This window comes from Garra rufa, chromosome 18, assembly GCF_049309525.1.
Source record: "Garra rufa chromosome 18, GarRuf1.0, whole genome shotgun sequence".
Classification (NCBI taxonomy): Eukaryota; Metazoa; Chordata; class Actinopteri; order Cypriniformes; family Cyprinidae; genus Garra; species Garra rufa.
The window spans coordinates 20,658,744-20,779,230 of NC_133378.1; the positions used below are offsets into that span (position 1 = coordinate 20,658,744).

General features: G+C 37.3%; 7 protein-coding genes across 8 annotated transcripts; 6 read left to right on the forward strand and 1 right to left on the reverse strand.

The window, feature by feature from the left end:
* Nucleotides 1–5,300: 5,300 nt before the first annotated feature.
* Nucleotides 5,301–23,178, forward strand: arhgef3l (Rho guanine nucleotide exchange factor (GEF) 3, like). Its single transcript, XM_073823131.1, has 13 exons — nucleotides 5,301–5,498; nucleotides 5,708–5,765; nucleotides 5,879–5,941; nucleotides 7,433–7,477; nucleotides 7,764–7,871; nucleotides 10,014–10,181; nucleotides 10,606–10,668; nucleotides 10,742–10,838; nucleotides 10,913–10,989; nucleotides 11,377–11,634; nucleotides 13,463–13,633; nucleotides 14,391–14,583; nucleotides 22,106–23,178. Exons 1-13 carry the CDS (start codon nucleotides 5,443–5,445, stop codon nucleotides 22,351–22,353), a joined length of 1,605 nt encoding a protein of 534 aa, XP_073679232.1. The 5' UTR covers nucleotides 5,301–5,442; the 3' UTR covers nucleotides 22,354–23,178.
* A 1,597-nt stretch (nucleotides 23,179–24,775) lies between these two features.
* Nucleotides 24,776–31,567, forward strand: usp21 (ubiquitin specific peptidase 21). The gene is made up of 13 exons (XM_073823420.1): nucleotides 24,776–24,905; nucleotides 25,398–25,590; nucleotides 25,969–26,022; nucleotides 26,125–26,242; nucleotides 26,459–26,573; nucleotides 27,423–27,545; nucleotides 27,633–27,697; nucleotides 28,818–28,921; nucleotides 29,003–29,089; nucleotides 29,162–29,240; nucleotides 29,345–29,452; nucleotides 29,543–29,657; nucleotides 29,880–31,567. The coding sequence occupies exons 2-13, from the start codon at nucleotides 25,435–25,437 to the stop codon at nucleotides 29,968–29,970; spliced, it is 1,215 nt and encodes a 404-aa protein (XP_073679521.1). The 5' UTR covers nucleotides 24,776–24,905; nucleotides 25,398–25,434; the 3' UTR covers nucleotides 29,971–31,567.
* Nucleotides 31,568–32,738: 1,171 nt separating this feature from the next.
* On the forward strand, nucleotides 32,739–59,334 carry ccdc30 (coiled-coil domain containing 30). Its single transcript, XM_073822672.1, has 28 exons — nucleotides 32,739–33,092; nucleotides 33,188–33,331; nucleotides 42,155–42,334; nucleotides 42,498–42,618; nucleotides 44,025–44,215; nucleotides 45,466–45,534; nucleotides 46,240–46,393; nucleotides 47,774–47,845; nucleotides 48,048–48,163; nucleotides 48,247–48,345; nucleotides 48,434–48,498; nucleotides 48,582–48,774; nucleotides 48,857–48,946; nucleotides 50,415–50,540; nucleotides 50,694–50,831; nucleotides 51,909–52,087; nucleotides 52,244–52,466; nucleotides 52,575–52,697; nucleotides 52,863–53,033; nucleotides 53,841–54,050; nucleotides 54,126–54,283; nucleotides 55,389–55,554; nucleotides 55,633–55,754; nucleotides 55,853–55,994; nucleotides 56,073–56,209; nucleotides 56,289–56,406; nucleotides 56,511–56,575; nucleotides 56,926–59,334. The coding sequence occupies exons 2-28, from the start codon at nucleotides 33,317–33,319 to the stop codon at nucleotides 57,137–57,139; spliced, it is 3,657 nt and encodes a 1,218-aa protein (XP_073678773.1). The 5' UTR covers nucleotides 32,739–33,092; nucleotides 33,188–33,316; the 3' UTR covers nucleotides 57,140–59,334.
* A 67-nt stretch (nucleotides 59,335–59,401) lies between these two features.
* Nucleotides 59,402–71,667, reverse strand: znf362b (zinc finger protein 362b). Its single transcript, XM_073822972.1, has 9 exons — nucleotides 71,556–71,667; nucleotides 67,574–67,640; nucleotides 66,932–67,178; nucleotides 64,985–65,089; nucleotides 64,573–64,894; nucleotides 64,261–64,485; nucleotides 64,102–64,180; nucleotides 62,502–62,660; nucleotides 59,402–62,400 (listed from the first exon to the last, which is right to left on the reverse strand). Exons 2-9 carry the CDS (start codon nucleotides 67,634–67,636, stop codon nucleotides 62,284–62,286), a joined length of 1,317 nt encoding a protein of 438 aa, XP_073679073.1. The 5' UTR covers nucleotides 67,637–67,640; nucleotides 71,556–71,667; the 3' UTR covers nucleotides 59,402–62,283.
* Nucleotides 71,668–79,667: 8,000 nt separating this feature from the next.
* Nucleotides 79,668–88,721, forward strand: LOC141290551 (tumor necrosis factor receptor superfamily member 1A). The gene is made up of 9 exons (XM_073822673.1): nucleotides 79,668–79,697; nucleotides 81,260–81,338; nucleotides 81,726–81,848; nucleotides 81,994–82,109; nucleotides 82,484–82,529; nucleotides 82,606–82,764; nucleotides 82,937–82,977; nucleotides 83,101–83,215; nucleotides 88,111–88,721. Exons 1-9 carry the CDS (start codon nucleotides 79,668–79,670, stop codon nucleotides 88,428–88,430), a joined length of 1,029 nt encoding a protein of 342 aa, XP_073678774.1. The 3' UTR covers nucleotides 88,431–88,721.
* Nucleotides 88,722–93,967: 5,246 nt separating this feature from the next.
* ttc34 (tetratricopeptide repeat domain 34) lies at nucleotides 93,968–101,317 on the forward strand. Its single transcript, XM_073822674.1, has 7 exons — nucleotides 93,968–95,595; nucleotides 96,675–96,897; nucleotides 97,009–97,201; nucleotides 97,869–98,035; nucleotides 98,728–98,963; nucleotides 98,995–99,295; nucleotides 100,781–101,317. The coding sequence occupies exons 1-7, from the start codon at nucleotides 93,968–93,970 to the stop codon at nucleotides 101,315–101,317; spliced, it is 3,285 nt and encodes a 1,094-aa protein (XP_073678775.1).
* Nucleotides 101,318–102,769: 1,452 nt separating this feature from the next.
* LOC141291448 (putative oxidoreductase YteT) lies at nucleotides 102,770–109,962 on the forward strand. Of its 2 annotated transcripts, XM_073823610.1 has the most exons (14): nucleotides 102,770–102,923; nucleotides 103,335–103,439; nucleotides 103,516–103,600; nucleotides 103,683–103,756; nucleotides 103,919–103,978; nucleotides 105,472–105,579; nucleotides 105,662–105,718; nucleotides 105,807–105,937; nucleotides 106,384–106,438; nucleotides 106,546–106,638; nucleotides 108,841–108,975; nucleotides 109,060–109,161; nucleotides 109,246–109,407; nucleotides 109,490–109,962. In XM_073823610.1, the coding sequence occupies exons 2-14, from the start codon at nucleotides 103,347–103,349 to the stop codon at nucleotides 109,625–109,627; spliced, it is 1,293 nt and encodes a 430-aa protein (XP_073679711.1). In that variant the 5' UTR covers nucleotides 102,770–102,923; nucleotides 103,335–103,346; the 3' UTR covers nucleotides 109,628–109,962. The 2 variants fall into 2 exon arrangements, with proteins under 2 accessions (XP_073679711.1, XP_073679710.1); XM_073823609.1 differs by having other exon boundaries at nucleotides 108,841–109,161.
* The last annotated feature ends 10,525 nt before the right edge of the window (nucleotides 109,963–120,487 follow it).

Sequence of the window (120,487 nt, forward strand, 5' to 3'; positions counted from 1 at the left end):
TGAATCGATAGGAATATGAAATATTTTATACAATTTAATAACTACATCTTTTAAGTTTTATCTTGAACTGTAAAATCTATTGAATAGCATATATTTAACCATACTTATATATATATATATATATATATATATATATATATATATATATATATATATATATATATATATTTAACCATACTTGTACTGCAGTTTTGTTCCTCTAAATTTAGTCTGAATCATTTAAGCTCTTTTTTTGACATCAGCTTGTCAGATGTTTGTCCAGGTATTACCGTCAATCATAGCAATGACTCGCGCATATTTAGCCGATTTACTCGCCTATTTTTTTTTTAACTGGCATTTGTCATTCTTAAAACGGAATACATGGACGTTTGGTCCTCTTAGACAAACAACACTTTTCTTCGATTGTGAATGGATTATGTAGATAAAAACGAACACAGTACGCTCATATTACGGCACAGTACAGTTGACCAGAAATGACTTGCTGGCTTGACTAAACAAGGAAGTAATCCGTGCATATGGTCAATTAATAGCGAAATCAGAAGAAATGAAAATATGTTTCAATTTAGTAGATATACTTCGGGAAGGGTCAACAGATGGTTATAGGGTGTTATTTCAATTTCTTAGAGAAATTAATGTATTTGAGCACTGAGGACCAGATTGCTGTTTCGCGTGTCACTTATAGATCGGGAGTGAGAATCAGAAATAACTGTGAACATTATTATCTTAAATAAATAACAGTGAAATTCATTCATGTGTCGTCATAATTCATTCATGTGTCATAAATGTTTGTATTTATAAACAACTCTGATGTTTAACAACCCTTTTCTATTTATTAATTTAATAACGTAAGGATAGTGGATACTCTTGCTGAGAATTTTCCACATTTATGTATCTTATTAACAGTTAAGACAATAATCTAAAAAGCTGTAAATAAACACCACTGGTTAACATTTTGATTTATAGTCACGCATTGCCAGAAATGGAATAACTAAACAGCGGAAAGATGTCTTGCTTGTAAATGTATGTAACCTTGGACCACAAACCAGTCATAAGCGCACGTTTTTTAAAAAAAAAAACTTAATTGAGATTTGTACACATCTGAAAGCTGAATAAATAAGCAAAGGATTCAGCGTTTATATAAAATGTATAATTCATAAGTATAGTTTCCAACTGCATTTCCTGTTGATCGTGGCAGCGACGTCAATCCATTTCACTAACCAATGAGATGAGTTGTGGGAGGGATGTTGCGTCGACGTCATTAATTTACCTACAACCAATGAGAAGGCATGTGGGCGGGACGACACGTGCAGCCCCGCCCCAGATTCAGCCCCGCCTCGATCTGCAGGCTGCAGACAGGTGCACTTGGACATACTCCAGAAAAAAAAAACAAAAAAAAAAAACATCTGTTTGGTTTTGATTATCATGTATATCCCGCTGAAATCAAGGGTTTTAAAGTCATATCAGTTTAAACTTCTGATATACAGTTTTCTGAGCGCACACATCCGACGCAAAAGCACAGAAAGCGCATATCGCATGGCACGTGAGTACTAAACTAAGTTATCTTTCTTGTCTTACTGCGCTCAAACTGTCAAATACACACAAGTTTATGTTAAAAACGCACAGGAGTTACAAAAACAGTCAGTTATGTCTGTAAAAGTAAACAGCTGGGATAGAAATCGCATTGTGTATTAAGTGACAGCAGTGTAATATACATGCTGTCTACGCTGTTAATGTGACCCAAACAATGTAATATTAACAAAAAATCATGCAATACTCTAGACTGAAGAACTTACATAGCTCTAATAAAAAGACATTTCTTACTTGAATGCTGCTTTTAAATGCTCTAGCCTGAAGATGAACATGGCTAATAAGATAAAAACTGTTAATATGGCAGTGTCTGTCATGTAGGCATGATTTACAAGTGGGACATGTCCCCGCCACTTTTTGCCATGGTCAGTATTGTCCCCATCACTTTTTTGAAACATCTTGCGGCAAGGACATACCTGATGCAGATTAAACACACATGTGACTCTAAATCAATTGTTAATAGGCATGAAATAAGGATAATTCTTCCTAACAGAAGGCATGAAATAGCATCAGACCTCCCTTTTAATATTTTACATCAATAATAAATAGCATATATAAGTCATCTAGGTCAGGGATTCTCAACCGGTGGGCCGCGGCCCACTAGTGGGACTCAGTGATCCTCCAGGTGGGCCGCGAGATAGCTTAAAATTAATTTAAATATTAAAATTAAAAATTAAATTAAATTCTGTTTAATTTAATTTTTGTAATAACGTTCTGTTCTGTTATTGATTACTTTGGACTCGGCGCAGCAAGCCTCATCGCTCTGTTAAATACAGACTGAACGGCGGCTCAAAACTTCCAACCGCTGCAGGCAAACTTCATCTTAGACCTGCAAGGGACGGATTTTTTAGTGCCGCGCCCGCCCCCATTACATATATAAATGATTTTAAAAAATAGCTAATAATAATAAAAAGCATTTCTCTAGGGAAATGTTATATCGCAATAAATATCGTTATCGCAATTCAACAACAATATCGCATATCCCATATTTTCCCCAATATATTGCAGCCCTAATATTCCGTCAGTCCAGTTCAAATGGACAAGTTTAGTGAGTGCTATTTTGGCATCTCCCTGATGTCCTGTTTGGCAGGTTTACTTACTTAAGAAAAAGTACTCTGAAGTTATAAAGAATTAAAGAATTCAAGAGCTTTACATCTGTATATGTATATATATATGTTAAAAAGTTAGAACTGAGCAGAGGGTTTTCTTTTAAATTCAAAAGTATAGCTTTAATTTAAAGTTTGTTTGAATTGTGTGGGTGTTTTATAACATGCAGCAGAAGAATAAAAAGGCAAAACAAATGTTTTGGTTAATAAAAAAGGTTTAAAAATAAACATTTATAGGAAATGTCAGGCATAGGGGGGCCTTGCAAAATTGACCCGAGAAGGAGGGGGGCCCCAGCGTAAAAAAGGTTGAGAACCCCTGATCTAGGTCAACATTTTATTAGGATTTAGATAATAGGATTTTATCCAGTTGAGAAAATCAAATTTTCATGTGCTGCATTGTGAGTCACTTTACTCTAACTGGCCCACTTCATGTCATTAACCTTTTTGATTTAAATTCACTCCAGTTTGGCTGTTACACAGTGCTCTGAGTCACAGTTTTATTGCGAATTAAATTATCAACACCTACCGGCTTTTAAATGACAGCACAATGCCCTGTTTTCCTGTAATTGAACTATTCCCCCCTTTTCTACGAATTTATCTCAACCCTGCTTCAAAGCTGCAAGTGTGATACTGCCACTATGTGCTTCACATTTGCAACTGTGTTTGTGGTGCTGTTTTAACTTTACAAGTTGGCTCTCATCACATACAGCTTATCTTTCAAATGCTTGTGGGCGCACTTCATGTGGTTATATCACTTTTCAAGAATAGCTACGATTTTTACCTTAACCCTTTTTAACGCATTTGACTTCGTTAAAAATATCCTGGAGTCCATATAGCAAGTTTTGAATACAGCAAATGTGCATTTGCTAAGCTCAACCATTTAACACAGTTTTTGTTTTTTACATGAACTAACTAACATTTGGTCCCAAACTGATTGAGTGGCTGCATTATTTAGATCTTAAAAAATCGTAAAAACTTGAAAACCTTGTAAATAAACAGCAGTGAAAACCACTAACATATTTAGCAACTTCCTGAGGTTGACCTTCACCATTTTCTGAAGGTAATGGAAAAAAGACTTTTTGGTTTTAGGCCATACTTCGTATGTTTTCAACAAATGCTTTCTTTCTAAAATGCCAAATTTGCGACGCAAGGGCGTCTTTGTCTAATTTTTGTGTCATGCACTGAGCCAGTCATGATCATGGGTTTTAAAGCCATATCAGTTTAAACTTCTGATATACAGTTTTCTGAGCGCACACATCCGACGCGAAAGCACAGAAAGCGGCTGTCACAGCATGTGAGTACTAAACTAAGTTCTTTTTTTCATTTCTTACTGCGCTTAAACTGTCAAATACACACAAGTTTATGTTAAAAACACACAGGAGTTACAAGAAGTTCTTAGCAATGCATATTACTAATCAAAAATTAAGGTTTAAATTCTTAATCTTAAATTTAGCTAAACTTGCAAACCTTGTAAATAAACAGCAGTGGAAACCACTAACATATTTAGCAACCTCCTGAGGTTGACCATCACCATTTTCTGAAGGTAATGGAAAATGTAATGGAAGAAAGACTTTTTGGTTTTAGGCCATACTTTGTATGTTTTCAACAAACGCTTTCTTCCTAAAATGCTTCAGGACCAGCCAAATTTGTGACGCAAGGGCATCTTCTCAAATATTGAGAAAGTTGCCTTTAAAGTATGTTTTCAACAAATGCTTTCTTCCTAAAATGCCAAATTTGTGACGCAAGGGCATCTTTGTTTAATTTCTGTGTCATTTACTGAGCCAGTCATGATCATGGGTTTTAAAGCCATATCAGTTTAAACTTCTGATATACTTCTGATAATTTTCTGAGCGCACACATCTGACGCGAAAGCACAGAAAGTGGCTGTCACAGCATGTGAGTACTAAACTAAGTTCTTTTTCATGTCTTACTTTGCTTAAACTGTCAAATACACACAAGTTTATGTTAAAAACACACGAGTTACAAAAACAGATGGTTTTGTCTGTAAAGGTAAACAGCTGGGATAAAACTTGCATGGGCACCTTCTCAAATATTGAGAAAATCACCTTTAAAGTTGTCCAAATAAAATTCTTAGCAATGCGTATTACTAATCAATTTAATCTTAATCTTAAATTAGAAAAACTTGCAAACCTTGTAAATAAACAGCAGTGGAAACCACTAACATATTTAGCAACCTCCTGAGGTTGACCATCACCATTTTCTGAAGGTAACGGAAAATGTTATGGAAGAAAGACTTTTTGGTTTTAGGCCATACTTTGTACGTTTTCAACAAACGCTTTCTTCCTAAAATGCCAAATTAATGACGCAAGGGCATCTTTGTCTCATTTCTGTGTCATGTACTGCGCCAGTCATGATCTAATCAAATTAGCAGAAGACACCAGTGTTTTATTTTCAGAAATGGGTCAGAAGATTTGCTTTAACTTCCGTCTTCTTAAGTTATATGTGTCTGGCGTAATTACACAGGGACTCAAAGATCTCGTTAAGAGAGGTTGATTTGTCTTCGTTCTGCCTGACAACAGGAAGTACACGTTTTTTTCTGACACAGGATGTGGTTTCAGACATGCAAGTGTAAGAGGAAGAGGGGAGGGCTGGGAGAGAGTGCACATTATCTTTTTTGTCTTTACTTTGAAAAGTTGGAACAGGTGCTTCTAAGATTTATGGTCTGATTTTTAATGTAATACTCGTTGGTTTACCGGCGTTTTATTTCATAAGCACATTTGGAGATGCTATGAGAGAGGAAAAGATGGAACCTGACGAGACGGAGGTTGATACATCACCTTCCTGGTATGGCTTTTTCACAGATTATCAAGTCGCTCAAACTAAAAATCAAAAACATTTCGGTGTTTAACTGTCATTCTGATCCCCTTCGGCGGCCTATAAATTCACTACAGTCTAATAGCTGTTTACTAATAAACCAATAGGTAATAATTTAGATTATACATTCTAAGTGACATTTCAGTGTTATAATTTTACTTTATTTGATTCTTTCTCAGGTCTCCCATTGCTAGAGAAAGGCTCCTCACATGCGCCAACCTGTCAGATATCGCTGGGGTAAGTTTTGTTCTGGTCATAAATCTCATGCATATTTTAATGGACAGACCTTAAACTGTAGGTCTTGCTCCTTTGAGAAACACCAATGTGTTATCTGTTGGTTTTCTGAGCAGAAGAAAAGAAAACAAGACCCAAGTAGTGATGCTGAGAATTCAGCCCGAATCTTGGAGGACTGTGTAAGTTCTTATCTATGATATAAGATGCAACATGCCTGATCTAAGTATGTTGTAAATCATATTAACATTGTCTTATAGAGTACTAGATGCTCGAATGTGATTGTTTGAGCATCTGTTACAAAAACAGCCACGATATTTCCTGTTAGTCTGTCTTCAGATGATCTAAAGATGATCTACTCAGTGGTTAAAGTTCCTCCCTGTACGCTTTAACTCAATTATTGATTATGCGTGAAGATTATTGTACGTGGGTTAAGGGGTCTGACATGGTGAAAGAGGTCTCCCTGTTTGTGCTCTACACCGGGAACTTAAGACTAGCTGACTTCATAACAATCCAGGGCTTTCCTGGTCTGTTACACAAGATATCTAGAAAAGAGCACTCACTCATCTTTCAAAGGAAATGAAGGAAGGTTACAGTAAACGAATGAAGCAACTTGTGCTCAGCTGTGAGTAGAAAGCTGACAAGAAAAAAAGCTTTACAACTCAGTTTCCTGTCTCAATCCGCTGCATGCATACACTCTGAATGACAGTAGTTCAGCCACACTTTCTGTTGTCGCTTTTTTTTTTAAAAATACGGACACTTTTGTCCCTGTGGACTTTTAGAAAATAAACTCTTTTACACTAATAAAACACTCATATAAGATGGAAATCAACAAATATTTTACTGTTAAAAACAAATTAGAATATAGAACCATTCTAGAACCGTCTATTTGACATCTGCAAGACGTAGTTTGCTCATCTGCAAATACGTCTATTGAACGTTTCCTATCAGATGTCGAGTAGACGTCTATTGGATGTCTTTAAGATGTTTATGAATTGGAATGTATGTAAAACTGACATCTTACAGATGTCTTTGTACACAGTAGATGCTTTTAAGATCAAGAGATCTTTAACAGACATCTTGCAGATGTACGTGTGCTATTTTGGATATGTTTCCCAAACTGGGTCTGATCATAGTCTGCGGTGGAAATGACGTTGTGGAAATGGCCTAGTTTTGCTATAGGGTTAAGTTTATGGCTATGCTAAATACTATTTAACAAAATTACAGCTGATAAGAAATGACACAAACATATCCAGCTTGTTCACTGACATTGTAATTTCTTTGAAACAAAATGTTGATCAAATTCGTTGTGGAAATGACAATTTGTCAGATTTTGATATAACTTATAGACGATACATTTATGATTATAGTTTTTTAGATTATTATAGTTTTTAAAATAAATTTTACTTGTTTTAGTAATGAAGTCTTGGGCTATGGCTAGGGTTAAACTGAGCAAAAAAATAAATGATGAATCAAAAAGTTTTCAAATCTATTAGAACATACTCATAATATTACAAAAAGAAAAAAATGTTTGATAAAAAAAGTGGCTGTAGTTAAAGTCTTTGTGTTATTGTTCTGTAACTGATGTATTAACTGATGAACTGAAATGCTTTCATCTAGTTGTGGTTATATGCTTGTGCTGACATCTGTGCTACGCTACACGTCTCTTTCAGGAAGACGATGACTTTCCCATCAGTGACCACATACAAGATTCTGAGGTACAGAAATTAATATGCATCCTTGTTCTAGTACATTTCTGCTGTGCAGAGTAACGGTCTATAAACATTTATAGTTGTCAAAACATCATGATCTAAGTCTGATAATGCTCAAATTTCATTGTAAACTGTCAGTTAACTTTCTCGGTTTCAGTGAATGCTTTGGTGTTGCATGCTAGCTAGATATTTCATGGTCCATGTTTAAACATCTGCTTATTTTAATGATACTTCAAAACATAATGATATAAGTACATTCACCCTTGTTTCTTTGCTGTTGGCTTTATATTAGGGTCCATGTAACAAAAGAGTCAAACCAGTAGACAAAGGTGCTTCAGTCACTGGTATCATAACACCGGTGAAGACCCCTGCACTGAAACGCTTGGGCCAGTCCATACAGGTACAATAAATCTCTTTATGCACACACTCTAATGTTTTTACTTCTCTTAGTTTAACTATCATCAACACTAACAATATAAACTCACAGTTCTGACTTTTTTCCTCAGAATTGTGAGATATAAACTTGCAATTCTGACTTTTTTTTCCTCAGAATTGTGAGATATAAACTCACAGTTCTGACTTTTTTCCTCAGAATTGTGAGATATAAACTTGCAATTCTGACTTTTTTTCCTCAGAATTGTGAGATATAAACTCACAGTTCTGACTTTTTTTCCTCAGAATTGTGAGATATAAACTCACAGTTCTGACTTTTTTCCTCAGAATTGTGAGATATAAACTTGCAATTCTGACTTTTTTTCCTCAGAATTGTGAGATATAAACTCACAGTTCTGACTTTTTTCCTCAGAATTGTGAGATATAAACTTGCAATTCTGACTTTTTTTCCTCAGAATTGTGAGATATAAACTCACAGTTCTGACTTTTTTCCTCAGGATTGTGAGATATAAACTTGCAATTCTGACTTTTTTTCCTCAGAATTGTGAGATATAAACTCACAGTTCTGACTTTTTTCCTCAGGATTGTGAGATATAAACTTGCAATTCTGACTTTTTTTCCTCAGAATTGTGAGATATAAACTCACAGTTCTGACTTTTTTCCTCAGGATTGTGAGATATAAACTTGCAATTCTGACTTTTTTCCTCAGGATTGTGAGATATAAACTTGCAATTCTGACTTTTTTCCTCAGAATTGTGAGATATAAACTCACAGTTCTGACTTTTTTCCTCAGAATTGTGAGATATAAACTTGCAATTCTGACTTTTTTTCCTCAGAATTGTGAGATATAAACTCACAGTTCTGACTTTTTTCCTAAGGATTGTGAGATATAAACTTGCAATTCTGACTTTTTTTCCTCAGAATTGTGAGATATAAACTCACAGTTCTGACTTTTTTCCTCAGGATTGTGAGATATAAACTTGCAATTCTGACTTTTTTTCCTCAGAATTGTGAGATATAAACTCACAGTTCTGACTTTTTTCCTCAGGATTGTGAGATATAAACTTGCAATTCTGACTTTTTTTCCTCAGAATTGTGAGATATAAACTCACAGTTCTGACTTTTTTCCCTCAGAATTGTGAGATATAAACTCACAGTTCTGACTTTTTTCCCTCAGAATTGTGAGATATAAACTCACAGTTCTGACTTTTTTCCTCAGAATTGATATAAACTCATAGTTATGACTTTTTTCCTCAGAATTGTGAGATATAAACTCACAGTTCTGACTTTTTTTCCTCAGAATTGATATAAACTCATAGTTATGACTTTTTCCTCAGAATTGTGAGATATAAACTCACAGTTCTGACTTTTTTCCTCAGAATTGATATAAACTCATAGTTATGACTTTTTTCCTCAGAATTGATATAAACTCATAGTTATGACTTTTTTCCTCAGAATTGTGAGATATAAACTCACAGTTCTTACTTTTTTCATCAGAATTGTGAGATATAAACTCACAGTTCTGACTTTTTTTCCTCAGAATTGTGAGATATAAACTTGCAATTCTGACGTTTTTCTTTAGAATTGTGAGATATAAACTCGCAAGTCTTACTTTTTTCTCAGAAATGCATTATATAAGCCTGCAATTGCGAGTTATAAAGTCAGAATTGTGGGATATAAACTCCCAGTGGTCATGTCCAGTTCTGAGGCGGAAAAAAGACAGATATTTTCTCAGAATTGCAAGTTTATATCTGGCAATTCTGAATTAGTTGCATGTTATAGTCAGAATTGAGAGATATAATCTTGGAATTCTGACAAAAAAGTCACAATCACAACTTTAAATCTCACAATCCTACGTTTTTTTTTCTCACAATATTTTTGGTTTGGTTTGTATCACAATTCTGAGAAAAAAAAAAGAATTGCAAGATATAAAGTCAATAACCTTTATTTATTTTTTATTCAGTGGCAGAAATGGGCTTCCCTAAACACCACAATTTGCCTAACAAAGAACAGTAGAAAAAACAATATATATATACACACACTAATTTTATATAATTTATTTAAAAAATCATTTAATTTATACTCACATACATACATATGTGTGTAAAATGTATATGTATATTAATGTATGTTAATTTATTTTCCTCAGCGTTCTATCAGTTTCCGGACAGAGGCCAGGCCATTGCCCCCAATGCCAATAAGAACACGTCAGAAGGCCTCTTCATTTCCACGCCGGCGGAGCAGCCAGCTGTGGAGTGATACAGTTGACAGTCTTAGCCAGTCCGAGCTCAGTACCAAAGAGATCAAACGACAAGAGGTGTGAAAAGCAGCTTGAATTAACACCAAAAAACAGAGAAATGCTTCATACTCTTCAAAGTTTATTTTTTGCATATTTTAATTATTTTTAATTAGTTACATTTCCCATGTTTTTGCTTCAATTTAAAGCATCAAACTGGTAGTTTTGTCTCATGTACCTTAACACCTTTTTAAAGAGCTTTCAGCTGCCCAACTCTGTCTCCACTACCTTAGTTGTGAAACAGGAAGTGAGCTGGTATATGAGGCCATGTTCTCTATTTCAGTGTCAGAATTTCCTCTCAAAGGCTCTACCACACACTACCAAAACTGACTGGTAACTTGTGACAGCAGCGCAGCTCGAAAAGTGTGCGAATTTGTGGTATCTTCTATTGCAACTGCACAGTTTTTACCCGTCATTTATATTTTACTCATTTTCTGGCCTGCAGGTAATCTATGAGTTAACCCAGGGCGAGAAACAACTCATTGAGGATCTAAGTCTAGTCAAAAAGGTTTGTGCAGAAATCAACAGGTTTGTTTGTACCATCTTTTCGAGAGTGAATTTAATTTCGACTATCCTGACAGGTGTACTATGAACCAATGCTGAAGTTAGACATCATGACAGAAAGTGAGCTGGGACAGATATTTGGAACCCTTGATTCTTTAATACCACTTCATGAAGGTAAATGCCAGTGAAGTCTTTGTAGTTGTTTCTTTAAAATATAATGATGTATTAACAGTTACCTGTGCATTTAGATCTTTTAGTTCGTCTTGAAGGTCTTCGTGGAGCAGAGAAGACTGTGCAAGAGGTTGGGCCAACAATGATGGACTGGGTCAGTTTTATATTAGCCTACAAACATGAAAAGATAACAACAAAACATTGTAATAGTCCATTTTTCTTAAAACATTGCCTCTGTTATTATTGATGCAACTCTAAAGGCCTGTTCACACCAAGGATGATAAGCAGAACTATACATTTTCAATAATTGTTCAAATTCTATGAGAAAAGGGAAGTATGGAGTTTATATATATATATATATATATATATATATATATATCAATATATCAAGACTTTTTTTCCTCACTATTCTAGAATTGCAAGATATAAGCTCAGAATTGTGAGATATTTCGAGTTTATTTTATCTTGGTGTGAACGGGCCTTAAAAGTTTACCCACCCAACATTTAAGTGGGTTATAAGCTCTTTTCTGTATTTCCATAGTTTCCATGTCTGGAGGCGTATATCACATACTGCTGTAATCAGGTTGGGGCAAAGGCTTTGCTCGATCAAAAGAAGCAGGACAGACGGGTTGAGCATTTCTTGCGGTTGTGCCAGGAGTCATCCTTCAGCAGAAAGCTGGACCTGTGGAACTTTCTGGACTTGCCTCGCAGCAGGCTGGTCAAATATCCTCTGCTTTTAAAAGAGATTCAGAAGAACACTCCACCTGATCATCCGGACGAGGAAGCACTGCCACAGGCGGTAAGTTTAGATGCTTCCACATTGGATATGGATCCAAGTTACTTGTTTCATTTCTAAATTAATCAGTGTTTTAAACAAAATGGTTGAGTGATTGATTAAATGATTTATACATAAAGACTCATTTGTGTCATATAAATACAGCTGAGGTCAAAAGTTTACACCCCCCTTTCAGAATCTGTGAAATGTTAATTATTTTACCAAAATAAGAGGGATCATACAAAATGCATGTTATTTTTTTATTTAGTACTGACTCAGAATGTTTCACATAAAAGATGTTAACATATAGTTCACAAGAGAAAATAATAGTAGAATTTATAAAAATGACCCCGTTCAAAAGTTTACACCCCTTTTCAGTACTACTGTCAGTACCTGGATGATCCACAGCTGTTTTTTGTTGTTGTTGTTGTTGTTGTTTAGTGATAGTTGTTAATAAGTCCTAGGTTTGTCCTGAACAGTTAAACTGCCTGCTGTTCTTCAGAAAAATCCTTCAGGTTCCACAGATTCTTTGGTTTTCCAGCATTTTTGTGTCACGGAGAGAGAGATGAGGTCAGGGTCCAAAGTGCAGGTAAGGTAATTTTAATTAAACAAAAACAAACAAAAGGCCAACACGGCACAACACGACAGGATACCCAAGCAAGACAGAACACAAACACAGACCAAACTCAAATAATGCAACCAGGACGAGGGGTGGGAGAGGGGAGACTATAGTCCGTGGTGATAGGGAACAGCTGTGGGTGTAACGAGCGTGATTGGTGTGTGTGATGGGACAGGTGTATGTGATTCGGAGGGAAGTGCGGGAGGAAGGGAGATAGTGACCTCTGGTGGAGAAGGGGAAACACCGCAGCCCAGACTCGTGACATTTTGTGTATTTGAACCCTTTCCAACAATGACTGTATGATTTTGATTTTGAGATCCATCTTTTCACTCTAAAGACAACTGAGGGACTTACATACAACTATTACAGGAGCTTCAAACGCTCACTGATGCTCCAGAAGGAAAAAACGTGCATTAAGAGCTGGGGGTGAAAACTTTTGAACACAATAGAGTTGTTTACATTTTCCTTATTTTGCCTAAATATCATATTTTTTAATTCATATTTTGTACTGCCCTTCAGAGGCAGTAGATAGTTACATGTTTCCTAGAGGACAAAATAAGTTAAATTTGCCCTGATCTTCAAAATCCAAAAGTTTTCACCCCCGGGTCTTAATGCATAGTTTTTTACTTCTGGAGCATCAATTGAACCTTTTATAATAGATGCATATGAGTCTCTCAGTTGTCCTCAGTGTGAAAATATGCATCTCAAAATCATACAGTCATTGTTGGAAAGGGTTCAAATACACAAAAATGCTGAAAAACCAAAGAATTTGTGGGACCTGAAGAATTTTTCTGAAGAACAGAAGTAGTTTAACTGTTCAGGACAAACAAGGGACTCATGAACAACTATCACCAAACAAAAAAACACAGCTGTGGATCATTCAGGTAAGAACACAGTATTAAGAATCAAGGAGATGTAAACTTTTGAAGTATTATTTTCTCTTGTGGACTATATGCAAACATATTTTATGTGAAATATCTTATTCAGGTCAGTACTAAATAAAAAATAACATGCATTTTGCAGATTCTGAAAAGGGGATGTAAACTTTTGACCTTAACTGTATATGGGAGAAATAGTAAGGGTAGTATGCTAGGATGTTAAGATGCAATGCAGCTACCTTTGTTGTTGCCTGTAAACAGTCGGTTGAGTAATTTAATGATAGACTTTTCAAGACCTGCCACCTTATGCTGTAACAATGCAACCAGCATATCCTTTTATTTCTTGTAACCCCAGATGGACCTAATCCAAAGGATTATAACAGAAGTCAATCTTAAGACTGGAGAGGCTGAGTGTCAGTTTTACAGACGGGGGCTGTGTTACGCAGAAGACAGCCAGAGGGTTCCAGAAATCCAGGGATCTCGTTTTTTATACTGCCATGGTGAATTAAAGAGTACTAAAGGACAGGTAACTGCATATTTTTCATCTGAATCGACATTTTAACTTTTCAGCGCTGACGGTTACGTTAGTTCTGTCGGAGAGGTTCAAGTTTACTTTCGGTTTCATTCTCTGCTATCTTCAGTGAGTGGTGAATGTGCGTGCTTGAATGTAAATTAATGTATCTTTCTATACCCGTCATATTGCGATAATGTTACCGCTGTATGTCTGATTGTTGTCATCAGTTCATGTTGTAGTTCAGTTCAAATAGAATGATGAGAAACGGTGCCCGTGTAATTCGCGTACGTATGTTTAGCGCCATTTCATCGCATTGTAATTCTAGTTAACGCATACAGATGTTACTGAGGTGAATGTTTATGTTTCCTAATAACAGATGGATTCTGATTTATCGTATTTCATTCAGCCTAAACCACATTTTACTACCTCTGTTATCCTAATGACTGTCTACACTTAAGTCTACACTTAATCTATGTATGATAAATAAATCTCTAACCCATTTTCACTGCACACATCTGCGGCGCGACGCGGCCACTCTATGCTTGTGTTTACACGACGGCAAGTTTCTGACGCATCCTAGAACAGACTCTCCGCGCTGCATCGCTAAAGTTCGGTGCCTTTTTGACTGATAATAATAATAATCGTCTTACTATCGTCAAAGGCATCAGCAACAGGCGATATCTCTGACTATTGTCGATGCACGATACTATCGTCTATCGGCACAACCCTAGTCCACACAGATATTTTACTTCTCATTTCTCCTCTCTAGAAGCTGCATGTGTTCCTCTTTGAGCTGGTATTGGTTTTGACCCGACCAGTGGCACAAGACAGGGAAGGACCAGTCCAGTTCCAGGTGTATCGCCAGCCCCTCCCAGCTGCTCACCTACATCTGGAGGACCTACCTGATGGAGAGCCAAGCAGCTCTGGATCATTTCGTGGGGCTTTTACAGGCAATGATAAAGGTAGCAGCATTGCATCTTATCTTATGCAATAATTTTATTTTTCAAATGTAAATATATATATATATATATATATATACATACAGTCAGGTCCATAAATATTGGGACATCGACACAATTCTAACATTTTTGGCTCTATACACCTCCACAATGGATTTGAAATTAAATGAACAAGATGTGCTTTAATTGCAGACTGTCAGCTTTAATTTGAGGGTATTTACATCCAAATCAGGTGAACGGTGTAGGAATTACAACAGTTTGCATATGTGCCTCCCACTTGTTAAGGGACCAAAACAAAAGTAATGGGACAATTGGCTTCTCAGCTGTTCCATGGCCAGGTGTGTGTTATTCCCTCATTATCCCCATTACAATGAGCAGATAAAAGGTCCAGAGTTCATTTCAAGTGTGCTATTTGCATTTGGAATCTGTTGCTGTCAACTCTCAAGATGAGATCCAACGATCTGTCACTATCAGTGAAGCAAGCCATCATTAGGCTCATCAGAGAGAGAGCAAAAACATTAGGCATGGCCAAAACAACTGTTTGGAACATTCTTAAAAAGAAGGAACGCACCGGTGAGCTACGCAACACCAAAAGACCCGGTAGACCATGGAAAACAGCTGAGGTGGATGACTGAAGAATTATTTTCCTGGTGAAGAAAACACCCTTCACAACAGTTGGCCAGATCAAGAACACTCTCCAGGAGGTAGGTGTATGTGTGTTAAAGTCAACAATCAAGAGAAGACTTCACCAGAGTGAATACAGAGGGTTCACCACAAGATGTAAACCATTGGTGAGCCTCAAAAACAGGAAGGCCAGATTAGAGTTTGCCAAACGACATCTAAAAAAGACTTCACAGTTCTGCAACAACATCCTATGGACAGATGAGACCAAGATCAACTTGTACCAGAGTGATGGGAAGAGAAGAGTATGGAGAAGGAAAGGAACTGCTCATGATCCTAAGCATACCACCTCATCAGTGGAGCATGGTGGTGGTAGTGTCATGGCGTGGACCAATGTATGGCTGCCAATGGAACTGGTTCTCTTGTATTTATTGGTGATGTGGCTACTGACAAAAGCAGCAGGATGAATTCTGAAGTGTTTCAGGCAATATTATCTGCTCATATTCTGCCAAATGCTTTAGAACTCATTGGACGGCGCTTCACAGTGCAGATGGACAATGACCCAAAGCATACTGCAAAAGCAACCAAAGAGTTTTTTAAGAGAAAGAAGTGGAATGTTATGCATTGGTCAAGTCAATCACCTGACCTGAATCCAATTGAGCATGTATTTCACTTGCTGAAGACAAAACTGAAGGGAAAATGCCTCAAGAACAAGCAGGAACGGAAGACAGTTGCAGTAGAGGCCTGGCAGAGCATCACCAGGGATGAAACCCAGCATCTGGTGATGTCTATGCGTTCCAGACTTAAGGCTGTAATTGACTGCAAAGGATTTGCAACCAAGTATTAAAAAAGTGAAAGTTTGATTTATGATTGTTATTCTGTCCCATTATTTTTGGTCCCTTAACAAGTGGAAGGCACATATGCAAACTGTTGTAATTCCTACACCGTTCACCTGATTTAGATGTAAATACCCTCAAATTAACGCTGACAGTCTGCAGTTAATGTCACGGTTCAAATACAAGGAGGTCTGGGTCCAAATGCAGGTGAGGTAAGATGGAAGTTTAATTAACAAAATAAACAAACAAAGCAAAAGGCCAACACGGCACAACAATAACTTGAAACTTAAAACAATACAAAATAAACAGAACTGAAAACTCGGTCAAAGATCCAGAGAACACAGAACATACCAAACACGAGACAATGCAGACATGAATGCAGAGTGAGTGGAGATGATACTTATAGTCCTGATAGTAATTGTGAACAGGTGTGGGTGATCAGTGCTAATGACAAAACAGACGTGAAGAATCAGAGGAGTGAGTGCAAACAGCGACCTCAGGTGGCTGAGGGAAAACCCACAGCCCCGATCATGACAGTACCCCCTCTCTAGGGAACGGCTTCCAGACGTTCCCAAAACCAAAATTCTGGAGGGAGGAGGAACGGTGGAAGGTGCATCAGGGGGAGGGATGGCGGGCCAGGCCCATGCAGCGGAGTCACGTGAGCGGACTTCACCGCCAGAGGAACGCGAGCTGGCCTCGCCGCCAGCAGAACATCAGCGGACGCTGCCGCCTGAGGAACGTGAGCTGGCCTCGCCGCCAGAGGGACGTCAGCGGACGCCGCCAGAGGAACGTGAGCTGGCCTCGCCGCCTGAGGAACGTGTGCTGGCCTCGCCGCCTGAGGAACGTGTGCTGGCCTCGCCGCCTGAGGAACGTGTGCTGGCCCCGCCGCCTGAGGAACGTGAGCTGGCCCCGCCGCCAGAGGAACGTGAGCTGGCCTCGCCGCCAGAGGAACGTGAGCTGGCCTCGCCGCCAGAGGAACGTGAGCTGGCCTCGCCGCCAGAGGAACGTGAGCTGGCCTCGCCGCCAGAGGAACGTGAGCTGGCCTCGCCGCCAGAGGAACGTGAGCTGGCCTCGCTGCCAGAGGAACGTGAGCTGACGCCGCCGCCAGAGGAACGTGAGCTGACGCCGCCGCCAGAGGAACGTGAGCTGACGCCGCCGCCAGAGGAACGTCAGCGGTCACCGCCGCGGCCGGAACAGAGAGAGCGGTCAACGCCGCGTCAGGAGCAGAGAGAGCGGTCACCGCCGCGTCCGGAACAGAGAGAGCGGTCACCGCCGCGTCCGAATCAGAGAGAGCGGTCACCGCCGCGTCAGGAGCAGAGAGAGCGGTCACCGCCGCGTCCGGAGCAGAGAGCGCGGTCACCGCCGCGTCCGGAACAGAGAGAGCGGTCACCGCCGCGTCCGGAACAGAGAGAGCGGTCACCGCCGCATCCGGAACAGAGAGAGCGGTCACCGCCGCGTCCGGAACAGAGAGCGCGGTCACCGCCGCGTCAGGAGCAGAGAGAGCGGTCACCGCCGCGTCAGGAGCAGAGAGAGCGGTCACCGCCGCGTCAGGAGCAGAGAGAGCGGTCACCGCCGCGTCAGGAGCAGAGAGAGCGGTCACCGCCGCGTCAGGAGCAGAGAGAGCGGTCACCGCCGCGTCCGGAGCAGAGAGCGCGGTCACCGCCGCGTCCGGATCAGAGAGAGCGGTCACCGCCGCGTCAGGAGCAGAGAGAGCGGTCACCGCCGCGTCCGGAGCAGAGAGCGCGGTCACCGCCGCGTCCGGAACAGAGAGCGCGGTCACCGCCGCGTCCGGAACAGAGAGAGCGGTCACCGCCGCGTCCGGAACAGAGAGAGCGGTCACCGCCGCGTCCGGAGCAGAGAGCGCGGTCACCGCCGCGTCAGGAGCAGAGAGAGCGGTCACCGCCGCGTCCGGAGCAGAGAGCGCGGTCACCGCCGCGTCCGGAACAGAGAGAGCGGTCACCGCCGCGTCCGGAACAGAGAGAGCGGTCACCGCCGCGTCCGGAACAGAGAGAGCGGTCACCGCCGCGTCCGGAGCAGAGAGCGCGGTCACCGCCGCGTCAGGAGCAGAGAGCGCGGTCACCGCCGCGTCAGGAGCAGAGAGAGCGGTCACCGCCGCGTCCGGAGCAGAGAGAGCGGTCACCGCCGCGTCCGGAGCAGAGAGCGCGGTCACCGCCGCGTCCGGAACAGAGAGAGCGGTCACCGCCGCGTCCGGAACAGAGAGCGCGGTCACCGCCGCGTCAGGAGCAGAGAGAGCGGTCACCGCCGCGTCCGGAACAGAGAGAGCGGTCAACGCCGCGTCAGGAGCAGAGAGAGCGGTCACCGCCGCGTCCGGAACAGAGAGAGCGGTCACCGCCGCGTCCGAATCAGAGAGAGCGGTCACCGCCGCGTCAGGAGCAGAGAGAGCGGTCACCGCCGCGTCCGGAGCAGAGAGAGCGGTCACCGCCGCGTCAGGAGCAGAGAGAGCGGTCACCGCCGCGTCCGGAGCAGAGAGAGCGGTCACCGCCGCGTCCGGAGCAGAGAGAGCGGTCACCGCCGCGTCAGGAGCAGAGAGAACGGTCACCGCCGCGTCCGGAGCAGAGAGAGCGGTCACCCTCCCTTGAAAAAACGCTTCTGCCCTCGCCATAAAGTAGGGGCGTGTCCGCGCCGCCTCAGCATTAAGGGCATCCATCGCCGCCAAACAGGCGTAGATGGTCTCGAAGCGAGCGGCTGACGCCGCCTCGAAAGACCTCTCACCCGCTGGACCCACTGTGGATGTCTGCATTCTGTCACGGTTCAAATACAAGGAGGTCTGGGTCCAAATGCAGGTGAGGTAAGATGGAAGTTTAAAGGTCCCATATCGTACACATTTCTGGAGGTTTATTTTATTTGTTGATGTCCTTAAGAATATATATTTGCGGTATAAGTGCCAAAATCCATCTCAATATATTTTTACAGCTCCTTTTTTAGGAGCTCTGTCAAAAACAGGTCGATTTTGGCCCATCTAATTAATATTCATGAGCCTCTCTTCTGATTGGCCTGTTGTTTTCTGAGTGACGCACAACCAGGCCAATCACAGGTAACTACGGTCATGTATGCTGTAAGCGTAAGCGAGCTCAGAGCAATAGAGAGAGCTGATACTCAACAGGATATTTTAGAATGATCATTAATGTTTTTTCTTTTACAAACACCGAATGCAGTAGGCTACATAACTGTTGCTTTAGTAAAGCCCCTTTCACAATGCGCGCTGATTCTGGAAAATTACGGGAACTGTGTGAACCAAAGCCAGAACCTAAAGGCAGTGTTGTAGTAATGATGCACGTTATCAAGCGACTCTTCACAACGAAAAATAACGTTAAGTGCAAAGTGGAATGAAGCAGCGATCATCAGGCAGAGCCAGCTCCTCACTATCAGCGCTGAAGCACAGTTTGTTCAGGTTAGTTTCAGTTTAGTGAAACGTACGCGTCGCATTACATCTCACATCCAAACGTCACATGTCTTTATGGTTTGTGTGTAAAGCACGCACAGATCCCGGAAAACAACTGTGAATGAACCAAATTAAACAATTCCGGAACAAATCGTGGGACACATTATCCGTGTATTTACCGGAATCGCTGTGTGAAAGAGGCTGAAGTTGACGTGCCGCTGGTCTCTTATATTCACGTTGTTCTGAAGCCTGTGTAATGATCGTAGCTTGACATCTATCGACTGAACAGGGTTTTCTCCACTTGTTTTCCTGTTGTTGTTGCTCAATGGAATGGATGCGTTGTTGTCTGGGGGTTTGACAAAAGGAGGGTGGGACGTTGGTTTGTGACTGAAGGCGGTGACTTGAGTCGATCGGACGTCACATCGTTACGGAAGTCACAGCTGCTCGTGAAAATGAACAGCTACTTTAAGCAGGCTGTGTGCAGTTTACTGTGGATTGACTGTTTTGAAACTCATATGGTAGTTAGATAGCCCCTAGACCTTAGTTATCATGAAAAAAGCCAGGAAATTTTGATTTTGACGATATGGGACCTTTAATTAACAAAATAAACAAACAAAGCAAAAGGCCAACACGGCACAACAATAACTTGAAACTTAAAACAATACAAAATAAACAGAACTGAAAACTCGGTCAAAGATCCAGAGAACACAGAACATACCAAACACGAGACAATGCAGACATGAATGCAGAGTGAGTGGAGATGATACTTATAGTCCTGATAGTAATTGTGAACAGGTGTGGGTGATCAGTGCTAATGACAAAACAGACGTGAAGAATCAGAGGAGTGAGTGCAAACAGCGACCTCAGGTGGCTGAGGGAAAACCCACAGCCCCGATCATGACAGTTAAAGCACATCTTGTTCGTTTCATTTCAAATCCATTGTGGTGGTGTATAGAGCCAAAAATTTTAGAATTGTGTCGATGTCCCAATATTTATGGACCTGACTGTATATATATATATTATTTTTATTTATTTATCTATTTTTTTTTTCAGTTTGAAGGCATATTACGCATATAGGATTGCAAAAAAAAGTGAATTGAATTTGAATAAACTGATTATTTAGTTTAACATTAGCAAAGTGTTTAATATGGAAGCCAGTTTCTGCCACTGAATAAAAAATGAAAACTTTATCTCCCAATTCTGGCTTTTTCTTGCAATTGCGAGTTTACACCTTTTTTTTCTCTGAATTGCGTCATACAAATTTGCAATTCTGACTTTTGTTTCTCAGACTTGCGTTTATTCGGACTTTTGCAATGTGAGTTATTAATTCAAAATTGTAAGACATCAACTCACAATTCTGAGAACATAAGTCTTTTTTCCCTGAAAACTGTATGTTATTACTCACAATTGTGCATTTATATTTCACAATTTTGAGAAAAAATTTAAACTTAAAATTAAACCTTGAATTTTCAAGTTGCAATCTGACTTTGTAACTCACAATTATGAGTTTATATATCATACAATTCTGAGAAAAAAAGTCAGAATTGTGAGTTTATATCAAGCTATTTTGACTATAAATCACAATTGCGAATTTTATCATGCAATTCTAAGAAAAAAGACAGAATTACGAGTTTATATCATGCAATTCTGAAAAAAAAGTATGAATTGCGAGTTTATATCTCACACTTCTGACTTTATAACTCACAATTGCAAGTTTATACCTCACAATTCTGACTTTTTAATTCATGATTACGAGTTTATATCGTGCAATTCTTAGACAAAAATCACAATTGCGAATTTATATCTCGCAATTCTGACTTTAAATCTTGCAATTCTGACATTATAACTCGCAAATTGCGAGTTTATCTCGCAATTCTGACTTTATAACTTGAAATTTTGAGTTTATATCATGCAATTCTAAGAAAGTTGTCAGAAGTGCAAGTTTCTTAAACACAATTCTAAGAAAAAAGTCAGAATTCTGAGTTTTATATCACACTATTGTGACTTTATAACTTGCAACTGCCAGCTTATATCGTGCAATTCTGAGAAAAAAAGTTAAGAATTGATCATGCTATTGTGATTATAAATTGCAATTTCATGTTTATATCATGCAGTTTCTGAGAAAAAAAGTTTGAATTGCGAGTTTATATCACGCAACTCTGACTTTATAACTCGTAATTGCGAGTTTATATCATGCAAATCTTACTTTATAACTCGTAATTGCAAGTTTATATCACGAAACTCTGACTTTATACCTCGTAATTGCAAGTTTATATCACGCAAATCTTACTTTATAACTCGTAATTGCGAGTTTATATCTCACAATTCTGAATTTATAACTCACAATTGCGAGTTTATATCATGCAATTCTGAGAAGAAATTATTTAAATTTACTAGTGAGTAAGCATTTTAAAACAGTCATATCAATTATTTTAAATTCTTTTCACAGGCAACCTGCCTGAATTTAGCTGTTCAAAAAAATAATAATAATACTAACAAGTTAAGTTTGATTTACTATTGCTTTTGTAGTGCATGCATTAGTGGCTTAAACATATAACTGTTTTTGTTTATTTGTAACTGTAAATCCTTTTTATCTGACATTGGAGGTCTTTTAATTGCTTTCACTTCATTCTAATTCCACATTCCTCTTCTAATTCCCTCCCAGTGAAGAACTGTTTTCGTGTGAGCACCACAGGGCGCTCCAAGTCTCAGTCCCACAATCTGCAGGCTAATGACTCCTTCAATAAGCAGCAATGGATTTCATGTCTGCGACAAGCAATGGTCCAGTCCCGGGACAGACAGGCTCAAAGCAGCCACTTCAAACCCTCTGAGCGTTTAAGCCCTGACCCTGCGCTCTATAACAACATTGCTGAACTCACCCTTAACTCTGATGTGGAGATGCCAGACACATAGACCAGGGCAACCAGTGCTTTCCAGTTGAATGGTTCATTCACAAACACAGGATTTCGCTTGTATTGTGACCGTGACAGCAGACTTTCTCAGGACAAATGAGATCACACATTTGCTGTCTCACACACTGTTTTGAAACTGTGAGAATAGCGTCATGTAACTATATTTGTATACTTCATATGTGGATGTTTGTTGGTGTGAGATGTCTCAGAATGGGAATGTTTTGTATTAGATTTATGCTTCTTGCTTAACTTCTTTATTCTTTTTTTTTTTTTTTACATTGAGAATACCGTGTGATATATGGTTTAGGCTATGGGACATGTGAATCATCTTTCAGTTCCTCAATCCTTTAGATTGCGCACTATTTCCATAAAGTAAATAGAAATACAACATTCGTGCAATCTGAACGGTAACTGATCTTAGATGAGTCCAGGCTTTTGTCACTGCACTTTGGCGGTAGTAAGGCTGCAAGTCTTTCATTGATATAATCTGAATGTTAATGAGAAAATAAATGCTTATTTTCTCTTGATATAAAGCAACTGTATTTACGTTTTTTACCTTAAAATGTCAGTTTCATGCTCCCCCTTTTCTGGAAGTAGCCTATGTATTTTTTGGTGAGCAGAATGGTGGATTGCTTTACAGCAGCAATAAATGCAGGTGTACAGCTAATTAATTACGAAATTGATATATTTACGACAGTAAATTCTGCTCATTTAACTGTAGGGGGCTCCAAAGTCACAAAAAAACAACAACACATGACTGCATGTCAATTTATAAAAAGGTATTCATTTCCATTTTCATCTCAGTGCATAATCCGTTTTATTTTTAATAAACTGACAACTTCCATAAAAGTAGACCTGTTTCATTTTTTATCTAAATGCTTAACAGTTATTAATTTATATAACATAAATGTCACTCATTAAATTAGGCTACTGCTGCTTTTTACTAATTTGTATTGACACTGTTTCTCAGTAATATTGTAATGTTGAGCATGAATTCTGAGAACATATCAGTCTTTTTTCCCTCAAAATTGGACTTTATAACTCACAATTGATACAGATTTGCATTTGCGAGAAAAAAGTCAGAATTGCGTATTTTTTCTGACTTTATTTCTCCAATTGTGAGTTTATATCATGCCATTCTGACTTTATAACTCACAATTTCGAGTTTATATCATGCAATTCTGCGAAAAAAAAGTCTGAATCGTGAGTTTATATCACACTATTGTTACTATAAATCGCAATTGCGAGTTTATATCACGCAATTCTGCAAAAAAAGTCAGAATTGTGAGTTTATATCATGCTATTGGTACGATAAATCACAATTGTGAGTTTATATCACGCAATTCTGGCGTTATAACTTACAATTTTGAGTCTATATCACACTGTTGTGACTATAAATCGCAATTGACTTATAACTCACAAATGTGAGTTTATATCACGCAATTCTGTCTTTAAAACTTTTAATTTCGAGTTTATATCACGCAATTGTGAGAAAAAAGTCAGAATTGCGAGATACAAACTTGCATTTGCAAGAAAAAAAGTAGGAATTGTGAGTTTATATCACAATTTTGACTTTACAACTCACAATTGTGAGTTTATATCACGCAATTCTGACTTTATAACTCACAATTTCGAGTTTATATCATGCAATTTAAAAAAAATCAGGATTGTGAGTTTATATCATGGTATTTTGACTATAAAATATAAGTTTATATTGTGCAATTATGACTATAACTCACAGATTTGAGTTTATATCACGCAATTCTGACCTTATAACTCGCAATTTCGAGTTTATATCACACAGTTGTGAGAAAAAAGTCGGAATTGTAAAATACAAATTTGCATTTTCGAGAAAAAAGTTAGAATTGCGTTGAAGTGATATGTTTATGACAGTAAATTCCACTCATTTAACTGTAGGGGGCTCTAAAGGTGCAAAAAAACACACAACTACATACAGTTGATTTATAGGTACTGTTCAATTTATAAAAAGGTATTCGTTCCCATTTTCATCTCAGTGCATAACCGTTACCGTTTGTTTTTAATAAACTGACAACTTCCATAAAAGTGGACCTATTTAGTTCTTTATCAAAACGGTTAACAGTTGTCAATATACATAACATAATTTTCATCTATTATATTACTGCTAGTTGTCACTTTTAGTTTTTATTGGCACTGTTTCTCAGTAATGTTGTTGTCTTCCAATTATTGTATGACCCTTTCCAGTTTTTTACTTTCCAGTAATTATTAATAACGTTTTGCAATTGTAGTTTAATATAGTGACTGTGAGTAGCGTGCAGACATTACTGTCTCCGCTCAGTGTCAAAGCTCTTAAGCAAAGGCGAAGACATGGCTAATTATAGAAGGTCCTAAAGAGAGAGAGGAAAGATTAGGCATGATTAAAGCTTGTTCACAAACATAGCGACAGGACAGACAGGTGAACAGCAGGTGTAATGAGAGCACAGTAACATTTAAACACTTTCAAATTGGGATTTATGTTTGGATAGAAACACTGGCGCTGACCATCGAGCGGAAAATAAGCGGAGACGTTACTAGGTGAGTAAACAAATGTTTACATGATCGTTTTATATACTTAATGCAAGTTTGATTATAAATATATCTTTTTAAATGCTCTGCTATTTTAATGTTTCTAAACTAATTGGTGGTCTGAACTAAACAGTGTTGCCTATCTAGTCTATAGCCAAGTGAATTACCTTTCTTTATATTCACTTTGGAAAACAGTTTTCTCAATAATTTATGAATAATAGTTAAAAAAGCTAATATAGCAGTCTCATGGCGTTTCTGGGTTTCATTAATTGACTTATTTTTAAATAAATGTTGTGACTGAACCTAAAATGTCAAGTTTCCATCATTGCAAAACTGACACACTGTCAAACAGTGTGACCATATTAAATATACATGCTACAGTGCATACTAGGAACATGACTGAATTACAAACCAAAGTTTTAAGCAATATGATGATCAATATAGTTGCCTAATGAACAAGATATTCAATGGAGTTTTCATCATTCATGATTTCATTCACAGGTTCATTGGCAGGGTTGCGCGCCCCGCAGACCTGGTAATGCCAAGAGCTGAATCCACTGCAATGGACAACTCGTGTCAGGCCCTGTGCCGCAACTTAGTCTCTCAGAATGGCATTCAGCCAGAGAATGTGGACATTTCAAAGTCTGTACTATACACATCCATCATGGGACTTCTGCTGGTGACAGACAACGAGGTGAGACAGTTGGGCCACTGACACATTCTGTCTGATACCTCATGCTGTATTAGTGTGTTTGGCCTATCCTGTCAACTCTGTTAATGCTGGAAACAACAGGCTTAGCTTATCTGCTGTCCATATGAATAAATAATATAAAAAAGAGCATAAAAGACGTGTTTTGGCACCTGTAGGTGCTCACTGTGAGTTAAGTATATCTGGTCTTAACCTCAGTGTCATACTTGAGTGTCTTCCCTCTCTGTTATAATTGGATCACAGACCTATAAATGGCCACTCAGTCACTACAGGAGGGACAGTAAATGGCAAACCTGTTGCCACTTGTGATGTAATTGAGGAAGTCACACTGACTGTCATTTGCTGTCAATTTTGATCCTACAGAAAAAGCTGCAACTGGGAAATGGACAAGTCGGACTGCGTAACGTTGGAAATACTGTATGTTCTAATTCACAAACAGGCTTTAATGCGTATGTTTGCAAGAATAATAGTACTATTCACTCCCATACATATTCTCAAACGTTCTCTTTTGTTTTGTAGTGTTTTCTCAACGCCATCGTGCAGTGTCTCTCTCATACTCGTAGTCTTCGCGACTACTGTCTGATGAGAACCTACCTTCAGGACAAGCACTCCAATCAAGAACCGGTGCTTATGAATGGTAGGCACACTTCAGCTCATTTAAACATTATTTATTAGGGGTGAAGTGCTACAGCAAATCAAAATCTTAGTGGTTTGGGGCTGTGTCGTTATTTAAAAAACAACAATAAAAAGATTTATTTGAATTATATTTTATTTTACATTTGAATGATCTTAAAATCAGGCATTCCTCTACTCCTTCTTTCTTCACAATATTTTGTTGATCGCTTTATTATAGAATTCTCTAAAGTTTTGGCTGGCTTGTGGGAATGCGATGGTGGGGAAACCACAGTGAATCCTGGGAAGTTTTATCACCTCTTTAAAGAGTCAGTGCCTTACTTTAGTGGTTATAGGTATGTTCAATACAAATTATTCTTTCAGATATCTCTTCATAGTTTTTTTTTTTTTTTTAATAAAGGGATAGTTCATGTAAAAATGAAAATTTTTTCATTTACTCACCCTCATGTTGTTACAAACCTGTATGAGTTTCTTTCTATAATGTTGAACATAAAAAAATATATTTTGAAGAATGCCAGTGATGGTCCCTATTGACTTCCATAGTATTTCTTTCAATCTTCAAAATTCTTCAAAATATATTCTTTTGTGTTCAACATAAGAAAGAAACCTATACGGGTTTGGAATGACATGAGGGTGAGTTAATTTTTGGGTAAATTATTTCTATGGACCACAAAACCAGTCATAAGTAGCACAGGTATATTTGTAGCAATAGCCAACAATACATTGTATGGGTCAAAATTATCGATTTTTTTATGCCAAAAATCATTAGGATATTAAGGAAAGATCATGTTCTATGAAGATATTTTGTACATTTCCTACTGTAAATATATCTAAACTTACTTTTTTGATTAGTGATATTCATTGCTAAGAATTTCATTTGAACAACTTTAAAGGTGATTTTCTCAGTATTTAGATTTTTTTGCACACTCAGATTCCAGATTTTCAAATAGTTTTATCTCGGCCAAATATTGTCATATCCTAACAAACCATACATCAATGATCAATGATGTATTCAGATGATGTATAAATCTCAATTAAAAAAAAATTAACTCTTATGACAGGCTTTGTGGTCCAGGATCACATATGTCTTAGGGCATTGACACTGAAAGATATTAATCTAATTGGTTATGTATATAATATTTTGCAGATAAATAACCTATTAATTTCATTTCTCACACACACAGTCAGCAAGATGCTCAGGAGTTCTTGCGGTTCCTCCTGGACAGGCTTCATACAGAAATCAACCGCCGTCCATCCAAACGTCCTGCGGTTATGGAAATAAAGGAACCAACATACACACGATTTAGGTATACTCTAAAAACAGACAGATCCTGAGAGAAACGAACTAAGTTGTAGTTATTCTGATTCTCTAAATGACTAATTCTCTCCCACAGGATTTCAGAGGAGGCCTTTGCAATGTGGCAGAGGCATCTTGACAGGGATGACAGTAAAATTGTGGGTAGGTACCAGCCCTGTTAAAATAATGGTATGATGATAGTAAGTTTAATTCTTGCTACCATTCAAAAGTTTAAAAGTCAAAAGCATTTATTTGATCCAAAGTATAGTAACAACAGTACAATTTTTTTTAACATTTTTAATATTTAAAATAACTGTTGTCTTTTTGAATATATTTAAAATGAAATTTATTCCTGTGATTTCAAAGCTGAATTTTTAGCGTCATTACTCAATCACATGATCCTTCAGAAATCATTCTAATATTCTGATTTGCTGCTCAAAAAATATTTATTATTATTATTATGTTGAAAACAGCTAAGTAGAATTTTTTTCAGGTTTCTTTGATGAATAGAAAGTTCAGAAGAACAGTATTTATCTGAAATAGAAATCTTTTGTAACAGTATCTCCGAGCTTCAAAATAGTATAGTGATCTTTGGATCTTTCTATTCATCAAAGAATCCTGATTTTTTTTTAAAATATTAAATATTTTTTATATTGTTTTAAAATATTGATAATAATAATAATTAAAAAAAGGTTTATTGAACAGCAAATTAGCATATTAGAATACATTCTGAAAGATCATGTGACACTAAAGACTGGTAATGATGCTAAAAATTGAACTTTGATTACAGGAATAAATTACACTTTAAAATATATTCAAATAGAAAATGGTTATTTTAAATAGTAAAAATATTTCAAAATTTTATTGTACTTTGGATCAAAAAAATGCAGACTTGTTGAGCAGAAAAGACTTCTTTAAAAATCATTTGACTGGTAGTGTACCTAAATCCTGTAGCAGATCTAGACAGGTGGAGCTGGGGGAGGTGGAGGGTTTCAAAGGAACTCTGATGGCACCTTGCAAGACACTGATCAATACTATTTAAATACTGAACTAGCAATCTCGTTTTCTGCAAAACCAATCCAATTAGTTTGTCATATAATAAGTAATATGATTGCTAGTAAAAGTTACATGTAAAAGATGCAGCCCGTGCCATATAAAGTTTAATGATAGATCTGTTTTTTTTGCATAAATCATTGCTGTTTGTTTTTTTTTTTACAGTTTTTTTTTCCATCCTAAATCCTAATGCACCTGGTGCTCAAATATATTTTCCCATCTGTCACAGATTTGTTCTCTGGTCAGCTGCGCAGTTCCTTGCACTGTTCTGTCTGCTCCCATTACTCCAACACCTTTGATGTGTTTTGCGACTTGTCACTTCCCATCCCGAAGGTAACACTCTCAGGCCCTGTCCTCACCTCCCGGTATTGTGCAGACGATGTGTCATCATTTTTGTTTGTGTGTGTATTGCAGAAGAGTGATTATGGACGGACCGTCACACTGAGAGAGTGTCTAGACCTCTTTTCCCAAGAGGAAAAACTTGATAAAGAAAACTCACCGGTGAGTGAAAAGCATGGCCAGGTTTTGCTTGCATTTAAAATGGGAATTTTTGCTGATACCCGTGTTTCTTAGATGTGTGCGCGGTGTAACCGTTGCACTGAGAGCACAAAAAGACTGACCATCCAAAGGTTCCCTAGAATCCTCGTAATACGTATCCTTTTCAGTTATTCAATACTGGTGATTACCTGTGGTGTGAAGGTCTTTTGAATAAGTACATTGTTTACACAAGTACATTGACTTAACTTGCCATCTTAGACTTAAATCGATTTACCATGTCAAGATACTCAATCTCAAAAAGCACAGTGCCAGTTTCCTTCCCTCTGCATGGGTTGGATTTAGGGCCATTTGGACCTGTTGACTGCGGTGAGCTGTTAATATCAGAATAAGTATCATACACATATACATTTTAATTATGTACAGAGGTGTGAAATATTACTAAATGTTTGCTTTCAGGTCCAGCGCTGTATGATCTTTATGCAGTATGCAATCATTCGGGCACAGTAAATATGGGTCACTACACGGCTGCCTGTCGAGAGGAGGAGGGCTGGTGTTACTATAATGACTCATGGTGGGTGTAGTTTTTGCTCTGACCTTTTCTATACAATACAGTAATGGTATTTAAAGGCCAATTTTGTCACATGATATACATATGAATAATATTTGCTTCTTGTAGAGATGATATAGAAAAATTGTGTTATTTCTGTTTGATGATGTTAGGATTTTTTATCGTAATAAAAAAAATACTATTTAATTTTAATGTTTAAACATAAATGCTTTGTTTCTTTCACAGTGTTGGTGAAATAACAGAGGAGAAGCTTCAGTCCAATCAGGCATATGTTCTCTTCTATGAGCTCAAAAGTTGCAATTTCACCAGAAAATGAAGGACCAGAAAATGTACGTTGTTATGAGAATACAAACTTCAGATATCACATAAACAAAAGTTGCACTGAGAAAGTGAAAGAGCTGGTTATTTTACATCATTGTTGAATTTCATTGTAAATCCATGTTATTGAGGTATTTTTACTACACTAAACAATGTGTTTTATTAATGTAATGCACTCAGGGAAGCATACTTTTAGAAAAAATGTCTGTTTTAAAAAAATCTGTAGATATGTAAGGACTTGTTTGCATTGAAATGTTTTTTGGTTTATTTTTTCCTGCATTTTCTTATTCTTAAAGGGAACCCCAGGTATTAAGACTTGTATGGCTTAATATAACGTAAATTATGTCTTATACTGAAATACGTAGCAGAAAACTCATGAAAGACTGGTATTTTTTTTTAAATCCACATCGTTTTATACACATTTTGGACTATGGCGCCCCATTGTTTCAATGACGTGAAATGGTTGCACTAGGTGAGCTACTGCCGCTACCTGTTGCTATTTTTACCGCAACACAACTCGGAAAATAAAATACTGATACAATGCCACATTGTGTGGCTTTTAGTTGTAATTTTCAGTCGAAGGGCAACAAGAGAAGCGATGTAAGTCTTCACTGCTTTTCCTAGTGATAAGAAGAGGAGCTAAGAATAGGAAGATACCTGTGGATGAATAAAACTTTCTAAAGACCCGCGTCTTTGTTCTCTCCACTTTAGCCCTGATGCCTTTGAGGCTATTAGTAGACCACAGATACTGAAAGAGCTTACAAACGGCAGAGACAAGAAACGCTAGATGTTATCCTGACAGGATGTAAACATACCGATGCTTGTTATTATGCTGCAGCCACTGAAGAAGTATCTTAGCACGGATTTCATTCGATATCCAGGGGCGTTTAGACTCCTTGTGGGGAAAATTCGATGGTACGAGATTTGATTTAAGTCTACACTTACATCCATTGGCACCTGTAAGCTCTTTCAGTAGCTGTGGTCTTAGTATCATTTTATTTTCAGAGTTGTGTTGCTGTGAAAATAGCAACAGGTAGCACCAGTAGCTCACCGAGTGCAACCATTTCACATCATTGAAATAATGGCGCCCCATAGTAAAAAAAAAAAAAGTGGATTTTTTAAATATGTAAATCTTTCATGGGTTTTCTACCACATATTTCAGTAAGAGACATCTTTTACATTATAGTAAGCCATACATGTCATAATACCCAGGGTTCTCCTTATTAATATAATTAAAATCTGAATTTTGCTTTAAAACTGAGCTGAACTAAACAGGGAAATTAATGCAGCTGGTGGTTAATATTAAATCTTTGTCTGACTGTGTGAGCACATGACCGTTGTACATTATGTCTGGCTTTACACATATGAGGACTTCCATCGTACAAAAGCTCTTATGTTTCTGTCATGGAATAACATGTAAAATACTGTGCCATAAATGAATGTCCAAATCTTTTTAAACTAGTAATAAATTTGATATTTAGTTTTAAAAACCCTTTTAATGCTTGTTTTAGTTTAAACATAGAGGGATGAGTACAGGTAGTATTATACAGCAGGCTACCCACATATCATTTACTTTAATAAATGAATATTTTATACATGTGACTCCAGTCCACTTATTTCAATTCACCCTTATACTGCATTAAAGAAACATGGGTTAATGCAGACCTGAGATAAGATGATAGATAGATAGATAGATAGATAGATAGATAGATAGATAGATAGATAGATAGATAGATAGATAGATAGATAGATAGATAGATAGATAGATAGATAGATCAGTAATATGCACTACTAAGAACTTAATTTGGACAACTTTAAAGGTGATTTCCTCAATATTTCGATTTTTTTGCACCCTCAGATTCTAGATTTTAAAAATAGCTGTATCTCCAAATATTGTCCTATTCTAACAAACTATACATCAATGGAAAGCTTATTTGTGACCCTGGACCACAAAACCAATCTTAAGTCGCTGGGGTATATTTGTAGCAATAGCCAAAAATACATTGCATGGGTCAAAATTTTTTATTTTTCTTTTATGCCAAAAATCATTAAGAAATTAAGTAAAGTTCATGTTCCATGAAGATTTTTTGTAAAATTCCTACTGTAAACATATCAAAATTTAATTTTTGATTTGTAATATGCATTGTTAAGAACCTAATTTGGACAACTTTAAAGGTGATTTTCTCAGTCTTTTTGATTTTTTTTTGCATCCTCAGATTTCTGATTTCAAATAGATGTATCTCAGCCAAATATTGTCCTATCCTAACAAATCATACATCAATAGAAAGCTTATTTATTGAGCTTCCATATGATGTATAAATCTCAGTTTTGTCAAATTTAACCTTATGACTGGTTTTGTGGTCCAGGGTCACATTTATGCAGTTTTCAGATTATGTATCAATCTCCGTTTCAAAAAATTGACCCTTAGACTATGACTGGTATGACAGCCTTGGAAAACATATAAATTTTTCCCCTCGGTGGTTTATCGGTGGAAATTATTGAGAATAATTAAAAAATTTATGACCTACTTTTTTTTAGTATTCAATGTTGTGTCTACAGTTTACTTTTCGGTTGCTTATTGATTTATAGAGCAAACACCGCCATCTCCTGGTCTGATGTAAAACCTTAACTTCTCAGCTCATCCTTCGCTCCCTTTTTCGTCCATAATGGTTTAACCCGTTGCCTAGGCGCTCGGTACAAGCTATTGAGAGCAGCTGCAACAAAACACTTGGTAGGCCTCGGGAGGTACGACACTCTACTGTTGCATCAATATTTGCAAACAGACAGACCTCATTAACTGTTTCAAATCGATTTTGAAGGACAACGACAATCGTAATTTGTTTTATTTTTAACAACCGTCTGGAGAATATGAAAAGAAGCTTGTGCGTAATACCTGCGAACTAGCCCGCTAGCCAAAGTTAGCGGACTGGACTGTTGCTTGGGTTAGGAAACTTTTTATATTGCAGTAAAAAGCCAGTAAAGCTCGAACCAACAATATTCCTGTCAAATACACCCGTGACTGCAGAGAAATCATGAATATCTGAAAGAAACATTTGATGACGGGTGATAATGGATTTTGGATTATGCAGAAGATCACGTGTGGTCATTTCTTATATAAAGGTTTCTGCTTAAACTGTATTGTGTTCAATTTGAAGGCATGCAAACTTCAATAACACGTTGAGTTATGTTTTATGCTTTTCTTTTTTATAATGAAGTGATGATTAGGTCAGAGACTGCCATGGGCGGAGGCAAATGCTGGAAACCACAATCTAAACTTTGTTCCCATAAAAACTCTTGGCTAATTTGCAAGTGATGCACGGACTCCAGTTGAGCTGTAATCGGCCATGGAAAAAAGAGAGGTATGGTGTCGTCATTTTTATGTTTATAAATATGGCATATGCATGAAAAGTTAGTGAAGACCATGTAATATGTTTGTATTATACAAAAAATAGACTTTGGCAGTTGTTTTAATTCCAACAGGTGTAATAATCTGTACTTTATTAATACATCTAATGAAATAACTTTAATGTAACTCCAAGATCCTACACACAATATTTCTTCTTGTATCTCTGCTTAAATGGTATTACAGAAAGTTTCAGCCTTTTGGACTCTAAGGCCCCCATTTGTCCACAAAAGCATTTAAAGGTCACCCATGTAGGCTAAAATATTTCTGGCACTTCTGCTGTAATAACAAAACTACTTGCTTTTTAATTATGCTGTCAATATAAAATAACTATATTGGCAGCACAATAAGGTGACATTTGTTGAACATTTGTTAACATAACTTGAACAAACAATGAACAATACATTTATTACACTATTTATTGATCTTTGTTAATGTTAGTTAATACAAATATAGTTGTTCATAGTTTGTTCGTTCAAAGTGCTTTACCTAATGTTAACAAACACTGCTTCTGAAATTAACATTAAGATTAATACATGCTGAAGAAATATTGTTCATTCTTAGTTCATGTTAACCTATGAACCCTGTTGTAAAGATTTACCACTATATCCAAATTATATTGAAATAAAAATTTCTTCTGTTTTTATCATTTATATTTTTCTTGTGATTATGGAATAAGATTTAAAAAAATAATAATTTCAAAAGACATTTTTCTCAGCAAATGTTACTGAAAATATTTAGAGCTTGATCTAAAAATAGATATTCATCATAGAAATTTTCATGATTCTATTATTATTATTATTATTATTATTATTATTTTTAATTCCCTGTCTAGAAATCTTGCATTTAAAATATACTCGTACTACGGTGCCCGCCAGGGGACACCTTCGGTTCACTTATGTTTGTCGTGGCCACGACATATAAACTCGTGGGAACATGATATTATGTTGTGGCCACGACATAAGGATGTCGTTACCTCGACAAGATGATCTCGTGGCCACGACATAATATCACGTTCCCACGAGTTAATATGACGTTCCCACGAATTAATATCTCGTGGCCACGACATAATATCACGTTCCCACGAGTTTATATGTCGTGGCCACGACAAACATAAGTGAACCGAAGGTGTCCCCTCGCGGGCACCGTATCATACACTACCAGTCAAAAGTTTTTGAACTGTAAGATTTTTAATGCTTTTTCAATAATTCTCTTCTGCTCACAAAGCTTGCATTTATTTGATCCAAAATACAGCAAAAGCAGTAAAATTAATATTTTTACTATTTGAAATAACTGCTTTCTATTTGAATATATTTTAAAATGTAATTTATTTCTGTAATAAAAGCTACATTTTCAGCATCATTACTCCAGTCTTAAGTGTCACATGATCCTTCTGAAATTATTCTAATATGCTGATTTGCTGCTTAAGAAGAAACATTTATTGAACCGAATGTTTTTTTGTTATAGAACCTATGTTTTATCTTCAAAGAGATATATTGATTGTTATTGTCATGAGAAACTTTTTGATAATTTTTCCCCTGATTAGGGAATTTAAGTCGTAAATGCTGTGAAAGTGACAAATGTGTAAACAGATGTTGTGACTTGTATCTCTTTGCAATAAAAACTGAAAAAAAAAGCATTTATTATTATTATTATTATCAATATTTAAAACAGTTGATTACATTTTTTCAAGACTCTTTGATGAATAGAAAGATCCAAAGATCAGCATTTATCTAAAAATAAAAAGCTTTTGTAATATCTTGGAGTCAGTATATATTTTTATTTTTTTATTTAGCAAGGATGCTTTAAATGGGATCAAAAGTGATGATAAAGACATTGATAAAAAATGTTAATAAATAAAATGTTACAAAAGATTTCTATTTCAGATAAATGCTGTTCTTTTGAACTTTCAATTCATCAAAGAACCCTGAAATCTACTCAGCTGTTTTCAACATAATATTAAAAAATATATTAAGAAATATATTAATAATAAAACTAATAAATGTGTTTTGAGTAGCAAATCAGAATATTAGAATGATTTCTAAAGGATCATGTGATTTGAGTAATGATGCTAAAATTCAGCTTTTAAATTACATTTTAAAACATATTCAAATAGAAAACTGTCATTTTAATTAGTAAAAATATAAAAAATGTACTCTTTTCAAACAAAATTGCAGGCTTGGTGTGCAGACGAACATTAAAAAAATCTTACTGTTCAAAAACATTTGACTGGTAGTGTATATCCAGGTTTTCCTGGACTGGGAACCCTGGTTCATAAAGGTGCAATGTGTAATATTTAAGATTATCTCTAGACAGAAATGCAATATAATATACATAACTATGTTTTCAGGGGTGTATAAAGACCTTACGTAATGAGCCATTATGTTTTTATTAACTTAGAATTATCAGTTTATATCTACATACACCGCGGGTCCCCTCACATGGAAGCGACATTATGTTTCTTTAGGTTACTCATGTAACCCCGGTTCTCTGATAACATGAGTGAGGTATCTCACTATGGGAAACGCCTCAGGCATGACCAATCCTGGAAGCACCAATTACACCACGTCTGTCAGTTGACAGACCAATCACAACAGTGATGCGGGAGTCCCGCCTCCCCAATATATATCACTGCATAATGGTCCGTACCTCATTCTCAGCATATCTCTTCCCCGTGCTACTGCAAGGAGGGAAGTATGGTGAGATACCTCACTCATGTTATCAGAGAACCGGGGTTACATGAGTAACCTAAAGTTCTCTTTCAAACATTCATTCGGTATCTCACTATGGGATATAGACAACTCCCGAATTGCAGATATACTGTTCCAAAAAGGCATGTCAACCAACTCTGTGACGACTGTAAGAAATTAAGAATTTAAGTCCCCCATTATTCGCCTGATATAATGGAGACATGTAATTTATTATTATTATTTTTACACACTTAGGACGGAATGAGCCAAGGACGGCTCTGTAACGTCCAACCTGTAAAATCTGACAAAAGTGTGTGGCGAAGCCCAACTCGCCGCAGCACAAATGTCTGGAACTGAAACGCCCTTAAACAACGCCCACGAGGTGGACAACCCTCGGGTACTATGGGCTTTAAGACCCCCTGGTGCCTCAAGACCCCTGCTGTTATATCCCACTATAATAGCTTCAACTACCCAGTGGGACAGGCGCTGCCGGGAAATAGGTTTACCCTTATGAGAATTAGCCCATGAGACAAATAACTGACTACTCTTCCGCAGCGTTTTCGTTCTGTTTACATAGCAACGCAACGCACGGACAGGGCACAAACAATGAAGCCGCTCTTCTTCTGGTGACGAAAAAGGAGGCGGATGAAAAGCAATTAAATCCACTTGATTACAGGCTAGAGCTGAATCACTCACCTTAGGCACAAACGCTGGATTGGTCTTGAGCGACACTCTCGAGCAATCCATAGCGAACTGCATACAGGAGTTATGAACCGACAAAGCATGCAGTTCACTAATCCGTTTTGCAGTTGACAGAGCCAGTAATAAAGCGGTCTTTAGCGAAAGGAGCTTTAGATCGCTGCTGTCTATAGGTTCAAAAGGTGCACAAGATAGTGCGTTAAGGACCACAGACAGGTCCCATGGCAGAATCAGAGGTTTTGACACTCTGTTCAAACGCCGTGCACCTCTCATAAATCTGCATACCAAAGGGTGTTGACCCATAGTGTTATTATCAATACCCATATGACATGCTGATATCGCCGCAAGATACACCTTAACGGTAGAAAAAGCTCTACCTTTATCCAGAAGTTCTTGCAGAAAACATAACACATCTGCGACCGAACAGAGAAAAGGGACAATGCGCTTATGCGAGCACCATTGCTCGAAAACATTCCATTTTCTATCGTAGGCAGAGCGCGTCGAGGCAGCCCTCGCGTTCTGAATTGTTTCAATCACCCTCGGGGGTAGCCCTGTAGCATTTAGGTTCAACCTTTCACGGGCCAAGCCCAAAGAGCAACTTTGTCCGGGGCGGGGTGAAATATCTCCCCGCGCGCTTGTGAGAGAAGGTCTCTGCGCAGCGGAAGAGGCCAGGGCTGGTCGACTAAGAGCTGAGTTATCTCCGTCAGCCACAGTTTCCCCGGCCAGTTCGGGGCAATCAGTATGACTGAGTGGCCGTACTGTTTTACCCTTCTTAGAGTTGGTATGATCAGACTTAGCGGAGGGAATGCGTAAAGCAGTACGTTTGGCCATGGGTACGCTAGAGCATCCACACCCATAGGCGCACCGTCTCGCGCTAGCGAGAAGAATAGAGGGCAGCGATTGTTTTCGTGCGATGCAAAGAGATCTACGGCCGCGCGGCCGAATCTCTTCCACAACTGACCCACTACCTGAGGGTGGAGTGTCCATTCTCCGTACCGAGGATTCCCCCTGGACAGGAGATCCGCCCCCGTATTCATTATTCCCGGGACGTGTGTTGCCCGTAATGAATGAAAATGTTTCCTGCCCCATACAATCAGTTTCTGTGCCAAACTGTGAAGCCGAGGAGAACGTGTGCCTCCTTGGCGATTTATATATGCCACCGCGGTTGTGTTGTCTGATCTGATCAGAACGTGGTGGTTCCACAGAAACTGCACAAAATGTTTCAACGCTAGAAACACTGTTAATAGTTCCAGATAATTTATGTGCGCGCATTTCAGCGAGGCGGGCCATTTCCCTTTCGCTATTCTGCCCTCGCACACTGCGCCCCAGCCTGAGAGCGACGCGTCCGTCGTTACCACCTTCCTCACAGAAACTACCCCCAGCGGAGTCCCGGATTCGAGGAACGAGCGGTTTCTCCAGTAACGGAGAGCACGCACGCAAAGTGCTGACACCGTCACTTTGCGGTTGAGGTGGCGTTTTGGACATAAATGTTGAGCCGCTGTCCAATTCTGAAACTCTCTCATTCGCAGCAGCCCCAACGGAATAACAGAGACTGTTGAAGCCATTAGCCCCAGAAGGCGCAAACACAGTCTGAATGGGACTTTGCTCCCTTCTTGAAAAAGGGATAGACAGCTGCGAATTGACCTGATGCGCTCCTCTGACAGAAACGCTTGATACTGATCTGAGTTCAGTCTGAGGCCTAGATAAACTATTTCCTGTGTGGGCATCAGGCAGCTTTTTGTCTCGTTTATTTTGAAACCTAAGCTTGTCAAATGAGACACAAGCATCTTCGTATCTGTCTCCGCTTGCTGCCGTGATGGAGAGCAGAGAAGGAGATCGTCCAGATAAGCTGACACTCTCAGACCCGCTGTCCTCAGCGGTGATAGAGCCGCTTCTATGCATTTGCAAAACGTCCGTGGGGCCAATGAGAGCCCGAAAGGAACAGTTGTAAATTCGTAGGCTGTGCCCTGATAGGCAAACCTGAGGAATTTCCTGTGTGCCGGGTAGATGTCTATATGGAAATATGCATCTTCCAGATCGACTGAGGTGAACCAGTCTTTCTCGTGAATAAAATGTGACAGCGTTTTGAATGTGGGCATTTTGAAGTTGTATTTTCTGAGGTGTTTGTTGAGGATCCGCAAATCCAGAATAGGACGGAGACCTCCCCCTCTCTTGGGAATGAGAAAGTACCGGGAGTAAAAACCCTGATGGCTGTCCTCCGGCGGCACAATCCGAACTGCCCTTTTTTTTAATAAAGAGGCTATTTCTTCCTCTAGAACCTGAGCTGAGTTCCCTTCTGCGGTTGACATCAACACACTGTTGAACACCGGTGGTTTTACCGCAAACTGCAGACGATAACCCCGAATTATCGTGGACAGAACCCATGGATGTACTGCGCATGCGCGCCAGCTCTCCGCGTGAAGCGCGAGCGGACCGCTGCAGCCCTTGCCCACTAATGGCGCTGCCACGCCATCTAGCGGGGGAGCTGGGGATTGCAGCTCTGGATTGAGTAGTTTTGATTTTTTGTGTGTTTTTATTTTCAAACCTTGCTGTGCCCTCGGCCAACTGCCTGGATGCACAGGGAATTTGTTTATTTTTACAACACAAATATTCTCTTGTGAACTCCACTCCACTTTTCCATGTGGTACCCTGGGTGGAGGGGGGAGAATTTTTTGTGGGGCACTGGGGGAACTGGTGCCAACTCCACAGCTGAACTGGTCAAAAAATAACTTTTTGACATTTTCTTGAACGGATCCCGAGTCCAACGCATTCTCTTGGCAGGAGGGGGAGAAAAGAACCACTCTCTTTGAGGGAGGATGACAACAGATACTCCGAGAGTGCTGTTGCTCGTCCCTGTGTCCAGACCCTTTAAGCTGGTTAGGTTGCCCGGCGTTTCTTCCCTCCCTGAGGGTTTGCCGGTCTATGCCTGGCTGCCGCTGCAGCAAAAGAAGGTTTCCCCTTTGGCTGTGCTGGCTTAGGCTGTGAATCAGACTGCTGCGGCTGAGGAGGTCTGGGGCTCCTAAAAACCGTCTGACCACTCCTCAGAGGGGCGTCAAAACTGGGGCGAGCTGATGGAGGACCCTTAGGAAAGGGTTTTCGGGGGAGGCAAGCTTGGAAAGCCTCTCCTTCTTGTTTCCTCAGATCACACCGCTGGCGCATCGCTGTGACTGCTGCACCGAAAAGGGCTTTGGGCTCCACCGGAGCATCCAAAAAATCAACCTTCTCTCTGTCAGACAGCCCTGAAAGTCCCAGCCAGAGGGCTCGCTCACCAACCACCGCCAAGCCCATGCTGCGGCCGCAGCTCTGGACTGCACCTCTGGAAGTTCTTAGGTTGAGATCTGCAATAACACAGATCTCTTCCCAAAGGGCTGGGTTTGGGGACCCAGCATCCATTTGCCTCCCCATCTCCTCCATGAGCTCTGCCTGATAAGCAGTGAGGAGAGAGGTGGCATTAAGAGCCCTCACTGCCAGAGCAGAGGAGCGATAAATCTTCTGAAAAACTGAGGCTGTTAGGCGCTCAGTACGTCCTGGCAGTGAAGCTGAGGCAGACGAAAAGGCTGCTTTGCGATTAGGATTAAGATGATGTGCCACCGACAGCTCAACAGGAGAGGGATTTGACATCCCTAGCTCCTCCATGTTCTGCACATCCAGTCTGGAAAATCCTTTCACAGGGACCCTGTGTGAAAAGGGTTTGTCCCAGAAACGCTTCATTTCTGAAACGCACGCAGGGACCGCGGGAATGACCTGCTTGGTAGCCGGGGCACGCGACGGTAGTCGTTTGCCGTCATATAGATCTCTCTCCGTACCCTGGCCCGTTTGCTGCGACGGCCAATCAATAGAAAGTTTAGCCGCCGCCCGCCTGCACATTTCAAGCAGGTCGAGCTCCACCTGAGCTGAGGCAGGGGATCCTTCGCTTAACGCGCTCTCCGGACGGGAGGGAGTCGACGGAAGAATCGCGTCGTCCTCATCATCCTCCCCATCCTCCTCCAATAGACGGGCGATAGCTTCGTCATCGTCCTCCTCCTCTTCCCTTTCGTCTGCTAAGATCGGGAAAAGAGGAGGGAGCTCGGGAGAGACTTCGTCCATGAAGTCGCCCCAGCTGCATGACGTAGGCGGCTGTTTGATTTCCACCATGTTCGGGGGCGAAAGAGATGGGTCCCCCTTACTAGTGGCCGCTACCCGAACCCTTCTTTCCAGAACCCTTGACGGGAAAATGGAACAGTGCGGGCAACACTCGGGATTCGCGAGTGCCGCTGTAGCATGTCTCACCCCCAAGCATACAATGCACAAAGGGTGAGAATCTTTTTCTGAAATCATGGCTCCGCAAGCACAAGGGCGCGGGGTGTCTTTACCCTTCGCGCCCTCGCTAGGAACATTACAATTTGCCATTCAGTCGCTAAGTACACCACAACGGGTCTTAGAAAAGCCAAACTAGAGAATTCGTCGTAACACGTTAATTCGCTCGTATGTGCTTTAGCAACAACTCTCACCGTGACGGTAAGAGAAAAAAGAAAATAAAATAAAAATCCTCGCTTTTAAGAATGAACTGCGTTCGCAACGTACCTTAACGGCTCGTCTTTGAACAGTTAAGCAGCTAATCCTGGAAACGAGTATAGAGAAATATATCTTCCAAGATCTTCACGGGGAAGAGAACGAGAATGAGGTACGGACCATTATGCAGTGATATATATTGGGGAGGCGGGACTCCCGCATCACTGTTGTGATTGGTCTGTCAACTGACAGACGTGGTGTAATTGGTGCTTCCAGGATTGGTCACGCCTGAGGCGTTTCCCATAGTGAGATACCGAATGAATGTTTGAAAGAGAACTACAGTAGCCCTAAACGGACAAACTGCTCTACAGATCGCGTTTCATCACTGTTGTTCTAGCGAAAAAACACTGACACAATGATGAACAAGTAACAGTAATATTCACAATAACATCGTTTTATTGAATTATCAAGTAAATCTAATTCCCTAATTTACGTTTTAAAAGAAACTTCATTATTCTTTGCTGTCTAAAAGCACGACATCTTAATCCCGTGTCGGCTGCTGTAGTTTCTGTAAAGGGAGGGGTGAGCGGAGGACGGAGTCGTTGGTTGCAATTCACAACCTCACCGCTAGATGCCGCAAAAATCTACACACTGCACCTTTAAAGCATTTTGCAGACCATTTAAAAAGTTTGATGGCCCCCAGAAGGTCCTAAGCCCCCATTTACAACAATTCAGCTTAATGATACAGTATAGTGAGATATTAGGCATCTTTTGAGTCATACTTAACACCAACCAATTAGATGTGCTGTTGACAGGGTGACAGAGTGTTGAAGACGGTATCGGGTAACCCAGGCCTCATCAAGAAAAAAAGAAGACTCATTGTTTTGTTTCCTTCTAAGGAAAAGGAGCTGGACAGGCTCACCCTCCGCTTGCAGGGGGACGGTGTGTCCCCTGAGGCTTCAGCAGAGGAGCGTGAGCTGCACCTGTGGCATTTGCTCCAGCGCAGCGAGGGCAGCCTGACCACAGCCACTGAAGACCTGCAGACTTTGCGCACACAGCAGGCCAGCGAGATGAGAGAGGTGAGCCAGCAGATGGCAGGCCGGCATCCACCCACCCTAAAGAATAGCTAATGATGGTCTCCCTCATCAACACTGTAACATGAAGACACTGTTTCCTGACCAAAACAAACTGCTTCTGTAGCTAATGCCTTTGCTGAGCTGTGTTTGATGGGTTTTTTTCAAGGTGGAAAATTACGTGGAGCATATTCGAAACATGCTGGAGGAGCGGGAATCTCTTACGGCGGAGTACGAACGTGACAACGAGCAACTCCGTGCTGAGCTCGCGCTAATGAAACACCAACAAGGTGAGTTTTAACTCATATTGGTTTTAGCATACTTTTAATTTAAGTCTGAGTTTGGTCAGTGAGTAGTTTGGTTGCATGCTACTCATACTATTTCTGCATTATGCATACTGTTGTACTAAATATAAGTATGCATACAGTGTTTTTCAGTGTGCACAGTTTGTAATAGTATGCATGCATAGAACTTGTAGATCAGCTACTATGTTTGTCAAATCTTTAGTATATAATAGAGTTAGCTGTGTAGAATACTGTATCCCACAATGCATTGTGCTTGGCTGGATCTGAACCTGAAAGTAAAATCAGCCACAATTTTCTTCTCTCATTTGATCTGACAACCAAGAGTTAAGATGCTTTTACCAGTGTATTTTAATATTATTTATGAACTATTAGAGTATTTATTGAAATTGAGTTAACTTTTAATTTCGTATATTTTCATTTTAACTTTAGTTTGTTTTAATAATTTTGTTAAAGAGATCACCCAGTCACCAAAAAATAAAAATCTATCCATGATTTACTCGCCCTCAAGCCTTTTTAGATGTATATGACTTTCTTTTTTTCAGACGAATAGAATTGGAGTTATAATAAAAAAATGTCCTGGCTCTTCCAAGTTTTATAATGACAGTGAATGTCTATTGATTTTTTGAAGTCCAATAAAGTGCATCAATCCATCATAAAAAGTATTCCATATGGCTCTGGGGGGTTTAATAAAAGCGATCTGAAGTAATTTGATGCATTTATCCACTTTATAAACTGTAATCTCTAGCTTTCGCTAACTGTCGTACTCACATACTCGAGAGAGTGGCATTCCAATGGATGATGTTGGCCAACACAGAAGTGACGAACATGAGGAGAAAGCAAAACAAAACACCCGTCACAAATTAAAAGTACAAAACGAGGATTTGTAAAGAGAAATGTTGGAGGATTTCAATATAGGGAAAAGAGGAGATTGGTTTTCTTTTGCATCACAAGACCTTTATTAACCCCTTGGATCTGCGTGGAGCACTTTTTTATGATTGATGGATGCACTTTATTGGACTTCAAAATTTCAACAGCCATTCACTGCCATAATAATGCTTGGAAGATAAATGCATCTTTTACCATGAATATTTTCTTATTTAGTTTTTTTTATATTTCTCTTTAGTTATCGATTTACTGATTTTTATTTAACATTTTTAATCAACATTTTTTTTGTTTCAATTTTATTTCATAATAACAAGACAACTTTCTTAAATGTAGAATTGGATTAAAATACAAAATCACTTTATTTTGGAGGTGAAAAAATAGTTTATTTACTGCAAACAACAATGTATGGTCAGGTATGCTAGTATTCAGTTAAGAGCATAGGTCTTGTATTCTGCACAATGTCCTATAGTCAAGTAAGTGGTCTTTAGTCATGTTGTATGTGTCAGACTCCCAGTGTAAGGAGGTGGTGGAGATGTTGGAGCAGGAGGGTCTAGCAGAGATCAGCCAGAGCAGTGCCAGTGAGCAGGTGGCCTATCTGCTGGTGGAGAGAGTCACTCTCTTGGAGAGACTGGAGGCTGCGGAAAGAAAGCTGGACACCCAGACCCTCACCGGCAACCTCAGAGAAGTGCATCTACAGGTACTATGAGAAATACAACCTTATTTCAGTTCATAAGGTTGTAGGTCAACAGGTAGACCATTATAAAATATCTACGTTTTATTTACGATACAGAAAATGCTAACTTTAATGCACTTTGGATGAAATAAAATGTACATATTAATATGATAATATTAAATATGAAATACAGTTGAAAGTCAAAAGTTTACATACACCTTATAGAATGTTCAAAATGTTAATTATTTGACAAAAATAAGTGGGATCATACAAAATGCATGTTATTTTTTATTTAGTACTGACCTGAATAAGATAATTCACATAAAAAATGTTTACATATAGTCCACAAGAGAAAATAATAGTTGAATTTATAAAAATAAAATTCAAAATGTTTACATACACTTGTTCTTAATACTGTGTTGTTACCTGAATGATCCACAGCTGTTTTTTTAGTAATAGTTGTCCATGAGTCCCTTATTTGTCCTGCAGTTAAAAAAATCAGAAAAATCTTTCAGGTCCCAAAAGTTCTTTGTTGAAAAGAGTTCTAATACACAGAACTGCTGAAAAACCAATGACTGTATGACTTTGAAATCCATCTTTTCACACTGAGGACAACTGAGGGACTCATGCAACTATTACAGAAGGTTCAAACGCTCACTGATGCTTCAGAAGGAAACACGATGCATTAAGAACTAGGGGTGTAAACTTTTGAACAGAATGAAGATGTGTACATTTTTCTTATTTTGCCTAAATATCATATTTTTTCATTTAGTACTGCCCTTTAGAAGCTACAGAAGATACTTACATGTTTCCCAGAAGACTAAATAAGTGAAATTTACCCTGATCTTCAAATTCAAAAAGTTTTCACCCCCTGGCTGTTAATGCATTGTTTTTTTCTTCTTCTGGAGCATCAGTGAGCATTTGAATCTTCTGTAATAGTTGCATATGAGTCACTCAGTTGTCCACAGTGTGAAAAGATGGATCCCAAAAGCATGCAGTCATTGTTGAAAAGGGTTCAAATAAACAAAAATGCTAAATAACCAAATAATTAGTGGGACCTGAAGGATTTTTCTGAAGAACAATAGGCAGTTTAACTGTTCAGGACAAACAAGGCACTCATAAACAAACAAAAAAAAAAACAGCTATGGATCATTCAGGTAACAACACAGCATTAAGAATCAAGTGTATGTAAAGTATAGTAATAAAAGTAATACCTCAGTCGTGGCTCATTAGTTTTATGGTCATTTTAATATTTCCTCTCTTATGGAAATCAGGAAGAGCTGGATCATATGCGTCACGCATTGGAAGGGGAACTCAGACAGCAAAAGGAAAACATGAATAAGGTGAGATCATCTCAGAGTGTTCCATGAGAATCAACTTCAAAAGGACCATGCTGACATTATATGCCATTTATCTATATTTAAGTTTCTCATTGCTTTTTTCTATATATTTTCTGCATCATAATTTCTCCTGATTATTTGTCCCTCCCTAAATGGACAGGAGTCACCAGTTCAAAGTCCTTGGAGGAAGTTCTTTGGTGTGCGCAAGGCAACACTAAGAGCACAGAACCTTTCTGTACGTTTCGATTGGACTCATACAAAAGGCTTGACAGAAGTGTAAATCAAGCGGGGTGGAACCTTCCATATTGTCCTTGAGAGGATGATCCAGATTAGGGCAGCTCTGTGGTCACCTCATGAAATTATGCATGCCTTGGTTGAACACAAAGCAGAGAATAACGACATCTTCTCACATGCTCAGCTTAGCATGATCACAATAACTTCTCTTATTTTCACCCTGGATCCTAACAGCACTATGGACCGCTTTCTTTCAGGGTGGTTACTAACCAGAGGCTGTTACAGTTGTTTCTCATGGTTATAAGGGAGCAGCTGCCTATTAAACTCTGTTCACGCTGGAGTGTGATCCACATTCAGCTTCACCTGTGTTCTGTGGCTCATGCATGTTAAAAACGCATGGATGCTGACATGTTCCTTGCTTGTCCAGCCATTGCAACCAGGGTTATGTCTCACTGAAAGCTCTGTTACCTGTAGGATCACAGTGAAGCGTTCAATAAAGAACGTACAGAGCGCCAGAGGCTGGAGAGGGATCTGGAAGAGGCATCGAGTCGTCTTGCTATGGCACATAAAGAGATTCGCCACCTGACGGATGAACTAGATCTCGCTCGTAAACTCCAAACCATGTGTGGTAAGTAAATTCAGCATTTAGTTTAACAAAGCTCTAATAGTAATTATTAGTGATGCTGTAGTAGTAAAATTCTGGCTGATATCAGCTGTTGATAATTATTTTCATATTATGGCAGGTAATTGATAAATGAATGATATTAAAATTCTATAGTATACTTTTATACTATTGTTGTCTATATATAGTACCGTTCAAAAAAAGATTCTCTTAAGGATACATTTATTTGATCTAAAATATAGTAAAAACTGTAAAATGTGAACTGTTATTAAAGTTTGAAATTACAGTTTTCTATTTAAATATACTTCAAAATATAATTTATTCCTGTGATGCAAAGCTGAATTTTCAGCATCATTACTCCAGTCTTCAGTGTCACATGATCTTTCAGAAATCATTCTAATATGCTGATTTATTAATGTTGGAAACAGTTGTGCTGCTTAATATTTTTGGGACCTGTGATAGTTTTGGTAAATAAAAAGTGAAAAAGGACAGTGTTTATTCAAAATATTTTAAATATATATTAAAATAGGAAACCAATGTGAGAAATTGCAATAATATTTCACAATATTACTGTTTTTTTTCTATATTTTTTTTATCAAATAAATATTGCCTTGGTGATCATAAGAAGACTCCATTAAAAAAACATAAAAAATCGTACTAATCCTAAATTTTTGGACGGCAGTGTTACATTTTTTACATTTCAGGATTCTTTGATGAATAGAAAGTTCAACAGCATTTATCTGAAATGGAAATATTTTGTAACATTACATGTCTTTACTTTAAATTTTTCTCAATTAAATGTGTCCTTGCTAAATAAAAATGCTAAATTTTTTTTTTTTTTTAACTTAGAAAACCCGACCCCAAATGTTTCAACAGTAGTGTAAATAAAAGTAAAAGCCTTAAAAATTAAAGTCAGTATTTTGTAATTGCTAATGTGAATTTAGACATCAAAATTATAATATGTACTGTATAGAAATGGACATTTATTTTGAGATTTGCTTAAAATTACATTTAACAGTTATTTAAAAAAAGAAAAAACGTTTAATTGAGCATTAGATTACATTATCAGTAATGTAATTTTAGTGTAAAAAGTACATAAAAAGTCATGAAAAGCGTGAACAATTAAATATTGAATATTAACTGATACCGATACAATTAAAAAACCTTTACCATCAACCAGTATGTTTCTAATATATTGTGCATCCTTAGTACTTATAATTTTTAAGCAACTGGCAAGCCATACAAAAAAAAAAAAAAAAACGTATTCACATTTACATGACTAAGCATCACTCACATTGTCTTTAGAAAATGTAAAAATCTAAATTTAGTTTGCTATTTTGCCTTAGTGTGTAATGTAAACTCAGCAGAACTAAATTTTCATTTCAGTACCTGACCTGCAGAAAACTGGGGAAGAGGTGGAGCAGTTAAAACAGGAAGTGGACAAGCTTAAACAGTGTGGTGAGATTGTGTCTGATACTGCAGCAAGATATGACGTGTCTCTTTAAAAACCTCTCACATTTGCTCTTGGTTTATGACTATATTCAAGTTTATTTATAAAACACTTAATAAAATTGCAGTGTAGACAAAAATGCTGTACATTACAACAGAACAAACCAGACAAACCATCAACATTACTAGTTTTAATCCCAATGTTTGACAGATATGGTGGAGCTGCAGAAGGCCAAGGAACGAAATGAAAGACTAGATAGTGAGATTTGTGTGCTGAGAGATAGAGTTCGCTCCCTGGACACAGAAAGGAGGACTCTTCTTAAACTGGCAAGAATAATTGTTTACAAAATTGTATTTATTTCTAGGTAGTTTTTTTTTTTTTTTTTTTTACAAAAACTGGACAGATATAATTTGCCATGTTGGGTGTGCCACAGGTTGAACAATCAAAGCTGCACTCGGATCAAGGGGTCGGCGTAACATTAGAACACAATAAAATACACTCTACACCGGTAGATATGAATACTATTACTGTCTTCTTTAACAACACTAGTTTGCTTGGATTGAATAGTTTCATTTGAGAGCACTTTTTTTTTTTAGGGTGTTGGGAGTAATGTCAATCCTGATGCATCACTGGATGTAGAGGATGAGATAATCCACAAAAGGTGATTTTTTGTAGTACTGAAAGTTATATGTGTCTTTGCTTCCACTCTTTAAAGTTGCTAATATGGCAGTTGTGTGTCGACAGGTGTCGGAGAGAGTCTGAAGATAAGGACAGTCGTCTGCGAGAGCTGGAGAGGAGGTTCCAAAAGCAGCAGCGGGAGCATGAGGAGCTGGTGGAGCGCAATGAAGAGCTGGAGGCACTGCTGGGGGAGGCACAAAATGCAGCGAAAGAGGAGCGGGAGCGACATGAGTGTGAGATAGAGGGGTTACAGAGAAAGGTGCGCTTTTATTCATCGACATGAGGCTGAGATTCATAAGTAATCACCTGAATGTTGAGAGTGACTCTGATTTTGGTTCTAGATTAAAAGTATAGAGGAAGAACTGAGTAAGAGGAATAGTAAGAAACCTGAGAAAAAGGATGAAGATCAGGTTCGTGGGACTGACTCTGAGGTAGGTTAAAGTCCCCATGAAATCAAAATGAAATTCTTTGGCTTTTAGTATGAATATGTTAGTCTTAAGATTATCTATAAGCTAGTGTGCTCTGAAACAATGAAAAAATGATATGATATAAGCACTTAAAACTTACAGTCTCTAACTTCCACCAATAGGATCAACGATTTTGTTCACCTGTGCTTCAGCTTCTCATCAAACTTTTTTGTCCAATCAAATGCCCTTTAGAATCTGAAGTGTCCTTCCCCCTACACTATAAATTGATGCTGAAGCTGCTGCTGAGATCGGTCACTTGTTCACAAAATTTATATTTTCTGTACGGTGAATGGCACGTTGTGCATTATATAGGGGATACGGAACAATTCAGGCAGTCTAAATATACTTTCCGTTGGGGCGAATGAAGTCTGGTTTAAAACTGTGTCATGCGCACACAGGCTGTATCCGAAATCGCCCCCTATACCCTCAAATAGTGCACTATTTGAGGGGACAGACATTTTAAGTGGTGTTCGAAACCATAGTGGACATTCTCGAGTGCACTCATTCAATCCCACAATGCACCGCAAAAACGAGTGTACAACCAATGTACGCTCAACAGCTAGAGATAACCCATAATGCACTGTGATAGTCGCGCGCCGACTGAATTCCCGCGTCTCTCCAGACGATGGCGCCCGCAGCTGAATCATCCATCTGTTCATTTTACAATGCGCTCGTCCACTGCGTAATGCAGCGTACAACACAGGTACAAATCTGTTGTAAATTGATTATTAAATTGTTTAACCAAGGTTTATACATAAACTCCTTGACATAGTTCAAGATAAATCCTTTAATCTTACTACTCGAACTGTCCGTTTTAAATGATTGTTAAACAGTAAGCAATACTATGCAAAAGCGGCAGTCCTTCCGGTGCACTTAGTGTCCGAATTCACTCACTCGTTTTCATTCACTCCTTCAAGTGAACTGTACGAGTGGACTAATGTAGGGAATAGTGAATAGGGTATAGGGGGCGATTTCGGATACAGCCACAGTCTGCTCAGGTCCAGACACACAATAGCATAACGACATTCATATGTGAAAATCAGCGCAGACCACAAAACGTATCAGATCCATTTGAATTTAACACAGAATGCTATATTTAATATCGAAATGGATGATATGGATTGTGGCTATCATACACTGGAAAATGCAGCTTTACCAAGCTCAACGGTTTTGGCTCAAGCTGTGTTATAAATAAAATGTAACAGGTCATTTAAAAAAGGGGCCGGGACTGCCAGATATGTCCCGCCCCGTCTTCCTGTTTCAGTTGAAGTTATGTCAACACATAGAATAATGCAGTTTCAAAGTACTTCGGAGGACCTTTAAGAAAAGTGAAAAAGCCCCTTCCTTATACCTTTTGATTGTGAGGTAGGAAAAACTATTTTTTCCGATTTGATATTGATATAAATGATGATTGTCATCCTTTAATTCAAAGCTTAGCGAAAGTGTACAAGAAAGACTTAAGTTCCTCGAGGGACGTCTTGCTGAAGAAAAAGGTTGGAGGAAACAGCTGGAGGTGGATCTGTCTGTAGCCAAGGCTGCTCTCAAAACAGAAAAGGAGGTAATGTCATTGTCACACATGACTCATTATAAAATACACATTTAAAAGTCCTGGAAAGTTGTTTATTATTTCTATTGCAGTATGAATTTGTTTAGAAAAGTTATAATAAAGTGATCCGAAACCATAAATGCCACATGGTTCTTTGGTTAACAGGTTATGCAAAGAGACCATGAGGAGCTGCAGAAATTACGTGTTGATGTCCAGAGACTAGAGGTAGAATGTCGACAAGGGAAGATGCTTAACAAGAACCTCACACAGATTAAAGGAGAAAAGGGAATTTTGGAAGAAAAGGTAATAAAATTATGGTCATTAAAGGAGTAGTTCACTTTCAAAACAAAAATCATTGTCAGCCAAGACGTTCATGTCTTTATTTTCTTCAGTGGTAAAGAAATAATGTTCTTTGAGGAAAACATTTCAGGAATTATCTCAATATAGTGGACTTCAGTGGTGCCCACGAGTTTGAACTTCCAGAATGCAGTTTAAATACAGCTTCAAAGGGCTCCCAGCCGGAATATAAGTGGCTTATCTAGCGAAACGATCAGCCATTTTCTACAAAAAATAAAAATGTATATACTTTTTAACCTCAAATGCACGTCTTGTATACCTCTGTGATATGCATCTGTATTCTGTGTACTCCGGTTCAATACAGTTAGGGTAGGTCAAAAACCTCCCATCTCATTTTCTCCTCCAACTTCAAAGTCGTCCTACATTGCTGTTTCACCATTTTTTGTAAAGGGCGTTTGACCTTATTTGCACGTTCACTTTGTAAACACTGGGTCAGTACTTTTGCAGTGATATTGGACGATTTTGAAGTTGGAGGAGAAAATGAGAAGGGAGTTTTGCGACATACCCTAACTGTATTGAACCAGAGTGCATGCAGAGCTAGACAAGAGGAGCATTTGAGGTTAAAAAGTAGATAATGTATACACTACCAGTCAAAAGTTTGGACACACTTCCCCATTCTCTTTAATGGGGAAGTGTGTCCAAACATTTGACTGGTAGTGTATAAATGACCGATCGTTTCACTAGATAAGACCCTTATTCCTTGGCCGGGATTGTTTAGAGCCATTTGAAGCTGCATTGAAATGGCATTTTGGGCATTCAATTTCACGGGCACTATAGAAGTCCACTATATGGAGATAATTCCTAAAATGTTTTCCTCAAAAAACATAATTTCTTTACGACTAAAGAAAGAAAGACATAAACACCTTGGATGACAATGGGGTGAGTACATTATCTGTATATTTTTATTCTGGAAGTGAACTAGTCTTTTAAATTATTATTTCGCAAATAATACAATCCATTTGTTGTTAGGATGCTGTGTAATTCTTGTGGCTTGCAAATACTGAGGCTCTGTTTGTACTGCAGGTGGCCCAGTTGGAGCGTGCTCAGACACGACTCCAGGACAACCTGACACTTCAGACAGAGAACAGCCGGACTGAAGAGGACCTGAAAGACAGCAGGGGACAGGTGGCAGAGCTTAATTCCATGGTGGACAAGCTGAGAACAGAACTGACTCGACTGGAAAAAGAGCACAATACTTTAAGGTAAGAAACTTTGTCATGGATACATCACTATTTTCCTTCATTTTCATTTCTGTACGACATTTATTGTCCAGTATAGTTGACATTATACCATCTTCAGTATAAGCTCCTGGTCTCTGTAGAAAGCATGTCATAAGATGTACTGTGTCTATGTGTTAGGGATGAGCTGATGGAGAAGCGTGGGCATGTGATGCAGCTACAAAAGGAGCTCAGCGAGAAAGCCCACGAGAGGCTTCAGACTGACGGCGAGAGGGAGAGACTCAGTCTGGAGCTCCTGCATGTGAAACAGCAGCTCCAGTATGCCAGAGAGCAGATACCCAAAGCATCACAAGAGCCCATGGCCAACCACAAGTCAACTGCAGAAGATGATGGGCTTTGTCGGGTAAGACTCCTTTGTCAGCAATGACTGTTTGACCCTGTGGATTGTTAGGGGCAGCATTGCTGGTAAGGTTTGGAATCAACTATGTGATGTAATGTGCTGCTCCTATAGCTGGCCTGTGTGAAGTCAGAGATGATTAAGCTACACTCCACCCTGGAGGAGGAGAGACAGCTGGCCGGCCAACACCAGCTGGCTCTGCAGGCCCAGATCAGTGAAGCTCAAGCCCGGGCTAAGGTCAGACCTGCTCTCCAGTCAAGCATACAAGCATATTCACATTCATTTTTACGTTTATTTATGCACAAAATACTCTTAGAACTTGGATAATTTAATTATAACACTTGTTTTTTATGTTCTACTTGTTTGCCATGCATAAAATGACCATAATATGGTTGTCCACAGGCTCAAGACTCACTCCTACAACAGAAGGGAGAGGAGAACAAACAGCTAAGACAGGACCTTCAGAGAACCCAGCATCTTTTCACTTCTGCAGAGCGAGAACTGCGCTATGAGAGAGAGAGAAATCTAGACCTTAAGAGACACAATGCACTCCTAGACCAGGAGAAGATTAAGGTAAAAAACATATGCAACAAAGTTGTGCCGGAAAAGTTTTTTTACACTTAAACTTACACTTAAAATGTACAGTACCAGTCAAAAGTTTTTTTTAAAGATTTTTAATGTTTTTTTTTTTTTTTTTTAGTCTCTTTTGCTCACCAAGCCTGCATTTACTTGATCCAAATTACAACAATAGCAATAATATTGTAAAATATTACTATTTAAAATAACTGCTTTCTATTTCAATATATTTTAAAATGTATTCCTGTGATCAAAGCTAAATTTTCAGTGTCACAAGATCTGTCAGAAATCATTCTAATATGCTGATTTGCTGTTCAAGAAACATTTATTATTATTATTATTATTATCAATATTTAAAACGTTTTTTCAGGTTTCTTTGATGAATAGAAAGATCCATAATAGACATAATAGACATTAATAATAAAGACATTTATAATGTTACAAAAGATTTCTATTTCAGATAAATGCTAATAATAATGTTTTTGAGCAGCAAATCAAAATATTAGAATGATTTCTGAAGGATCATGTGACTGGAGTAATGATGCTAAAAATTCAGCTTCACAGGAATAAATCACATTAAAAATATATTCAAATAGCAAACAGTTGTTTTAAATAGTAAAAATATTTCAAAATGTTACTGTTTTTGCTGTACTTTGGATCAAATAAATACAGACTTGGTGAGCAGAGGAGACTTCTTTAAAAAACATTTAAAATCTTACTGTTTAAAAACGTTTGACTGGTAGTGTATGAAAATCATTCCGTTAATTTTAATGCTCAAAAACCTTATTTTTCTGTTCCTGAAAGCTGTGTGCGGAGCTGAAGCAGGCTCAGGCCAAAGTAGCCCAGCTGGATGGGAGTGCAGCAGGACAGGTGGCAGAGCTGGAGAGACTCCAGCAGAGGGTCAGAGATCTGGAGCTGGAGGTGGCCAGAAGCACTCAGAACCGACAGACTAAAAGCAGCTTGATGGAGGAGCTTAATTCAGAGAGAGCACGTGTGATTGCTGCCGACAAGAAGGTCTGTTTACAGCAGATTGAAATTCTTCAGTGGTAAATCAGTTTAGAAGAACATGTTAATTTATCATCTTTGTAGGTTGTAGAACTCCAGCAGCAACTGAAGAACACGCTGCACCAGCTGCGTCTAGAGGAGGCCAGATCGGGAGAGACCAGCAAACTGGAAAGAGACACCAGAGACATGTCTGATAACCTTTCTGCCCTCAGAGCCCGACTGCAAGAGGAGCAACTACAAAGGTCAGACAGGTCACTGCGTCACAAGTAGTGTTTGGCAGACATTTTTTAATATAGTCCTGTGTCAAATGTCCTTTTTATTCTTTGTCGTATTTAGTCAACAGTTTTTTTGACAACAAAAGAATTATATTATTATAAAAATGACCCTGTTCAAAAGTTTACATACGCTTGATTATTAATACTGTATTGTTACCTGAATGATCCACAGCTGTTTTTTTTTGTTTTTGTTTGTTTAGTGATAGTTGTTCATGAGTCCTTTGTTTTTCCTGAACAGTTCTTCAGAAAAATCTTTCAGGTCCCACAAATTCTTTGGTTTTTCAGCATTTCTGTGTATTTGAACCCCTTCCAATAATGACTGTATGATTTTGAGACCCATTTTTTTTTTTTTTTTACACTGAACAAATGTTCAAATGCTCACTGATGCTTCAGAAAGAAACATGATGCATTAAGAGCCGGAGGGTGAAAACTTTTGAAATTTGAAGATCAGGATAAATGTAACTTACTTTGTCTTCTGGAAAACATGTAAGTATCTTCTGTAGCTTCTAAAGGGCAGTATTAAATAATAAAAAATGATAATTAGGCAAAATAAGAAAAATGTACACATCTTCATTCTGTTCAAAAGTTTACACCCCTGGCTCTTAATGCATAATTTGGAGCATCAGTTAGCGTTTGAACCTTCTGTAATATTTGCATACAAGTTACTCAGTTGCCCTCAGTATAAAAAGATGGATCTCAAAATCATACAGTTATTGTTGGAAAGGGTTCAAATACACAAAAATGCTAAAAAAAAGAATTTGTGAGACCTGAAGGATTTTTCTGAAGAACAGCAGGCAGTTTATTATTCTATTATTTTCTTTTGTGGACTATATGTAAAGGTATTTTATGTGAAATATCTTATTCAGGTCAGTACTAAATAAAAAATACCATGCTTTACCATCAGTCTTATATCAGTTTCTTTTAACTCATTCCTGGTTTGTTAAATTGCCATATTAATGAACATATTCTTTACTTAATCATGTTTAAATAACAAAAAATGAACTAAAATAACACAGGTCTCAAGCCAATATACTTGTAGTGGACTTTAACACAACCCTCTGTTTCCTGACAGGAAATTACTTGAGCAAAAAGATGAGGAACTCCAGCAGCAGGTGCGCTCATTGCGGGCGAAGGAGGCGACTCTGACACGCACCAGCTCTGAAATGTCTCACCGCACACAAGAGCTGGAGACACGTCTGCAGGTGCTGGAGAGTGAACTTAACACGACTAGAGAAGAGGTTTGTGGGTTGAAAGGGAATCTGAATTCTACTGAAATGATGTGGAGCTCCTGACCAAACTACCAATGTGTCCTGCAGCAGAGAAACAGTCAGAAGAGCTACCACAGGCTAGAAGAACAACTGCTGTCTTCCCAGCATGAGTCTGAGAGACTACAGGAGGAACTGAAGCTGGTCGTTCAACAACTTGACACCAATATCAGGTATCATTCTTAACTGGGTGGACACTGTAGTCAAGAACAAATATTACATGCGATTAATATGAGTTAATGTGAAATGGTGATAATCATTGTATCTGCAGGAGATACAATGAGAAGCAGTCTCAGCACAAAACCAAGCTGCGCAGAGCTAAACAGATCTTCATGAAGACAGTCACCCAACATGAGCATAGGATCCAGCAGCTAGAGAACGATCTGGCTCTTGCAGCAAGTCTCTCAGAGAAAGTGAGTGTTTTCACACCTGACCTTTACCACAACATCTGTAACTTGTACTTCATCATGTGTGTATTGCGCTACGAGCAGGAGAAGGACTGGATTAGGACTGTGACAGAAGAAAATGACCAGCTCCTTCTAGAGAGACGAGAACTTCTACAGCGCATAAGTGAAGCTGAGGAGATGGGAAATAATGGAATGAGAACCGCAACTACTATCCAGCAGAGGTAAAGATCTCAAATGCTCTTCAGCTATCAGGAACGCACAGAAACATTCTAACTATATATTTATCCTGTACTCTCTTAGAGTTAAATTTTTGGAGATGGAGAATAAACAGCTGCAAGAAAAAACCCTAACACTGGCCAATCAGATAGGAATTTTAGATCGCGCATTGAGAAACCTTCAGTCGCTGTGTACTGTTGAGGTACAAGTTTATTTAGCAGTTGTTGTACTTTTTATTAGTATTTATATAAACATTTTTGATCCTTTGGATCGCACTGATGCTACAATTTTGTCTTTCTGTTTTAGGAGGTCAAGAAAATGTTTCCTTCTGGAGCTCATCCTGATGGCCAGCTTCGGACATCAACTCCAAGGTATAATTCAGAAATATCATATTCTGTTTTCCAACTTACTCAGTATTTCTATTGCTAAATCTAGTCCAATTAAAAAATACATAGTACACAACATTTGGGGTTACAGTATTACAAACACTAGTACTTAAAGGAATAGTTCACCCAAAAAATTAAAATTACTTCATTCATCTTCAGAACACAAATTAAGATATTTTTGATTAAATCGGAGAGCTTTCTGACCTTGCTTACACAGCAACATGACTACCAATAGGGCAATACATTTGTATGCAAAGAAAATTTTACATTGTTACAGAACATTTCTATTTTCTCAGTAAACAAATGATGACATCTTATATTGCATCTTGCTTCAGTCCTCAGCCTGGTCTTTGTGACTCATGGGGAATATTGGATGCCATTCGCAAAGTCAAAGTGGTTGAGTCTGGAGTGAAGAGCCTGGAGATCTCCTCATCTGTTCCCGTTTCACAGTCCACTGAGATAGGCTACCTGAACGTGACCTCACCTGTGGGTCCCAACAGCAGGTTAGAGCAGGAAGAGAGTCTCAGTGCCACAAGCGATGAGGCCTAAGGGAGTTACGATGACTGTGAAATGCCATTACAAGGTTTGCCAATATGAAAAGTCACTGGATCAATCAAGGCATAAAAATAAGTGAACTGTAGATGGGTAAAACTCAGACAATTTGGTTTTGTGGCACTGTGATAGTCTAATGTCAAGTTTGGTCTTCAAATAATTGATTTTGAAGCAAATGTGAAGAGCTGGATTATTGCTCAAGCTCATATCACCTGGGTTGAATTCAGTTGCATTGCCTTTGTAGCTCACATATAGTCAGTCTAGAAGGCCAGAGATTTTATATCATCCACAAACACATTGTCACATCTATAAGATGCCATATGAATTTTTTAATGCTTTTACCCTATAATGGTACGACTGTGGAGAAGCACTTAAAGCACTATTAATTTGATGTTGTTCAGATGGTACAATCTGCAGGTGTTTACAACTAAAATGCACTATTGCCTTTGGATAAGTGGTAAGTATTTGAGATCAAGTTGATATCAAGTGTTTGGATGTTTTAGTCAGATTTGGTGTAAATGCCACCTGATACATATAGAAACTCCATGTGTCAGCACCTTTTCTAATTTTCTGTGGTAGTTCTGTGTGAAAAAACTGGTAAAATGTTACATGGAGTTGAGATTACTACACTTTTTGTAGATGAAAATATGTACACTACTGTTTAAAGGGTCAGTTAGATATTTTTTTTGTTTGTTTTTTTAAAACAAATCCTGTTCTTTTGAACGTTCTATTCCTCGAATAGACAAAAATATACAGGTATCATGGTTTTCACAAACATGTTTATTGTTTTTAACAATAATCAGAAATGTTTCAGACACAGACAAACGGCAGCAGACGTATTTGTCAGGTTTTGTTGGACCAGTTTGTTTGTCTGTTGGTCATCGCTCGTTTTTCGCCGGTTGAACATGTTGAGTCCGTATTTGTCGGTCCTAGGAACATCTGAGTTAGTCTGCATCTATCCACCTTATTTTTGCTGTAAGAGCGGGCGCAGCCATTTGTACATTTTATGGGTCTGGCTTCCAGTCTCATCCACGTCCCACTATTTTTAGCTGTGTAAAACAGCTTGTTTTGCTGCTTGATATTGCAAATTGGTGTGTCTTACTATATTATTTTAATGTATTATCTTAATTATGAACACACTGGTTTATAGTGCAAACAGTTTTACCATTTACTGCACATTTTTATTCTCATTATATCCGTATAGCAGCTAAGGAACCAGAAGTCTTGCCCATAGGCTTACTTTCGAGTTAGAATAAGAGAATAAGGTGGATAGGTGCATTGTAAATTGGCCTCGAAAGGCGTATTAAAAATAAATTACCAAATTTTTGAATGGTAGTGTACATTTGTAAGACAAAGTTCACTGTGTAAAGACAAACGCTATAAAAGCTTGCTGTATATCATCTTTTTTAGAGATTATTTTGCGTGACTATTTCACACATTCACTATTTTTTTCCATTGAGGGGGCAGAAACCACAGCCAATGTCAAAATATTTATTTAGACCTTACTTATGTGTAGTATGTGCTTTAAGTACAAATGTAAGCAATGTGGTTGTGATGTATAATTTATCATGGAAAAAGTTTGGTCTGCTGATATTACGTTCCACTGAGAAAAAAAAGGGATTTGGCTACTGACAAAAAAACAGACTTGGTAGCATTATCAGCCTTACGGTATTGTTTACTTATGAAATGGGGTGAAATGAGTTTTATATTTTTTTCAAAAAACATTGCACTCCGTTTGTTTTGTACGTAGTCCTTAGAGACTGAATGACCTGTGATCTGGGAGCAAAGTCATCTGACAGAGGAGAACTGTTGTATCGCTTTAAACAAGTGGTGCTCACTGCAGAGCCAAATGACATCCATCTCCACATCTGTGGACCTAAAAGGATAGGGTGTGGCTAGAATACCAAGCCCCGCCCCTTGTGTTTGGAGAGGAGGAGCTAGACATCTAGCTCCACCCACTGGTTCTGCAGTGAACAGCCTCTGTTTTGAACTGTGGCAAAAGGATCAAGATCCTGCAGTTGTGCCTGTACATTCTAAGAGCATCGTACATTGTGTCCTGCTGCTATACAATATTAGGATGCAACTTTAACAAAATATTAACATAGGGCTGGCTCATGTCATTTAAACTGCGGAAGACATCAGTGTACACGCTACACAAAGCATGTATTTTCTTAATAAACTTATTTTCATGATTCCTGCTTGATTGATTCAGTCAATCTGAGATACATTTTGACATCTTTAAAAAATGAATACAAAGGCTCAGGTATAACAGTCTGAATTTAATAAACAAGATAGAGATACAAAGTGTTCTTGACATTGATATTTTCTTAATTCACCTATCAGTCTTGTCTGTGCATATTAAACAAAATCTTTATATGGACCCACAATGCAAGACGAAGGAAAACGTGAATTCTTTCGGAACGTACATAACAATGTCTTACGTAATACATGTTAACAGTTAATTAATAACGATTACTGTGTTCCATGCGGAAAAAAGGCTTAAGAAAACCGAATACTGAAAAACGTCGACATGAAAGGAAGGGAGAAAGAGAAAGAAACCGGTCTTTCAGCGATGATAAAATTAAGGCGTACACATAAAAATGACAAGGATGCCTATAAAAATGATCAGTACTTACAGAAAAACAAATATTAAGTTGAAGTATACTAAACAGATACAAAAATGAACAAAGTACAGTATCTAAACCTTGCAATTTGCACTATTAATGAATACAGGGTATATTTTATAGCAAATGTACACGTCTTACTGATTTAAAGTGGATTTGAGACTGAACAAGCCAGGATTATACTGTAATGTAATAATCTATTCCCGGAAATGAGCTGAGGTTTTGTAGAAAGCACCAAGTACATCCTCATCAAACTGTTGTTATCTAAAATTGTGACATTGATTAGTCACATTCCCATATATTAAAGTAAAAAAAAAAACAGTTTGACCCAGTAAACCATTACTGTGTAACAAATCACCTAAACTGTGTATATATAATGACTATTATATATATTTTGGGGAATTCTGAGAGCATTTGAGAGCAACAGCTTGGTCCTTTGCAAACAGACAGACAAAACGTTTCCTAAATATACATGAATTGAAAACAAGCTTAACAAATGACTGGTATAAATAACCACGAAAATAAATGAATGTTGCTAGAGCTGCAGTGTTGTGGCCTGTTGAAATCACAAACGGCAAGTATGATCACGTGTGATCAAATCTGGCTAGAATAATTCAATAGACCATGTGTGCTTAAACTCAATGAGAACTTTTTATACCTCTGCCCACTACTGTTAAAAATGTTTTATCAGCTTGTATGCTGGTTTGCTTGTCAGAGCAAATATATACTGTATAAAAAAACAACCAAACAAACAAAATAAACAGTTAAACATATCAGATTTACAGAGTTTTTTAGTTTTGGATAAACTTATGTAACAGAAACGCACTGGTGGAAATAAACACAGCTACATTCAAAATTAGCTTTTTTGACTTTCTTAATACATGATTACTGACATTTTGGTATACGAAGTTCGAATTTGACAAATAAGAAATTCAAAAGAGGCCACTGCTATTAGATTACATCAAAATCTATAAAAAAGAAAAACTTGTGAACACTTTCCATCGGTGTAACTTAACATCCCAAGGTGCTTTTGCATCGCTTGTGTCGGGAAGAATAGAGGGAATGAACACTTAACCGAGTTTAGAGGTCACGCTACACCCTAAATGTGTGATTCAGATAACAACACTGAATCTGTGTGACACTTTTTGAGTTACATCATGACAAAAATCCATTTAATGGATATTATCATCATGCAATTATGCCATTTAATTTAAAAATGACAAAAAGGACACTTTTTTCCTTAAAATACTGTGATTGGAAGGGATTTGCATTGCACACAAAAAGGTAAAACATCTATGATGTAAATAACACAAGTCATATTTTAGAGAGTGTTGACACTCTTACTGTATGTTAGTGGGGGATTTCTTGGAATTCCTTCACCTTTGAGAGTACAAAATACTCAGGCAACGATCGTGCTTATAAAATCCACAAAACTGACTTTACCGCAGCTTTCCCACAGCATGCAGAACTCGAAACGTATTGTAACTTTCATTTCTCACCATGACCTAAAACCCCTTGTAAAAGGATAATAGAAATTAAAGTGGAAGAAGTGTCACATCCACGGTAAAATAAAACACAAAATCCTGGTAAAACTAAGTTTAAACTCTCATAGCTGCCCAAAGCGAGAAGCTGCTCCCATTCTGAAAAGATTCATTCGACTTTGAGCCAAAACCACAAGGCTGAAAAAGTGCTTAAAGAGTATCTTTGGAAGTCTCCCTTACACACCTTTGAACAAAATGCTAAAGGATTCACTTCCAGAATGAAAATTTTCAGATAATTTGCTCACCCCCATGTCGGTTTTCATTGAATCAAAAAAAAATTAAGGTTTTTGAGGAAAATAGTCCAGGATTTTCTCCATATAGTGGACTTCAATGGTGATCAATGGTTTGAAGATCCAAATTGGAGTTTCAATGTAGCTTCAAAGAGCTCTACACGATCCCAGCTGAGGAAAATGGGTCTTATCAAGTAACATTATTCGTAATTTTCTAAAAGAAAAACTAAAAATGTACACTTTTTAACCACAAATGATCATGTAGAGCCTTTTGAAGCTGCATTGAAACTGTATTTTGGACCTTCAACTCATTGGCTCCCACTAAAGTCCACTATATGAAGAAAAATCCTGGAATGTTTTCCTCAAAAAGCGTAATTTCTTTTCAACTGAAGAAAGAAAGACATGAACATCTTGACATGGAGGTGAGTATATTATGAAATTTGTATTCTGGATGTGAACTAATCCTTTAAAATGATCACAACTGTGACATTCTGTTTTTGGAATAATCAATTAAAATCCTTTAGACTGGTGTCTGGAGTTGAATCGAACCATTCAGTTCAGACAGCAGTTGTTGAGTCTGTGGCCTGTAGGCTTAAGATCACTAAGATCTAAAGGGACAGAAACAAAATCAGACTCAAATGTCCTCCGAGGTCTCTTAAACACTTGCGCTCTTGTTTTTTTCCCAACGGAAGACCATTGTGTGAACAAAATACCTTTGAATGGAAGAGAAACATGAGGGAGGAAGATCAAATAAGTGAAATGCGTATGGGGATGCTGGGAGATTCTGTTCTCTGTGGGGAATGGTGGCTGACCAGATGCTCCACCACGGTGTGTTTGGACATGTGCTTCATAAGGTAGGTCTCCTGCAAAAAAAAAAAAGAAAAGAAAAGAAAAAGATGATGTTATAATATGACAAAAGAAGAATGTCCATTGTTTTCGTAGGTTGAGGTGGACTGATACTCACTGAGGTGTATGCGCGACCGCACATGCTGCAACAGTACGATTTAGCGTTCTTGATGGCATGTGCGGAGAGATGGATCTGTAAGGAAGCTGAGTCTGTGTATGCGCGGTAGCAGTTCGGACACTTGTATGGCTTGTCTTTGTTATGTTGTCTCTGGTGAGACTGAACAGGAAAAGAAAAGAGGAAGTAAGTTTAACACCTAATAAGACTAATAAAATACTGTGCACATACTGTATACATAACTCATTCTTGTTTAAAAGTTTGGGATCGGTAAGATTGTTTTATTATATTTTTTAAAAGTAGTGTTTTATGCTCACCAAGGCTGCATTTATTTGAGTACAGCAAAACACTACTACTTTGAAAAATCATTAGAGTTTAAAATAAGTGTTTTCTATTTTTATATAACTTATTCCTGTGATGGCAAAACTTCATTTTTAGCATAATTACTCAAGTCACATGATCCTTCAGAAATCATTCTAATATGCTAATAAGCAGCGATTGCGCTGTTGGCTTGTGCCCTTCATCGCTGCTTGCAGCTATATTTTGTTTTTACTAACTCTTTTTATTATTATTAATGCTGCCAAAAATGTTATTGAGCCCAGACTTGATTGCATTGTGCATATATTTTTTTTTAATTTTAGAACTGTCATTTATTTATCACAATTATATAACAAAATTTTTATTCTGAACAATTTTACAGAGAATTAAGACTTGTATGGCTTAATATAATGTAAATGATGTCTCTTATTAAAATATGTAGTAGAAAACCTATGAAAGATTTACATTATTTAAAAAATCCACATCGTTTGACACATGTTTTGGACTATGGGGGGCACCTTTATTTTAATGTCGTCAAATGGTTGCACTCTGTGAGCTACTGGCGTTACCGGTTACTGGTTGTTATTTTTACTGCAACACAACTCAGAAAATAATATACTGATACACAGCTACTGAACTATTTCCCACAAGAAGTCTAAACGCCCTGGATATCGAGTGAAATCTGTGCTGAAAAACTCCTTCAGTTGCTGTGGCATCATGACAAGCGTCGGCATGTTTACATCCTGTCAGGATAACATCTAGCGTTTCTTGTCTCTGCCAGTTGTAAGCTCTTTCAGTAGCTGTGGTCTACTAAAAGCCTCAAAGGCATCAGGGCTAAAGTGGAGAGAACAAAGACGCTGGTCTTTAGGAAGTTTTATTAGTCCACAGGCATCTACCCATTCTTTTCCTCTCTTCTTATCGCTAGGAAAGCAGTGAAGAAGACAAGGCATCGCTCCTCTCGTTGCCCTTCAAATAACAACCAAAAGCCACACAACGTGGCATCGTACCAGTAGTTCATTTTCTGAGTTGTGTTGTGGTAAAAATAGCAACAGGTAGCGCCAGTAGCTCACCGAGTACAACCATTTCAAGTAATTGAAATAATGGCACCCCCATAGTCCAAAATATGTATAAAACAATGTGATTTTGTAAAATAACGTAAATCTTTCATGGGATTTCTACTACATATTCGGTAAGAGACATCATTTATATTTTACATATTAGGCCATACAAGTCTTAATACCCAGGGTTCCCTTTAAATATATATATAAAAAATTTGTTTTGTCACCTGTAGGTTTGAGAGTTGTGTGAATGCCTTTTCGCATCCTGGTTGGGCACATTTATATGGTCTGTCACCAGTATGAATCCTTAAAAACAAATACATTTATGTTAACATTCTGCCAAACTCTAGTTTTCTGTTGTACATGCACTAAAAGCTTCTGCTAACCTGGTGTGCTGCTGGAGGTGTGATAACTGGCGGAAGGAGTTCTCACAATAGGAGCAGTGGTAGGGCTTAATGCCTAAGTGAATGCGTAAGTGCTGTGCTAGGTATGAGGCGTTGGCGAACGACTTTGAACAGTGAGGGCACTTGTGGGGTTTGGCCTCCGTGTGGGACTTGGAATGAATCTGCATCTCTGACTTGTTTAAAAAAGTGAGGGGACACACTTTACACCTGTGTGAAATGGAAAAATGCAATAGTTGGTTAGTGAAATTTAATACAGGGCACAAATGATATGATTTATTACTAAAAGTGCCAAACCTGTATGTTTTTCCCTCTTTGGCGATGGTAACCGCCTGGTCAGGGCCTGAGGCCAGAAGCGGGTAGGGCACCACCAGCAAAGGGCCGGTGTTGTTCTCTGCTTTAATCTTCTTGCGGCCCCGTGGAGCTTTGGGCTGTGGTCCCAGCATCCCCACCAGACCGCCACTTTTCACATGCTCCATGCCAGGACCACTGGCCAGGCCGGAAATGGTGTTTAAGGAAGGTGCGCCACCCAAACGGTTTTGGCTGCTAGACGTCGGGGTTGTGGGAGTTATAGCTTCAGAGGTGTTGTGGCTTTCTGTGCGGGATGACAGCGTGAGACCTGTTTTTGAAAATCAGAAAGGTTTTTACAACTTGTCTATATCACAAGGTAACAAAATATCTCTTCTGTTTATGAATGCACGTCTTTCACCTGAGCGATGGTTTGCTCTTGAGACTTGGTCCACTGCTTGTCGCATATGCCAGTCTTCCCATAATCCCTTTGCTTTCACCGTAGACTTGTCATCTATATTCAGCTCTGAAATTATGTAAAAATAAAAGCATGTATTATTTCAAAAACATATCACTCTCATGTCGTTCCAAACCCCGTAAGACCTTTGTTCAATATCAGAACACAAATTAAGATATTTTGGATGAAATCCGAGAGCTTTCTGACCCTGCATAGACAGCAATGCAACTGACACGGTCAAGAACCAAAAAGGTAGTAAGGACATCATTAAAATAGTCCATGTGGCATCTGTTGTTCAACCATAATTTTATAAAGCTACGAGAACACTTTTTGTGCACAAAGAATGCCTTTATTGACTTTTTTCAAAACTATTTCATCAATCTCCTTACTATCTTGCTGGAGCTTAAACGTGTCAATTACGTTGCTGTCTATTGAGGGTCAGAAAGCTCTTGGATTTCTTCAAAAATATCATAATAAGCTCTTGGATTTCTTTGTTTTTAAGATGAACGAAGGTCTTACAGGTTTGGAACGACATGAGGGTGAGTAATTAATGATCGAATTATTTCAACTATCCCTTTAATGAATAGAAACTGTCATGTGGTGTAACCGCATTAAGTAAAAAGTAATAATATTAAGTAGTTCTTGTTTTACGAATGTCAATGTTATTACAAATGCACTATTATTAATTAATAATTAAAAAATAGCATCATATTTTTGGGGAGTCACACCACATGACCATAATGTTTTGTTTTGCATATTGGTTGGAGCGCATAACTTCATTGGTTGCACCACAGGATTTTATGAAATATTAACAAGCAGTAAGCAGTTTTGTTAAAATGTTTTTTTAATAAATAAATAAAGTAATAATAATAGAAATAATAATAATTAATATATTGCTAAAAATACATTTGTTTCATTTGTTTTAACAGGATATTGTGTATTATAAATTCCACCACAATATGTATTAGGGTTTTCATTACAAGAATTTAAAATTTTAATGAGACTTTTTCATGATTATGATATTAGGATAATTATAGGTAATGCTTTATTTTACAGTGTCCTTGTTACATGTCCTTACTATAGTAATAACAGTAAATTGCATGATTACATGCAATAACCCTATTTCTACCTCTAATCCCAAGTACATGTTGTTAATTAATACTACTTAAATTAAAAATATAATTACACTGGTAGAACATTGAAAAGATGTATTAAATCTGTGGTCACAGTTTATATTTTAAAGTCAAATTCTCATTATTAACAAACTATTAAAGCGATTGCTAACTAAAAAATGACATTTCTGTCATTATTAACTCACCCTCATGTTGTTTCAAACCGGTAAGACCTTTGTTCATCTTCAGAACACAAATTAAGATATTTTTGATGAAATCCAAGCTTTCTGACCCTGCATAGACCAGAAGACAACTGACACGTTCAAGGACCTCGTTAAAATAGTCCATGTGGCATCAGTGGTTCAACCGTAATGTTATGAAGCTATGAGAATACTTTTTGTGTGCAAAAAACTAAACAAAATAACTTTATTTCACAATGTCTTAACAAAATCCTTTCTACCTTTCTGGGTCTTGAACGTGGTAGCTAAATTGCTGTCTGTGCAGGGTCAGAAAGCTCTGATTTAATCAAAAATATCTTAATTTGTTTAAAGTTAGTGAGGTAGTTGTTTAATTTAGAAATATGGAATATGGTTATGCAGAATAAGGCATTAAAATGTGCGTTGTAAGTACTAAAATAAAATAATACTGGTCCTTAAAATAAAGTGTTACCAAAGGACAAAAACTCGCTTTGTTGACCCACATAATACATTACTACATGTAATACCAAATGAACAGTGCATAATGGCAAAGTATTACATGTGAATTTCATTTTGGTGACACACAGAAGGGCTATCGGTACCTGCGATGGTGCTGGATACCGGGCGGGCGTGCAGGGCGATGTCGGGCTGAGAGGAGTTGTGGGCCTGAAGACCCGGCACCTGCTGCAGCTTGGGGATAGACATCACATGTTGCCCAACATCTGAAGGTGGAGAGGCCACCAGCAGAGTCTGCTGAGATGAAACAGTGGTGGGCGGCAAATGCGGAGGTCTAATTTTCTCTGCCATCAGTTGCTCTTTGATCTTGTCGATAAGAACCAGGTTATCCAGCTGTAAAAGTCAATGGTTAGGTCTGACAGGGGGCATGGACATCATGTGACGTGAGACACTAAACCAAACCGAGCAAAGAAAGGGAGAAAATCTGGGGGGGAAACTCATAGGAAGGTTTCAGTGCTCGCTTTGGCGAACCACATTGGTATGTACAGATTTGCAAACGTGCTTACTGTCATGCTTTCTTACGTTCAAACGATTGTTAAATGCCACACAGTTTCGCTCTGTAATAAGTGGCACAGTATGTAAAAACGACTCTTTTGAGGGACGTTTCCATGTATTGATAAACACTATGTCATTTGTTCAGTTTTCAGTAAATTAAAGAGAGACAGTCATAAATGGTCAGTAGAAAGCTACTCATATGTCAAATTAACTATTACGATAATAATACTCACTTGACCAGGCATAGAGGGAGGTGGTGGCCAAAAATATGGATTATTGAATCGAGGCTCTGCCATCTTTCTAATAAAACAGAATAAAGGTCAAATTCATATTTAGCAGATTAAAATCACACACAGGCCTAGTTATAAACATATTTCAAAGCTAAATCTCAGTGTTCATAAGCCACATTAAAGCTAGTTATGAATTAAACCAATTTCTTACAAATAACATATAGACCTTTTTCCTGAGTAAACGATGAGCGCCGCCATTACGAATTCTAACGTCAGATTGAATGCTTTTCTCTTCCGGTTTCCATAGGAACCCATTCAAATAGCGTCCATCTCTTTTTAATGTAGCTAACGTCCGCTGCTTCATGTCATCTACACACTCATTAAAGTGAGGCACTGACAAATGACGGTCATTGCGACATTGCCAAGTGATGGCGCTATGGAGCCATGTTCTTTTTAAAAACATTTTAATAGGTTTAACATTAGTTTATTAGCTCGGAATATACCCTAATTTGACTAGAAACAATGCAGACCGGAAATGCAAAACATTCTTTCAGTTAAGAGTTGGACTTACTTCCGTGTTCAGGAAAAACGTCTATATAGTTGAAGTCAAAAGTTTACATACACCTTGCAGAATCTGCACATTTTTAATTATTTTTTACCAAAATAAGAGGGATCATACAAAATGCATCTTATTTTTTTAATTTAGTACTTACCTAAATAAGGTATTTTACATAAAAGATGTTTACATATAACCTACATGAGAAAATAGTGGTTGAATTTATAAAAGTTACCTTGTTCAAAAGTTTACATCCCTTTGATTCTTAATACTGAGTTGTTACCTGAATGATCCACAGCTGTTTTTTGTTTTTGTTTTTGTTTTTGGTTCTCTGTGATAGTTGTTCATAGTTGTTCAGTTGTTCACGGGCAGTTTAACTGTTCATGTCAAACAAGGGACTCATGAACTATCACTGAACAACAAAAAAAAACACAGCTGTGGATCATTCAGGTAAGAACACAGTATTAAGAATCAAGTGTATGATTTTTTTTTTCAAAATGTAACTATTATTTTTTCTTCTGTCATGTGAAATATCTTATTCAGGTCAGTACTAAATAAAAAATGACATGCATTTTGTATGATCCCTCTTATTTTGGTAAAATTAACATTTTGCAGATTCTGCAAGGTGTATGAAAACTTTTGACTTCAACTGTAAATAAATCAGACAGTGTAATGCAGTATTTATAATATAAAAAGTACATTTTAGTAAATGCAGACCTAAAACTTCAGGTCTCAGTTTCTTATTGTTTTCAATCACACATCTACAACAATTTATTGAAACGGTAATTGAGGAATATTCCACACAGCTATGCATCAATGCTTGTTTCAGTTGTTCTCACAATAGATGAGTCATTTTAACTGACATATCATAGTGTAGTTTCTGTAGTTCCCCCAAAATAACAATTAGATTGTCATCATTGTCATGTCATGCCAACCTTGCATGTCTTTCTGTCTTTCTTTCCTTCCCCTAATTCGTTTTCCATATAAATGAATAGTGACTCAGGCCTTTTGTGGTTTATTTCACAGAAGAAATAAAGTCACGAGTTTGGACCAGTATGAGGTTGAGTAAATTATGGCATAAGTTCTATTTTGGTCTGATCTTTAATTAATGGTTTTCCAAAACACTGCTTTAGATGAGCAACTTGGTTCCTGTACACACATTTACTATGTTATTTTCTGCCAAATGCTAACATTTTTACTACTCTAAAATAAAAAACAGAATAGAAAAGCTTTCTTTTTGTCATTAAAGGGTTAGTTCACCCAAAAATGAAAATTAGCCCATTATTTACTCCCATTATGCCCTCCAGGCATCCTAGGTGTATTTGACTTTCTTCTTTCAGACGAATCCCATCGGAGTTATATAAAAAATTATTCTGTCTCTCCCAAGCTTTATATTGGCAATGAATGGGTGTTTCCTTTTAACAGTCCAAAATAAGTCCAATAAAGTGCATCCATCCATAACAGAAAGTGTCTCACACTGCTCCAGGAGGTGAAAAAAGGTCTCCTGTAGCGAATCAATGCGTATTTGTAAAAAAAATACCCATATTTAAAACTTAATAATAATCACTTTAATCTAGCTTGCGCAAGCTGTCATACACGAAAGCTGTTCTGGGCGGATGACGTAGGGGTGTCGGTGTGTCTCCTCTTTGCTTATATCGAACTCCTGCGACATTTTTCTTGACAAATCCTCATTTTGTACTTCTAATTCGTAACCTTTGTTTTGATCTCTCCACTGTGAATCCGCCACTTCTAAATTTTTATATTTTTCTTACAAAACCGCATCGATTTGCTACAGGAGACCTTTATTCACCCCACGGAGCTGTGTGAGGCACATTTTATTATGGATGGATGCACTTTATTGGACTGTTAAAAGGAAACACCCATTCATTGCCATTATAAAGCTTGGGAGAGCCAAAACAATTTTTAATATAACTCCAATTGGATTCGTCTGAAAGAAGGAAGTCACATACACCTAGGTAAATAATGGGCTAATTTTTATTTTTGGGTGAACTAACTCTAATCATTTTGTTGTTTTCAAATGGTGGTCAACAGCAAGTTAACAATAACTTTAGTAACTAAGGCATTTTGACAGAAACTGCTTAATAATGTCAAAAATTAACTTTTTCTTTAAGAATGGGCAACATTTGTTCCCAGGAATTGAAATTTAAATAAATTCTAAATTATCTATAAAATTAAATAAAGCAACATCTGCTATCCACCTTTTTATCTGTAAGAGTGGGTGTGGCCAGTTGTAAATTTTTGGCTTCTGGTCTCAATTGCATCCAGCTATTTATAGCTGTACAAAACAGCTGGTTTTGCTGGTTGATATTGCAAATTGGTGTGTCTTACCATGTTATTTTAACATATTATCTTAATTATGAACACACTGGTTTGTAGTGCAACAGTTTTACAGTTTACTGCACGTTGTTATTCTTCTCGTTTTTTTCCTGTAGCGGCTAATGAACCAAAGTTTCACCTATAGGCTTACTTCTGTGTTGAAGAAAAAGGTGGATACATTTAACATATATTTATATTTAGCCAATTTCTGACCTAATGGTTACTATGGTGTTTGGTTTGTTTGTTACTAATGACTTAGAGTCATCATCAGCACAAGTGTCAAGAAAATTGTAATATTTGCCAAGTGACTCAAGTTTGACTTAAGTGAGTAAACATCAGTATTTAAGACATTCCATTAACATCTGAAAGGACGTAACCGAACAAAAAAAACAAACTGATCCGTATTATCTAAAGTACAAAAATCCTGACGCCTCTTTAGAGGAAAACAACAGTCAGAAAACTTTTGTGATTTCCCCATACAGCAGCAGCACAACACTGCTATCTCTCATCTCTACTGATCATCACCCAGAGCCTCCGATTCATTCCTGCACAGTTTCACCAAAAACATTCCGGACAAAAGAAAAAAACAAAAATGGCAGCCTGTTATATTTTCATAAGGACGCCATATTCTGCAGAGCCCAAAAATGCACACTCGACTCGGTCCATTTGTTCTAAAGGGAAAACCCGATCGACCAACGAGATGTTTGTGGTTATGTGTGTGTGTTTGTTTATGAAGAATAGCACCTTTGAATTGCCCGGCCCCCCTTGAAAAAAAACTGACACTTCCGACAATCATGCCGTGCAAAAAATGTCTTACAATTGGCGAAACGCTGCGCACGCCTGTGCAATTTTACAACATCTGCCGCCCCGATCGCTTTATAACAGCGTTATAGCGAATGCACACTGAAAGCACATGCATGCACAATGCATTCAAATATTGCCATTTATAATGTTATATTTCGCTTTGTGCAACCTGTGGTAGATCAAAGGCGATAAATCGCGCCCGTCGAACAGTTATCTGTCGTACAATGCAGAAATGTGCACAATAGCTCAGTGCGGGAAAAAGGAAAAAGACGCCATGAGCGCACAAACCTTTTATATCGATGTCAGAGTGTTTTTCCTCGCAGGAGAGGCTTTAATAAAGCACAGAAGAGGCTGGATGTTCTCTATGCGCCTCCAGACAGCACAGCTTCCGGGTCAGCCTGACTGTTCACTTCTGGGTGCTGTACACCAAAATCTCTCGTTTTAGCTGGCACACATGAGGCTTTTTTATCTCGCATAGATACGCTATGATTGCGTTTTGGCTTAAGTAATTGGTCTGTGCACTGTGCTACTATTAATAACAAATAATAGGTATTTTAGGGAGTCTTTCCCATGCAAAATGTCATATAGTATAGTAATCATATAGATTTACTTTATTTACAGTTCCAATAATAACAGAATAGAGGCATATAAGAGAAGAGACAAAATTGAAGCTTTTCCATGCAAAATTTAATATAATAACCTGATTTATTATACTAACTCCTGCTATAAAAGTAGCTACACTTCCAGTCAAAAGTTTTTGAACTGTAAAATGTTTAATGTTTTTTTTTAAATGTCTCTTCTGTTCACCAAGTCTGCATTTATTTGATCTAAAATACAGCAAAAAAAAAACTTTCCATTTTGAAATATTTTTACTATTTAAAATAACTGTTTTCGATTTTAATGTTTTAAAATGTAAATTATTCCTGTGATTTCAAAGCAGAATTTTTAGCATCATTACTCCAGTCACACGATCCTTCAGAAATATTCTTATTTGCCGCTCAAAAAACATTATTATTATTATTATCATGTTGAAAACAGCTCAGTAAATTGTTTTCAGGATTTCTTTGATGAATAGAAAGTTCAGAAGAACAGCATTTATCTAAAATAGAAATCCTTGCTAAATGTTTCTATAATTTCTTTGCCTAAAATTTATATATATATATATATATATATATATATATATATATATACACTGTAAAACCCGACAAGTTACGGTAACTCAAACCGTTTTAGGAAACTGATTGCCTTAAACCATTTAAGTTTGGTAAAACCCAAAATTGAGTACTATAAACTCATATACATTGAGTTTAATTAACTTATTCTTTTTAACATTAGCTTAGGCAATTATTTGAGTTAACTCAACTTTAAAAATGTAAGTTTATTCCACTCAGTCAGTTTGAATTCAGGTAACAAATCCAACTAAGTCTTATCAACTTTTTGCTACTTGAATGGTTTGAGGAAACCGATTGCCTTAGATGGTTTAAGTTCATCAAACTCAAAGCAATAAAGTTACATAAGACGTACCAAAAACACTGGTAATAATGACAGAACAGGTGGGTTTTCTTAAGTATTTATTGAAATACAACAAATGTTTTAAAGCATAAATAAAAATAATTGATCTGTTTAGTTAAAAAAATAACATTTACGCTATCTTATCAGACTTTTCACCAAATAAGCAAAGACAGCAAAAACAAGGAAATGTTTAACAAAATTCCTTTTTAAAATACTAATTATAATTGATGATATTAAAAATAATAACAATAAATGATATGAAACACAGTTGATCAATTTTAAAATAAAATATTAAAAAAAAGGTTTTCCTTAAATTTTGTATAGAAAGTACTGTTAATCTTAAGTATGTATACTATAAGGGAATACATTAGTGCAAAAAAAAAAAACCCGTACACTGAGCCAAGACTTGGCAGACATCATCTTCAGATACAATCAAAACATCCAAGTCAAAATTATTTATACAATGCTTTTTACAATACAAGTTGTGTCAAAGCAACTTTACATTACTGCAGTGACCATTTGATCTGGATACAGACTAGACCTGGTGGCTACAGCAACCTCAGAATAAGAAAGAAACAGACTAATATTAACATACACGCAAAAGTTCCATGTTGCCACAAAGTCAGATTGGAGAGGACTCATCTGGTTCTCGTGGTCTTGTGTCGATGGCCGTCTAGGTGATGAGGTCTTCAATGATGATCTGTCTCTGGGGCTCATCTAGTTGACGTGGTCTCTGCTGACATTCCATTGGGTTTAAGAATAATGTTCCCTCTTCCTCCTTAACAGTGATGGTGACAGCTGCCATCTGCACCTGATCAGGCTCCTGTTTTCTAAATGCAGTAAAAGTTTTGTTAGTGTACGTCACCAAATATCATCATATCTAAACAAATCAGACATATTTACATTTTCATAAATTACAATAAAGGTGTGAAGGATCGGGAAAGTGTTTATTCAATAAGGTATGTACACAATTTAAAACAAAAAACCTGTAGTACTTTAATTTTCACATCACAACTTCCAGAGTTGTTTATCAGCAGGATTTTCAGATGTGAATATCAGCTAAATGTTTTAGAGATTTAATTTAATTTAATTTACATAAACTCATTTTACTAATTTACTATTTAATTTGACAATCTAAGGTTCTTTATTACAGAACAGAGAGAAAAAGTGATAGTTCACCCAAAAATGAGAATTACTTACTCTAATGTTGTTCTAAGCCCGTATTCCAATTTAAACCCTGTGGCTCGTGACGATACATTGAGGTTTGAGACACAAAACTATCGGTCTGTACAAAAAACTGAACAGTATTTATATTATTATTTACCTTTGATCGATCGCAACGTTCTACTGTCCTCACAACAGCCGGCGCGTGATGCGTCAACGTGATCTGCCATAGTAGATGCACGCACGGAAGCGGTCTGTCATGTGTACACATCACTCATTGTTTACATAGTGCATAGTGGCTACTCAAAATGATAATTACTTGTGCTTATCCTGATTCTGGCAATTGATTAAAAACTAAAAGATTACGTTTTCTTGTGCAAACCCATCTGGGAGTGTTGACTTTTCACCGACTACAATCGCCAGAGCACGTTGACGCACCATGCACCGGTTGTTGTGAACACACTCCATACAGCGGAGAGTTCCGGTGGATCAGAGGTAAATAATGATATAAATTAGGGATGTTAACCGATGACCGTTTGACCGGTGGTTGACCGTATCAACGTTAACCGGTCAAAGTTGTCGGTAGTCGGTTAAAAAAAAAGTGCCGGTGCGTCTTTTACGCATTCTGAAGGTGCCTGTTTTATGCATTGGTTTTATCATGTTGCAGTCTATTAGGCAACATTCCGCATAAGATGGGCTTAGATTTGGAAATACATTACATCTACATTTCAGTGGTAACCGATAAGGTGATGATGATCATCATCTTTCTTTATTATGGTTAGCACTGTTACCTCAACTAAAGCGGCGTCTCTTCGGAGCTGTCATTTTCTTAAATGAGCCGTGGCAATGTTTCAAATGAGCTTCTAACCTAGACAAACGCCTTTATTTTCAAAGCGATCACTTTGTACCCAAACCATTTGAAACTAAGGAGCCATTTGTCCTACGATTACATACAACAAGCTCTTCGGCGCCGCGTTTGCGGGACTCCTGTTTCGCGCTGTCTGGGATTTTAAAAAAGTGACGTGAGTGGCAGTCTGTGTGTGCGGGAGGCAGAGCGGCAGAGAGATGCGACAGAGTTGCGAAATTGCAGGCGCGGCTCGAAATGGCTGTTATTTCAAATAGCGTACCATATTTTAAACTAATCGGTTAACCGGTTTCAACCGGCTAATGAGGCTCGGTGGTCGGTCAAGAAATTTTTTAGTTTTCGCCATCCCTAATATAAATACTATTAAGTTTCTTGCACAAGACAGACTGTTTTGTGTCTCAAGATCTCAATGTATCACCACGGGCCGCAGGGTTTAATTGGGTTTTGTCTGTGTATGTTTTTTTTCCCTCAAAGATTTGGTAACTATTGACTGCCATTATATGACTGATAGACTGCAATGGTTTGAGTTAAACATTTTAGTTTGAACTATCCCTTTAAGGTATTTTTAAAGATATCTGAGAACTTTCTGAGCCTCCATAGACAGCTACGCAACTGGAATGTTCCTAGACCTATAAAATATCTTTTTTTCATCTGTATTAATTAAGTATATAACTATAACTATAATCACAACTTAAAAGACTTCACTGGTATTCTTCTGAAGCAACACAAAATAAAAAAGACTGACAGAATGACAGCCAACCTGAAATTTAAGATGTCATTCACTCTGCCAATTCAGACTGAATCAAAATGGTAGCACACTACAAACATTACTGGTCCTTAGATGTCATGATGTTATTCTTGTGGGATGCTAGTTGAGGTTTGCCATTTTTCATCTGTGCTGTGTATTCACCATTGATCATTGTTTAGGTCTAAATTTCAAATCTAATATTCACATAAAATTACAGTATTGCTTCAGAAGAGCAGAGATTGAATTTGTGTTGCTGGTAATTCTGGACACAATTGCAATTGCATTAATTGCAATTCATCAAAAAATAAAAACTGAAGAACTTTACTTTTTATAACGTGACAAATTACATCTTGTAATTTCGTAATAAACACTAAAGCCCATCAATTTGTATATATCCTAAAGCCCATCATATAAATATAATGTGAATTCTACTTACTTCATTTTAGGCTTTTACTGCAGCAGCTTGTTGCCAATGACATCACACCACCCCTAGCTGGCTTTGCTCTGAAAAGATTGATGTAAAAAACATGACAATTTGTTAGTATGAATTTTAAATAAGACAACATGAGGAGCAAATAACAGTCTAAAATGTTAACTAACTTAATTTTAACAAAACAGAGTATAAACGCTCCTCACCGGGCTTGGGCGAGTATAGTAACGTTAAACGTCAGCGTCACATGGATATTCTAGATGAAACTGACAAAGCAAATAATAAATAACGATTAACAAAAAGTTTAAACATTTTTGAAAATAGGGAATGTGTGTTTGCTTTACCTTGGTTCAGAGTTGTGGCGCGAGTGACGGTTAAAGATGTGGAAGATAGTTCGTCTGTCAGCCGCCTCTCCAGTTTGAAAAAATAAAAATTGCTGGACTCGTTTGTGTCCGACTGTGAGAAACCACAAAACATATTTATTAATTTATCACTGACAAACCGTTGTGTATAACACTGCATATTTAACACCTCCTGTTGATAACTTTGATGTAATGACGCCATAGCTGCTTGATCTTTGCTAGACAACGTTATACACAATAAAGTTGACAATAAAACACAAGTCGTTCGAAAGTGCTTAAAACAGCAATAAAGAAGTTTGAAAAGCTTAACTTGCCTGATATTTTCCAGGACTACGTCGCAATCCATCCTGCTGTGATCCCGTGACGTGAGTGAGAGGATGAGCAGCAGACGTGATTGACTGAAAAAATGCGCGCGGTTTTTGAAAAAACCCGGAAAATATTTTGCCTCCAGTAAAAGTAATTATTTTAAAATTATAAATCTAAATCTAAATGAAATAGATGTATGTATTTATTATATTATCGTTATTATTATAGTTTATTATTATGGTTGTTTAATTATTATTAAAAGTAATATATTACCATTTAGTTAGGCTATTTATCTAGTAATGAAAGATCTAATAATCTAGAACCCTATATTATACAAACGTGACTTCTCAAAAAACTATATTAGAAATCATAGATTAAGCTTATATTTATTTTAAATATTTTGTGATCGATCATAGACATAGAGTGTATGGCAATAATAGATTGAATTAATTTCTAGTAACTTATTTAAAATGAGTTCTGCTTAACCTAATTCGCGTTTGAGTTTACATCACTAATATGTATTGAGTTTAAATAACTTTTAGAAATTTTTGAGTTAAATTAACTCATTTCATTTAACGAATTCCACTGTTAGGTTTTACAGTGTATATATACTGACTCCAAGCGAATGGTATAGTGTATAATGTTAAAAAAGCTTTTCATTTGATATAAATACTGATCTTTCTATTCATCAAAGAATTCTAAAAAAAATTACTCAACCGTTTTAAATATTGCTAAGAATGAGAATAATAAAAATGTTTCTTGAACACCAAATCAGCAAATGATTTCTGAAGGATCATGTGACACTAAAGACTGGAGTAATGATGCTGAAAATTTGGTTTTGATCACAGGAATAAATTACATTTTAAAACATATTCAAATAGAAAGCAGTTATTCAAAATAGTAAAAATATCTCATAATATTACTGCTTTTTGTCTTTGGATCAAATAAACACAGGCATGGTGAGCAGAAGAGAATTCTTTAAAAAACATAACAATTAAATGCATTTTAATTAGCATATTTTATGGAAATAGTGGATTCTAGAAACTTAACCAATGTTAATAGTTTTAAATGTTGTAATAGCTAGTTTGGTTGACTCAGAGGTTGTTAAAGTAAATTTAAATAATATGGTAGTTTATGATAGGGTTGATCAGTCTTTGTCCGCACCACTAAATAATCACAGATTTACTATTCCTACACTAACAAATTCCCTACAGTGTAAAGATTGTGTAATAAATGTTGTTATAAAGGTTCAAACAAATACACATCACATCATATAAAAAAGTCTAGTTTGTTGAGACAAACTTTAACGTTGGTTTGAGTAAAATGCTTTAAAAACTTCTACAAACAGGCAAACTGACCATCAAATGAAGTCATCTCTGACATCAAGTCACACCTACAGGTTTGATGTGTTGGTGGTAGTTCAGTGCTGTACTAGCAACCTGCACATCACAGGTTCAAACCCACAAGTGGTGATTCATAGACATCAAAGTTCCTAGTGTAGTCCCTTTGTCACACTGTAAAACCAGCTAAAGTTATCCAGATGTAGTTACCTCAAATTTAATTTTGTTTAATTTAAACTAATGTGAACTAGTGTGTTTAGGTTGATTTAGTGATGTTAAATAATCTTTAAACCTGAATAAAAGCATTAACACAGTTTACATTAATTAGTTCCAGTTACTGAATCTGGTTGGCTGGGCGGAGTTCAAGCAGCATTTTGTTTGTATCCCTCCGCTTGTCAGTGTTTGCACGTTCCAGACTGTAAAGTAATAATATAGGCGATAAGGGTTTACTTGGTTTTTCTTTCCACGATTTACATCGTTGTGCCCAGTAGGTGGCGTAACTGACCGTTTTTGTGAGTAAGTAACTGAATCTTTTATTCAAAACATTTATCCATTTAGGAACGAACACCGTTTGCTGACACGTTTTGCTTGAAACAGTTTTCGATGGCGGCCCGAAAACAGAAAACATAACGTTAGATTCTCAAGATTGTGCCAAACATGTGTTGTTCAACATTAACTCTGCTGTATTTAAGCAATGTCACACAAATGAGCTGTCTCAGAAACAAGCCCTGGTGACTTCTTATTAGTTTTAACGTGACCTTTTCGAGTTAGTAACTGAGGCTTGGCGATAGATCGAAAGATAGAGGGAGAGAGAAAAAAAAAAGAGAGAGAGAGACTTTCTGCTGATTTGTACTAAATCTCGCAATGCGAGAGAAACATTTCTTCCAAGATTTTAAGTACTGATTCCATCATTTACTAAACTTATACTGAGAAAATGCCTGTAATACTTGGAGAAGATGACAACACAGCTGCAAAATTTGTGTTTTTTTTTTAATTAATTATTATTGTTATTTATATATTATAATGCTTTGGCAACATTGTGTTACACAGTCATGCTAATACAGCTTAACTGAATTTAATTCAGTTGAGAGAGAGCTGTTTTACTACTGTATAACAAATCAAAGTTTGACACTATATCCTGCAGTAAGGAGTAAAATCTTTCCGTGCATATTTTGAATCAAAATTCTGCTAAAAATATTATAAATTCTAAAAATAGCTTTCTAAGAAAAAATGAAGACTGATTTTTTCCTCCACTTGATGTCTGTTTCAAAATGTGATTTGGTTAGTCATATTGTCATTTTTTTATTATTATGTTATGGAACGTTATATGTTGGTGATAAAATTAACAAGTTCATGTAAGCATTAGTTTATTAACCAAATGACAGATCTGATATTCAGCTGTATGTTGAGGTTAATAGTCTGACGTGTTTTCCTGTTTCTCATCTGTCACTCTTTCTCTCACATCTTGTACTTTAAAGCTTTCTGGGTTGGTTACTCACCTTCCTGTCTAAACAGATTCTCAGTCAGAGTGAAGCAGAAGGTGGATGCCACAAATGCTGACATGAAGCAGAGTTGGAGTATTTCATGTTTTCATCCATTTGCAAGTCTATGAATTCAAATCGTATTTGCTCGTCATTCATGACTCTTCAGCTAAAACTATACTACATCTCATCATGAATGTGTCAACACTGTGTTTGGATTTGGCAAGTATTTCACTTTTACTAGCATTGTTGTTGTTGCGTTTCCTTGAACAGTTTGCTATAATTGCTACCTTTTCTCATTACAAAATTGAAAAGCCCTCAATTTCAACTGTAATTTTATATTTTTTTTCCATTTCTGATTATAGTTTGTTGAGAAGTACCTTTTTAGTAACCACCATCCTGTTACAATAAGCAGTGTTAATTTGGCTACATATTGTTGCGACACATTTGGTTAACCTCAATGACAGTAGCAACACTTGCGTATAATTAAGCTTGGCAGACTTGTAGTCTACTTGAATTCTCATTGCTAAGTAGTGGTAGATCACTTCTGTCTGTTATATACTTTATATACTGTTATATACTCTGTTATATACTTTGGTAAAGGTTCATTTTATTTATTTAATAATATAAGACAAGCTTAAAATCGATAAATAATAAAAGGGTATTTGAGCCTTGGGGTTTATGGCCTCAACACGAAAGCGCTTGGATTCAAAAGTGTCAGGTACAAGGAACTATTATAAAAAAACCCACATGTATTAGTTCTTTAAAATATAGATATAAGAGCAAATATTAAAAAGATTTGAAAGACATTTTTCTAACTTTAAGTTGGCTTTTGGCTAACTTTAATATATCCTTTCTGTTTGTAATCTTGCTTCTATCTTGGAATTTTGATATTAATCTCAAGTAATTATTCATAGTTATATGTGATGATGGAAAAATATATGTAATTTGTGTACAGCATATGTTTATACCCTTTAACCATCAAATGTGATGAGAAATTGCTTTGACTGTCTGTCAGTTTGAGTCCGTTAGACTCCGTCAGACTCCTGCATATATTATATTTTATGTTTATCGGCTAAATATTTTCCAAAAAATATTGGATAAGTATTTTTCAGATGTGTATGTTTAAGAGGTATATCCTATTTTATTATTGTAGTAATGTCTAAATATTATTTTTTTTTTCAAAATATAATCCATCTTGATCGAGTGTTTTTTTATCAAGAGATTTCCTAAGATTATGCTGAAACAGTAGACATTGTTAGAGAACATGAGTAAAAGCTAAAAAATCTTATTTCATTATTACAAGATAAAATTATTGGAAATTATGACAGTGATCTCAAAAATGTCTCAAGCTCTTCTCAAATTTGCTAAAATACCAAAGCAAGTGAGATATTGTTGTATATAAACTTTTATATTAAATATTTCTCAATAAATTCTTTGAATGATCTGAGTTTTGATTTACCAGCTCTGTACTTTCAGTGTATGTCAACATTGCCTGTCTTCTTTTATTTTAGTAGAAACATCATGATACCAAATTGTATATTTTAATCATTGTCCGTTCTGTATTTTATCACATATTCAAAATATTTCCCACAAAGTATCTAAAATGCACAAGGGAACATTTGGGGATCTTTGGCATCAAAACATTTGAAAACTTCTGATTTAATAAAACTATTCAGACATTCAGATTTTATTTTTTATTTTGAATATATATGATGGTATTTCATATATTTAGATTCATATATTGACATTTATTTGATTGCAGTTCATTTTCTTTGTTACAGGTTTTTATACTGTTTATAGCCTCCCAATGCCATTGCCACGATAAAATAAAACCCATGACAAGTGGAAGTTGTCCAGCAGGTAAACTGACATTCCTCCCACAAACTAAAATAAAAGTAATAGTAAAACCACAGAAAAAAACATCCATAATACATGGACCTTTGTGGAATAAATATAATATATTTGCTGAAAAGAAATGAACCATTTCATCTTATTATTTTGACATTTCCTGCAGGATATTTCAAAAAACAACAGGACTGTGTGATTTGTCAGAGCGGTTATTACATTGACCATCCAAATGAAATGCTATCTTGTTTCAGATGTACAAGATGTATTGTGCGTGGTAAGTAAAACACACAGAATTCACTTATAAATCTAATTAATGCATGTGAAATTTAGGCATTTGTAATTTATATAATTGTAGCAAGGATGCCTTTATATCTAAATATAAGACTCTTGGTTTTACAGAAAATCAAGTGGAGGTTCTCAGTTGTACTTCAACACATAACAGTGTCTGTGTTTGTAAACCTGGGTTTTACAAGAGTAATGGCTTCTGTAAACCCTGTGAAAGATGCCAGAACTGCACAGAATGTAAGTACCATTAAGGGAAGTTAACAAATTTATGGTCAAGGAACAAAGGTGATATTTTTATTTTAAATAAAAACTCAAAATGAAATATCCTGTGGCTAGGAAACTGTAACTGAATAGTTTGTTTTTCCTTTTATGTGTTACTCAGGTCCGAACTGTAAAGAGAATTGTAACCAACAAACGACTATTAAAACCACAACAGTAGTTTGTGAGATTGGCTACTTTCCGGATGGTGGACAATGCCAGAGCTGTGTTAGGTATGGGGTTTTATATATTAACTTTTTTTTTTCTGTACGTCTTTTGAATCTTGATGGATTTTTGGTAAATTACTGTATTTGCCGAGAATTGGATTTTAGCATGTAGGTTAATGGGTTGTGGTTTTCCTGTGCACAAGGTTTAGTATCCACATCAGAATCTCCTGCATTTGTAATAATGTTCACCAACTAAACACTATTTCAGTTTCCAGGACACCAAAGAATATAATAAATTGTTTTGTTTTAAATGTGTGAAAAATTTTATATGGTAAATACATTTTTAGTTATTTTATAGTTATTGTATAGTCATGAAAGTGTCTTGGGTCACAGTACATGTTAACTATAAATGTTCTATTCCTTAATGTAATTTGTTTCAGGTCTAAGTGCGAGAATGAGTCCTGTAAAACTTTTTGTACCACAGTTACACCAGGTATTAAAACATCCTTATATAATTAGAAATGTAATAATTAGAAATTTTGTGTGACACAAACTGTCGCTTTTCTTAGGTTTACCTGAGCCGCTGCTGCTGGTGTTACTGATCATTGTGACCTTATTCGGTGGTCTTCTCTGTCTTCTTCTCCTCTGGTTCTGTAGACGGAGATGGCTTTGTCGCCAAGCCAAAATGTGGCATGTTGGCAAACATCCAGACATTCAGATTCAACCAGGTTCATATACACTCACATGTACTTGATTTAGATTAATGAAGCTTGTTATACTTTTAATGGAGCCTTTAGCTTTGTTTTGGTTCTGTTCATTTTGTGGTTTGAGTTCTTTCTTGATTTAGGAAATCTGCATGTTGTAATATATAGTGAATAGTGAATTTTGTCTTTGTTTCAGCAGATCAACCTAATGATGTAATCAACATTCCCACAGCAATGGTTTGTAATTTTTAGATTTAGCATTTTTCTGTTATGTACAGTTAAATTACAAGATGAAAATTATGCTTTCTGACATTCGAAGTTATAAGCATCACCTTGATAACCATTTGTTTGTCTTTGAAGGAAAGAAATGGAGCCACTATTAAAACTTTACCAGTGACCAACTACCCATGCAGCGGTCTCAGTGGAGATTTACAGAGCATCATGGCCCCCCTGATAGCAAACGGAAACCCAAAATGTAATTATATAAAACATTAAAGGGGTCATAAATGACCTTTTTTTATTTGGTAATGCTCCACTTATAGCCATTTTTAATCGAAAAACATAATTTAGAAATAATAGGCTATTTTCTATCCTCTTTTTAAATCCCAATCATCAGAACATTCTGTTTGAATAGTAGGGATGGGACGATAAATCAATTCGTGAATCGATTCTGAATGCATCACAATTCTCTTTGGAATCGATTCTGAGCTTAGATTTTAACAGCAGATGGCGCTCGAATCTAGTTTTTATCCGCACACTCAAATGCTCACAAAGAAGAGCGTCGAAGAGCATTTGTGCATTCGGCTGAGTCGTGTAATTTCACCTCGGCTCAGAATGCTTTTACGCAGAATGCTTATACACACCCTTATAATTTGCTTCAACCTTTTCGAATTGTATAAATTATTATTTTAGCTTCAAGTGCGTGTATGGATTTGGAAGCAAGCAGAGCACGGCTGTTTCTAAAGCAGGCAGTGCCTGCTGTTCAAAACTAAGCTCAGAATCAATTTGAGAAAGAATCGTGATGTGTTCGTAAAAGAATCAATGCTGAATCCTTTCTCGATTCATGTTGCAATGATTTATTGTCCCATCCATATTGAATAGGTGTGGTGAATTGTAGACTCAAAAGCAAACACCCACTGCTATGATTGGCTAACACTTGTGTATGTTTGACAGCCTACATCCTTCATAGATGGACCCTGCTGTGATTAATAGGTTAATAACGCATAAATACTAAGTACAAATAAAATGAACAGACAAAGCAATAGTGACCACATAATATAAACACCTACTCACACTTGTGTGGCGCGACATTACTGTTAGATCCAATATAGTAGGTATGGCAAAGTCTTTTAGTTTCAAACTTTCTGAAAGTCCTGCATTGAATTGTGCTTTGTTTGTAAATTAATCCGCGGGAAAATGAAGTGAACAAAGGACCAAGTTCTTACTGATGTGGTCTGGATCTTCATTAAAGGAGTAGTTCACTTTCAGAACAAAAATCTACAGATAATGTACTTACCCCCTTGTCATCCAAGATTTTCATGTCTTTCTTTCTTCAGTCATACGGAAATTATGTTTTTTGAGTAAAACATTTCAAGAATTCTCTGCATATAATGGACTTCTATGGTGCCCCCCAGTTTGAACTTCCAAAATGCAGCTTCAAATGGCTCAAAACAATCACAGCCAAGGAAAGAAGGGCTCTTTTCTAGCAAAACGATGGGTTATTATATATTATAAAAATATAATATATTTTGGGTTATTATATATTATAAAAAAATCATTACAATTTATATACTTTTTAACCTCAAATGCTTGTCTTGTATAGCTTGGCAAGACAAGCGATTGAGATTAAAAAGTATATAAGTTTTAAATGTTTTTAGAAAATAACCGATCGTTTCACTAGATAAGACCCTTCTTATTCGGCTGGGATCATTTAGAGTCTGAATCTGCATTTAAACTGCATTTCGGAAGTTCAAACTCGGGGGCACCATAGAAGTCCATTATATGACGAGAAATCCTGAAATGTTTTCCTTAAAAAACACAATTTCTTTACGACTGAAGAAAGAAAGACATGAACATCTTGTATGACAAGGGGATGAGTACATTATCTGTAAATTTTTGTTCTGAAAGTGAACTACTCCTTTAAGAATAAAGTTCACCCACTCTTTCCTAATGTTGGGATGAGAAGAAACGCAATGCAAAGACTGTTTTTCCACAACATAGCATTGCATAGCATCTTGTTGTCAGAGCCATCTTTACCGTATGATCTCAGTGTTTTCCACTCCTGATTTTTACAATACAAGTGTGAATCGGTGGGCAGAATCTTCTTCTGCAGAGGCGCTGTTTAGCCACACTATTACGTCATAGAGTGGCTCATTTCACAAACTTTTGTTTTGGCAGATTGGCTGTAATATAGGCTGTATTTAGACTAACAAGAAAGTTTTGAGTTCTGAAACTTACAGCATGTATTTATAGTACAATGACCTATTTTATGTGAAAAGATGAAGGGAATTTTCATTTCTCAGTTTATGACCCCTTTAAAGGGGTCATGAAATAGAGAATCAAAATGCTCCTGATATTTAAATTTATAAGAGATTACTCTACAATTAAAACAAGTTAAAAAAAATTACTCTCTACTTTAAAATACAATGATTCAGCTTATATTAGTTAACATATTGAATGAAGAGGCACTTTGCTCTGCCAGTCACAGGTATAATGATATACTGTAATTTTTTTTAGTAAAGTTGTAATTATCATGCAAACCTCTTTATCTAAACCTCTCTATTTAACCATTGCCCTCACATAGTCTCAATTTTTGTATTTTTTTTTTACACTTTTTGTTTGTGTTCTAATTAAATTTGCCTTCAATGTACAATGCGTGGTATAACCAGCTCAAGAATTTAAAGCGGCAGACACACATGCGCTTAGAATAAACAAAAAACAAAAAAATGGTCTACTGGTGTGGACGCTATATAGTTATCTTTATAGTTATCATTCTTGGTGAGAACGGGTCTTAATTCTAATTAAGGACAGACAGTATGTAAATTGGAACACAGCATTTATATTAGCTGAAGCAGTCAATTCAATTTCTGCATTTTCACCTAAACATCAATTATAATCAATAACAAACTCTTATTTACGTTGTGTTTTCACTGTGTTAGATATGATTAAAGTATTTGTGAGATTCCAGGAGATGATTGCATGATGATTATGTTTGGCTACAGTGCTGCAACATTTGATGCAACCAGAGTAGTTCTAGATAAAATGCTGTAATCAACACTTTTCACGATTGGTTAATCTTGGCAACCGTTCTAGTAAAAACACAGTAAAAGAGTTTCCATGGTCATTTCATATGCAAAGATGTTAGTTAATCATAGCATAGCAGTGGGCATTTATTTATAGGCCTTCCAATGGAGCACTTAAATCAGAGAGCTAAATCCAGGGTAGAAAACAACTATTTATATGTAAATTATGACCTTTTTTGATTATAAGACTATAAGTGCACTTCAGGCCAGTGCATTTCATGACCCCTTTAAGACATTGCAGAATTAATGAATTCTTTTTTTTGATTGCTTTTTTGAATTTTTCAAGTCTTTCTTGTCAGCTATTAGTCTTATCCTTTTGCCAATCGTGTAGGCGTGTGTGAAACTGATTGTCATCAGCTAGCCTCCAGGCTTACATTACAAAGTCTAGCTGTGTAACGTAGAACTTCTGAGAACTGTCTAATCAGATAGTAGCTTCTAATAACTCGCACACCTTCAGTCGCTTCCTTGCTGTGGAAGAGCCTCAAAAATTTATGTTGAAAGGGCAGTAAAATTTGCTGGTAAATAAAGTATGTAATTTTCAGAGTAGATGGAAAAAAACAAAAGGGAGAATTTTTTGTTTTAGTTCTTTTGATAAAGCTCTAATATTTTCCTTAAAAACTCTGAAAAAGAACTCTGAATGCTACAACAGCATATTAATATTGCAGTCGAAAGTTCTTATTACACAGCTCTCAGAAACATTTAATTCTGACTGGTCAGCATTCAGCAGTCTGATGTTTGCTAAAATGCTGTAAATCACCCCGCCCATCCGGTGCTACTTTCATTCTGTCATATCTCATTTTATAAACTGGCTTATCAATTGTACACTACAAGAAAAAAAAAATCAGTAGAAAAACGGAAAGGTACTGGTAATTTTTCCTGAACCCCTAAACTACTCAAAATACGGGGAAACCACCTGTGGGAAATTAATACGGAAAACTCCTTTATAATACCCATACATTAAACTCTACTTTTACAGACTTTTGTAAGATGTTGCCTAGTTACAGTGACCTCAAAAGTTCAGTATATTAAAGGATTAGTTCACTTTCAGAATGACAATTTCCTGATAATTTACTCATCCACATGTCATCCAAGATGTTCATGTCTTTCTTTCTTCAGTCAAAAGAAGGTTTTTAAGGAAAACATTCAAAGATTTTTCTCCATATTTTGGACTTCAATGGGAATCAGTGGGTTGAAGGTCCAAATTGCAGTTTCACAGCAGCTTCAAAAGACTCTACACGATCCCAACCGAGAAATACGTGTCTCATCTAGGAAAAAAAATTGGTCATTGTCTAAAAAAAATTTGTCTTGCACTTGCTCGACCTCACGCATTACATAATCATGCACACATGATGTAGGCATATTACCGACCCAGTGTTTACAAAGCGAATGTAAAAAAAAGTCAAACACCCTTTACAAAAAAGGTAAAACAACGTCGGCGTTGGAGGAGAAAATGAGATGGAGTTTCTCGCCCTACCCTACATTTTTGAACCAAGTACACAGACGAAGTACTAACCACATGTGACTTTTCCGTGCATTGCAGAGCTACTGCAAGACGAGCATTCGTGTTTAAAAAGTATATAAATTTTATTTTTCTGTAGAAAATCACCAATCGTTTCCCTAGATAAGACCCTTATTCCTTGGCTGGGATCGTGTAGAGCCCTTCAAAGCTGCAAGCCCATTTAAGTCCACTATATGGAGAAAAATCCTGGAATGTTTACCTCAAAAACTTAATTTCTTTTCGACTAAAGAAAGAAAGACATTTAACATCATGGAAAACATAAGGGTGAGGAAATCATCAGGAAATGTTTATTCTGAAAATGAACTAATATTGTTGGAAAGCTCATCTTGTTGCTAGACTGATTGATATGTACATTGTAGTTGGTTTTTGTCCAACTATTTTGAATAACTGTTTGGTTGTGCATCATGTGATATAACTTCTAATCATCTGGCACTGATAGGCCTACTCATTAACAAGCTCGCCTCATTGAAAGCAGTCATCAGGAGATCAACCTGAGAACTTGGGGTTTCTCAACCTTTTTATCTAAATGCCATATCTGCTTTCCCCCAGTGATGCAGGTGTTGCAGAAGGAGTCCTGGCCAGCACCAGTGCTCTATACTATCATAAGAACGATTCCCGTGATGCGCTGGAAGGAATTTTTGCGACTACTTTCTGTGTCAGATGATCAGATGGAACGGATTGAACTAGAGGCAGGCCCGTCCTACCTAGAAAAGCAGTATCATATGCTACGTCTGTGGAGCCAGAGCAGTGGAGCAAAGATAGAGAATATCTACTCAACATTACACTACATGAACCTGTCAGGTTGTGCCCAGGAACTGCAAGAAAAGCTAGAACAACTGCAAGCAAGCATGAAAGCTGACTCATCTTGACTCCATCTCTTCATGCTATGAGCTGCAGTTGCATTTCACAATCATTTACAGGGTCTTTTGAACTCTTAACAGGAAACCCTCAGTAGTGGTTAAATATATTCTCTTTTTTGTCAATTGTTTTATTTAAGTATGTAAAATAAATGCAGATTATTATGCATATTATAGGTGCTTTATAATAACTGATTATAATCTTCGTCTTTTGGTTATATGAATCAGCTTTGTGTCACTGTACTGTAGGAATGTGAAAATATATAGTTTTCATAATCATCATAATTTATATGTTTTAGAAATTGTTTCACGCTAAAGGTTATTATAAGTTCTCAGTCATACTTTGTCACACCAGTATACATTTGTTACTTTTTTAAATAAAAACATAATAATTGTATGGAATATGAATGGCTCAAATCTTAACAGCGATATGTAGTCATGAAATGGAAAGTGTGACAGAGAAAGTGTCTTTGCTGTGCAGACAGAGAAAAGTTGTGACATTAAGTTTAGTTAATGTCAGCAAACACTTGCTGTGGCCAACCATGCTGAAGGAAATTCCCCTTTCATCTGTTACCTCCAGGTTCATTTGACTTCTGTTTAAACCACAGTGAAGATCAAAAGCAGTTTCACATTTTTTATTTCGTTTTTCCAGCCATGTATATAACCATAACCTATTTGTTAGCCTGCATGTTGTCAATTCGAAGAAACATACAGTAGTCCGTGTATGTTCACTAGGAAATGTGAAATAACCCCCACCTCCAAGTATTTTGTGCTAATTTTGATACTTTAAAGCTTTATCTAGAAATACCCATTCAAACAGGGAGAACTCTTTGGCGTTATATGTTGTTACTGCTTGATTATAAGTTTGAGGTCCTGTTTATCTTTAGTCAAGTTTGGGTTATTTAAAAGTAAAAATTTGAAAAACAATTCTGTGGACAGTATCAGTAAACAACGTGAATATAAGCAACAATACTGAGAGAACGCCAGCGCATAATGAGAAAATATGTTTTAATATATATATATATAGATTTTTTTGAACGGTTAACCAGAACGTTGTCAAAACATTAGAAACTATTTAAAACATTCGGAAATAACGTTTCTACAACGTAATGGTTAAAAATCTTAAACGGCAGGAAAATGTTCCTTCAACACAACATTGTTAGGTGAGTTGGTCGTTTCTATAGCAACCAGTGAACACATGCTGCGTGAAGCGTATGTTTGCCTAGAGCCAAACTTTATTGGAATTTGGATGTAAGAAAGTCGCGCAACAGGTGACTGAATAAAGACCATGACGACTTTATTACATTTTTTACTTACAAGACGAGTTTTGAATTAAGACTGACGCGTTGTGTAACTTAGACATTAAAAAGTATAAGTATTTGTGTTCTGACCTGTAAATTCATCGTTGTTCCAAATATTAGCTCTTTGATGCCTTAAATGTGGTATTTTCTCTTTGTTAACGTGTTTTCTTTTATGTTTCGTCTTCTTATCGTCTTTCACTTATGGGGTCGGCATATTGAGTTTCAGCAAGAGCTTTTTTTCCGAGACTGCTTTTCTTTAACCAGACAGGCGCATCTTTTCTCAGCTGTTTTGGACTAAAGAATGCTCCAGCTAAATAGTGTTTAATATGCGGTACATCTGAGAGCACAATGGATAACTCGTTTAAGACAGAAGTCGACCGAAACTGCGTGGATTGTACCCTGAAACCCACAGAATCAGACAGGTGCGTAAACCATCTTTAAGAGGTGCTCTATTCCTGACATTTGTAATATGTTTTAAAATACTGTCTGCTGGACGGCGTTTTATCATTTTTTGCTGTTGTTTTCATACAAATAGTGCTGGTCTTTAATTGCCTTAAAATAATTCATTATTCTTTTAATTTAAAAAAAAATAATTATTTATTAGATAGCCTACTAGTAGGCTACTTATTCCAACAGTGACTAGTATTTGTTCTCAGTGACAAGTTCTCATCAGAGCTGGGTAGATTACTTAGAAACTGTAGTCCGTTACTGATTCCAAGTTACATGACAAAAATTGTAGTTAGTAATGTAACATTACAAATTTTAGGTAGCCTAATATGTTCAGACTACCTTTTGATTACTTTTAGATTACTTTTGACCCTAACTCGTTTATCATATTGATTTTAATATGACAGTCTTCATAGTCTTCTACCATATTGACATAAATTTGTTGTATATTTCATTTGTTGTAATTAACATTAATTTGCATTAAACATTACACAATGTCTGGTTTTCCAAAATTGCAGGTATGTGAGTTTAATGAAAAGCTAATATATATTCAATTATAATTTTTTATTTTTTAAATTAAAATACCTGCATGTCATATGACCATTAACCAACATTAGAAAACCGTGAACATGCAAAAATGATACTTATTAAATTTATTTTGTATTCTCAGGGGTACTTCAAGAAAATATATTAGGTGAATGACAAGAAGTTTGGAAAAGAGGAATTAGTGTGAATAATACATAATCATGTAATCAAAAAAGTAGTCTGATTACAAGTATTTTAAAATGTAATTTAATCTAATTACAAGTACTTAATTTTGTAATTTTATTACATAATCCAGATTATATGTAATTAGTTACTACCCAGCTATGTTTATCGGTTACTAGTACTTATTCATTCACTGCTAGTCACTATCCAAACTGTGACAAGTAACTAGTGACAATTTTACTCTGCCAATAAGATTTGTAATTTAACTCTATAAACTTGAATAGTCATTATACTAACTTGATTAGTCATTATACTAAAAGAAAATTTGCTTAAGTAATGTAAATAGTAATAAATGTAATATTAAATGACTACTATAAATTAGTACTAGTAATGCCGAAAAAGATATTAAGAAACAAGTATACTTAATGATTATACCAGTACAAATAAACTGACTAATTTAATAGGAAGCCTACTAGTCATTATTGGAATAAGTACTAGTGTCTAATATTGTCAGGGGTGCGTGCAGGATTAGACGAGACGATATACAAAATACAATATATTTAATATAAATCTCCAAGTGGAACAAGGCAGGAACATTCACACGCATCTTTTTCACAGAAGGACCGACAGGGAACTGAAATCAAAGACAGACTTTTAAAGACAGACTAATTAACAAACACAGGTGAAGGAGGGGGTTCCGGCGGAGGACGCAACCCCCGGAGGACCAGAACAAAAGTCCAAAGGGCAAAAAAGACAGTCCATGGGGGCGACGACGGAGGGAGGAGCCAGGGAAGACACAGGAGGGACCTGAAGCAGGAGAGCAGGACCCAGATCGCAGCCAGGATGACGGCCCACGGAGGAGCCGACGGAGGGAGGACCGCCGACTCCAGGGGTCCGACCGACAGAGGCAGAGCAGCTGGCAGAGGAACCCGAAGCGGAGATGGAGAGCCGAAGATCCAGGGCGACACCGCGGATCCGGAGGGCCAAGGCGGAACAGGAGGCTCTGGCGGCCGAGGCGGAGGCGGAGCGACAGAGGACGAAGGCGATGCTGATGGGAAGGAGGAGCCTGACAGAGCCGGAGGGACGAGGCGAAGCCAGAGGAGTGGAGTCCCGAGGCGGCGGATGGTCGACGACTGACCAAGGCGGAGCCGGAAGGACGATGGAGCCCGGTGGAGCTGGTGGGCCGACAGGCGACGGTGGAGAGGAGGGCGTCGAGAGCCGTGGTGGAGCCGCAGGGTCGGAGGGCCGAGGTGGAGATCTGGACTCGTAGGCTGGAGGCGGAGCTGAGGGATCCTCCAGCCATGCCACCGATGTTAGCTGGCATCCCTGCGGCGAGCCCACTGCAGAGATGGTGGGCTGAGGGTGAGCAAGGGGACTGACGGATGAACTCCGGTTCTCTGGACAGCTGGGCGGAACCAGCGGGGACTCAGGACGGCTGGGCGGAACCAGCGGGGACTCAGGACGGCTGGGCGGAACCAGCGGGGACCAGGCAGATTCAGATAGAAGAGGGCGGGTGGGAGGGAAGTTCATGCCAGTCAGTGGCTCAGTGACAAAGTCTAAACTTCGGAAAAGTCAATAAGGTCCCCAGAGTTGTCCAGCTCACCCCCAGCGGTGTTGCAGTGGGCAGGGCTCTCCATTTCCCTCACTTGCTCCACGTCGCAATCCACCGTCACAGATGTAGAATCCGGCTCACGCACCTGGTCAGCCGGAGAGGGCTCTGGCTCTGTCGCTCGCGGCTCTAGTCCCTCATCCGCGGTGCGCTCGGGTTCCCGCTCTGCATGTCGGGGCGATGATTGGCTGCTCTCTGGGTCGTGAGTGGGGCTGACGTCCTCCTCGACGAAGCCGACAGTCCAGGAAGATCCACTGGACGCCAGCACCCACTAGATGTATCCGGCAAGGCTCTCTCGAGGACCCTCCCCGGACAGCTGCTCCTTAATGGTGTTAATAAGTCCATTACGGAAGAACGTGCACAAGCAGCTGTCCGGGTAGTGCGTAGATGGAGCGAGGATCATGAAGTCTCTGGTGTGGTCCTCAAGAGAGCGGTTCCCCTGCTTCAGGAGGATGATGAAGACGTTGGGGTCATCCATGAGGAAAAAAATAAATAAAACACTGATACAAAAAAAACGGAAAATAAACGCAGGGAGAGGTGCCGGGTAAACTGTTTTAGGTCGGTCCTTATGTCAGGGGTGCGTGCAGGATTAGACGAGACGATAGACGATATATACAAAATACAATATATTTAATATAAATCTCCAAGTGGAACAAGGCAGGAACATTCACACACATCTTTTTCACAGAAGGACCGACAGGGAACTGAAATCAAAGACAGACTTTTAAAGACAGACTAATTAACAAACACAGGTGACACAGATGACTAATAATTACAAGGACAGGTGCAGGGAATCACAATGACGAAGGGCTAAACCAAATGACAGATCAACGGGGGGAAGACAAATGGGAGAAACCAATGATAAGACAGACAGAACTGTGACAAATATATAGTTGCTCAAATAGAAAATATACTAATCACTCTACTTAAAAATAAAGCAATGTTGAAACAGCTAGCTACATAGTGCCATTTATTTATGCAAAATATATTTAATGCATGCTTTGCGTGTTATTAAAGGGATACTTCACCCATAAACGAAAATTCTGTTATTAATTACTCACCCTCATGTCATTCCAAACCTGTAAGACCTTTATTCATCTTCAGAACACAAATTAAGATACTTTTGAAGAGATCCAACACTTTCTGAGCCTCTATCGACAGCATAGGTCAGCATAGGAACTAGTCCATGATATCAGTGGTTCAACCATAATTTTTGAAGCTACGAAAATACTTTTTGTGAGCAAAACAACAAAAAACAACTACTTTATTCAACAATTCTTCTCCCCAATTCAGTTGTGTTCTGAAGATGAACAAAGGTCTTGGGAACGACAAGAATTTTCATTTTTGGGTAAACTATCCCTTTAATACAGTCAAGAGCCAGATTATGTATTTTAATACTGTGCTTTCAAACTCTTTCAGAAGTCTCTGAGGACCCCTGCGGAGGAGATGTTATCCAAATGTAAATAGCATTACAGAGAAGGGAGATGAATGGCATACATAAAGGAGCAGCTGAACTGTGCAGAGAGGGCGACAAAATATTGCTCTCTGGGGACACTGGCAGAGCTGCAACTCTGTACACCCGTGCTTTTGGAAATAATGCCGGATCCACTGTAGGACACATGCGTGGCCTTAACGCAGGTCATTTAGAGAAGGTGATCTCAACGCTCGAGGCCTGGCTTGATGGCGTATCACACACCTCTATTGAGGGCCTGAGCAAAGGTCTTGTTGCTGTATTTCTGTCTACATTATGCCCCAACAATTTGTCTGCTTCGCTTTATAAAATGGAGTCTGTCCTGCAAGGGACAGGTCATGCCTCTGATGAGATCTTCGCACGGTGTTCTGCTCTTTTAGAGGGAAAACAAATGCCTCAACCTGAAGGTCGCACACGGTTAATTTTGGAGCTCACTAGAGCTCTGGCCTGCTTGCTCTCTGACGCACAAAATCCTAAAGGTCCTCAGCTTTATCTGCAGGCTTTTCGTGGTAACAAATCAGAGGCTGTTAGACTGGTTAAAGAACGGCAAACTCAACATGTGGAGCTATTAATTAAAGCCTTTTACCAGCAAATGTCTCCAAGGTATTCCATTCTCCATACTAAGGGGGAAACTACACAAGCAAGTAAGAACATCGATGCCCCTAAAGCTGTTGATTTTTTACTCGCCATTTCACCAGATGACATCCAAGTAAGAGAGCTTCAAGCAGCAGTCATGTTTTCATCTGGAAAGTTCACAGACAGTGCAGAAGCTTTGTCGATGGTTCTTAAACTAGGTGAACATGTAATGCCATCAGAGAAAAAAGCTTGTTTACTTGTGGGCAGAGCAGCTGCTCATTTTTCAGCTGGAGGACGAGCAAGAGACGTCTGCAAAGATCTCGGTGACGGGTTTGCACTTCATCCGGCCACTGCGAGACAGCAATTCCAGAGTCTGTTCTCGGACAACGGCGTAGGGATGGCTGCTCGCATCCAGTTGCGTCAACAGGCCGAGAAGGGTGTCTCAGAGTTCAGAGAGGCTGTTCTTATGAGGCCTGACCTTCGGTCCCCGAAAGGAGTGGAGTTATTGGATCCTGTTATTGCTCAACTGCGTGCTCTGTGCCACTTGGAGTCGGATGGAGGAGGCAGGGAACTGCGGGTGCGTCTGGCAGACTGCCTCCTTTTGCGTGGGGAACATAGAGAAGCCCTTTCCATAAGTAGCCAGCTCGCCGCTGCAGCTCCTTCCCAGCAAAGTTACCAGAACACAGTGCAAGTGCTCAGAGGGTATTCCCGACTCTTCACTGAAGACCATAAAGGCGCTCTGGAGGATTTCCAAGCGGTGATTGAGCATAATACTCCTCACCCACCCAGCTGCGTCCGTGCACTCTGTGGTAGGGGTATCCTGCGTATGATGGCTGGCTCTCACTACCTTACTGCTCTAGATTACATTACGGCTGGCCGATTACAGCTGCAGGATACTGCTGTAACTGTTAGGTGCCTCGTGCCTTGGAACTACCGCGGGTTGCTGTGCACCGTGTTGCTGGAACAGGGAAGAGTCATGCTTGAGGGAACTGAAGAGCAAAGAGCTGAGACAAATCCTAGAGCACAACAAGAGGATGAAGAGAATCACACCAACAACAAACAGAGGTAGATTTGCACTTTTTTCTGATTTTCATTTTTTTTGGAATGACAGGTTGTAAATAATGGTGCCCATAGTCGAAAAAGTGTATACAATGTGGATTTTTTAACTAAACTTTAAATAAAAACATTACTTCAATGAGGTAAAATGGTTGCATTCTGCTACTGGTGCTACCTGTTGCTATTTTTAGCATGACACAACACAAAAAAAAATACTGATACGATGTCACATTGTGTGGCTTAAGTTGTAATTTTCAGTCAAGGGCAACAAGAGAAGCGATGTAAGTCTTTCCAAGCAATATGAAGAGGAGAAAAGAATAGGAAGATTCCTGTGGACAAATAAAACTTCCTAAAGACTTGCATCTTTGTTCTCTTCACTTTAGCCCAAATCCATTAAGGTGTTTAGTATACCACAGCTACTGAAAGTGCTTACAAATGGTAGAGACAAGAAATACTAGATGCCATCCTGGCAGGATGTAGGACCACATGTCAACACCTATCATTATGCCGCAGACACTGAAGGAGTTTCTCAGCGTGGATTTCACTCGATATCCAGGGGCGTTTAGACACCTTGTGGAGAAAAATTAATGGTACGGTATTTGGTTTAAGCCTACACTTATATCCATCACCACCTATAAGCTCTTTCAGTAGCTGTGGAGATTGTATCTGTATTTTATTTTCTGAGTTATGGTAAAAATAGCAACAGGTTGCGCCAGTAGCTCACTGAGTGCAACCATTTCACGTCATCGAAATAATGGCTCCCCCAATAGTCCAAAATATTATCACTAAGAGACATTATTTATGTTATATTAAGCCCAACAAGTCTTAATACCTTGGGTTCCCTTTGAGAACTTTTCATGGAAAGGTTACCAAAAATGGTTCTTATACGTAAGCAACAACCTAGAAAAACTATCAGTGTGGATTTTTGTCCACAGCAGTCAGTCATCAATGCTGATTTGTTGGCAAAACAATTAATCTAGCTAGCTTCTGTGTGTTTAATGAAGGTTGTAGCTAAACTCTGCAGAACATTGGTCCTCCAGTAGCATGACTGAATGCCATCTTATTTAGTCTCTTGTGCTTTCTTTCAGGTCTGCTGTTGGTGTGCACGCTCTTGCTCTTCTCCTAATGGAGTTACAACCTGGTGCTGACGGACCCCAGATTCTCACAGCAGATGCTTTGTACCAGTTGGGTCGTGTTGAGGAAGCTTACCGTCTACTTCTCAACATTGAGCATACAGCCCCACGACCACCGATTCTTGCACGCCTTGCAATACTGCAGCTGCATCGAGGCTTCCTCTATGATGCCTATCAGGTGCCACATTATATTTCTCTTGCAGTTCACCATAGTTAAATCACATATAAAATGATAAAAAATATATTATTTTTTGTTATCTCAGTGAGTAATCTCTCTGATACCTTTCAGCTACTGAAGAAGTTCGTCAATTCAGGAGACACTAGCTGTCTGCGGCCCCTTCTATCTGTAACATCTTTACAAGACCGAGCACTTCTAGAAAAACACTGTCACACTGCGTCCAAACGTATACTGTGTGGCCAACAAGCAGAAAGTGCGATAAGGGAAGCTGTGGCCTATTTGTCTATTGCCATTATGGCTTCAGGTAACAAGGAAACATACAATAATATATAAATTTAAATTTTATAGTCAAATGTAGAGGAAAAGTGTAAGTGCTAACAGGATTTCACACCAGTGATTCAATCTGATTGACGCACTTTCTATGGAAAAAAAATACAGTAGTTTCCTTTTTAGTTTTGCAAATTTCTGTTACTTGCTTCTGTTATTGATTCCATTACATAATCTTGTATGTAAACTTAATATAACTCATAGGTCACCCTGGACCACATAACCAGTCATAAGGGTCAATTTTTTTAATTGAGATTTATACATCATCTGAAAGCTGAATTAATTGTTAGGACTATTTGACAACTATTTGAAAATCTGGAATCTGAGGGTGCAAAAAAATCAAAATACTGAGAAAATCACCATTAAAGTTGTACAAAGGAAGTTCTTAGCAATTCAAATTACTAATCAAAAATTAAGTTTTGATATATTTACAAAATATCTTCATGGAACATGATCTTTTGGCCAATAATTTTGACCCATACAATGTATTGTTGGCTATTGCTATAAATATACCCATGCTATTTACTTGTGGTCCAGGGTCACATATGATCATCTTAACAGAAATTATATTAGAAAGAGAAGATGGTAACTCAGAACACTGCTGTTTTATATTTCTTAACATAGTTAACTGATTTATTCTTTAGGTGGTGGAGCAATAGATTCCTTGCTGGAGAGAGCAAGATGTTATGCTCTGCTGGGCCAATGGAAGACGGCTATCTTTGACTTCACTGCAATCCTTAAAGAGCACCCAGACCATGTGCAGGCTTTGTGTGGAAGAGGATTCACTTATCTTATGCTGAACCAGCAGAAGGTGTGGTTGCAAAAACAAAGACCTCCACCTATGGGAACCACCTCATTTTATAAAAACATGTTTTTTTGCAAATAGTTACATAACTCTGTGACACATGAAAGCAAGATTAGTGCATAGATAACATGAAATGACAAATAATATTAAAGGGATAGTTCTGTCAAAATTCTGTCATTAATTGCTTACCCTCATGTCATTCCAAAACTGTAAGACCTTCGTTCATCTTCAGAACACAAATTAAGATATTTTTGATGAAATCTGAGAGCTTTCTGACCCTGCATAGACAGCAACGCAACTGACACATTCAAAGCCCAGAAAGGTAGACATTATTAAAATATTTCATGTGCAATTTCATGAAGCTACAAGAATACTTTTTGTGCACAAAGAAAACAAAAACGACTTTATTCAACAATTTCTTCTCTTCTGTGTCAGTCTTTGACGCATGTTCACAAAAGTGCCACAACGCATGCAGAAAGCTCTCGGATTTCATCAAAAATATCTTAATTTGGGTTCTGAAGATAAACAAAGATCTTACGGGTTTGGAACAACATGAGGGTAAGTAATTAATGACAGAATTTTCATTTTTAGGTGACCAAACCCTTTAATATATGTGGCTGAAGTAAAAAGACACTGCAAAAAGATATTTTTTTCCTACATGCTTGTAAACTGACACTCTAATATCAATAATTCATCAGGAATGCACACTGGACATACTGGTTGCCCTTCAGTGTGGAGCCGAGCAGGTCACTCAGAGCATGCTTTCCCTTAAAGACAAAGCACAAAGACTCGTCAGTGAATGGTTGGGTCACCACTGTCGCAGCAGCCTATCAGAGACGCTGTCTTCCAACCCTGTACCCTGCCGTGAGGAGCTCCTTCGAGAGGCCTTTTTGATTGGTGGAGCACTAATGAACACTGACTGCAGGGAACCCAGGTGGCACCTCCTGTACATAGATACACTACTTGCCAAAGGTAGGGAACAGTATAAAGCATACAGGAGTCAAGTATGTGGGCCATGTCTATGTAAAATATATTTTTGATGTTTGTGAAGGGGAGGTGAATGCTGCAGGTGCACACCTGAAGCAGGTGTTTGGTCAAGAGCCTCGAGATGCTGCAGCTAAAGCCAGGTGGGGTGTTGTAAAGGCCTGGCAGCAGAACTACAAAGTGGCAGCCAACTATCTGAGTGTGGTGGCTGAGAAAGAACCAGCAACTCTAGACTTTCTAATCACTCTTCTGCAGCCAGCTCAAAGGAAACGGCTAGCACAGGTAATCAGTTGTCTATAAAAGAATTAGTTCACGTCCAGAATAAACATTTCCTGTGAATTTACTCACCCCCACGTCATCCAAGATGTTCATGTCTTTCTTTCTTCAGTTGAAAAGAAAGTTTTTGAGGAAAACATTCAAGAATTTTTCTCAGTATAGAGAACTTCAATGGGGATCAATGGGTTGAAGGTCCAAATTGCAGTTTCAAAGGGTTCTACACGATCCCAACTGAGGAATAAGCGTCTTATCTAGTTAAACAATCTGCCATTTTCTAAAAAAATCCCCTAAAAAGTATATACTTTTTAACCACAAGTGCTCATCTTGCACTAGATCGACTTCAGACATTACATAGTCATGTTGGAAAGGTCACGCATGATATAGGCAGAAGAAGCAACCCCGTGTTTACAAAGCGGAAGTGCAAAGAAAGTCAAACACCCTTTACAAAAAAGGTACAACAAAAATGTTGGATTATTTTGTAGTTGTTTTTTGCCCTACGATACCTTTTTTAACTAGTACACAGACAAAGAACATCGCAGAGCTCGTGCAAGACAAGCATTTGTGGTTAAAAAGTATATACATTTGTTGTTTTTTTTAGAAAAACACCAATTGTTTTGTTAGATAAGACCTTTATTCCTCAGCATGGATCGTCTAGAGCCCTTTGAAGCTGCATTGAAACTGCACTTTCAACCTTCAACCCGTTGATCCTCATTGAAGTTTACTATATGAAGAAAAATCTGGGAATGTTACAGATAATGTACACACCCCCTTGTCATCCAAGATGTTCATGTCTTTCTATCTTCAGTCGTAAAGAAATTATGTTTTTTGAGGGATTTCTCTCCATATAATGGACTTTTATGGGGCCCCTGAGTTTGAACTTCCAAAATGCAGCTTCAAATGGCTCTAAACGATTACAGCTGAGGAAAGAAGGGTCTTATTTAGCAAAACAATCGGTTATTTTCTAAAAAAAAAAAAAATTATATACTTTTTAACCTCAAATGCTTGTCTTGTCTAGCTCTGTGTGTACTCTGTGTGGAGATTAAAAAGTATATAAATTGTAAATGTTTTTAGAAAATAACCAAACGTTTCGCTAAATAAGACTCTTCTTCCTCGACTGGGATCATTTAGAGCTCTTTGAAGCTGCATTTAAACTGCATTTTGGAAGTTCAAACTCGGTGTCAGCATAGAAGTCCATTATATGGAGAGAAATCCTGTAATGTTTTCCTCAAAAACATAATTTCTTTACGACTGAAAAAAGAAAGACATGAACATCTTGAGGGTGAGTACATTTATTATCTGTAAATTTTTGTTCTGAAAGTGAACTACTCCTTTAATTTCTTTTCGACTGAAAAAAGAAAGATATGAACATCTTGGATGATATTGGGGTGAGTAAATTATCAGGAAATTTTTATTCTGAAAGTAAACTAATCCTTTAATAAAATTCACAAATTCAACTCTACAGTGGCTAATAAAGCAATTTTGTGCTTCCAGGCAGCTTCTCAGCAGGCCAGCAGTGTTTCTGAAAGTGGTCAGTGGGAGCAGGCTTTAGCTCTTCTTACACTAGCAGTGCAAGCGGTCAGTGAGATAAAGCTTCAGTACATCAGGCAGCGTGCAGCCTGTCTGGCCCACCTTGGCCTCCACGAGAGGGCGGTGTCTGATCTGAATAAGGTCATCCAGGGTCACAATGCAGATGTAAGAGAGGAGCAAAGGGTTTGGGCAGAGGACCTTTGCCGCAGAGGCCGTAGTCTCTTGTTGTGTTCCCAAGAAGAGTCTGGCTTACAGGATTTTTCTCAAGCCCTCGATATGCACGAGGAACAGGCTCTGCTGTGCATAGAGGCTGGTCTGGGAACACAACGCCTTGCCGAAATGTTTCTGCGCGTTGCCCTGCAGAACTATGGCCAGCAGAAACTCGACAGAGCTTGGGTTCTGACAGAGACCGGGCTGAAAGTGGACAGCGGCCATGCAGAACTGCGCAAACTGAGGTCTAGAATAAAACGAGAAGTGTCTGGTCCATGTACTGTACACTAGAGATGAATGATGCATGATATTAGTTTAACTGTGAACTCTCAGTTGTCCCCAGTGTGAAATGATGGATCTCAAAATCATAGTCATTGTTGGAAAGGGTACAAATACACAAAAATGCTGAAAAACCAAACAATTTGTGGGACCTGAAGGATTTTTCTGAAGAACAGCATGCGGTTTAACTGTTCAGGACAAACAAGGTACTCATGAACAACTAGCACTAAACAAAAGCTGTGGATCATTGTCAGTACTAAATAAAAAAAATAACATTTGTATGATCCCTCTTATTTTGGTAAAATAATGCAACTTTTTGCTGTATGTAAACTTTTGACTTCAACTGTATGCAAATACTGCTGTAAGTTATTGTGCTGCACCAGTCTCTTGCCATTGATCTTTATGTAAAAGTAATTTATTTTATTTTATGTATAATGTTATCTCCACTGTAAACTAGTTGTGCTAAGTGGGTCAGGATCTTCAGCAGATTTCTGATTTGAGGAGAGGACAAAGGATGATTGGCTGCTGACAAACCTTCCATCCTGTGGTTCTTGCTAGGATGTTCATAAGACATCTCTCAGTCCTTAAAGACCAAGAGTACTCAAGTTAAGTAATTGTCTTGTGATTCTCAGAAAAGATTCCACACCACAACTGCCTGTCACTTCTGCGTACATTTTCTAGAATGATAAGCAAACTTCACGATGTGGCTGCTAAGGTGACACTTGTGGGTGAGTTGTGAAAAGTTGTGAGAATTGAAAAACAATGTATGGCATTGACAAAAAGTACAAAATAAACATGCAGGTTTTGTTACATTTTTGCACCTTTTGAGTGTGTGTGTGTTAATTAAATTAAACTAAAAGAAAAGTTAAAAATCACTACAGATTCAATTCTGAAAGCTGTATAACGCGACCACCAGAGGGAGCACTTCAATACTCTTTGGTATTCGTTTAACATCAGATTTGAATTCCCTGAAGGATAAAAGTAATTAAAAGCATATTATTAGAAGCAAACCCAAATATAGATCGAGGAAGAAAAGGACTAAATAGATGCAATGTGAAATAAGAAAAAAATACAAATTTAAGACAGAAAACAAATCATTTGCTACAAAAGTAAGAAAAATAAATGCAATTCACTTCAAATATCATTAAAATTGTTTATTCATGGATTTTACTTTTTACAAACATTAAGATTTTACAGCGAGTTCCTAATCCTAATCCAACACAGTTCGTTTGGCTGCAAAGTCATGTGGGTAGTGCCTAGTTTATGATAGTGTCTTTATGGTGTTTTTTTGTTGTTGTCATTTTAGACCGGGATGTTCTCAGAGGATGTTCAACAATTTTATGTGTTCCGTGAAAGAAATGCACACGTTTTGAACGACGTGACATCAGTAAATGACGGCGTTCGTTCGAGTGTTGCTCTTGCGTAATTTGAACGTCAGCGCAAACCAAACGTAAACAAGGAAGTAACAAATCACTGTGAATGAGCTGAGCGCAACGTTTTACATGAATTCATATATGTACTCACGGGTGAACACGTAATCAGGCACATATAGGATCCTAACCAGTTTCAGGATCAAGAAGTCCGTTTTGTTATTGCGTATTACGGATTACGTTGTAAGGTAACATTTGAGAACACATACACACCCTCATTTATTTCTTTATATACTGTAACAACACAGAGCGTTTGACCTGTTTACAAAATAAAGCTTTCATGTCTTTAGCATATTGTTTGACACTGCAGATAATTTGTCAATGCCGTGCTAAAAAATGGTTCAATAATTTACTGCACTCTGGTAACCAGTATCTAACCATCACAGAGTCACACTGACCTTTATAATCCTGTGAAGTTAAAGGAAAGACACACCAATAAAGCAAATTCTCAACCTTACAGAATTTCAGTCTGCATTGCATAGTAAGATCTCCAGTGCTACTCTATGAAAAACACAGCTAGGTTTATGTAATTTGGTTGTAGGAGGAATGAAACTTTCAAATATTATTTAACATATAAGTCTGTGTTGTTAAATCATCAGGGATCTACTATAATGTCATCGCCAGTGGATGTTATCGTGGTTGGAGCTGGCAACAGAGGAGACAACTATTCTGGCTATGCTGTGATTTTTCCTGATCGCATGCGGGTAGGATTTAATTTCACTTCAACATTCTGCAGTTTTGTTGTTTCATCAGCATGTGACAATAACTGTTTCCTCACAGGTAGTGGGAATTGCTGACCCCAGGGATTTTGCTCGTAAGAAACTTCAAGCACGTCACAAAGTAGCTGATGAAAACACTTTCAATGGTATGTCCAACTTTTTGTTACAGTACAATTATTGCATCTGTTTCATTTTGAAGTGCTTTGATTTTTTTGGTTTTCGAAACAGATTGGCGTTGCATAGCAGAGAGAGAGAAATTTGCAGATGCTGTTTTGATATGCACTCCTGATCGTCTTCACAAGGTATGTGATTTCCAAGTGCGTTTGGTCAGTGTTCATATGATAGAGTTCTGTTGATCAACGTGTGCTTAGCTTTTTTCTTGCTGGTTAATGAATGGCTTAACTTGCACTTGAAGCTGTCTGTTTTGAATGGGTTCAGTGTCCAACCATTTTATTGTTCTTCAGGATCCTGCTGTGGCTTTAGCGAAGAAAGGCTACCATGTATTGCTGGAAAAACCAATGGCTGTAAGTGTTTGCCTGATGCTTTTTTGTGGGTCTTGATTAATGGATACAAAAGCACTTTAAAGGGAACCCCATGTATTAAAGGGGTCCTATTATGCTTTTTGACTTTTTGAACTTTAGCCAGTGTGTGGTGTGTATGTTTGGGCATAAAAAACATCTACAGTGTTACAAATCTCAAAGTCCACTCCAAAGGGAGATATTTAGTTTTAAAAAAATTCCTTTAAGAACTACAACGAAGGGCTCCTTTGGACTACAGCTCTTGTTTTCCGGATGATATTATTTCATAACGTAAATCCGGCCTACAGAAATTCAAATCGTTGACGGGTGGGGGATCCGCCTTTAGCGATGGACAGCCGTTTCAGGGATGTTTCAGCGAGCCGCAGGGTGGCACGTATAAACGCGAGCATTGACTAGGTGGCCGCAAACTGCTCCGGTTGTCATGTCGCAGCCGCGCCATTGACGTGTGTAGTACAGAGGGTCGAAACACACGCGAGAGTCAGTAAAAGCCTCCTTTGTGTGTTATTTCTCTGATGTGTTTTTGTAAGAAAAATATCCATATTTAAAATGTAAGAATCTCTTTAATCTGATTGTGTGGCAGGACTAAACGCAGTCTAAGCTGTTCGCCAATTGCAGTGCAGTGGGACTGCTAACCAATCACAACAGATTTCATTTTTCGGAAGGCTGAACTTCATCAAACCCGAAACTAATCAAGCCATTTGTGCCAGCCTGGGGAGAAAGCTATTGTAATAATATAAATTATGCAAAGAATAATACGTTTTTTTGAACGACCGAGCATGAGATCATGTTCTATTGCACTTGCAAACTAAATAAAGACTGTAAAAGAGCATTATAGAAACCCTTTAAGACTTGGTTGGTTTAGTATAATGTAAATTGTGTCTCTTACTAAAAGAAACCCCATTAAAAATCCACATTGTTTTATACATATTTTGGACTATGGGGGATGCCATTATTTCGATGATGTAAAATGTTTGGACTCAATGAGCTACTGGTACTACCTGTTGCTATTTTACCGCAACACAACTCAGAAAACGCGACTCGGAAAATAAAATACTGGTACGATGCCACATTGTGTGGCTTTTAGTTGTAATTTTCACTCGAAGGGCAACAAGAGAAGCGATGTAAGTCTTTACTGCTTTCCTAGCAATAAGAAGAGAAGAATAGGAAGATGTCTGTGGACGAATAAAACTTCCTAAAGACTTGCGTCTTTGTTCTCTCCACCACAGCTACTGAAAGAGCATACATCGGCAGAAACAAAAAAAGATAGATGCTTCCTGGCAGGATGTAAACATGCGGCGCTTGTCATGACACCATATATATATATATATATATATATAATATTATTATTATTATATATATTATTATTATTATTATTATTATTTTTTTTTTTTATAAATGTTGTGCATTTGTTATGATGTGCATGATGTTATTCCTAATATTTGTAAATGAATAATTCACAATTTTGTTTAATTTTTAAGGTTACAGAGGAGGACTGCAAAGAGATTGTAGAGGCTTGCATTCAGAGTGGAGTCATACTCACAGTGTGCCATGTTCTCCGATACGACCCTCTCATCCACAGAATAAAAGTAGTTACACTTTACTTGTAAAGATCTATAGTAAGTCTCAGACAGAAGCAAACATATGCAAGTTTTTTTTTCCACAATTCAGGAGCTCATTGACAGCGGGGTGATAGGCGATGTCATCCACATTCAACATCTGGAACCGGTAAGATGTGTTTAATGTGTTTGCAGTGTGTGTGTGTGCTGAGTGTATCTGTATCTGAGTGTTGTGTCAGCTCTGTCTTCTCTAATAGGTGGGGTTCTATCATTTTGCTCACTCCTTTGTCAGAGGGAACTGGAGAAATGAGGCGGAAAGTTCTTTTGCTCTCCTAGCCAAATCTTGCCATGATGTGGATCTGATTCATCACTGGGCTGGTGGCCGACGGTACACTTGAGTTTGAATCGTAACGTATTTTATTGTTACATGACTTGTGCACATGTGGTGGAGCTCAGCTGAAGAAAAGTGATAGTGAATTAAAGGGATAGTTCAACCAAAATTAAATATCATTAATTTCAACATTAATTACATGTTGCTCCAAACCCTTAAGTCCTTTGTTCATCTTTAGAACACAAATTATATTAGATATTTTTTGGTAAAATTCAAGAGCTTTCTGACCCTCCATAGACAGTAAGAATTTTCATGTTTAGGTGAACTATCCCTTTGACAGAAAGAATGAGTGAAATACCTTAACTTCATTTCTTTCTTTTGTGAATTATCATAAAAATAAATTCCAGCTTATCAATATTTATAAGTTTTAAGCTAGATCTTGAAGTTTAAATGGTGAAAATAATATTTGTAGGAGGTTTAAAATTAAATGTTTTATTTTACAGGTGTATCAAAGTTTCATCATTTGGGTCTCTTAGCCATTTCACAAAAGAGAACAAGGTTGGTCTTTTTTATTATTATGTACTATTATTATTATTTTTAAAATATTAAATAGAAAACTGAATAAATGAAAGAAAGAAATGTAATTTCTTTTGGCATTTTCCTAGCCAGCAAATGCTGCAAATCGTTGTTTAGACTGTCCTGTAGAGGGGGATTGTGCGTACTCTGCAAAGAAAATCTACTTGGATCAAGTGAAAAGAGTAATGTATTCATGTACACTACCATAAGATTTTTTTTTTGCAATGTATATTTTTATTCAGTAGGGATACATTAAAGTGTTCCTAAAGATATTTATTATATTTTAAAATATTTCTATTTCAAATACATGCTGTTCTTTTAAACTTTATATTCTTACAAGAAATTTGAAAATAAGATAATAAACAAGAATTATAAACAAGAATATAAACAAGCTGTTTTGTAGTGTTTTTAACATAAATAATATTTAATTCAGATCAAAGTTATTTCTGAAGGCTAGAGTAATAATGCTAAAAATTAGGCTTTACCGTGACAGGAATAAATAACATTTTAAAATATGTTACATGTAATAAATAAAACAGGTAATAATATTTCAGAGTGTTACTGTTTTACTGTGTTTTTGATCAAATACATGCATCTTTGTAAAGCATAAAAGACTTCTTTTAAAAAATGTAAAAACCCAATTTTGTAAAAATGACACATTATTACTTTCTTCACTCTGCTTAAAGGATAAGTTCACTTCCAGAATACAAATTTCCTGATAATTTACTCACCCCCATGTGATCCAAGATGTTTGTCTTTTTTTGTTTTCAGTCACAAAGAAATTAATTCCAGGATTTTTCTTCATATAGTGGACTTCAAGGGGGCCAATGGGTTTGAAGGTCCAAATAACAATTTCAGTGCGGTTTCAAAGGGCTCTACACGATCCCATCTGTGGAATAAGGCTCTTATCTGGCTTTCATTTAAAAAAATAAAATAAATTGATATACTTTTTAACCACAAATGCTCATTTTGCACCAGCCCAAGCTCATGCATTACATAGTCACATTGAAGAGGTTGTGTGTGACATAGGCATGAAATATAAACCCAGTGTTTACAAATCGAACGTGCAAAGAAAGCTAAACGCCCTTTACCAAAAAAAGTAAAACAACAATGTCGGGCGATTTTAAAGATGGAGGAGACAATAATATGGAATTTTTCGCCTTACCCTACCTTTTTGAACCGGAGTACACAGACGAAGAACTAACTGCACATGAACTTTCTAACAAAATTATGTAATGTACGAAGTCGTAGAAACACATCGCAGACCTAGTGCAAGACAAACATTTGTGGTTAAAAAGTATAGAATTTCTTTTTAGAAAATGGCAGATTGTTTCACTAAAAATGACCCTTATTCCTGACCTGTCATCGTTTCATCCAATCTCATATAATTATATGAGTACCTATAGAGTAGTACTGCATCCTTCATATCTCCAAATAGTCTTTAGTTTTATCAAATTTACAAAAGAAAGAAAGAGCTTTATGATTCTCTTCGAAAACAGCCAAGTCCCTGGAGGCGCGCCATGGGCAGAGCTAAAGATTGACAAGCACTCGCTCACCGATTGCCAACAAAACACAGACATTTGATGACATTTCACTTACCAGCTGCACTGAATCATGAACAGGATTTTTTACACTGGGACTGCTCCATCTTTCAGTATCAAGCAATGTGTAAATCCAGCGTCGAACTGGGCCTTGTTTATAAAGCGTTCTTCAACAAACACATTTGCAGAACTCCATTTCTGCCCCGGAAAAACAAACTGCATCCACTGTTCACGTAATGCTGGGTTCTTGGGGAAGCTGAGCAAGGTTATCTTTGCCTTACAACCAAAACCATACTTCTTTAGAGACATTCTTCCTGATTGAGTCCCGTGCAACAGTGCAGCCAAATGAAGCACGTTGATGGGTGCGCTCTTGCGCTCGCTCTGGTCGATGTGTGCGTGGGTGTGCTTTTCCAGGAGGTATGCCCATACAAGGAGTTCCACTCTTTAGGATGTCATGAGGACCCATGGTCGAAACTTGTAAACCCGGAAGTGTGTATTTGGCACAGAAATACTCCAAAGTGTTTTTAGAAACTTTGACCATGTTTAGCATAAGAATCCAATTCTTTAACAGTGTAAATAACTTAACATGCATGAAACTGCATTGGACCCCCCTTTTAATTTGGGCCTTCAACCCACTGGCCACCATTAAAGTCCACTATATGGAAAAAATCCTGGAAAGATTTTCTCAAAAACCTTAATTTCTTTGCGACTGAAAACAGTGAGTAAATTATCAGGATTTTTTTTTATTCTGGAAGTGAATGCTTTAATGAAGTATATAATAATGTGATGTATATACATCAAATGGAACAAACATTTTATTAATTCATTTTCTTCATAATTCAGGGTGGCGTTGGCTGGCCTGTGTCAGTGATTTGCTCCAACTCAGTTCCTGATATTGAATCTGTGACTGAAGCTCTTAAAACAGGACCTTACGGCCGCTGTGTGTATGAATGTGACAATGATGTGTGCTCGAATCAGGTTGGAGAATCTTATATATTCTTAATCAGTCATGATGTTACGTTTATGTCTGTCAGTGAAGTAGAATATATTGATTTGTTGCAGATAGTGAACATGGAATTTGAAGGAGGCTTAACTGCTGCGTTGACCATGGTAGCTTTTACAGAGGAAATATGTGAACGCAAAACATCTATCTATGGTAGTAAGGTACATCATGTTCAGCATGTCAGCATTTCAGCTCTTTGATGAATGTACAAAGGTTTAACATCTATTTGCTTATTCTCTCACAAGGGGGAACTTTCCTACAATGGACATGAGATCAAAGTGTTCGACTTCCTTACTAGAAAGTCCACAAAACACACCGCAGACACAAGAGTCCCGGGTACATTTGGTACTGGGGGTCACGGGGCAGCAGATTATCACCTTATCGACTCCTTCATTGCAGCTGTGAAGGTAAGACAATACATTTAAAGACTTTTCTCTGTGTTTGTCTCAATCCTAAGGCCTCTTTGCTGTCTCTTTCTCAATATTATAGAATAAGGACCCATCTCGGATTAGGTCAGGTCCTAAGGAGACATTAGCAAGTCATAAACTAGTGTTTGCAGCTGAACGTGCCCGTTTGGAAAACAGAGTTGTTTTCTGTGGGGACCAATGTGATGGAGAAAGCAGATGAATGTATGTATATGAGAAAACCAAACATTTCACTACATTTTCACATTTTATTTGTTGGTCTAGACAGTACTTACAAACCTTTGTCATTTATTCTGTGATTTTAGAAATAGTCCCGCTGTGCCAAATGTGTTTTTGTATAATCATGTCTGTTTTATTCAGAGGAAATTTAAAACAGTAAATGTGAATCACATTTCTTGCATTTTATGTATTAAAGATACTTGAATTTATTCATGTAAAACCGAATGTTTCATTTTTAAATTTACCTAGATCAAGTAATGTAATCAAATTACTTATATGGAATTATTAATTACCTAAATAAAAAATCATTACATTTTGTCCGTTTGTTCAGTTTGATTTTAAATATGTATTGTTTTATGGTGCATAAAACAATATGACATCTTTACCTTATTTTTTTTTATTATTCTCAGGTTAGCTAAAGAAAGTCAAATCTGACCTAAGTTATGAATACTTACAATTTTGGACGGAAGACTCTTCCTGGTCTGTTCTTGCTCATGATAATAAATTAATGACTCTGGAGGCATTTGTTTTTATAAAAAATAAGTTTAAATGAATAGTTCACCCAAAAATAACAATTTTGTCATCATTTACTCCCCCTCATGTTGTTCCAAACCTGTATGAGTTTCTTTACTATGTTGAACACAAAAGAAGATATTTTGAAGAACCAAACAGTTGTTGGTCCCCATTGACTTCCATAGTGGGGAAAGAAATACTATAGAAGTCAATAGGGACCATCAACTGTTTGATTACCAGAATTTTTCAGAATATCTTCTTTTATGTTCAGCATAAGACAGAAACTCATACAGGTTTGAAATGACATGAGGGTGAGTAAATGATGGCAAAAACTTTAGGTAAACTATCCCTTTAATATGGAAGTGACTTGAAGCCACTGAATTACAAAAACTGTTAAAAAATGTTATTGCGACTTTTTATCTCACAATTCTTTGCGAGATATAAACTTGCAATTCGGAGAAAAAAAAAGAATTGCGAATTATAAAGTCAGAATTGTGTGATATAAAGTCATAATTGCGAGAACAAAAGACTTTTTCTTGCAAATGCAAGTTTATATAATACAATTCTGACTTTTTTTCTTGCAAAACTCAGAATTGGGAGATTTTAACTTGTAATTCTGAGAAATGAAGTCAGAATTGTGAGATATAAACTTAAATGCTATTTGTAAAATCCTGTTTTGAAGGGTGAAGAAGACTGAATTCTACTTGCAAAACTTGCAATTGCAAGTGTATATCTCACAATTCTGACCTTTTTTTTTCTAAGAATTGCGTGATATAGGCCTAAACTCATAGAAAGTCATAATTGTGTAATAAAAATTCCAATTGCGAGTTATAAACTCAGAATTGTGTCATAAAAATCACAACTGTGAGAAATAAAGTCAGAATTGCAAGATAACAACTTGCGATTCTGTTTTTTTATTTTTTTTTTATTTTTTTATTTTTTTTTTTTACCAATGCCTTTTTAAATCTCACAATTCTGACCTGGACTTTACAAATCACAATTGCGAGTTTATATCTCACAATTATTTTTACGTTTATATCTCACAATTCTGAGAATAAATGCAGAATTGCGAGATATAAACTTGCAATTGCGAGTTGTAAAGTCCAATGTCCAAAGTTCAATGACTTTATTCTCAGAATTGTGAGATATAAACTTGCAAATGCTATTTGTAAAATCCAGTTTTGAAGTGTTCTTAGATGTTCTTAGAATTGCAAGTTTATATCTCACAATTCTGAGAATAAAGTCTATTTGCAAAACTTGCAATTGCAAGTTTATATCATACAATTCTGACTTAATTTCTCAGAATTTAGTTAAAATCTTCCAAGTCTTGTTTTATAACTTACAATTGCAAGTGTATATCTCACAATTCTGACCTTTTTTCTAAGAATTGCGTGATAAAGGTCTAAACTCATAGAAAGTCATAATTGTGTCATAAAAATCCCAATTCCGAGTTTAAAGTCAGAATTTTGTCATTAAAATCCCAATTCCGATTTTAAAGTCAGAATTGTGTCATAAAAATCAGAGTTGTGAAAAATAAAGTCAGAATTGCGAGATAAAAACTCACGATTCTGGCTTTTTTTTTCTCACCAATGCCTTTTTATATCTCTCAATTCTGACCTGGACTTTACAACTTGCAATTGCGAGTTTATATCTCACAATTATGAGAAAAAAGTCAGAATTGTGAGATATAAACTCAATTGTGAGTTGTAAAGTCCAGTTTTGAAGGAGAACAAAGACTGATATTTTTTCAGAATTGCAGCTACATGAGAATTGCGAGAATTTCTGAGAATTGCGAGATATAAAAAGGCATTGGTTAAAAAAAAAAATTATTCTGACTTTTTTTCCGGCAAATGCAAGTTTGTATCTCATAATTTTGACTTTTTTTTCCCTCAGAATTGTGAGATACCCAAGTCTAGTTTTGAAGGGGAAAAAAAGACTAAAATGTTCTCAGAATTGCGAGTTTATATCTCACAATTCAAAATGAATAACTTGCAATTGTGTGTTATGAAGTCAGAATTGCGAGTCATATGAACACATTAACTTGCAATTGTTAGAGATTATACCACAATTCTGACTTCCTTTCTTTTTGGATTTGTGAGAGAGTTGCAATTACGTTTTAATTTTTTATTCAGGGGCGGAAATGGGCTTTTTATACTTTAATGATTACAGTTTCCCTCTCTAGCAGTATAAATATTTTACAAATGCTATGAAGTACAGAGTGCAAAGTTCCTGCATAATATTTACAAAGTTGCTCTAATATGTTTTTTTACTCTCCTTAGAGCATAAATAAGTTATCTGTAGAGTGATATGGTGCAGTCTCCTTATCTCTTTGACCCTAAATTCTACTCTGTGCACACACATAACAGTTACATCATTGCCCATATAAGGGTTTTCCAGGAAATTAAATAATTAAGCATTATACTTAATTTTTCAGCTAAATACTTCGAACAATGAGGTGGGGTAATTGTGTTCTAGTTACACAACAATATTTTAATAGTTGTAACAGATTAAGTGACCAAGTGCACGTTTTAATCTTCATATTCTGTTTATCTTTCAGTGGTTTTATAGTTTACAGTCAAATTAAGTGGATTGTTTGCATACACTTAGAAGCTTACACAATTATTTTAGTCCACATCTTCAGCTATTTAAAATAATTGTGTGTGAGAAGCTAAACCATTTAGCTATTTTAACCCTGCCTTTACCCTTTACAATCCTGTTTTAGAACAATGGCAGTGACAAATGATAATTGAAATACATGGCATGTAAACTTTGACAATTTGACAATAAAATTATCTATAGTTATATAACAAATAGCAATTTTTTACATTAGTCAGTATATGAAAATTGCATTTTAGATTTGGGAGAGGTGGCGTGTCACAATGAGTTGTAGGGTTTCATAACCTTGCAGTCTGTGCAGTTCCCAAGCTTTGTGGGCAGGTTATTGGAACAGAGACAAGAGCAATGCATTTGATGCTTATAAAGGTAAAAAAACAAACAAACAAATAACAAAATACTGAATGTCTTTATAAACACCATACAGGTTTTCGCTTTACAAAATACTTTATGTAAATAGGTACATGACATACTGTATGTTTTACAAAACACATACTTCTAATTACATAATACTTTTATTCAGTAAGGATGCATTAAATTGTAGAGTTAATTAAAACTGTAAATCCTAAAGCTGTATTTTATATTTATTCTATTATGTCTATGATCGCATGTGCTCTGTGTAAAGTTACAATGCAGAGGGAGTGCTTCTTACCACACAAGTTAAGCAGTTCTTCAGTGATTCTCCAGATCTGTAAATCATTCGCCATCATCAGGCAGTTATTTCTCCATCATTCACCATCATCAGCGCAGTCATCTCTCTGTTTATGTGGTAAGTGAAATCCTATGTATAGCAATGTAACAGGCTAGCGCTAGCATTAAGCTAACCGTGTCCCTTCAGTGGCTTGCCTTGTTTTACTGATGTGCTGATGTTAGTGATGATTGGGCGATGCAAATGTTGGAGGCGGAACTATTAACGATCTCGGGAAAGTTTCGTAACAGTCGGGTATATGTTGGAATTGACCTATTTTTCGGTGGTCTTTTGCAAATACTAGATTTATATAAGAAGGAGGAAACGATGGTGTTTGAGACTCACGGTATGTCATGTCCATGTACTGAACTGTTATTATTCAACTATGCCAAGGTAAATTCAGTTTTCCATTCTATGGCACCTTTAAAAATAGTATGTGTTGTGTATAAGAAATGTATACGAGTTTGGATTTTAACTTTAATGCTCAAACGTAAACAAGAAGGAATGAAACTTTAAAATGTTCATTTTACAGAGGTTTGGACAAAATGATGTGAACATCCATTATTAGGACATATAATGTGTAAGCTACAGTGAAGAAAAAAACCCTCAAACTTCACCAAATCTTTTATTTATCTTTTCAGTGTTTATATTCTCTAGTTTTGTTTTGTTTAACAGTGTTGAGTACAAGCCATGGGCGAAATGGATAACTTGTCAGACTTCCAAAAAGGCAGTTTAGCAGGAGTGTCTAACCTTATCAGCCCAATTTTTGGGTGATATAAGAACAACAGATGATTATGAGTACACACACAAAGCATGGCAAGACTTCATCAGCAAAGAAAAGTAGTGGACAAAAATTAAAAGTGAATCACCCTCAAACACTTTAGGCTACGTTCAAATTTTTGTTTTAAAACACATAACTACTACAATTACACCTGTCGTTTACACTACTCCGGCATTTTCGACCCTAGAAAACTGAGACTTTCGAAAACGCTGGAGACGCTGTTTTATTTTGAAAACCCTGCAGGGTTGCGTTACTATGACAGCCTTTTAGTGCCATGAGATTAAATTTGTAATATTACAAGAATAAGGTCGAAATATTACGAGAATAAAGTCAATATTACAAGAATACAGTTGAAATATTTCGAGAATAAAGTCGAAATTATGAGAATAAAGTCTACTGTATTATTCTGTGAATAAAACAGCTTGTGAATAGGCAACAATATAACTTATGTTAACAAGCTGGAGTCCACTTCAACCTTGTTTTTAATTAAATACTTAATTAAATATTCACATAAATTCCAGGGACCTGGCAACTTTTCCCAATCCAGGCCACTTTATTCTCGAAACATTTAGACTTTTTTCTCGAAATATTTTGACTTTATTTTTATCATTTCAACTTTATTCTCGTAATTTCGACTTTATTCTTGAAATGTTTCAACTTTATTCTCATAATATCGACTTTATTCTTAAAATATTTCAACTTTATTCTCGAACCATATTGACTTTCTCAAACAATTTTGACTACATTTTTGTGATTTTGACTTTATTCTCGAAACATTTCGACTTTATTCTCATAATTTTAACTTTATTCTCAAAATATTTCAACTTTATTTTTGAAACATTTCGACTTTATTCTCATGATTTCAACTTCATTCTCAAAATATTTCAACTTTATTCTCAAAACATTTCGACTTTATTCTTGTGATTTCAACTTTATTCTCAAAATATTTCAACTTTATTTTCTAAACATTTTGATTTATTCTCAAAATATTTTGACTTTAATCTCGAAATATTTTGACTGTATTTTTTTGCTTTATTATCAAAACATTTAGACTTTTCACCAATATTTAGACTTTATTCTCAAAATATTTCAACTTTATTCTCAAAACATTTTGACTTTTTTTCTCGTAATTTCGACTTTATTCTCAAAGTATTTTAACTTTATTCTTGAAATATTTTGACTGTATTCTTGTAATTTTTACTTTATTGTTAAAATATTACAACAATTCTTGTAATAAAAGACTTTTAAAAAAGCGATGACCCACATTCGCTCTGCGTATGATTGGCGACCGTATAAACAATAACATCATACTCATTATGAATGGTCATGTGACGTGTTTTTGGTTGTGTGGTGTGGATTGAGATTTTCTGAAATGAAGTGAAAACCAGTGTAGATGAGAATTGTTTTCACTTTAAAACGCCATTTTAAATGAAAACGCACTAGCATAAACAGGGCTTAACATTGTGTCCAAACAAACTGCAAAGTGACACCTTTCCTTTCAAAAACCAACCAAAGAGGACTTCACAAACCGAAAAATCCAATAAAGAGCTGCAATTGCTAAAACCTGAATCAGACACCAATGTTAAAATGTGATGGGGTACCAAAATGAACTTCAACATCTGCCCTGGCCAGCTCAATCACCAGATTAGAATATTATCAAACTATTGAGGGGCATTTTTGGAGAGAAGAGAGAAATAGAATCCCTCCTTCAACATCTCTGAAGCAGCTGGAAGATTTTTGATAGACAACATTCGAAATGTCACATTCCATTGGATAAAAAAAGTACAAACGTTTTATGAATCTCTACATATACCTTTTGTTTTTTTTTAACAATTCAGGGGCTGATGACAGCGGGGTGATTGGCGATGTCATCCGCATTCAACATCTGGAACCGGTAGGATGTGTTTAATGTGTGTGTGTGTGTGTGTGTGTGTGTGTGTGTGTGTGTGTGTGTGTGTGTGTGTTCTGTCAGCTCTGTCTTCTCTAATAGGTGGGGTTCTATCATTTTGCTCACTCCTTTGTCAGAGCGAACTGGAGAAACGAGGCGGAAAGCTCTTTTGCTCTGTTAGGCTTATCATGCCATGATTTGGATCTGATTCATCACTGGGCTGGTGGCCGACGGTACACTAAATCTAACATGACTTGTGCACATGTGGTGAAGCAGAAATTAATAGAAAGAGTGAATTAATAGAAAGAGAGTGAAATCACTTGCCTTCTTTTATTAGTGTGTTCATCACACAGTCACACTTAACCTCTTTGGATGATGATGTGATGCTGCTATTATATATATATCTTATTGGGTCACTAATCTGGCTCTCAAGTTTTAGCACTGGCCTTTTGTTTCTGTTTTATGAGACTTCTTTCTTCAAATTATTATCAAACTTCTTGAACAATCATTCCATGAAATATCAGCCAAATTTTGTAAACTTCCCTGGCTCAAATTCTTGATTTTGTTAATATTTTTTCTGTAGAAAGACAAACATAAACAGTGATGAAATCCAAAATATTAAACGTCAGATGGGTATTTACTCTTACTTGGGTCTATTAGTAAAATCTGTTGACTTTAGCCATCTTTGTTTCATTATATGTCAATGATGACAGTTCAAAAAATAGCAAAAAGCACTTATTGTGTTTTTTGCCTCAAGTTTGCATGCCTGTAACTCAAGAAGTATTAAAGATATCTTAATACCCGTTTAGATTCTGGTTCTTAACAATCTTTCCTTTTGTTATCTTCATTTTAAAGGCCCTCGATGGTTCAGTCCCAGAGATCTTAATGTGGGTTCATGAGTAAATTGGTAAATTGTAGGGGAGAGTGGGGTGAGTTGTGCCAGCTTTTACTCAAAGTGACTTTATAGTGAAGCCATGACAGTAATCCCTCCAATTTAGGCATGTATACATATATTTCAGGATGTTGTGCATCCCTGGGAACAATAACTTTGGATCTGAAATAAACTGCTTCAGAATTATAGCTTTCAGAAAAAAAGTTCTTTACAAGTTGTGCCTTTGGGGAGAATACATCGGGGTAAATTGTGCCAGTGATTTTTGAAATAAAAAAGAACATTTTAATATCATGAACTGTAATGCTATATAAAATCAAGACAAATTCAATACAAAATTACTCATTTAAGGTTTATTTAAATATCGTTACCCTATTAAACTATTGGCATGTCATATTTTCTACTTTTTCAGAAAAAACAAAAAACTCAAATATACAATATATGATATTTGTGAATCATTAGAACGCTGTCTGTCAACAAAACACTGTCTGTCAATTATGTAACATATATAAGGAAAATGTGACTTTTTTCTGAACATCCCATTGTGACCTAGGCCACTTAAAAAACTGACAAACGGCAGGTAAATCAAACACTGATGAGGCACGCTCATCTCTCACGCAGATTATACCCTGTGGGTATGTGGGTCTAGATCAGGGATGCCCAACCCTGTTTCTGGAGATCTACCACCCTACAAAGCTCATCTCCAACCCTAATCAAACACCCCTGAACCAGATAATTCATCTCTTAGGTAGCACGTGATAATCACAGACAGCTGTGTTGGAGCAGGACTGGAACTAAAGTCTGCAGGTAGGTAGATCTCCAGGAACAGGGTTGGGCACCCCTGGTCTAGATGGTCTTGATCCGGACTATTACTTAACATCCCACTGGCACAACAAATCACCCCAGCCCTACAATTTTGAAAGACTAGCATGATCCAGCAGTTTAGAGCTAACATTATGCTTACTGTATAGACTCACTTTGTAGCTTTCTAAAGCACTAAAAAATGTGTGAAATATTTTCAAACTTGTCTATAATTGTTCAGACGCAACAATCATATCATATCATATATCATATAAATTTTACTTTAAAAAACTGTTTTTGAGCTAAAATGTGCTTAGCTCTCATGCCATGTGTCTCTCTTCTTTGGGGGATGGGTCAATTTGATGGCTCTTCAAAAGTATGTGGTCACATGACCCATTTCTTCTATGGTTTTCTAGAAACATGGGGTGGAACTACTTCCCCCCTGGCACAAATCACCCCACTCTCCCCTACACATTTTTCGTGGTCAAAAACCAAAAGTGGGTTAATTTGCATACAGCTGATACTTTTTTCTTTTAAAAGAGAAATATCTGAAAAACAAATAATGTTGAAACTAGAAACGTTTCTTGCAATTTTCTATCAACGCAATTGCAAAGAACATACCTGCCATAAATATTCTTTTTCCATATTTGCATGCCTTGAATAACCAAAAGCACTGTATCCAGTGGTTTCAATGGCCTACAGTCAAATTTAAAGAAACAGTTCACCTAAAAATAAAAAACTGCTTAAAATTGACTCACCTTCAGTCCATCCAAGATGTAGAGGAGTTTGTTTCTTTATCAGAACAGATTTGGAGAAATTTAGCATTTCATTACTTGCTCATCAATGGATCCTCTGCAGTAAATGGATGCTGTCAGAATGAGACTCCAAACAACTGATAAAAGTCATCTCTTCTGAATCAGGAGGAATATGCACAGTTCAAGCACCACTTACAAAGCGAAAACAGCCCAATATAGTACAAATGAACAAAACAAAAAACAAGGATGTTGGTGGATTTTGACGTGAGAGGACAACAGGGGATGGCCTTTTTCACTGGAGGAAGCAATGTTATGGATTATGGACTAGTATTTTGGCAAGAAGTGATGTTTCTTACAGCTTTTTGCTTCATAAGGCATTAATTAATGGGCTGGAGCCATGTGAATTATTGTGATGTTTTTATCAGCTATTCGGACTCTCGTTCTGATGGCACTCATTCACTGCAGAGGATCCATTGGAGAGCAAGTGATACAATGTTAAATTTCTCCAAATCTGTTCTGAAAAAGACACAACTCATCTACATTATGGATGACCTGAGAGTGAGTACATTTTCATTTTTGGGTGAACTATTCCTTTAAGTAGATTGTCTGCATATACTTAGAGGTCTATATTTTTATACACAGAATAGTTTTTTGTTTTACCTCTATATATTATACTCCAGATCTTTAGATATGTAAAATGATTGTGTGTGAGGCGCCAAACCATTTACCAATAAAATTATCTACAGTTATATAACAAATTGCATTTTTTACATTAGTCAGTATATGTAAATGGCGTTTCAGACTGGGGAGAGGTGGCGTGTCACAATGAGTTGTAGGGTGTTATAACCTTGTGTTCTGTCCACACAGTTCCCAACCTTGTTAGTTTGCTGACTTTGTGGGTGGGTTATCTTGGTTACTTAAACAGATTACAAGAGCACCCTAAGTGTAGGCAAAAAAACACATTCCTGAATGTCTTTATAAACACCACATCCAAAACTTTGCTTTACAAAATGACCATTTTTGGACAGGCCCCTTTTCTAAACGACCCCATTATAGCTTCCCAAAGGGCAAATTTCAGCATTTTTTAGATAATTATTGGCCTAGAGAGTTTAGAGAATTGCATTGCAGTGTTTTTTTTTTTCAGATTGAGCTAAAAACCTAGGACTAGTTCACAAAATGTTTTTTTTTTCTCAATCGTTTAACAAACAGTTTGATTGACAGGAGTGGTTCTAGAGGCAAAGTTGTTCAGAATGAAGAGGTCTATGGTATGATATGAATATTGTGCATATGTGTGAAAAACCATGAAATATTCAATCATCTATGCCCTTAAAAAATGCAATATCGTGACTTTTTTAGCATGACCTCAGGTTTAACTCTTATATGTGACCCTGGACCACAAAACCAGTCTTAAGTCGCTGGGGTATATTTGTAGCAATAGCCAAAAATACATTGTATGGGTCAAAATTTTTGATTTTTCTTTTATGCCAAAAATCATTAGGAAATTAAGTAAAGATCATGTTCCATGATGATTTTTTGTAAAACTCCTACTGTAAATATATCAAAATGTAATTTTTGATTGGTAATATGCATTGTTAAGAGCCTAATTTGGACAACTTTAAAGGTGATTTTCTCAGTATTTATATTTTTTTGCACCCTCAGATTCCTGATTTTCAAATAGAAGTATCTCGGCCAAATATTGTCCTATCCTAACAAACCATACATCAATAGAAAGCTTATTTATTGAGCTTTCATATGATGTATACATCACAGTTTTGTAAAATTTAACCTTATGACTGGTTTTGTGGTCCAGGGTCACATATACGCATTGTGAGATTGACAAAGATATCTCATTCCATTAATTTTAGTAAAAGCAGCCCCACCCCCTTTTGAACGTTTTGACGTTCCTTTGCAACAA

What these genes read in the sequence shown, in the direction of transcription:
- usp21 (XM_073823420.1), top strand. Translation starts at nt 25,435, where the DNA reads ATGCCAAGAGCTGAATCCACTGCAATGGACAACTCGTGTCAGGCCCTG. An exon ending in AGAACCGGTGCTTATGAATG is followed by an intron (nt 26,243 to 26,458) that starts GTAGGCACACTT and finishes GCTTTATTATAG; the next exon opens with AATTCTCTAAAGTTTTGGCT. An exon ending in GGATGACAGTAAAATTGTGG is followed by an intron (nt 27,698 to 28,817) that starts GTAGGTACCAGC and finishes CATCTGTCACAG; the next exon opens with ATTTGTTCTCTGGTCAGCTG.
- LOC141291448 (XM_073823609.1), top strand. Translation starts at nt 103,347, where the DNA reads ATGTCATCGCCAGTGGATGTTATCGTGGTTGGAGCTGGCAACAGAGGA. An exon ending in ATTTCACAAAAGAGAACAAG is followed by an intron (nt 106,439 to 106,545) that starts GTTGGTCTTTTT and finishes GCATTTTCCTAG; the next exon opens with CCAGCAAATGCTGCAAATCG. An exon ending in ACTTGGATCAAGTGAAAAGA is followed by an intron (nt 106,639 to 108,840) that starts GTAATGTATTCA and finishes TTCATAATTCAG; the next exon opens with GGTGGCGTTGGCTGGCCTGT.
- znf362b (XM_073822972.1), bottom strand. Translation starts at nt 67,636, where the DNA reads ATGGCAGAGCCTCGATTCAATAATCCATATTTTTGGCCACCACCTCCC. An exon ending in CTCCCTCTATGCCTGGTCAA is followed by an intron (nt 67,179 to 67,573) that starts GTGAGTATTATT and finishes TGACTTTTACAG; the next exon opens with CTGGATAACCTGGTTCTTAT. An exon ending in CACCTCCAGCAGCACACCAG is followed by an intron (nt 64,181 to 64,260) that starts GTTAGCAGAAGC and finishes TTTGTTTTTAAG; the next exon opens with GATTCATACTGGTGACAGAC.
- arhgef3l (XM_073823131.1), top strand. Translation starts at nt 5,443, where the DNA reads ATGAGAGAGGAAAAGATGGAACCTGACGAGACGGAGGTTGATACATCA. An exon ending in ACCACATACAAGATTCTGAG is followed by an intron (nt 7,478 to 7,763) that starts GTACAGAAATTA and finishes GCTTTATATTAG; the next exon opens with GGTCCATGTAACAAAAGAGT. An exon ending in AGGAAGCACTGCCACAGGCG is followed by an intron (nt 11,635 to 13,462) that starts GTAAGTTTAGAT and finishes TTGTAACCCCAG; the next exon opens with ATGGACCTAATCCAAAGGAT.
- ccdc30 (XM_073822672.1), top strand. An exon ending in GCTAATGAAACACCAACAAG is followed by an intron (nt 42,619 to 44,024) that starts GTGAGTTTTAAC and finishes TGTATGTGTCAG; the next exon opens with ACTCCCAGTGTAAGGAGGTG. An exon ending in AGTCGCTGTGTACTGTTGAG is followed by an intron (nt 56,407 to 56,510) that starts GTACAAGTTTAT and finishes TTTCTGTTTTAG; the next exon opens with GAGGTCAAGAAAATGTTTCC.
- ttc34 (XM_073822674.1), top strand. Translation starts at nt 93,968, where the DNA reads ATGAATGGCATACATAAAGGAGCAGCTGAACTGTGCAGAGAGGGCGAC. An exon ending in TCCTCTATGATGCCTATCAG is followed by an intron (nt 96,898 to 97,008) that starts GTGCCACATTAT and finishes GATACCTTTCAG; the next exon opens with CTACTGAAGAAGTTCGTCAA. An exon ending in TTATGCTGAACCAGCAGAAG is followed by an intron (nt 98,036 to 98,727) that starts GTGTGGTTGCAA and finishes ATAATTCATCAG; the next exon opens with GAATGCACACTGGACATACT.
- LOC141290551 (XM_073822673.1), top strand. Translation starts at nt 79,668, where the DNA reads ATGAATGTGTCAACACTGTGTTTGGATTTG. An exon ending in CAACACTGTGTTTGGATTTG is followed by an intron (nt 79,698 to 81,259) that starts GCAAGTATTTCA and finishes TCTTTGTTACAG; the next exon opens with GTTTTTATACTGTTTATAGC. An exon ending in AGAGCTGTGTTAGGTATGGG is followed by an intron (nt 82,110 to 82,483) that starts GTTTTATATATT and finishes TTCAGGTCTAAG; the next exon opens with TGCGAGAATGAGTCCTGTAA.